At 45.8% G+C, this 105279-nt stretch overlaps 34 protein-coding genes across 34 annotated transcripts in view; 10 read left to right on the forward strand and 24 right to left on the reverse strand.

Moving 5' to 3' along the window:
• The window catches only part of DSM5745_11491 (mating alpha-pheromone PpgA), a gene marked incomplete at both ends in the record, with an annotated part of 920 nt that extends 207 nt beyond the window's left edge, over window positions 1-713 (reverse strand). The window contains one exon of the mRNA XM_026753507.1: window positions 6-713. Within this exon, the coding sequence (XP_026597902.1) occupies window positions 6-713 (708 nt within the window). The remainder of the gene's footprint in view (window positions 1-5) is intronic.
• A 1096-nt stretch (window positions 714-1809) lies between these two features.
• On the forward strand, window positions 1810-3316 carry DSM5745_11492 (isocitrate dehydrogenase (NAD(+)) IDH1; the record flags this gene model as incomplete). Its single annotated transcript, XM_026753508.1, has 5 exons — window positions 1810-1842; window positions 1996-2056; window positions 2118-2192; window positions 2275-3178; window positions 3229-3316. The coding sequence occupies 5 exons, from the start codon at window positions 1810-1812 to the stop codon at window positions 3314-3316; spliced, it is 1161 nt and encodes a 386-aa protein (XP_026597903.1).
• A 599-nt stretch (window positions 3317-3915) lies between these two features.
• DSM5745_11493 (18S rRNA methyltransferase BUD23) lies at window positions 3916-4812 on the reverse strand (the record flags this gene model as incomplete). Its single annotated transcript, XM_026753509.1, has 2 exons — window positions 3916-4732; window positions 4790-4812. 2 exons carry the CDS (start codon window positions 4810-4812, stop codon window positions 3916-3918), a joined length of 840 nt encoding a protein of 279 aa, XP_026597904.1.
• A 1569-nt stretch (window positions 4813-6381) lies between these two features.
• DSM5745_11494 (GTPase-activating protein BEM3) lies at window positions 6382-10480 on the reverse strand (the record flags this gene model as incomplete). The annotated part of the gene is made up of 3 exons (XM_026753510.1): window positions 6382-6581; window positions 6658-7275; window positions 7336-10480. 3 exons carry the CDS (start codon window positions 10478-10480, stop codon window positions 6382-6384), a joined length of 3963 nt encoding a protein of 1320 aa, XP_026597905.1.
• A 1054-nt stretch (window positions 10481-11534) lies between these two features.
• On the reverse strand, window positions 11535-13672 carry DSM5745_11495 (mitochondrial distribution and morphology protein; the record flags this gene model as incomplete). Its single annotated transcript, XM_026753511.1, has 3 exons — window positions 11535-11666; window positions 11718-12940; window positions 12988-13672. The coding sequence occupies 3 exons, from the start codon at window positions 13670-13672 to the stop codon at window positions 11535-11537; spliced, it is 2040 nt and encodes a 679-aa protein (XP_026597906.1).
• A 427-nt stretch (window positions 13673-14099) lies between these two features.
• Window positions 14100-14971, forward strand: DSM5745_11496 (pre-rRNA-processing protein PNO1; the record flags this gene model as incomplete). The annotated part of the gene is made up of 3 exons (XM_026753512.1): window positions 14100-14172; window positions 14221-14864; window positions 14915-14971. The coding sequence occupies 3 exons, from the start codon at window positions 14100-14102 to the stop codon at window positions 14969-14971; spliced, it is 774 nt and encodes a 257-aa protein (XP_026597907.1).
• A 201-nt stretch (window positions 14972-15172) lies between these two features.
• prs3 (proteasome core particle subunit beta 6) lies at window positions 15173-16020 on the reverse strand (the record flags this gene model as incomplete). The annotated part of the gene is made up of 2 exons (XM_026753513.1): window positions 15173-15860; window positions 15932-16020. The coding sequence occupies 2 exons, from the start codon at window positions 16018-16020 to the stop codon at window positions 15173-15175; spliced, it is 777 nt and encodes a 258-aa protein (XP_026597908.1).
• Window positions 16021-17810: 1790 nt separating this feature from the next.
• pre4 (proteasome core particle subunit beta 7) lies at window positions 17811-18696 on the forward strand (the record flags this gene model as incomplete). Its single annotated transcript, XM_026753514.1, has 3 exons — window positions 17811-17840; window positions 17890-18037; window positions 18092-18696. 3 exons carry the CDS (start codon window positions 17811-17813, stop codon window positions 18694-18696), a joined length of 783 nt encoding a protein of 260 aa, XP_026597909.1.
• Window positions 18697-18911: 215 nt separating this feature from the next.
• On the reverse strand, window positions 18912-19840 carry DSM5745_11499 (fumarylacetoacetate hydrolase family protein; the record flags this gene model as incomplete). The annotated part of the gene is made up of 3 exons (XM_026753515.1): window positions 18912-18963; window positions 19025-19773; window positions 19826-19840. 3 exons carry the CDS (start codon window positions 19838-19840, stop codon window positions 18912-18914), a joined length of 816 nt encoding a protein of 271 aa, XP_026597910.1.
• A 2135-nt stretch (window positions 19841-21975) lies between these two features.
• On the forward strand, window positions 21976-22602 carry DSM5745_11500 (Hsp20/alpha crystallin family protein; the record flags this gene model as incomplete). Its single annotated transcript, XM_026753516.1, has 1 exon — window positions 21976-22602. One exon carries the CDS (start codon window positions 21976-21978, stop codon window positions 22600-22602), a length of 627 nt encoding a protein of 208 aa, XP_026597911.1.
• Window positions 22603-24324: 1722 nt separating this feature from the next.
• Window positions 24325-25700, reverse strand: DSM5745_11501 (uncharacterized protein; the record flags this gene model as incomplete). Its single annotated transcript, XM_026753517.1, has 3 exons — window positions 24325-24396; window positions 24447-24982; window positions 25391-25700. 3 exons carry the CDS (start codon window positions 25698-25700, stop codon window positions 24325-24327), a joined length of 918 nt encoding a protein of 305 aa, XP_026597912.1.
• A 695-nt stretch (window positions 25701-26395) lies between these two features.
• DSM5745_11502 (uncharacterized protein) lies at window positions 26396-26638 on the forward strand (the record flags this gene model as incomplete). The annotated part of the gene is made up of 2 exons (XM_026753518.1): window positions 26396-26497; window positions 26534-26638. The coding sequence occupies 2 exons, from the start codon at window positions 26396-26398 to the stop codon at window positions 26636-26638; spliced, it is 207 nt and encodes a 68-aa protein (XP_026597913.1).
• Window positions 26639-28363: 1725 nt separating this feature from the next.
• On the reverse strand, window positions 28364-29013 carry DSM5745_11503 (U2 snRNP complex subunit MSL1; the record flags this gene model as incomplete). Its single annotated transcript, XM_026753519.1, has 3 exons — window positions 28364-28651; window positions 28700-28913; window positions 28964-29013. The coding sequence occupies 3 exons, from the start codon at window positions 29011-29013 to the stop codon at window positions 28364-28366; spliced, it is 552 nt and encodes a 183-aa protein (XP_026597914.1).
• A 272-nt stretch (window positions 29014-29285) lies between these two features.
• Window positions 29286-32181, forward strand: DSM5745_11504 (uncharacterized protein; the record flags this gene model as incomplete). Its single annotated transcript, XM_026753520.1, has 5 exons — window positions 29286-29508; window positions 29561-30147; window positions 30195-30435; window positions 30926-31197; window positions 31246-32181. 5 exons carry the CDS (start codon window positions 29286-29288, stop codon window positions 32179-32181), a joined length of 2259 nt encoding a protein of 752 aa, XP_026597915.1.
• A 492-nt stretch (window positions 32182-32673) lies between these two features.
• DSM5745_11505 (WW domain protein) lies at window positions 32674-36359 on the reverse strand (the record flags this gene model as incomplete). Its single annotated transcript, XM_026753521.1, has 2 exons — window positions 32674-33907; window positions 33952-36359. The coding sequence occupies 2 exons, from the start codon at window positions 36357-36359 to the stop codon at window positions 32674-32676; spliced, it is 3642 nt and encodes a 1213-aa protein (XP_026597916.1).
• Window positions 36360-38311: 1952 nt separating this feature from the next.
• On the reverse strand, window positions 38312-39513 carry DSM5745_11506 (uncharacterized protein; the record flags this gene model as incomplete). Its single annotated transcript, XM_026753522.1, has 4 exons — window positions 38312-38925; window positions 38991-39111; window positions 39170-39201; window positions 39432-39513. 4 exons carry the CDS (start codon window positions 39511-39513, stop codon window positions 38312-38314), a joined length of 849 nt encoding a protein of 282 aa, XP_026597917.1.
• Window positions 39514-41611: 2098 nt separating this feature from the next.
• On the reverse strand, window positions 41612-47360 carry DSM5745_11507 (ECM29 family proteasome component; the record flags this gene model as incomplete). The annotated part of the gene is made up of 3 exons (XM_026753523.1): window positions 41612-42027; window positions 42092-42374; window positions 42483-47360. The coding sequence occupies 3 exons, from the start codon at window positions 47358-47360 to the stop codon at window positions 41612-41614; spliced, it is 5577 nt and encodes a 1858-aa protein (XP_026597918.1).
• Window positions 47361-47785: 425 nt separating this feature from the next.
• DSM5745_11508 (putative SNF2 family helicase/ATPase) lies at window positions 47786-52436 on the reverse strand (the record flags this gene model as incomplete). Its single annotated transcript, XM_026753524.1, has 5 exons — window positions 47786-48337; window positions 48388-48845; window positions 48916-52108; window positions 52160-52341; window positions 52403-52436. The coding sequence occupies 5 exons, from the start codon at window positions 52434-52436 to the stop codon at window positions 47786-47788; spliced, it is 4419 nt and encodes a 1472-aa protein (XP_026597919.1).
• Window positions 52437-52763: 327 nt separating this feature from the next.
• Window positions 52764-54301, reverse strand: DSM5745_11509 (uncharacterized protein; the record flags this gene model as incomplete). The annotated part of the gene is made up of 3 exons (XM_026753525.1): window positions 52764-53516; window positions 53586-54235; window positions 54286-54301. The coding sequence occupies 3 exons, from the start codon at window positions 54299-54301 to the stop codon at window positions 52764-52766; spliced, it is 1419 nt and encodes a 472-aa protein (XP_026597920.1).
• Window positions 54302-55555: 1254 nt separating this feature from the next.
• On the reverse strand, window positions 55556-56640 carry DSM5745_11510 (CCDC90 family protein; the record flags this gene model as incomplete). The annotated part of the gene is made up of 3 exons (XM_026753526.1): window positions 55556-55613; window positions 55666-55999; window positions 56100-56640. The coding sequence occupies 3 exons, from the start codon at window positions 56638-56640 to the stop codon at window positions 55556-55558; spliced, it is 933 nt and encodes a 310-aa protein (XP_026597921.1).
• Window positions 56641-57034: 394 nt separating this feature from the next.
• Window positions 57035-59287, reverse strand: sec53 (phosphomannomutase SEC53; the record flags this gene model as incomplete). The annotated part of the gene is made up of 9 exons (XM_026753527.1): window positions 57035-57284; window positions 57343-57417; window positions 57470-57786; window positions 57836-57898; window positions 57965-58076; window positions 58502-59050; window positions 59099-59159; window positions 59211-59225; window positions 59281-59287. The coding sequence occupies 9 exons, from the start codon at window positions 59285-59287 to the stop codon at window positions 57035-57037; spliced, it is 1449 nt and encodes a 482-aa protein (XP_026597922.1).
• Window positions 59288-61074: 1787 nt separating this feature from the next.
• Window positions 61075-62358, reverse strand: DSM5745_11512 (putative endoplasmic reticulum DnaJ domain protein Erj5; the record flags this gene model as incomplete). Its single annotated transcript, XM_026753528.1, has 3 exons — window positions 61075-62108; window positions 62169-62234; window positions 62286-62358. 3 exons carry the CDS (start codon window positions 62356-62358, stop codon window positions 61075-61077), a joined length of 1173 nt encoding a protein of 390 aa, XP_026597923.1.
• A 766-nt stretch (window positions 62359-63124) lies between these two features.
• Window positions 63125-64195, reverse strand: DSM5745_11513 (Frag1/DRAM/Sfk1 family protein; the record flags this gene model as incomplete). Its single annotated transcript, XM_026753529.1, has 5 exons — window positions 63125-63342; window positions 63397-63602; window positions 63672-63927; window positions 63994-64007; window positions 64059-64195. 5 exons carry the CDS (start codon window positions 64193-64195, stop codon window positions 63125-63127), a joined length of 831 nt encoding a protein of 276 aa, XP_026597924.1.
• A 931-nt stretch (window positions 64196-65126) lies between these two features.
• On the reverse strand, window positions 65127-65945 carry DSM5745_11514 (uncharacterized protein; the record flags this gene model as incomplete). The annotated part of the gene is made up of 1 exon (XM_026753530.1): window positions 65127-65945. One exon carries the CDS (start codon window positions 65943-65945, stop codon window positions 65127-65129), a length of 819 nt encoding a protein of 272 aa, XP_026597925.1.
• A 230-nt stretch (window positions 65946-66175) lies between these two features.
• DSM5745_11515 (putative COPII vesicles protein Yip3) lies at window positions 66176-66700 on the reverse strand (the record flags this gene model as incomplete). The annotated part of the gene is made up of 1 exon (XM_026753531.1): window positions 66176-66700. The coding sequence occupies one exon, from the start codon at window positions 66698-66700 to the stop codon at window positions 66176-66178; it is 525 nt and encodes a 174-aa protein (XP_026597926.1).
• A 1196-nt stretch (window positions 66701-67896) lies between these two features.
• On the reverse strand, window positions 67897-69117 carry ptyA (putative tyrosine/serine protein phosphatase; the record flags this gene model as incomplete). The annotated part of the gene is made up of 4 exons (XM_026753532.1): window positions 67897-68446; window positions 68503-68706; window positions 68769-68957; window positions 69029-69117. The coding sequence occupies 4 exons, from the start codon at window positions 69115-69117 to the stop codon at window positions 67897-67899; spliced, it is 1032 nt and encodes a 343-aa protein (XP_026597927.1).
• A 1823-nt stretch (window positions 69118-70940) lies between these two features.
• DSM5745_11517 (uncharacterized protein) lies at window positions 70941-71574 on the reverse strand (the record flags this gene model as incomplete). The annotated part of the gene is made up of 4 exons (XM_026753533.1): window positions 70941-70944; window positions 71009-71165; window positions 71223-71358; window positions 71437-71574. The coding sequence occupies 4 exons, from the start codon at window positions 71572-71574 to the stop codon at window positions 70941-70943; spliced, it is 435 nt and encodes a 144-aa protein (XP_026597928.1).
• A 632-nt stretch (window positions 71575-72206) lies between these two features.
• On the reverse strand, window positions 72207-74585 carry DSM5745_11518 (uncharacterized protein; the record flags this gene model as incomplete). The annotated part of the gene is made up of 4 exons (XM_026753534.1): window positions 72207-72982; window positions 73028-74293; window positions 74367-74447; window positions 74513-74585. The coding sequence occupies 4 exons, from the start codon at window positions 74583-74585 to the stop codon at window positions 72207-72209; spliced, it is 2196 nt and encodes a 731-aa protein (XP_026597929.1).
• A 528-nt stretch (window positions 74586-75113) lies between these two features.
• Window positions 75114-77297, reverse strand: DSM5745_11519 (putative MFS transporter; the record flags this gene model as incomplete). Its single annotated transcript, XM_026753535.1, has 7 exons — window positions 75114-75117; window positions 75354-75390; window positions 75448-75615; window positions 75670-76078; window positions 76126-76995; window positions 77055-77191; window positions 77255-77297. 7 exons carry the CDS (start codon window positions 77295-77297, stop codon window positions 75114-75116), a joined length of 1668 nt encoding a protein of 555 aa, XP_026597930.1.
• A 1567-nt stretch (window positions 77298-78864) lies between these two features.
• DSM5745_11520 (CFEM domain-containing protein) lies at window positions 78865-79659 on the forward strand (the record flags this gene model as incomplete). The annotated part of the gene is made up of 3 exons (XM_026753536.1): window positions 78865-78951; window positions 79032-79164; window positions 79271-79659. The coding sequence occupies 3 exons, from the start codon at window positions 78865-78867 to the stop codon at window positions 79657-79659; spliced, it is 609 nt and encodes a 202-aa protein (XP_026597931.1).
• Window positions 79660-79942: 283 nt separating this feature from the next.
• DSM5745_11521 (uncharacterized protein) lies at window positions 79943-80713 on the reverse strand (the record flags this gene model as incomplete). Its single annotated transcript, XM_026753537.1, has 3 exons — window positions 79943-80014; window positions 80077-80508; window positions 80576-80713. 3 exons carry the CDS (start codon window positions 80711-80713, stop codon window positions 79943-79945), a joined length of 642 nt encoding a protein of 213 aa, XP_026597932.1.
• Window positions 80714-81408: 695 nt separating this feature from the next.
• cdc43 (protein geranylgeranyltransferase type I subunit CDC43) lies at window positions 81409-83604 on the forward strand (the record flags this gene model as incomplete). The annotated part of the gene is made up of 7 exons (XM_026753538.1): window positions 81409-81897; window positions 81945-81990; window positions 82045-82619; window positions 82675-82895; window positions 83037-83110; window positions 83255-83365; window positions 83552-83604. The coding sequence occupies 7 exons, from the start codon at window positions 81409-81411 to the stop codon at window positions 83602-83604; spliced, it is 1569 nt and encodes a 522-aa protein (XP_026597933.1).
• A 676-nt stretch (window positions 83605-84280) lies between these two features.
• On the forward strand, window positions 84281-87152 carry DSM5745_11523 (non-specific serine/threonine protein kinase; the record flags this gene model as incomplete). The annotated part of the gene is made up of 4 exons (XM_026753539.1): window positions 84281-84363; window positions 84434-84551; window positions 84602-84749; window positions 84802-87152. The coding sequence occupies 4 exons, from the start codon at window positions 84281-84283 to the stop codon at window positions 87150-87152; spliced, it is 2700 nt and encodes an 899-aa protein (XP_026597934.1).
• A 973-nt stretch (window positions 87153-88125) lies between these two features.
• Window positions 88126-89666, forward strand: rtt106 (putative negative regulator of DNA transposition (Rtt106); the record flags this gene model as incomplete). The annotated part of the gene is made up of 4 exons (XM_026753540.1): window positions 88126-88252; window positions 88324-88662; window positions 88723-89079; window positions 89128-89666. The coding sequence occupies 4 exons, from the start codon at window positions 88126-88128 to the stop codon at window positions 89664-89666; spliced, it is 1362 nt and encodes a 453-aa protein (XP_026597935.1).
• Between the last annotated feature and the right edge of the window lie 15613 nt (window positions 89667-105279).

Raw genomic sequence — 105279 nt, forward strand, 5'->3', positions numbered from 1 at the left:
GCAACGGCCTCAGCAGAGCGCTTAACATTGTCGATGGCTTCGGCAGCACGCTTGGCCTTATGGCAGACCTGTCCGGGCCACCTGCACCACCTTTGAGGTGCGGCCTCGGCCTCGGCGTCCCGTTTGGCAAGGTCAAGGGCGGCAACTATACGCTTTGACTTATGGCAGACCTGTCCGGGCCACCTGCACCACCTCTGGGGTTCGGCCTCAGCCTCAGCCTCAGCCTCAGCCTCGGCTTCGGCCTCCGGCATCGCATCGGCATTCCGCTTGGCAAGGTCAAGGGCGGCAACCACACGCTTGGACTTATGGCAGACCTGTCCGGGCCACCTGCACCACCTTTGGGGCTCGGCCTCAGCCACAGCCTCAGCCTCAGCGTTGGCTTCGGCCTCCGGCATTGCATCGGCGTCCCGCTTGGCAAGGTCAAGGGCGGCAACCACACGCTTGGACTTATGGCAGACCTGTCCGGGCCACCTGCACCATCGTTGGGGTTCGGCCTCAGCCTCAGCCTCAGCCTCAGCCTCGGCCTCCGGCATTGCATCGGCGTTCCGTTTGGCAAGGTCAAGGGCGGCAACCACACGCTTGGACTTGTGGCAGACCTGTCCGGGCCACCTGCACCATCGTTGGGGTTCGGCCTCAGCCTCAGCTGTAGGTGCAGCCTGGACAGCAGTGGCGACGAGCGCAACGAAAGCAACGGAGACAGAGAGGAGCTTCATGATGAAGAGAGCGTATTCAAGATTGTGTTCGAGAGTGAAGTCGAGAAGGAAGGACTCGCTTCCAAGATCGAACTGATGGGTTGGAGGTAAAGAAGGAAGAGATTGCTAGCTCTGATGCTGGCAATGACAGAAAGGAGAAGGACTGGAAATGTCAGCCAGTTTATAGATAGCCATATATGCTTATTGAAAACGCGAGCATACTATACTCACCTCACCAGGGCAATCATGGGGCATCCATTTCGAAACTCCAGTGAAAGAACTTGCCACGTTATTCAGACAAGTGGCTCTATTGAAGGCAAATAGCAAGAACACCTATTCTGTTGAATAGAGCCATGAGTCCCCATGGCCAAAGGCATGTATGGCTTTCAATAGATTCCTCACATTTTCGCCTATAGCTCAGGGAAGGGGTGACAAAGGGTCCCCAAAACTATAGTTAGAGCCCAGGCAACTTGAGGCTGCTAGAAGAGAGGCCTTTCTTCATGCAAGCTAGGTGAAGAGCAGCTGAATAGGCAATTGGCTGCCACATTCGTGTCACATGTTGAAACCTTGAATAAGTCAAAGCATGCCAAAAGAGAGAGGCTAATTGAGTAGAAACTGTGAACGGTTACTCTTTGCCAAAAATGGAGCTCAATAGAGCAAGCCACCTCAAAGCTGGCAATAGAGCTCTTTGTCTGTGAATAAGAAATCAATAGCTATTCATCAAACAAGAAGCCTTATTGATACGTCGGATAGGAAACATGGGACGTACCAGAGTGTGTGCTATCCACTGCTAAGAGCTCAGGGTGCACAACTTGTGAAAACATCTCCCAAAACCAGTACAAGGTGAAAAGGAGCCGGGCTCGAGGTCAAAGAAACTGGGATGGTTGAATCAACATGGGAGTCGGTTCGGGTTCAAATAATGAGAATGTGATTCCTTAGATAAGATCGGCCCGTGCAATGTCATTTGGCGATGCATGCCGAGAGGATCCGCCGTTTTTTCCGGTGCCTCGTGCAGCATCCCAGTCTTCTTCCATCCATTCTTTCTTTTCCCTCCCTCCGCCAGGTCTCCTCCAATCCGGACTCTCCCCTCAATTGCTCTGTTCTTTGTTCACTCAAGATGTTTGCCTCAAGGACAGTTCATCCCGCTAAGGTATGTCAAAAAAAAAACACCTCTCTTGCAGCCTCCGTCCTATCTTTCTCCCGTCCATCAGCCTCCGTCTGGCGAAGTCCGCGCACAACACCTTACCTGTACACGCCGTTGTCCTATACCCTTCACCCTTATACTCACTCACTTTCTATCTAGTCGCTTTTCCGACGCGCTGCTGCTCAACCTTCTTTCGCCCGCTCCTCGGCTGCGGCAAGATGTGCGTTCGTCTTAATATATCCGATTGTCGGAAGAATATGCTGTTAACGCTCCGATATCAGCTTTCGCAACAGTCCAGCAGGATATTTTCAAGCCCACGAAATATGGTGGCAAGTACACCGTGACGCTTATTCCAGGTACGCTTAATAAGTTCGCTTATACTTGCGACGTCGTTGATCGACCCCTCAACCAACTAATGCCTTATACTTGATTTACTAGGTGATGGTATTGGTGCTGAAGTCGCGGAGTCAGTCAAGACTATCTTCAAGGCCGACAATGTGCCCATTGAGTGGGAACAAGTTGATGTAAGCGGAGTGGACACCGGCAACAAGCATTCTGAAGAACTATTCAAAGAGTCCATTGCTTCCCTTCGACGAAACAAGCTCGGCCTGAAGGGTATCCTTTTCACTCCGGTTGAGCGCTCCGGCCACCAGTCATTCAACGTTGCTCTTCGACAGGAACTTGATATCTTTGCTTCCGTCGTGCTTATCAAGAACATCCCCGGCTATCAGACTCGCCACAACAATGTCGACCTCTGTATCATCCGTGAAAACACTGAGGGTGAATACTCTGGCCTTGAGCACCAGTCTGTCCAGGGAGTTGTCGAGTCATTGAAGATTATCACTCGCGCTAAATCTGAGCGTATCGCCAAGTTCGCTTTCAGCTTCGCGCTTGCCAACAACAGGAAGAAGGTCACTTGTATCCACAAGGCGAACATCATGAAGCTTGCGGACGGTCTGTTCCGCAGCACTTTTCACAAGACTGCTGAGAACTACCCCACTTTGGAAGTCAACGATATGATTGTCGACAATGCTTCTATGCAGGCTGTCTCTAGACCTCAGCAGTTCGACGTGATGGTCATGCCCAATTTGTACGGCGGTATTCTTTCCAACATTGGCGCCGCCCTCGTTGGCGGACCCGGTGTTGTTCCCGGATGCAACATGGGACGCGATGTTGCCGTCTTCGAGCCTGGTTGCCGTCACGTTGGTCTCGATATCAAAGGAAAAGACCAGGCCAACCCTAGCGCCATGATTCTGTCTGGATCCATGCTTCTCCGCCACCTCGGGCTGGATGACCACGCCAACCGCATCTCCAAGGCTGTCTACGACGTGATTGGTGAAGGGTGAGTGTACTCTACTCCTATGTTCTTAAATTCACTAACAAATTCGCTAGCCAAACGCGAACCCGTGACATGGGCGGTCAGGCTTCCACTCATGAGTTCACCCGTGCCGTCCTTGACAAGATGGAGGCGGCTCTGTAAACCTCCCTCGATGAACCTTGTTGAGGTCATTATTACATTGTTTTGACAGCGAGATCTTGTACAGCTTGTGAAATGACTGAAGGTCAGCTTGGCTTTTTGGTTTCCGTCGCCGTAACCTATGTATCACCCTGAATATTACTGAAGACGTCTCTCGCAGTTGTAAAACAAAGCCGGCTGTCTAAGATGTGTGAAGATGTATGTGTGGTTCAAATAGAAGTATCTTATATTCCAAGTCGTGAATTCTCAATCACCAGAGTCTCGGGCTATCCATTGATTCCCCCAAGGCGCAAATATTCTCAGGTCTCGTTTGCATCCATAATCCCTAAGGTGCTATACGCTTGCTTGAAACCACATACTCAATACTTAATGCCTCCATTCTTGCTGTATACGGACCGCAACCTGAAGGAAATGGAGCTCGCAAGATTTCTCTGAAGTGGAGGCGACGTGCTTCCCGAGCCGCGTGAAGTATTGACGCAGCGCATTGACGGAGTCTGATACCAGAAGTAAGATTCTGGTCGTGATACTTGGCTCGGGTTCCTGGCTATCGCTTATGCAGCGGTTTGGGGTATAACGAAAATGTTCTTGATGGTGCCAGCCGATCAGAACGCTGGGCGCCTTTTGCGGCCGGTGTACTTTGAATTCGCTTTGACGACTTTGCCTTTCTTTGTCATCTGTTCTTTCTTTCGCAAGATCCAAGCCTTATCGCCCTTCCTGGCGCTCGACGTCCTACCGTGTTCCAAGGCCTTTCTTCTCGCATCCATGACATCCACATCACTCATCCCATCTACCACACCGGTGATATCGCCCTGTAGACCCCCGCCACCAACAGTCAGAACAAGGTAGAGCTTGCTGTTCTTCGTACCGGGGTCGTCTTCCAAAATACCGGCGCCAAAACCGGCCTTGATAGCAGCGCCGCTGATCATCGTGCGCTGGGCATCGTTTTTGGGGTAAAATTGACAAACGGCGCGCCCACCACGTCGAAGACTAGCAAATAGGCCCTCGAAGAATCTCCGAAGACGACCCTCTGGACTAACATCGCTTGTCTCCGCATTGCACAGCCACTGGATGGCACTGATGCTGATTGCTGCATCGAACGTTCCCGGTCGAAACGGTACGCCCTGGCCGATATCCGCGAGAAATAAATCACCATCTACTCCTCGCTGTAGTGCTATGTCGAGCATGCTAGGCGATATATCCATTCCAATCCATGTGTGTGGACCGCCTTGCTCGCGCGGCTCTTGAGAGAGTATCTCACCAGACAAGCCTGAGCCGCAGCCAATGTCAAGAATTAACGAGGCCGCTTTGAGGTCAAGAAGCTCAAGAGCCCTGTGTGTCATGTCTGCCTGGATGTTGCGAATCCGAGATGAAGTGGTATACTTTCGAGATTCGCTGTCATCGTAGAAGAGATCCGGGGGTCTTTGGAGAATTGCGTTAGTGATAAGTTGACGTTGACCTTTGATATTTTGAACTCACAGGACATCTTCGGGACGCGACATTGCGAAAATTTTGGCGCGAAATCTGATCTTCAGGTATAGGACGCTGTAGACAAAACAAGAACAGTATAGTACTCACGATATGGGAGGACATATATTTTTTTTTGACCGGACCGCCAGCTTAGCGTGGGGTTATTGCCTGAGGCATGAAGCCATCTATGCAAGATTGCTTTAGTATATGTCTCACTCTCACCTGTTCCATACCTAGCTACGCGAGCCTAACTTATCCAATCTAATTCTCAATTGATGGTTATGCCATTGCCATTACACAGAAGAGGCGCCGTACTCAGATTACCCGTTAACCCTTTCGTTCATCCACAGCTCCCTTGCAACCGTCACTTCACTAGCCCTTGAACTCGTCGGTGCCGTCGTGCCTGCAGAATGTGGATATTACCATTAGTAGGGTATTTGGGGATGGTTGTAGGATTTTGCTTTCTCACTTTAGCCATAGGTAAGACCTTCCAAACTTGGATACTCCTAGCATGCACAGCCTGCACTGAATAACCGTGCACATGAAATCCTGTCTTCTGGTAATCCTGGGACATTAACACATCTTTCCAGCATCGGGCCTCTATTATCTTTCTGAACTCGTTGAAGAACACACCGTCATAGCTCGCCGGCTTCTATCCCGCCTAATATACGGCATAATCGCAATCCAAATATTGCTCTTTTTCTTCGACAAGTTCCCCTTCTCGCTCTCCCTTCTCAGCATCGGCTCCCACATTGTCTACGCAAGCAACCTCCGCCGCTTCCCCATAGTGAAACTCTCAGACCCGTTCTTCATCCTTTCTTGCTTCCTCGTTGGCCTCAACCACTGGCTCTGGTTCCGGCACTTTTCGAAGCCCGCGACGCCGCCTCGGAGCTCAACGAGCTGGCGCCAGCCGTACAATATTAGTCCCAGCGACATGCCGACGTTTACAGAAGTGGCCTCATATTTTGGACTCTGTGTCTGGTTGGTACCCTTTGCGCTGTTTGTCAGTTTGAGTGCGGGAGAAAACGTGCTGCCTACAATGGGATCTGAATATGCGACGGGCGAGCCCGTTCCGACGGCTGGGCTAAGTCGGGGGTCTCTGGGGACTGATGGGAAAAATAAGAATAAAGGCATGGCCAAGGCCTTGGTTGATGGTGTACGCGAGTGGGTTAGTGAGAACGGGGAGTTGATGGGGTTTTGGAAGGGCGATCGTGCAAAGCGGTTTTAGGGGAATGTGTTATATAGTCTTGATGCATTGTATAATTTGATGGGTATAATGAAGCTAGTACCCGACATGCATTATACTAACCTGGAATAGTTCTACGACTCCACAACTGGGGACCCTTAAATTCTTATTGAAACCATTAACCATAGAATGCATCTAATCAAAATAAAGGGGTATAGAGTTCCTGTAGTCACCAACGTAATCACAGGCACAAAAGAGATTTATACAAAAGGGCACTTAAAAGCATTGGGGCAGTCATGAGCCCGTAAGTCACATTTCAAACTTAAGACAAGCGACGCAGTGGGAGAATGAAGACTGACATCAGTCAAATATGGAGGCCCCGGTTATCATTAGTATTAGGCGTCTAGGCCGCTCATCAGGAGCTAGCTCGATCGTACTCGGTAGGCAGTTCAGGCATTATAAACGTCGTTGCATATTCGTTCGAATCGTTCCGCTCGACCATGCAAGCAGTATCATGGTGTAAGCGGTAAGTTGGAATAGAAATAAAAAAGTTTCGAGGCAGAGCAGTTTCGGTGACAATTTCAGCTAAAGAGCAAGGGCGACCGGTGTGCTTGTCTGAATAAGAAAGTCAAGCTATATTCGGAGTTAGCATCTCGGCGCCGGAGATGAAGGCGATCGACACAGTACTTACCGAACGTGTCATTGGACGCCGGAGGCGAACCATCGCTATTGATGTCCATAAAAAGAATGTTGCTTTCCCTTCGCTTGGCCTTGGCACTGCGATTGTTGTCAGATTCTGGAGCCAGCGTCCTGCTCACAGCGGCTGGCGGTTGGTTGTAGAGCTCCGTTCTGTCAGGAGCGAAAGCTTCATAGCTTGGTTGCATGGAGATGAAGCCAGTATCATGATGCGGATTGTGGTTGTTGGGATTGTCCCCGGACCTAGGAAAGGTCATCTGATTATGGGCTGGCGTGGGAATATCAGAGAACATTTGGCGACGGGGAGATCTAATGTCCTCCGGCGTCAAGGAGTGATCAACGGCCAAGTCCATTGGGTTTGCATTGTATTCTGGTATATCGTCAAAAATTTCATCGTAGTCAGTGAGAAACATTGAAAAAACGGGGGCCGGTATATTGAGAGTAGGAGCAAAGACTATGCCCACATTCCTGACAGTCATTTTGTTAACATCAGAGTTGTTAACAATGACAATCAGAAATTGAACCAATGCTCGCAGTAAGGCCAAGTTTGGCTTTGGAAGTCTATTAACCAATGAATTGAACGCCGTGACTTTATTCGGCTTATCGTTGATATCTGAAGGCAGCATTATGAGTTATTATCGTTGCATGGAAAAGCATGAGGTGTTATGCTTACCAAGGACACGCAAGAATTCGATATGCAATTCGCGCGTGAGAACAGTAGATGGTAACTCCCGGAGGTACTGTTTGAACAGTGAGGCTACAGCATGCACGTCATAATACTCATCTCCGGCAAGGAAGTCCACGTCTCCTTCAGTATTGAAACGCTCTCTCAAAGCCTTTACAACGACGTTCGATCCGCTCAATCGGAATATGCCTTCCTCGAACTCCGCCTTTTTAGCCCTGAGATATTCTAGGCAGCGATAAACCACGGCAGGTAAATCGACATCGATGTCAAACGGCGCGCAATCTCGCACCGCTTCTACCAAAGGCATCCCAAAAACTGGTTTGATCAACTCCCTTTTTTCACCGCTAGCACCGTGAAGTTGGATGGCAGGAACCTCGGAAACAGCTTGAAAATGGGAAGCAAGATCAATCGATGACCTTGTACGAAATCCCCAGATGCTACGCTTCTTCTCTTTGGTGCTTGTTGTGGTCTTGTTTCCCCATGCCCCGGCGTCTTGAATCACGGCACCATTCGTAGGTGCAGATATTATTTTTGACGAGATCTGACCATGATCGGACTGGTTCATATCGCTTGGATCCTGGAATGCACCCGTCGTCGGGAACAATGGCGACCTTGGTGTCCGCGAATCAGAAGTACCGATAACAGGTGGTTCAGCAGGGATAGCGTCTTCGAAACTGAAGCCCTGAACGGTGTCAAAGGTCTCCAGGTCAGGACTATCAGTCTCTCTGCTGCCTTTTCTGCCACTGTTGGAGAATAGCTTGTTTCTCGAAGAAGTGTTTCCTGTGATATTGCTTGCTACCTGAGCAGCCATAGTTTTCTCATCTACCGAAGCGCCTTCGACATATTCTAGGAGCGCTTCAACCCATGTATCTCTCTCGTCATCGCTTTCAGCGCACAAAACGTGGCGCACAAGAGCGGAAGAGTCCTTCTTTTTCGGCTCCAATATAAGGAAGGCATGACGATACTGATTGTCAAAATCGTCCTCGTCGAGTCGCGATGATGTGCCCTGCGCCGTCTGTGACTGTTTCCCGATCTGCGCATTGGAGATTTTGATGGTTCCAAGATGGGCGCCTCCTGGGGCTTCGAAATACTTGAGCTCGGGACCATGCAAGACGAAGTAGCGCGCCTTCCAGCCGCCAAAGTTTTTGCCTCTTTTTGTCAAATAACCCTCCTTCCTAGGCTTTCCATCTGGACCGCGTGCGATATCGGACCCCGGCTGGATGCTACCTTTAAGCAAGCTCGTTTCGTCATCTCGGGGTTCGATCGCATCAGAAGTAAGGAATTGACAAAGGATCAATGCTGCTCTTTCATCCATAGGGTTGTCGAGGAGGTCTTCAAAATACGAATTTAAAGCAGCGCGTCTCGCATCTACTTTCGCAGGAGATTGCCCACTGAATATAGACCGGTCGGGTAGTTTCGCTTGAAGATGAGACAAGTGTCTTATTTGGTTATCGAGTTGAGGTAGCGCTGCAATGACTTTTTCAACCCGCCAGAGTTCTGAATTCTCCGAGCGGGAGAAAACACTCAATGTGAAAACTGGTTCATCGTCTAGTGGTCGCGAGGCGAAGTAGCTATTTCTAGAAGGCCGCAATCTCGAGGACGAGACTTTCACCTGGATAAGGGGGAGTGCATTCGGGGGCAGTAGAAGATTTGGATAATCGTCTGACCTCAAACCTTGGTGAATCCCGCTGAGCATCGATCTCGGAGATTGAGGGCTATCGATTTTCACAGCTGCGTCGATTGATGGTATAGGGCGGTTGAACGGATCGAAATGGAATTGGGAGTGTGTAGGTGTGTTAGTTACCACGGCGATCTGACCCTTTCCAAGGCGGGGGTTTAACGCAAGTCCCGTTGGATTGTTCCCTGAGGACATAGCCAAGGAAGAGAATGAAGTCGGCATTTCCCTTGGCATACGCGGCGTTGGAGAACCAAGAGGCCGGTCCTCAGGGCGCGGGCTAAGAGGTAAACCGGGACTCTTTGGGCCATTCATGAGGTGACGATCAGTGACTGAAGACTGACCCATACGAGGGGTAATGACATCCGGGGGTACTATTCGGCGTATATCTAAGGACGGTTGGCCTGCAGTTGTGGTTGTTGGGTTTTCACTATGCTTTGAAGAAAGAAGTTGGGGTTGCCCCAAGGGGTCGACATCCGGCCTCTCCTGAGACAAAACTGCTTCTCGTTCTCTGTCATCATCGGCCCTTGTCTTTCGCCTCCCGCGTTCTATTGGCGACTCTTCGACCGTAAGAATGTCTTCATATTCAGACTCGGAGTCAGACGCTTCGCGTAACGCTGTGGCGCGGTCCGGGTGGCCCAAGTTTAACGGTGCAGGAGGAGGCTTTCGGGCAGGATCTGGAGATTTTTGGCTTTTGCTAGTCCCAAACGCGGGGCGCGAGCTGGCCAAAGACGCCGGGCTTGTGGCTGCTGATGTCTCTTGGAACGAGGCCTGCTGTTGAAAATTCTGCGAGTCAAAGCGTAAATCAGGTTCCTCCGTAAGCAACTCGGTCTTAATAAGCTGTTTCAAACTAGGACTGTTTTTGAGGGAGTCCCGGCGGTCGAACGTGTTGGCAATCTTGCTGCTGTGGGTGTCCTGCGCTAGGGCCTGGCCGTTTGAAGCACTAGTTGACCCTGCAGTGACAGGTTGCGAAGGATCAATTTCCGTAGGCGGGAGTGGTGGTACTGCGGTCTGGAGTTCTTTAGCTCTCTTCTTGTATCGCTCTTTGTCTTTTAAAGCACGTTCCAGGTCCTTGTTCAGACCCATAATCAGAGTGCGCTGCTTATCAACGAGTTTCCATAATTGCGTGTTTTGAGAAGCCGCATGGTGTTTCTCCTTTAAAAGATGTATGATAACAGCGTCTGGAGACCCGGCCGCATTTATTAGATTGTCAATATCTGCTTGACTGACCGCATTGGCATCGAAGGACGACTTGTGAGACTGCGAAGCGGATGAAAGAGATGATATTGCAGAATCAATAGACGAGGTACGTGGCATAGCACGATGCCCCGTCCTCTCTCTTTTGTTTGATTGCAGGGAGCCGATGGGTGACATGATAGAAGGCGACATTGACTTGTTAGATTCAGTTGCATCAGAATCCTTTCGAGCCTTAGTGGTTTCATTCGCCTTGTCGGTCATTTTTCTGTCATTCTGACTGGCGCCAGACGCCCGTTGTGACGTGTGCAATGCGCTCGGGGTGATCGGATTAATTCTCGATGGAGGTGCAGGAAACGCAGCATGGGCGATCTCGCTGATGGTGGACAAATTTTCAAGGGGCGAAGTAGTTGCAGATGAGCTTGGTGATGCAGTTATTTGGGATAGACCCGAATCGGTCCGCTGAGGTGACAGGGTTCGTGCGCTTATGTGCAGGGGTGACGGTATATGCTTGCGGGGGGAAGCACTGACAGACGATCCAGAACGGAGGGCCTGCGCGCCCGAGAGTAATGCTAAAAAGATTCGCTGAAGATAAGATCATCTGTTTAACCTATCTAAATAAAAAAGGCCTGGCATGTATTTACCTGTCGGAGAGGCCGCGAAACTCGCGAAACTGGTATGCAGGGAGCTGAAGGTGTGATCACTACCCTGCCGCTGGTCCTGCGACATGACTTGATCAGGAGTCGAAGCTCAACTCGACCGGCGTGGGGGATGAGCCACGGTGGGCGCTTGCACGTTGCTAGCCACGAGCCGGTTCGACTGGGTCTTCCACCAGCGCTCAGGGGCAGGTCTCGGGACGAGATGCTGCCGGATTGGTATCCTTGTTTTTCCGTTCTTCAGGAACACCGACCCAACGTTGGGAGAAAAGGGGGGCAACGGTGAACAGAAATTTGGGCCACGAAGCGGGGAAGGAAGTGATAAATAAGGATGATCCAAGTATAATTAAATAAACGAAGATCTTGTCACAGGATCACAGCCGAAGAGACTTCAGCTCTGGATCCAAACTTGCTAAAATTGAAGAGCATGTGGAATTGCCGATGAGTTGACTGTTGACACGAAATATGCCTGTTCCAGGTTAAACTTCTTATTATTATTCAGGAGTTTACTCTCACTACAGTGTACACCCTGCCTCTCAGCATGGCCATGATACTGGGCTCATCGTCAATAAAGGGAAGAGAAAGTCCTTTCATTGACGCCTTTATCCCAGAACGCCTGCCAAGCCGATGCTACCCTTGAGATATACATAATCGTACAATTGTTAGGCTATATTACCAGCCATTCCCATGAAAATCGCCTGCGCTGCCAATTGGAGCGACCAGAAGCCAACTTTCTTGAAGCGTCGCTTGCGTGCCTGCTCATCGACAACATCACGAGCAAATGCATCATATACCTAGCTGAGTTAGTGACGGAGATAAACAAAAGAATAAATAAGATGACTCACGGCTGCCGAAAGATCATCCATGAGCCCGCTGTCATAAATCGTCCAGCTGCCATCGAAATCCTCCACCCGTTTTACCAGCCGGCAGTTGACAGGGATGAAAGTGCGCCGCGAATTTATGTATGCGACAATGGGTCTTATTAGGGCATTATTGATGTAAGAGAGATCTCGTGTAAATAATGGAACGACTGCCCTGACATTATTAAGGTGCAGTCGCAGATCTGTAACTAGGAAACGTTTGTTGTCACTGCACTTGGTATTGTCGATCTGAGACAATTGGTGGAAGTCTGAGTCTTCCGTGTACCTGTTCGAGGTGACAGTCGCTTCCAACCGATCGTAAAGATCGACCATCACCTTTGCGATACTTTCGTCATTATCCGCGGGGAACATGATATCGGCAACAATGTCCACTGTCCCTTCATGAATCCACCCAAACGGCCCTTGTACACCGCGGTTTAGATGATCGATATTCAACGCATCAATGCGTATCCTGCTGTGCTTCTTCCAAGGGGTCGGTTTGCCATCCTCTTCTGCCCCATTGTCGAGCTGTGCGCCGGTGAAGCTATGGGTTTGACGAGGATGGATTGTAAATAAGGAGTTGTCGAACGAGCCGGACATCATGTTGGCCGATAGGAAGTCGTAGAACAGCCACTGCTTCCTCAGTTGTGGAAGGTCGCAGGAAAATATGCTTACCGAGAACGGCCTGAAGTTATTAGGCTGGTAAACGGTCACCAGTAAGTCGCTCATTTTGAACGAATCAATCTCGAAATCCCCCGGGTTGTGCTCGTGTCGGTAAGATTTGGGATCGCGAGGTTCATCCGGCCAATAGACTGATCTGCGATCAACCACTCCACGTACACCCTTCACCTCAACATCGCGAAGGAGTCCTTTGCCATTGATCCATCTACCGAAAGACAAAGTTACATTGACTGTTTCTATTGAAACGTCAAATTGCGTGTAGTTGGTATCCTCTTCCTGCTCTATCCGTTGCTCCAATGAATCGGCGGCGGACTGGTCACTTAGAGCGGCAGCGGCAGCGGCAGCGGCAGCGGTCTTTGACGAGCCTTTACTGACATGGCCTGTTCCTTGGCCAGGCCGCCGCGATACGAAAACATTCTTGAAAGTGATCACCCCGTCTCTCCATTTAGGAACGATGGCAGATTCGAACACCACCTTTACGCCAGAGGATTTGGTGAGGTAATTACCAATCCAACCAGCTAAAGTTTCTGGATGATCTTAGTTTGAGGAATAAACGGTCAATCGAGAGGCTTACCTTGGGCGAACACTGTATTAATCGCTATGATCAGCAAGGAAAAGAATGTGGTGGTGCCCAGAACGACCCAGACAACATGACCAAGTATGACCCAGGAGAAAAGCGCCGCGATTTCATCGAGATTGAAGGGTCGAACGCTTCTGATAGAAAACCACTTAAACCTGACCTTCAGCCTTGACCAGAAACCGGTTGCAGCGGCCAGCAGTTCTTCTTTTGTGGGACGGTGGAGGTGCGGCATGTGTGGTAAACGATGCATCAGAGGGCGACTTGACGAACCGGGTTCGTGCTTCCCCCCGTGCACACTGGGGTTTCCCTCTGTCTTCTGATGTCTGGAGTTAGTAACATCGTTCTTGCCAGCTTGATTAGCGGCGTCCGTCTCTGCACCTTTCCTCGAAACATCGTCTTTCTTGGTTTGGAATCCCCGTGCTTGTACATTGTAGGACAGGCTCTGTAAAGATCGCCTGCCGAACGGATATTTTCTATGTAAGAATAGATTCTCCGACGTGACCGCACAAGTTGCGCCAGTCCCTGCTAGAGGAAAACTGGGCGAGACGCCGGGGACGAGAAAGTTTTCAGATGCGAACCATTGCGTAAACTGTTTCGTCTTGCGACGTGGTGCTGCTGTAAACCGTTTCGCATACTGTTTGAAGACAGAAGTGTACATGGGGTCGATTTGTGAGGCCATATCGGATACATATGGAGTTGGATTCACACGCAACCTCTGTCTCAGGGACGGACTTGCTGCCATCACCCAGGCGGTGGTGTACACCTTGCGTCCGAAAATACTAGACATTTTGTCCGTCACATGCTGTACAGCCCGCTACAGGGCGGGGTATAAAGATTGGTTGAGCAGATGGGATAAGATGCTCCAAGATGCGACCAGATGAGGTAAAAGTAAGTACTATCAGAACTGCGGTCCGGGTCCTGGCGCAAATTTGAAATGAAATCATCCGGCTCGTTATCAGAGTGTTTGCTTTGTTTGCAACTAAAATTTAATGCCTTCCGCACGAAGGCCTGTATATTCTTTCAGCAAAATTACCCCTGTCCCGCAGGCAAGATCAAAGAAGAGGAGTCAGCCGAGGGAAATAAGAAATTCTCGACAATCGGACAGAATGCCCGCTCCAACAGCACTCCGCGCCTCCGATGCTCCTACGGTCGCACTAACCATTGCCCCTCTTGCACAAGGTTTGTACAGCAATGGTCAAATTGGACGCCATGCTAACAGCGAGATAGAGCACGATGAGGATGTCTTAATTGACGCCCAAATCTCATCAAGTGGTGACGAGGTTGTCGTTCCTGTGGATTCTACGGAGGATACTGAGATGCGAATTGATCTGGAAGGCCGACCTGTCTTCACACCTGCCAAAGAAACTCCCGCCGCTTATCGAGTCGAGACCCGGAAAGTTCCTGTTCCGCCACACAGAATGACACCTCTAAAAGCAAACTGGCCCAAAATCTACCCGCCGTTGGTCGAGCATCTCAAGTTACAGGTACGAATGAACATCAAGAGCCGAGCGGTGGAGCTGCGCACATCCAAGTTCACCACCGATACGGGGGCTTTGCAGAAGGGCGAGGACTTTGTCAAGGCTTTCACACTAGGCTTCGATATTGATGATGCTGTCGCGTTGCTGAGGTTGGATGACCTTTACATCCGGTCCTTTGAGATTCGAGACGTCAAAGCGTCTCTGAACGGGGAGCACCTCAGCCGTGCCATTGGTCGTATTGCTGGTAAAGATGGAAGAACGAGGCATGCAATTGAGAATGCGAGCAGGACAAGGATTGTCATTGCTGATCAGAAAATCCACATCCTGGGCCGTTTCCAGAACATTAATGCAGGCCAGGAAGCTGTTGTCAGTCTTATTTTGGGTGCCCCTCCTGTAAGTGAAGCGCGTCTTGTCTTCTATTACGACTTGCTGACTCCGTCCAGGGAAAGGTGTATGGAAATTTGCGTAAGGTGGCGGCTCGCATGAAGGAACGCTTTTAATACCCTCGACGGACAGTTTGCTATATTCTTATGACACGGCGTTATGGTTTGCCTGATACGGGATTCTTGTGGTATATTTGACGACAATGTTCAGGGAAAAATCTCATGAAGAATTCTGTGCGTACATCATTTTGGACGAAGAGAAAAATCGGTTTCGCCGATTATCAAGATACCAGGTTATTCACATGAGCCAGGCCAGGTTTAATCCTTTTTCAAGGGGTGATAGATCTCCTCTATCCCATTTGCAGTAATGACCAACATCTGTAGGCCATCTCCAACTTCAATGTGCCTCTCCACCGCGCTGGTAAATGCATCTCGTACAAGTTGCTCCACTGTTTCCCTGGACATTGGCTCAGGCTTCCTAGCTGCGAGAGCGTGTCCCTCTCCACTCCCGGGGATGTACTGGTTCTTGAGGTTGACTTGGTTGTCCAGGAATGGCATGATCAAGCTAGATGCCGCTCCGGCCGACCTGCACTGTTCCCTCTCGTAGGAGCCTACCGGGTCATAACCGTACAGCGCACCTTTGCCTTCTTCATCAAGACCAGCCAGGATAGCCTGCACGTAATATGGGAAGAACCGCTTCTGGTAGAGGATAGTTGATAGTCGCTGAGCGCATGCCCTGACACCCATAGGTTTCCCATGTTGGTACTTGTACATCTTCACCACTGCATCCAGCCTTTCCTTGAGGGCTAGGCCATCCGCAGCAAAGCCTACCACTGACAGGAGAATGTGAGCGTCCTTTCCGGTTTCATCCTCCCCGCCAATCTTGAAAACCTTTGGAACGTAGCGAGAGTTGATGTTGTATCCGGATGTCGAACGAGTGTCGCCAGCGAGAACGGCGAAATCCTTGCCCGTGATCCCTAGGACCGAGCCTCCGTTATCGGTATACCTAAAATGATATTAGTTCTGTTATAAATACTATAGACACTATGAGAAGAAGCGAAGACTTGCGGGTAAAACGAGTGCTCTGTGTTGCCAGCATTCGTGGGTTGGGCAAAGGAGTATCCAATGGAATTGGTGTGAGGGTTGTGGGAGAGAAGACTTGTCATCTTAAAAACGTTTCAATAAGAGTATCCGTGAGTATCCGTGGGTATCCGTGAGAAATATCAGCTGAGGTGGAAATATTTGGAATGAGTGAGTTCTTCGTCCAGGTGCAAGAAATGGGGGATAGCAACGTTAAGGAAGGACCAATGGAGCTTGGATGAAGCTCTGACTTGTGACGCGGTTGTTGTACCTGCCTTCTGATTACGTAATAGAGCATACTAAGCAACTAGTGCTTCGTAAACCAACTTTTGTAAAGTTATGATGGGCAAACTACTTTCCCAGAAATAACTGCTACTGACTTCAGTTATTCCAATGACATTCTTCGTGGTTACTTCACAGTAACCACCCTATTATCCGGTTTAGAAAAGCTCAAAGTCACCGCTACACAAATTCCTTGCTTTCGGGCAACCGCTGTGAATGATGCTGGGCCTTGGGAATTATGAGAGCAGTAGTGAGGATGAGACTGAAAAGCGACAGTCTCCTCCTGTGTCGAAGGTATACACCAGCGAGCTTTGTTGAAGACAACAACTAACCACTTGTCAGCAAGAACTGAAAATATCACAAGTCGAAGTCTTGCAAACACAAAAGGATACAGGTGATTGCACTCCCTCGAAACCGAAGCATACTACCCCGACTAAAATATATTCAGACAGTCTACTCGTGGCTCAGCCTACAGTAAGAGGCACTGTCGCGGATCGAGAACTTAGCGGCCCAGTCTTAGGGCCGATGCATGAAGCTAGACCTCAGGATGGGCAATCATCATCGACCCGTACACTTATCCATGACCTGACATTACCACCTGTGCCGATTTTAGAAATACCACCATCTCCGCCTGGCTCTCCAAACCCCACGGCAAATGCAAAGTTGGCGCATTTCCTTTCCTTGAAGAAGCAAGGCATTCATTTCAACGACAAGCTAGCTAGTTCTATTTCTCTCAAGAATCCCAGTTTATTGAGACAGATGATGGAACACGCCGGTATAGATGATCAGGCGCAATACTCGACGTCATTACCACTTAGCATCCACGACTTGCCGAGCCAGGGCTACAAGGAAGAGCTGCTGAAAGCGCAGAGGGAACTCAATGCCAAAGCTGAAGAAAGCAGGGCAAAGGGTCAAAGGGACACAATTGAATTCAGATCGGGTTCGGGACGACCTAGCCCTGCCTCTTATCCCAAAACGAGGTCAAGGTAATAAATGATAATAGCCCATGATATGCTGTCGAGCGCCTAGGTACAGAATAATAAAAGACCTGTTCCCGGCAAGCAGGATTCTAGAGACTAAATCGGATCTCCCAAGACCAAGTTGTCATGGAGCCGAGATGTAGTTGTTGTTCGGCTCGTTCAAGAGCAACCTTTGTTTAGGTACCATTGTTTCCGTTTCCGTCCACACTTATCGGTGAAAATATAAAGACTCTGACTCTCTGAACACCACAAGAATACTCGTAATCCTATGGCAAACGAATGGTAGAAACTGCTTGATCTCAAGATGGATGATATTAAGAACTAGAAACGAGGAAACAACTAACTACCGATCGGTGGCGGTAAGCCACGTGATGTCGATATGACATCGATCCTTCCTTCATCGGGAATGCGTTATCAGGAGCTGGAGTGGACTGTGGGTACATAGTGGTGGGCTGGGTTCACCGCCCTGATACCTCGTAATTGAGCTCCGTCAGCTCCACGACTGCCTAGCTACCCTACCAGGATACCACAGCCTTCTATGATCCATAACACGATAAACCATCACCCAACATCCAGCATCTGAGAATAATCCTTTCGCTTGCCGAACTTCTATCATGAATCATTTTCCTGGAACATGGGGTCGGGTAAGAGTTGCATTACGAGGCTGTTGAACGATGTCTAATATTGTGTTAGCCTAGGGATGATGTCTACGGACCATATGATTCATCGTATCTTCAAACTACCGGACCTAAAACACACACTCAATCGCCAGCTGTCACTGGAACGTCGGTGATTGCCGTCAAGTTTAAAGGAGGCGTTGCAATTGCTGCTGACAACTTGGGTACAACCTCATCCATCATCTGTCGCAATCATTTCTGACACTTGGTCTACGCAGCATCATACGGATCACTTGCCCGCTTCACCGACGTCAAACGTCTTCGTAAGTTTGGCGATGCCGCTGTGATTGGGTTCAGCGGCGATGTGTCAGACATGCAGTACATCGACCGCCTTCTAGAGTCTATCGACATCCGTGAAAACTACTCAGCACATGGAAATCAGCTCAACGCCAAAAATCTCCACACTTATTTGTCCAAAGTTCTCTACAAGCGGCGCTCTGATTTCAATCCCTTGTGGAATCACATTCTTGTCGCAGGATTTGATTCGGAAAAGAAGCCTTTCCTTAGCTCTGCCGACTTACTCGGAACTACATTCTCAGCACCGCACCTTGCGACCGGCTTCGGGGCTCATCTAGCGATTCCGATTCTGCGCCGATTGTTCCCAGAGGAGCGTTCCATTGAAGAGATTAGCAAGGAGGAAGCTGTGTCGGCGCTTAAAGACTGCCTCAAAGTCCTCTGGTACCGTGACGCGCGAAGTATGGACAAGTACTCGCTGGCCTTGATTACACAGGACGGAATCGAGGTGCACGAAGATCAACAGATTGAAGCCCAAAACTGGGCGTTTGCCGAGAGTATCAAGGGATATGGTGCCCAGACTGTCTAGTTGGCGGTTACGGAGCTTACGAACGTCGCAATAGAACGAGTTACATCTCGCCGAAGGCCGTTCTACCAAAGTTTTTACATAACGCAAGAATAAACATGTTCAAACCAAAAAAAAGGGCGCCGCATCCATGCCAATACATCCCATTCTATAGTTTCGCAGAAGGTTTGTCGAAAACTACTTTATTCAAGCATGAACCCACTCCCTCGAGAGAAACCTCAACGTGGTCGTTGTGCTTTAGCCAAAGTACCGGCTTCCTGCCCATACCCACTCCCTGGGGGCTGAGCACGTATGTCAGTTCTGAGCGCGACGGACTGAAGGACAAACTTACGTTCCAGTAAAGATCAGATCACCCGGTAGTAATGTAGTGCCTTGAGACAGGAACGAAACAGTTTTCGCAACGTTGAAGATCATATCTTTGGTCGATGAAGACTGGACCTCACGGCCGTTTAATTTCGTAGATATCTTCAGAGAATTGGGATCACGGATCAGCTCCGATGACACGATGCCCGGTCCGAAGGGCGCCCAGCCATCAAAGCCCTTCCCAAGTCCCCACTGCCCACCCCCACGCTTCAACTGCCAGTCACGATGAGAAACATCGTTGCCAACAGCATAACCAAGGACATAATCCAAGGCTTTGCTCTCGGGGACCTCCTTCGCCTCCTTGCCAATTACAATGACTAGCTCACATTCATAGTCGAGCCCTTCTCCTTCCTGGGCTAGGGAAGAGACAGGAATGTCGTCGGTTGGACCTCCAATGGAAGTAACAGGCTTGTAGAACAGGACGGGGTATTTGGGGATGGGCAGGTTTGATTCCTTGGCGTGTTGCTCGTAATTCAGGCCGAGACAACGCACGGTCTTAATGTCTTTTCGTGATAGAGGAGACAAAAGCAGCTTTACCTCGGCAACTTGATCAGTGATACGGTGCTGCCCGAAAATATCGCCACTAATGACTCTGGCCGTGGTGGTTTTGGCAATGTCGCTCACGCCGGCGGGGAGAACGGCATCCCCATAGTAGATGTGTCCATCCTTGGCCAGGAAGCGAATGAGGCGCTGCACGATTTTGTCGTCAGCATCGCTCTATACAGCGTTCCAGTTATTATGAGAGTGCACTCTAGCCTCAATGACGTACCGAGAAAGCAGGCATGTTCAAAAGAGCATTTAATAAAACACCATGTACGTAGTATGGGCGTACAGCTCAGATGTTTAGAGGTTCAACAATAACAGAAAGCGAAGTTGAGAAACGTTGGCAGATGCAGGCACAGTAGTTAGTAGGCTTATATGCTAAAGCCTAAGCTCTCGACCCCAGGCCCGTGGACAGTGACACTCGGCCGGGAAATCTGATATGGTAAGCAAACCCCAGATTCCGGGTAGGGACGGAGATCGGGTTCAGAACTTAAATTTTCCACCTAAGAACATTAGTGCTTTGCAGTCACACTTTGTACATTAGAATGGCGCGCCTCTCTGGCTTCCAGAGAGAAGTGCTATCCCTCTATCGCAAGTGCCTTCGAGAAATACGAAGGAAGCCTACCGTAAGTAGTTGCCAGGTGCTTTTTCGGGTCCGGGAAATCATATTGTTGAATAACGCTGATTTTGCTATCTTTTCGTGGTCTAGGAGACCAGACATAACTTCAAATCTTATGCCCGGTATGCAGGTTGTCAGTTCGTTCGGTTCACCACAGCTCACGATTCAGTAGCTCTGAATTCGAGAAACACGTATCTATCAGCAAGAAGGACTTCGGCGCAATCGAATATCTTCTGCGCAAAGGCTCAAGGCAACTAGAGATGTACTCGTCTCCGGGAATTCGAAATATTCGCTAAATGCTGTGCCGAGCTTCTAGCGATGGCGATGAGTATAGGGAACTTGGTCGCCGCAAGTGTCGCCCTTTCACGAGCTTTGCTATTCTTCCTTTTCTAGCTACCTTAGATGAGCTTGATGTGAGAGCGGATGATTGCTTTTCATTGGCGGCTAGCAGTTGTGCCCAGGTGGCCCATGATTACTTCAGAGTACAACGGTCCCTGGAAGTTTAACCGGCTCCACCAATGTACAAAGTAAGGCCTTGACCTTTTTTGTGCATGAAGCGCACCTCAGCCAGAGCAAGGTCAGTTACCATGCCTGTGTATTTCCATCCAGTGAGAAACTGGATCCTCTGTATAGGGACCGATCAATGCGATCTATTCTTTCTGTATGATAAAGAGGGAGTACTTGAACAAAATGTATAACAAGACTACAGTATATTCGCGGATTATTGCTATCGAAAACTCCCGAGTTGTCTCCGAATCCGATCGAAATCAATACCTACCGCCTAGTGCTAGCATAGACCCCGCCTGACCTACTGGTATTTTGTGCTGGACGCTGGTACTGGTAGAGTCTGGTACTACTACTGGTGAGGTTTGCCAAGAGATATTGGGTCAGGTGACGCTTGTTTGCCTTCTGTCAGGCGTGGCGCGGTGACGTCAACTCTCGGTACATCGCCTAGTCAATCCGTGACATTTCTAGGGCAACTTTCTAAGGTAACTTCCTGAAGTTATCTATAGCCCTAAGATAACTACCTAAATCTTAAAACTATTTAAGACAACTGGTATATATACGTTTAGGCATATTTTTCCTCATATGAAAGAGGTGGGCTGGTACGGAGTCCGGGAGTATACATACATGGGATTATTTAAACTGACAGTATACTCCGTACATCGATACACTCGGAAACAAAATTCTCGAATCTTGGCGGCACCAAACTTCTTTTCTCCTAGCGCAGGGTAGATATAACTTACGTCGCAAAACACCCTATTCGTACTACCCTATTCGTACTTAGAGTATCTGAGCAGTGTAATTTCAACACACGATACGACAGCGCTAGCAATTTAGGTTTGTCGAAGTAAAATATCAGTACTAGGTAGGTCATGGACGCGCAATTAGGAGAAATCAATACCATTGAATACACTGCTGTCACGTGACTTGTTAGTACCGGTCCGTCGAGGCTTCGCGGAGATTCTGGAACCGCTATCTTAGCTCCCGAAGCATCTAGACACAATGGATGTTGATTGCTGGAATATCCTGGCAAGTTTCCTGTAAGCAGTCATGAACGTACTACCTATTTCTAGAAATCAGCGCATCTTGTATATAATAAATGATGAAGCTCAGATTCAGTTGTTTCCTCGATAAATTCACTTCATTCCTGACCAGCTTTGTTCACCCTCAGCCAAACGCTTCGCCACTCGAAAGTCTTCGCGATCAAGCATCCAAAAATTTCTCTGAATCTTATCTACTAAACCATCGATCCAATGGCTTTTCCCCCCCGCTACTGCTCAGGCGACTTCGCCCCATTGTTTCGGTTCCTCGACGATTACGATATGCACCAGTCCACACGTCGAACAAGCCACAAGAAGGTCACCAACGTCAAAACCTTTGCTCCTAGATTTGATGTATACGAGCAAGGCGATCGGTACTACCTTGATGGAGAACTCCCTGGAGTCGAACAGAGCAACATTGAAATCGAATTCACCGACCCTCAAACCCTAGTCATTAAGGGCCGCTCCGAGCGGAAATACCACAAGGAACAACGATCAGAGCCTGATAACTATGATGGATCCGAGACGTCTTCTGTCAAGTCTCTCCAGCCCACGGTGGAAGATTGGGATGAGATGAGCGATGCCGCCCCCGCCGCCGAACGAACCTCAGCGTCAACCTACAAGGGTAAAGCAGTAGAGAAGACCTCCAACCCTAAGAGACACGAACCGGCCTGCAAGTTCTGGGCCTCTGAACGCTCAATTGGAGAGTTCCACCGAACCTTTGCATTCCCTACCAGAGTGGACCAGGACTCAGTCAAGGCCAGCCTGAACAACGGTATCCTGTCGGTGGTGCTTCCGAAAGAACCGGCTCCCCTACTCAAGAAGGTCCGCATCGAATAGAACTCGATATACCTATTAACACAACAACTCTAATGACATTATGATTGCATTGCAATACATGGAAGATTCAACTTGAATTGATGACATACGCGCTGGTTGCTTCTGTTATGATTGTGGACGTGTGCTCAGTTTCATCATGGCGAATCTGGGATTGCATGGGCTAGCGTTGTTTCTATCTGTGCTTCTAACCCAACAGCATGTGTGATAGCGGTATTTATCTTGGACTTGGAAATCGTAATCTGACCTTATCATTATGGATTTTTTGGTCTTCTCTTACGCAGCAGACCTCAGTAGAATAGAAATTAATGCCAGTTTATGCCAACTTATGTAACACGCACATGGTTTAGGGACGGACATGTAGATATTGCTTTATAGTGTACAAAGATATGTAATTAGCGACCACTAGTCGAAACACTACTGTTCAACATGCAGCCTGTCATGCATGCAGGGATCTAGCCCCAGTAATGAATGATGTCTCGCGCCAGGTACCGCAGGAATCCGTTGACTCCTCACTAACTCGAACCGACTGACGACCAATAGTATGGGGTGTCATAGACATAAATAAAATCCCCTGCGTCTACTTCGTAGCTATATCTACTTCTGAATGATGGCACCTACAGCAATTTAATCGTTAGATCTCACTTGTCCCTGTCAAGATCGGAATGTACTCTAAGGTACTTGGGTTTGCTGCCATTTGGCCAATCTCATGGAATTTAGCAAACACACGCGGTTCACAATTAAACAACAAAACTTGGTCTTCAACGACGACGTTTAGATGTGGGTTTAGTAGTCGACGTTGATTGCAGAGAGCTGGTAAGGAAAGACCACCAGGGCCGAGTAACGAGTGGACGGGTACCATATAGCCTGGTCTCCTTAGGGGGTATACCGGAACTCAAAGAACATGTACAAAGGACAGACAACACCGCATAAAGGCCTCACAAAGAAAGCAATACAGAACAATGAATATACAACACGCAGATTCATGCATAAATACCTGTCAGGTTACGAGGTTGCTGCCCAGAAGGCCTGTGGTACCGGTACCCAATAGTCCGACTGCGAGCCCTACCGCGTGGTGGTTCAGCTGCAAAGTCATGCCCGGAAACAAAGGGCAAGTTATTGGATTTTACAGCGCCGCTGTGACGTCGGCACTGCTGGTTAGTAGTGCTTGCCTGGCTGTCATTTGAAATTGAGTGACATGCGTTGGTGCAGCGATGCTGGTTGCACAAAGCGGGATGGCTAGGAAATGGAGCTTTGGCAGCAACTGCCCTCTGGAAGGTCTCACTGCGAAAACCAGAGCCTTTTGTTGCAAATGTAGTAGGGCAAAGATATAATGAACTGTCTAACTCATAGTTCAAACAAAGGTCTCCCTTATTATGCCCATTATTGTTTGGCGTCATTATAGTAGGAGAGAGCGGCTCTATTGCTGCGGATTCGAGGTTGCGCAATTGAGTGCAATACCATGGGAGAGAGATAGGGTGATCTGACGACCAAGGGTTTGGGAGTGATGACCGCCTCAACCGATGGACCGGGGGCATGCTCGTTGATTGCTCCCGTAGATTCGTTCCAGATTTCAATTTATGGTCCGGAAGACTGATATGGCGGCACGTGGATGGTTCAGTGGCAATTATAGTCAGATTATTGGTGTTGAGTAACTCGAGGCTCTGAACATTGTCCCCGAGCAGTTTCCGAAGACCTGGGGAACGCCGTAAAGATGCATGTGACTCACTGGAATTCCGATGCGAGGCCGCGGAGCTGTAGCCGCTGTCTCCTCGTATATGAGAGCTTGCGCAGCTGCTATAGCTGAGGTGTCTTTCTGGGAGTTTAATTGACGACGGAATGGGTACTCGGTCTCTGTCATAAACGGATATACCCTCATCGTCGGCCTCACGTAAGTCCATCCCGCGGCATGATGTCGTTGTGGGCGACTTTTCAAAGGAGAAAGGACTAGCGGGAACGTCGATATCATCCCCAGCTGATGTGGCACACGAAATGTCCAAAATAGTCACCGGCATACCATTAATTGCGGAGGAAACCGAATGGACCAGAGCGTTTGGGCATGTTTCATTTTGTGGATTCCCGACATGGTCGGGATTTGTAGCGTCGAGGATTGATTGATATTTGGCGTACGCCTCTGAAGACGGGGCGGTCCCAATACTGAAAGAATCCTTGAAGTTTAGGATGTCAGGGATGACCTCCAAAGCTGGGCTTCCTGATTGGTCAAGACGCGTCCGGTCACTGGGACAAGGGGATGCGGATCCGTTGACAACACGTAAAGATCCTAGTTTGAGGGAACCTAGGTGGGTGTACCCAAAATCACTGGGCGTAGTTGGGCGACACTGTGGCAACAGCTTCACGTCCCTAGGCAGGACATCCTCATGCGCTAAACAAGTATGCTCAGATAGCGACTCGGGTGAACCACTTGGCTCGTGATAATATCCGGAAAAAGTTGTCGTTGCCACTTTCCTTGTGGCTACTCCGGGACGTGTGAGCAGGGAACGTCGGCGTATCGGAAGATTCTCATGATGTTTTATCCTTGTATGGGAGTTGAAAGAACCCAATCTATCAAGTGTACGTTGTTGGACTCCATTTCTAGATTTTTGGGACGAGGAATGGACTGAATAAGACCTTTTCGGTTGTCCAATCAATGAAGAGGACTGGGGATTGCTCTGAAGTGTGGTAGGCTGGAACGTCGCGACTTCAGATGGGCGAAAAGAAGCTCTCTCGTAAAACGATCCACGCCTGCTTGGCGTGTGGCTGGGAGAAGTAGGCGGCGGTGGCCATATCTCACCTGTGTTGTGAATGCTTCGCCGAGCGACAGATGATCTTAACGTCGCTTCGCGACTCAATGGCTTAGCGGAAAATGACTGTGACCGCGGGTTGTGCAGCACAAAATCATCAGAGTCGACAGGAACAGAAACACCCGTCCAGGGGGTTTGCCTTGCAGTTGGGGTAGATGGGAGCGATAGCGCTCGCTCGGCAGGCTGAGGCAATGAGCGCGAGCTAGGACAGCCTGGAACTGATTGATTCTGTGGTGGTTTTGAAAGTCGATTCGATCGTCGGCGTTTGTCTCTATTTGGGAGCGATAGAGAGCTGCCCATGACTCGCAGAGTAAAACCTAGTGTCGCCTGTATCAGCTTCTCCTTCTCCTGGATGCAGCTCAACAACAGGCATGAGCGCAACAAGAGAATCAATAATCACGACAAAGGTTTAGAGTGAGTTCCGGGCTGCAAGGTAGCCCGATGATAACCCAGATTGAAGTCGGTCAGGCCATACGGGCAGGGCAATATGTATGCCAATCGAACATGACATATTAAAAAGGACGAAAAACTTTTTCATGTCACCGGAGTATTCAGAGTCCGCATGTTGTTTCCCTCGTCTTTCTGATCTTCAACTCCGTCTTTTTGCGACAGAAGGAATTGGGTAGGTATAGATGCCGATGTTGTGATGCATTAGGACTGAAGATCTTACCTGATAGGGCGCTGCAAAAGCAAACACAACGACTAGATTCAAGGATCTAGCAAAAGATAGACAATTAGGTATATGGGCAACGTTTCACTGATAACCGAGACCGGCGACAGTATATACATAGACAGAGCCCGGAAGATCTGTTACTGTATACAAGAAATGGCCGAATCAGAAACGGCAAAAATGAGGATATATGAATATGGTGGGTGGGGAAGCCCTTGGTAAGTAAGACTAACCAACTCGAGGGCATATAAGGGATTCAAGGGACATAAAAGAGCAGGGTAACTGGACTCCATGCCATGATTGAGTATGCAAGTAACACACAACAATGACGAATGCGTTTGTCAACGGCAACAGCGAAACGGAATCAGCGCCAGGAGATGACGAGACCGGCAGCGCGAGAGGCCGGGGAACAGTTGACCGCGCGCAGGTGAGATGCGCGAATGGCAAAACAACAACCTTGCAGCCGGCTCTGGAGTCTGTACCCAGTGTCAGAGAGAGATTAAGCTGTCATTATTCCGGTCACGGACAGCCCACCAGTACCCCACCTAAGACTTCAAGAGCACATTGAAGCATCCTGAAATCACGTAGCTACTACTAGCCACGGTAGGGCAGTGCTCTACTCCGTAGTGAGCTTAGGGATAACCGTTACCCATCAATAATTGGATCTGCGCTAACTCAAACGGCCTCTTCTTGTTCCTATGATGGGCAGGCCCGCGGAGGACCGTTGATTCCGAAATGCTTCCATTTTATTACCGTAGGTTTGGTTGGGATCAGCTCAGAAAGCAAGATAGAAACAAGGACAAATCTTCAGTTGCGAGGCCAGGATCCATCCTGGTGCCCTGATACATGAGAAGTTGTTAAATCGGAAACGCTCCCGAGGACTGGACAGTGGAGACAGGTGCCTCGGGCCTCAGGCTTGCAAGATGCAGCTTGTACAGAGTAGCTGGTTGCAGTGAGTTTGGCAGCTTCATACGGAGTATCCCTCCGCTTTTGAAGTTTCAATCTCAACCAACCGCTCTCATCGAGCTGAATAATATCCACCCTCCTCCCTGAACAACGACGATGGGGGAAACAAAAAGAAACAACCGCTGAGAGAAACAACTCCGGACCTTCCGTGATGTGGCATTGGATCTTCGATCTCTGGTTGTGACCTTGCCGTTTGCAGTTAGACGGGAGAAGTCCCGAGGTCCGCATTCGGTTGGCAGCTGGACGTGGCGGATCAGCTGCTGCGTCTTCCTACATACATCCAGATCCTGCAAACAATACGCAAGTCTTGGAGGCACGACCAGGCTTTGGTGGCCAAGAACACGGTGTATTGATCGCCGAGAGTTGAGCAGGAGTCGGTCTACTCCGGTGAAGCATCCTGCAGCCCAAACTTTTTGCTCTGCGGCTTATCGCAGACTTACTCGTTCAAATGACCGCCGCAAGCTCGGGGCAAAGCGCGTTGTCGATTTTTCCCTTTCTCACAAATGACGAATTCGAGAGCGGCTGCCGCGCGTTTTTGGAACAAGTTCAAGTGACCGCTGGGTCAACAATGCCATGGTCATCGATTCGGTTCCAGGTAGCAACCCTATCCCCCAGTCACCCACCGCCGCATTAGTCGATTTTCCCAACTAACCAGCCAGACAACTGGCCAAATCCTGAGAATCTGCCAAATACTCAACTCTGATCGCAGGGCCATTCCGGATGACCGTCTCGCACGGCCATTGGACGGGGGCTCACAGCTAGAAAATATGGAGGAGGATCCTGTTCGTGAAGAGACTCTTAGCTAATCATCAGCTTTTCTGACAGATGTCAACAGGAAGCCCTTATTCGTATGACCAATACGCATGAGCTACAGGTAGAGTATGATATTCTTCTCTCGGCTACCTATCAAGTTCCCGTCCTGTATTTCGTCATACGGCGCGCGGAGAGACTTTTGGGCATAGATGAAGTCTACAGTTATCTGGTTCCAGACCAGTATAGGAAGAATATTCAAAGCGTGGGTATCATGGGTGGTATTAGTTTCGGCGTATGTGCCAGTAACCTTGACACTAGAACGCGTGGCTCATGTATGGTAGTATCATCCGGTGTTCGGAACACCAGCGTTTTTTGTCCATCCATGCAACACAGCGAGTGCCATGAGGGACATCTCGAGCGGACATGGAATCGACCCCGAGACATATCTCATAATCTGGCTCGGCTTGGTGGGTAATTGTGTTCGGCTCCAGCTACCAGGTGAGCTCTTCGAGACGTGGTCCTTTAATTGAAGAGATGTGAGAAGTTTGACATGCTTTTCCCACTCAAATCCATCTTAATCCTCATCTGAAGAGGCCTCCATTGGCACATCACTATCCTCATCCATGGGCGCTTCGCCTTCATCGCTTTCTTCCTCGCGAGGCCGCTTGACTCCTTGGGCCGTTCCATTGGGCTCACCCGAAGGCTTTGAAGGCAAAGCGGCTGCCCCAGGAGGTCCACTGAAAATCGACTTTTGAAGATCCGTTGAGACAGTCGTATTTTGACCGGGGGCTGCTACCGGGGCAATATAGGTTCCGCGAAGTCTAGCGATAACATCTGAGGTGCTACTGGCGTAAACAATTTTCTTCCCATACGTCAGTCATTACTGAATCAATCACTATATCGAACTTACCATTGGCTTGCCAAAGAATTGGAACCCCTGGAGTGCACGCATCGCTTGCGTACTTGCTTGAATATCCTTGAAGACAATATGCGCTTGGCCCCGCATCTTCTCGGTCTTCATGGCCACAATGTCGAGAACAGTGCCGTACGTGGAAAAGAGAGTGTAAAGCGATAGTCGGAGATCATGTTTTCGAAGCTTGTCTGGAAGATTGGTACAATACAACCTGTGAAGGAGTAAGCGATATTTGTTAGAACACTAAGGGAAGCGACTCACGTTTGGTTTGGAAGACCAGCAGGTGGCTTTGCTGGTGGGCGAACAGGCATTGTTTTCGTAGCCATTGCGACGTACGTAATAGGGACGCTGTAGGGGGGCCGGATGCTGAACCGCAGCTTTTCCCCTCAAAATTCCGAATATAAATCCTGTCGCCCAAGCGGCGCTGGAAGCCTGGAACTCGAGATACGCAGTCACATGATCAGTATTATCTAATCGCCACCGCGGCCCGCAACGCATCATGGGGGTCACCAATGCCCCGGCTTTCCAAGTGTCAACAGCAGCTCGACGACAGTAGAGAGCTCCTCCTGTCGTTACAACAACAATGGCTACCGCAGAAACCCACCATCTCTTTCACGCCCCCATTGCCGATCATTCGTTCTCCTCCGACAAGTCGATCCTCGCTGTCGCCCGCGAGAACAATGTGGAGCTTTACCAGAAGACAGGCAGCAAGTTCTCCTTGACCGATGAGCTGAAGGGCCACGAGAAGACCGTTACCAGTGTGGACGTCGCACCCAACTCGGGTCGCATTGTTACTTGCTCGCAGGGTATGGCTTAATATTCGTCTTTAGTAACGCAGCTAATTCAATTTGGATCTAGACCGCAACGCCTACGTTTGGGAGCAGACCCCCGCTGGTTGGAAGCCGACGCTGGTACTACTTCGGATCAATAGGGCTGCAACCTTCGTGCGCTGGTCGCCCTCCGAACAAAAATTCGCCGTCGGATCCGGTGCCCGCGTGATCGCTGTATGTTACTTCGAAGAGGAGAACGACTGGTGGATTTCCAAGCACCTAAAGAAGCCAATTCGGAGCACCATCACCACCCTGGCTTGGCATCCAAATTCTGTTCTTCTCGCCGCAGGCTCGACTGACTCTCACGCGAGGGTCTTTTCTAGCTTCATTAAGGGCGTTGATACTCGCCCGGAGCCCAGCGCCTGGGGTGAGCGACTTCCGTTCAACACCATCTGTGGCGAGTTTCTAAACGACTCCGCGGGATGGATTCAGGGCGCTTGCTTTTCTCCCAGTGGGAATGCGCTTGCATTTACTGGGCATGACAGTAGTGTCACCGTCGTTTACCCTAGTGCCCCTGAGCAGCCCCCCAGGGCAATGTTAAACATCTCGACACGTCTCCTCCCATTCAACAGCCTGATCTGGAATGGGGAGAACGAGATTATTGCTGCTGGTCATGTAAGTTCTGCTTTATCAATAATCATCAATTTTCTAATGTGACGTAGGATTGCGAACCATATCGCCTGCGTGGCGACGAAAATGGATGGCAGTTGGAGGGCAGCATTGAGAGCAAGACGGGCGGAGGCACAGGGAGCGTCCGTGAAGAGTCTGCCCTTAACATGTTCCGTCAAATGGACTTGAAGGGCCAAACGCAGGCCGACACTCAGCTCAAGACTGTCCATCAGAATACCATTAACACTATTAGGGCTTATGAGGGCACCGATGGTGCGGTGCATAAACTAAGCAGTAAGTCAACCTTTTGGGGCATAGATCCGTGTCGTGTATTAACTCTGTTCAGCAAGCGGAGTGGATGGCCGCGTAGTCATCTGGACCATCTGAGTTGGACTTGCGCCACCGAAAACGGGTTTCATTTGATAGGAACAGCCATAGAAAATCCAAAGATCGTTCATGCCTCATCAGCTTGAACCTGAGCTCGAAACCTGAGCTCGAAACCTTACTCCGTAGTGTCGGTCAAAAAATCGCCCTCAGTCCAGAGTAGTAGAGTCAGGTGCGATTGGCGGGTGATTATTAGAGCTGGAGGTTGTACCCGACAGCCAATTCGGGATAAGTGCTTTCTTTTAGCGTTACTCGTCACTATCGATGCCCCACTCTTGCCCAGTGGGGCATCGATAGTGACCGTTACCCCAGAATTATCGACGTCACGTTCCTTGGTAGAGATCCGCCGAAGACCACTTCATATAACAACCCAGACTGCGCCTCAAACGATCATGCACAGGTCTAGGGTGCTACACAATTATGAGTGTGTTTCTTGATAGTTTCTTCCTTGCTTTCAATGTTGTCCTCGCACAACTATGCACCGTCTCAGTTGCTCATGTGGCACCTGAGAATGATCGGCCGGAGAAGCAGATCTCGTCGGACCTCTTCGACTCTCTTGAGGAGCTTTCCCGCATCGTTGATATAGCCTACTGCATTGGGACCACTGGTGTTCAGAAACCGTTTCAATGCCTTAGTCACTGTCAAGAATTCAAAGGATTCGAACTGGTCAACGTGCGCCTCGCCACAGAGAATGCTGGTATAAAAACTCACAATACTTAGGCATGGCATACGGGCTTTTTTCTCTCTGACTCCTGCGGCTACGTCGCCATCTCCCACCCACCTTCACCGAAGCGAATTGTCGTGGCCTTTCGTGGAACATACTCGATCCCAAATGCCATCGTTGACCTTTCTCTGTACCCTCAGGAGTACGTGCCGTTCACCGTCGGCAACGATACCGATGATGATACGCCAGACTGCATAGATTGTTGGGTACACCTTGGTTTCATGAATGCATGGCAATCTACGCGCACAATAATTATGGACACCATCTCCGCATTAATAGACGAGTATCCGGATTACACTTTGACGTTGGTGGGCCACTCGCTCGGCGGCGCTGTCGCGGCACTTGCGGGAACAGAGATGCAGCTTCGCGGATGGAATCCTGTCGTGACGACGTTTGGAGAACCTAGGGTGGGAAACCAGGCCTTTGTGGACTTTCTGGACACAGTCTTCCAACTTGATTCTGGCAACGAGAAGTGGTGGAAATTTCGCAAGGTGACGCATGTAAATGATCCTGTTCCTCTTATTCCGCTCACTGAATGGGGCTATGAGATGCACGGTGGGGAGATTTACATTTCCCGTGTCGAGCTTCCGTTTTCCGTTGAAGATGTCAAGTACTGCCAGGGTGGCACCGATAAAGACTGCATTTCCGGCGCCGAGGGACGATACACCACTCTCGCTCGACATGGTTCACACGGGGGTAGTTTTTCCCATTCTAATGAGGACCAGCAAGTCCTCTCACGTCCATCTGTCTCGGAAGAGGGCCAGGATTACGAGAAAGGAGCGTCTTCAAATCCGGTTTTCCAGATCGCATCTCATCTCCCGTGGAATATAATTCCACCCAGGTTCCGATTATGGGAGTTACTTTACTCCCACCGCGATTATTTTATCAGTTTGGGGCTTTGTGTCCCTGATAGCGACCCGTCAGGGATGTGATGGTTTTGCCCATGTTGCTTCTACTCTGGATGCTAATGAGTGATGATATCCTCGTTTTCTTACTGCTAGCTTATTTTGCTAATATTGACATCACTTACCGACCAGAACCCGTATCCAATACATAATGACACGGGATACTTCCCTCTGGAGCTGGTGTAGGCACTAGTTAAGGCTTGAGGACTCTGGTGCTTGGATCTCATGTCATTGTCTCATTCAGTTGATTGCTGATTATCTAGCTCATTTACATCTCACAGCATATTAAGGAGAATTGAACACGTTAAGGGGAATTCAAACGTTAACAGCTGGCCTTCACATAAATCAGCGCATGGATGTGCAACGTCAACGCAGCATGAAATATCAACCAGTGACATGCATGACAAGTATAGAACAAAATATGCCAACGCAGGATAAAATTAGAAAGGAAGAAGTAATAGGAATAAATGATATGGAGTAACATAAATGCGAATACCCAACACGGTAAGTCAATAGCCATCACTTCTCATGCTCTAAACTTGGCACAATGACCGGCCCATACTTGACGACCTGTCCGAACGACCCATCCCCCTGCACCATAAAATCAACTGCGAGATTCAGCTTCCCACTGCCCCCAGGGAACGGCAGGCCACCACCCTGCTGCCCATACATCGCAAGCGACATTTGACTCCCGCCAATGGAATCCGGATCATAGGCGACAATGGCAATGTAATTCCGCCTGCCCATGAGCTTCTTATGCTCGCGGGCTTGGCCAGTCACATCACTCTGGAAGATCTCCATCATGTCCTCTTTCGTGTCTGAGGGCTGAGACGGGGTGGAGCGGTGGCCGTTTGCTGGGACATAGAGTGGCTTGTTGCTTGAGTGAAGCATTTTGATGATGTACGAGGGTGGCGGGCTGTTGACGACAGAGGAGGAGATGAGCTGGTACATTGTTTTGTGGTCTGAGGGGTGGCCAGGATCGTGGACAAGGCCGGCGCCGCAAACGTTGACAGCACCAGAGAGGAAGGTCATTCGGAGGGATTTTTGGTGTGCGATGCCCTGGAGGGTGCGGATGAGGTAGGTTCTTTCGAGGTCCTTTTTTTCTCTGTTAGTTTTGCTGCTATCTGTGGAGGTGACCAGGGTTACCTTTGACTCGTGAGTCCATTGATCTCGAAGCTCGTCGAGCAAGTCAAATTCGCCGAATGGGCTCAGGATTCCACCCATGAGACCACTTTTACCGACGGCGCGCTTGACGGAGTCAAACCCGGACCCGACGACGTCCTTGGCCCCTACTACGCCCGCAACAGAACTGGTCACCTTGCCGAGAACGTTGTACGCGCCGGTAACCGCTCGCTTGCCAGTGGTAAATGTCTGGGCGATGTGCTCAGCAGTCTCTAGCCGTGGGTAGATGAGGGGCACTGAAGTCATCCATAGACAGTGCTGGACTGTGAGAGGAAGCATGGCGATCTTGGGGAATATGCCTTGATATGTTGGCCCAGCGAGCACCTGGTGCTGGTTACGCTCTGAGCGGCAATCTAGACCAACCAAAACCACTGCTGGTCCGAGGTATTTGACAAAATGCCAGCCCGTACCAGTAATGGTAAACAGATCATAATCTGTGCTGACGTTGCGGAGGATGTCGAGTGTGGTATGGTGCTGAAAGAGCAGGTACATTTCAATTCCAACGCGACCAATGTTCTTGAACATGTTGGAAAACTGCATATGCTCAGGATACGAGCCAAAGCCATCGAAGCTAATCTGTCAGTGTCCTCCAGTCAGAGTGCGGGTGAGACTTACATATCGTGATCATCAATTTGACAGACATATGGAATCTGAGCAAAGGACTCTCGCAAGTATGGCTGATCAAAGTGACTGGTGTAATAGTGAAAATAACCGTGGGACACGTCTTGCTCATGAGCGGCCGTCCAGGGCGCTGTCTTCCTCGCCTCTTTCCCTCGGATCAGGAGCCACTGCTTCAGGGATGGGATCTCCTTCCACATTCGGTCGGCGTAAATCTGACCTCCTAGACACAGCTGAGCGTGGAACCCACCAATCTCAGCATGTTTCTGCATGATATCCTTCCACATGAGACCAACACCCCCTAGCCGGGAGCGCTCGTTCTCATTGACGTTGAGAGAAAAGTCGTTGCCCGAAGTTGCAATGAACCGCCAGCTCGCCTCGTGTTGACCGGCAACCAAGAACTCGTAGCGTGTGCAGCCAAGGTGCGATGTAATAGCGTACGTCCATTTCGCAGCTCCAGACTCGTCCATCTTCAGGTCAACCTCATATTTGTAAAAGGTCCATCGTTGGTGTACAGATATGGCCATCGCCTTTAGCTGGCGTGGATTAGGCGACAGGTCGACACTCTGATGGATATGAATCGTTGGCGGCTGGCCGGCGTCCGTGACAAGAAGAATAGATCCAAACCATATACCGCTCTGGACATCCATGTTCGCATAACGGAGGTAAGGACCAAAGTATACGCCGTTGGTAGGCGCTACCTTGTACATCTCTACGCCACTACTTGGTGGAGGTCCACTAAAGCCTGCTACAGCTGGGGACTGTAGACTTTCAAACCCAGGTGTCATTGGAACACCCGGGGATGCAAGAGGCTTGCCAAACGCTGAGAATCCTGGCGAGGCCAAAGGATGGGCACTGTACACACTTCCGACGGGAGACATTGGTGCCTCATTAAGGTTCAGAGGCGTAGGTCCCTTGGGGAACTCCCATTGGGTGGACTGTGTAGGAAGGTGAATGTAGTAGTACTGACCAGAGTTTGGGTCCAGATGCGCAATCCAGCCTTCTGGAAGCGGAGGTGGTGACGCCGGGGGTAAGCTGGCTGCTGGCGGCGCACTGGCCTGTGTTTGCTGAGGCTGGAAAGCTGGATACTGGTCCCGTTGGCCACCGGCCAGCACGTCGTTGTGCGGCTGTGCAGCATCCTGCGGTGAATTTTGCTGTCTTGGATCATTGGCAAACGCCGGATGGTCTTGGGCCGGGACCATGGGCGCGGTAGCTCCAATTCCCGCAGCTGTTACTGTTGCTGTGACTGCAGGATGCTGCACAGCCGCGGAAGTCGGTTGGTTTGCTGCAGCTGCCAGACGTTGCTTTTCATTCGAATAGCCCTGAGAAGCCGAAGCTGGTCGCGGTACACTCGAGTAAGCCGGAGGAGGCGATGAACTGATGCGCATTCTCTCCAGATCTTGCTCGAGAGCATTACTCGGGATCCTCGCAGGCTGCTGAGTCTGTGGCGGTTGTGACGGAGCCACAGCCGGACCTGGTGTAGGATTCGGATCCAAAATCTGTGGCGGGACCGCCTCGGCGCCCTGGTACACGGTCGGTTCTCCATGGGGGTGAGATCCGGGCAGCTCAGTTGGAGTCCATGGCCGCTGGATAGGATTTCTCGGTTGCTGTCCGGTGTATTGTTCTGCTCGCCGCTGCGCCGCTGCGCTCTGAGCCTGAAATCCGGTCAGAGTCGATGTCCCCGCAATCCCTGAAGCCGCATAGCGAGCTTCAATATCAGAAGTCGGGTGCTGCCCAGGTTCAACAATCGGTGTCTCCGGAGGCGGCGGAGACCCTCGCTCGGCACGAGTTGTTGATGTGGAAGCGGTCGAGCTAAAGCGGTTGATACTATGCTGTGGCGGTTGTAGATTCTGTGATGTTGCCGTACGTGACGCTGGTCTCGCAGAGGTGGAGGGTTGCGGAGGCGGATAGTAGTGCTGGTTGTAGTCCGGATATGCCATGTTCTGCGGTGGCCCAGCGGCTGGAGGCCCTGGAGGCCGCTGGTTCATCCTGGCTAGATACCCTTCTCTATCGCCAGTGTCAACTATGGGAGAATCCGGTAGCGGCTTGGGCGCATTTCCTCGTCGTTCTGCCAAAGTCGATTGTTTGGGTTCGCGGCCATCCCGGGGTCGCAAAGCGGGAGGATAGTCAACTGGAGACCTTTGTCCACTGGACGTCGGAGAGGCACTCTGCCTGCCAGCTTGGGGTATTGGGCTCGAACCACTCGAGCCTGGTACCCGCACATGTTGCTGCAGCCTTGGCTGTTCATCGGCGTATGGTAGAGGGGCAGCACCCGGGGGAGCTGGAGAAGGAGTTTCTCGTTTGCTAATGCGCAACGGCCCAATTACAGGGGACTCGATCTCATGCTGATTAGGGCCTTGCAGGAAAAGCTCCTTCTGAGAACGATTGTTCCCAGAGGGATTCATCGTGCCAAAACCTGTTGTCGCGTAAATTCCAGACAGTATTCTGACGAATGAACACGGCGGTACGGATGTTATAATAGAAGAAATACGGGACCGAGTCTAAGGCTCAGGGGACAAAAAAAGGAGCTACCGAGGGTGGGCTGAGATGCGGGGTATATTGGAGAGAAGAATAGTCGTCAGCGTATGCGCTGAAGTGAATAACCAGTTCGTCACAACTTGAAACCCAACGAGGACGAGAGCAGGTTCAGAAACAAGCGCAGAAGCCTGTGGCCGGCTTTAGCCTGATGGTGATCACGGTCATCATCACGCAGCGAGCAAGCCGATGCAGATGCAATGGTTGGTTGGTTGGTTGGTCTGAGATAGGCGCCGGGCATTTGGCAATGCCTTGGGAGACTTCATTGGCCCAGCAGATCGCAGAGGAGGGGCTGCTCTACGGAGTACCTAGCTGTAAATTGCCGCCAAGGAGCGAATGAGCCCCCAGGAATCGACAGTTTACTCATTGGAGAAGGAGACGAAGCTGCTAATAATGTTCGCCTAATCACCTTCACGGTCATCTCCGAGCCTGAAGATGTTAGAAGTTTGGATTGTTCAGACTCAGATGTCTGGGTCGGCTCGCCCCGCAGCGAGACCAGGTATAATCATGAAGACATGCATGACTCGTGTATTCGTCGCTAATGAAACATGACATATAATCATCCAAATTGGTCCTTCATGATGGGTCAACCATAGCTCACTAGCCTATATCCCTGGTTCGCCGCTACCTCCCTCCAATCGATCTCGCGCATATGCCCTCCGCTTCGCGAATGCTGCAATTGGGTTTCGCACACAACCTGAAGGATCGATCTTGCTGTCGTCGCCTGGTATCCATATCCTGTCTCTTCAAGACTCGTCAATAGCTTCAACGCCGTCATCTTAGCTTCGGTTGACGTTGCAACAGAGCCAGTCAAAAACAGGGGAAAGATTAGGAATAAAGGGCCACTGTGACGGCTGTGGACAGCCATTCTTGCTGCGGAATGGAGGATTGCCTCTGTGTGTTGTTGAATCTCTTGTTCAAGATCGGAATTCACTTGTCCATGCCGAAGAATTGAACAGGAGAAAAGAAGAGATGTGTGGAAGAGGATAGATAGCTGGACGGGATATATTAGCTTTGTCTCGGAATATACCATCAGTCGTGATTTCCCTTGCTCACCTGATGGAAGATATGCCGTGCTCGCCTGGATAGGTTTGGTTGATTTTTTATAAGAAACTGAACTTCCTGTGCATTCCACAACTGCCTAAACCCCCTACGCGAAGATTCAAGTTCCCGGTACACACTTTCCGTACATTTAACAGTTGGGGCCCTCACTTTGGCAGCGAACAATCCTAAGCGAGCTGCCAACACAAAGCACTCCCGGTACACCCACGTAAGTAAAGGCTGGGCACCACGTCCTATATCATGCATCAACCCTGCTTGTTCAAATCCCACTGGGTATAGAAGGGATTCGGCTTTGGGAAGYAAGTGGCCCTCAACCGCTGCCCTGATATACTCTCCCGATCCAGTGCCACTAAAAAGAGCATATAGATCGACTTGGCAAATCAACCAAATAATGACAGGATATCGCTCTCTTTCGGCGACGGATTGTCTCACTAAAGATAATTGGAGCAATCGGGACATATTGTGCGACCAGAGATTTGGACCGTTGCTAGGTGCTGTAAAAGCAATCTAACCTCGTTAGCACGCAAAAAATGGCCAGAGAAGCACGTTACAAACCTGGTAAATAAGAAGGAGGAAATGAGTCAGAAATAATCCATCCGACAGAACATCGTCGCAGTTCTGAAGGCTGCTCTGGAGGGAGGGTAGGCCATGGTCATAGTACTGTAGGACATCCATGTAGTGAGCATTTCCCTGACGAACCAGACTGAGGGCTGACACCGCCATCATCACATGAAGAAGCTGTCATCGAAGTCATTAGGATTCATGCAACCCAAGCAAAGCACTCGGCACCACCCACTGGAGGGAAATTGGAAGCCTCTTGCTCAAACATGTTCGCCTCCAAGTAGCCGTGGCCCCCAGGGATCAATTGCATCCACACAATATTCTGGAATTGATCAAGAAGCGCCATGTCGTAAGTTTCAGGATCGACGGACTCAGATACCTGATCCTCTGAGATATCCTGCAAAGGAGTATACATCATCGTGTTTGGGACGGATGGTAGGTCAGACTCCGGAGACTGCGTATAGCTCCGACGGCTGTGATATGCTTGCTTTCTGGAATCTCTGAATTGATTGAGGAACACCACATTGGGGTCCTCAGACGTAGTGACGTCGTCCATGGGATCGTAGCTACTGTACTCGGAGAGCGGACTCGAGTACGGGTTGCTAGGCACAGTTTCAAGGGTATCCTCTGAGTATTCCGGGAGGCGCGCAAAGCTTTCTGGTACCACAACAACATGATACGTCCCTGGCGCTGATCCCTGTGCTTTTTTCTCCCGGTCTTCGTCTGATTTGAGCCTCGAGAAATCGGGAAGTAGATCGTAAGGGAACGATTCCGAAGCCGCGATGTGCTCTCTCCTGTGCGATGTTTTGGCTGCTAAGATGACACCATGCCAATTAGCATGTTGAGTAACGGGTTTAAAACAGAATAGGGTTTCCCACGGTCCCAAACAACATTTCCTTTAGTCTTGACGTCGGCCATGCGCTCCATAACCCGACGAGTGTCGTCTCTGAAACACAATCGCGGCTGATAGTCACAAACATGGCCAAGCCGTGCGCATTGCTAGATATCAATTCATGTTAACATATACGTGGAGACTCAGTATAGGACCTAAACTCACATTGCATTGTGGATGAACCTCATCGCATTTAACTATGGACAATCAGTACATGATCTGATGGCGAATGATACATGCGATTGTGTTTGACTCACTTTTGCGACTCTTATACGAGACAAACCGTCCAAGTCAGCGCATGCTCACTTTATATAACCTATTTGCATGGGATAAAGAGGATATGGCTCACTCTGCATGTCCTGAATTTTGAGATTGAGTTAGAAAAGGCATGCCAAAAGGAGAATTGCACCATGATAGCAAGACATACCAACATCCAGTCCGGGAACGTGGCGGGAAGCGGAGACGGGGCTGGATGATTGTCGCTCTGCCAGCCGTCGGTGCACCGCCATGGCGGCTCAACGGCGTCACATCATCCTTAGGTGCAATGGTAGGCAGGCGTAATGGGCGCTTCCTCGAAGATTGACCTTTGCGGGCGGACATCTCCAAATCGAGAACGGTTCTCGGATGAATGGGATATAGAATGGGCTGGTGCTGCAATGGATTAGACGAGAACACCAGTTCGAGAGAATGATGGAGAGCAATCAACAAGCTACCTTTAAGCATATATATAGTATGACACTAGAGCCTCAAGAGCCACGTGTGGGCGATGATAGCTTTCGGCCGGGCCCTGCCCAGGTTACTTCTTTTACCTTTTTACCTTTCGATTGTACGCAACCGGTAATCGGAAGCGAAAAAAGTAAGAGCCAGACCAGAAAGACCAGAAAAGGGATCGAATGGATCGTGAAGATACGTTCTCAGCTGGGGTGGGGGACCAGTCTGGACAGAAATAAGCACGCCAGCATCGCGTACTCCGTGGAGCTATCCATGATGAGACTAGGGGAAGTAACGGAACGAGAGATTAGACAAAAAAAAGGATACAAGGGGATGCATGAGACGCAATCCCGGTAGGGTCTTGAAGAAGTGCATCCAGCCTGCCACAGACTAGCCTGGAGCCCTGGCTGTACGAAGGGGAACGCCGAAATACGAACGGAGGACGAGAAAAGTCCAGCGAATGGGATCGAGTCGGAGGAGACTCAGGAGAGAGCAGCCAGCGAGCGATGCGGCGATTCGTGCGGGTCGATTTGGGGAGATCGAGAGAGGGAGAAATAAACAAAGACCAAGCACAGAGTCTGTGCAGCTGCCAACCATGTGGGTTCCACACCACCGACGTCTGATCTCTTCAAGGCCTGGTTCCCATTCCCCCATCTGCCCCCCTCTCTCCTCTGCATCGCTCTTTTCTTTTTCTCAACTTTCTGCTGTCGAAATGCAAGATCTCGACTCCTCAAGACTCAGCCTGCCTGTGGCGAAAAATAGAACTCTCATCTCGATCCTTCAAAACCTTCAGGCACTCTGGTCACATCCCGTCGGGTCCCATTAATCGGGCCCGAATGGGGTGAGGGCATGCTTGCCTCTCTCCATAATTTTCTCGGAGCCGAAGGCAGTCAAGGGACAAAGTAGAGTGACTCCTTGTATTTGCAATAGTCTAGCTTCGTTCTGACAGTTCACACGGCGATGTCCTATCTCGCACTTCACTAGTAGTCTACGTAGTCTACTCCCCGCTGGCTTGAAGGCTTGGACTGCATCTCCACGAATGGGCCCTGACGGCCTGACCTAGACTCCCATTAACCCTCTCGAGTCTCGGCGCTCGCACTCTGTGCCAGCGCCTGCCCAGCCTGCCATGTGCCAGTCAGAAACGCGACTATACCGATGAGACTAAATTAGCGGCCCAGAAAGTCGTTCTAACTTCTGACTTCTGATTATCAGCGCCTGGAGTTTTGCCGTGCAGACTCCGGATTCCCAAGAATAATCGCCCGGCCTGGTCTGGAGCACCCAAGGGACAGGGCGAGGAAAAAGCAAAGAAAGTGCGAGGTGCAGGACATCATAGTCGGTCGGTTTATTGAACCCGACCCAGTGTTGCCTCCTCGGCAAGCATCGCTTGTGATTCGCCAGCGCCTGCATGACTGGTCTGACTCGGATGAGGGAGGCAATAATAATCATCATTGTTCTTGTCGCACTCTATCGTAAATAAGGATATTGGTCAGAAAATACTAATCGCCATTTCGGACGAGGCCAGCTTTAGCTAGCTTTAGAGCCGGACGCTAACTCCAGGAACAGAACGGACCGCAGCAGTCGGCTGATGAACCCTCCTCTTCGCTTCGCGCCCTTCCTCCCAAAGTCCCACGTCGGGTGACACTGGCACCGCTGATAGGGCTCCTGCTGCTGTTCCGGCTCAAGGGAACGAACCACTGGCAGCGAAACAAACCATTTCTTAGCTGCAGGCCCGCAGGCTGCAGCGCATCCCCAGGAGGCTGGCTGAAAGGAAGATTTGTAGTAGCACAAAGTTTCCCCAGAGTTCCAGACATTTCAGCTGCTCGATCGGCGTTCAATCCCGTTCGCAAGGTTCATACCTGTCAGCCGTTAAGAACCGCCCGAAACCTTGTCGCACTTTTACTCTGGTGCCAACTGTCCGATCACCTGATCGAGTACCTGCCTGACGGGGCCAGATCTCTCCTCCTTTCGCCAGTCGCCGATGGTCGTTCGTAGTCCCGGGTCCATCTCCCATCCCGCTTGCTGGCAGAGCTTGACGTATGAAGCCATCGCCTCTGCACGTCCCTTTCGGATGGCCTCGACCGACAAGTCAATCTCGCAAGAGAGCGACTCCACTGTCAGCGCTGCCAAGATCCCGTGAATCTCGCGTAGATGATTAGCTTCGCTGTCCCTGTTGGAAGCCCATGTGCTTAATTGGGTGAATAGGAGGCGCAGCCCTTCGTACAAAGAAATCTGCACCTGTTTTCCTCCGTGCCCCATAGCTCTACGAATGTTTGGTCTCAAATCAGCCAGATAGCCTTCCAAGACTGTGCGACCTAGATCCCAAGTTCTTTTATTAGCTCACTGATATGGAACGCAGAAAAAGGAGGCTCTTCTCACCTCTTGAGGGTGTTTGCAACGGTGAGTTAAAGCACTGCAGGAGGCAATTTACACAAGCCGCCAGCGTATTTTCCAGAGTTTGTTTTGTCCTTGAACCGCGACCCGAGTCGACATCCATGGGGTCTCCTGCATCGTCCATGTCATCCAGCACTTTGGAAACGATGCTGATTGCATCTACCGTAAGATCAAGGTCCTTGCGCGCTTGTGCGACTCCACCGAGAGCAGTCAGGCCATGTGGTCGATATGCAGGGTTATTTCGTTTTGCCTCTCGAATCGTAATCGTCTGCGCGCAGATCAGCCCGTAGCTCGAAGCCAAGCTGCCGAAAATAAAGCAGTCGCCGACCATATAAAAAAAGCAAAAAGAGCAAAGATCCAGTTAAAGTTTTCTTACCTTCATCAGCTCTCCCAGCTGTGGCTGTTCCAGCCACAATTTCCTGGCTTGGCTCGCAAACCGAACAAATGCCTTGAGCACATTTTCCTTCCCATCCCAGGTCTTTCCAGCCAATGCCCGTTCTAGGGCAGGCCAGAGGTACTGACTTGTGCCCAGGTCGATCTCCGAATCCAGTGACGTGATGGCGTTTCCGATTGCCAACGCTGCAGTGTGCTTTATCGCCCAGCGAGCTGACTCCAGGTTATCCCTGACAAGATCGGTAATTTCCCTGATGTACAAGGATACAGCCCGGTTGCCGCCCACGTTGTCCTGCCACGTTTTGTCAAACACCTCGCGAACATGCTCATCCAGGTCATGTTTCGCGACGAACACAAACGGCAAGGCGGTCGATGCAAACGCCATGAAGCGATCATTCGATAACTTCGATGATGAATGCAGTATCTCGGCAGAGATCACCCGCTGATTGGCATCTTCAGCTGTGAGGTATAGAGTTTTGGCATGCTCGATTGTTCTGAGGATTCTGTCGTCTGAGGCGAGACGCATGAGGTAGCCAATGGATGAGCAGTAGGATGCGCTCACGGTGTCGTTCCTGTCCACGACGTATTTACCGAGGAGCTGGATGAATCGATCGGCGTAGGGCTGGAAGAGGACTGTCCGCATGCTTAGCAGGACTAGCACACGGCTGCATCCGACCTTGGATGGGAGGCCAACGGCGGACCGAAGCACGCCTTCGAGCTTGACTGCGAATTCCTTCATGCTCTCGTCGTCTAGCATATCGATGAGGTATCGCTCAATTACTTCCATCATGGGAGATGTGCGGATGCTGGACAGCCTCATCTTGTCTATCTCTTGCCCTGTTAACCCGTACTTGTCAGCGTTGAGATGGACGTAGTTGACTGCCTGCGGCTCCAACGAGCTGAGGCAGTTCAAAAACTGCTCTATGATGCTAGGGACAAACGGCCGCAATGAGTTACCAGGTCCCTTCTTGATCATCTGTAAGAGAGCTCCAAGTGCGAATCCCTGAACTTCTTGGACGCTGGATTCCATGCCTTTATCACTTAGAAGGAATGGTATGGTGCTTTCAAGCATAGTCCTGACTCGTTTCGTGTCAGAATCGCTCACCTCTAATGTGCGGATAACAGATCCAGTTATTGTTTGGCAGAGCTTTAGAGCTGCAATGCGGACACTCTCCTTGATATCATCTACAAGCTTGAATGCCTTGGTAAAGATTTCATCAACGTATTTGGCATACACGTCTGGCTGCCGACCCTGGATTAAATCTGCAATTGCGGCACAGCTTGCCTGTCGCATTCGCCATTCGCGCCCAGCCAACATGCTCTTCAAAAGATCAGTAATGATCTCGTCGAAATGAGCACTGATAATAGCATTTGGGTCCTTGACCAGGGCAAGCCAGATCGTGTTCATTGAGCGCTGCACGTTCGGATTTGGATCGAACCGATAGCGAAAGAGCTTTGGGTAGATCTTGGTGTTCTTCGCCAGATATCCATTGACGCTGGAATCTGAGAAGATGCTGCTGATACCAATCTTGCTGAACGCTGCCCGGCTTGTCCAAAGCGCGTTGTTAGAAGCCAATGACATGAACCGATAAACAAGGGTGGGATCGCCAGCCTCGGAAGCGAGGTTCATAATGTCTTTGTATGTATTGACCGACGAGCCTCCGCCGGTCGGTAATGCTCCTGGCTCGAAAAGCTCGGTCTTTTCATTCACCTTCCCTCCGCCGAGGTTTGCGTTAGTCGCGGTAAACGAGTCCACAAGATCACGAACGAGGTCATCCTTGAGAGCTTGGTCGCCCATTTCGTACACTAAGCTCAATCCCTGAGCTCCAGTTTCCTGAACCATCTCGTTCCGGTCGCTCAATAAGCTAGCAAACGTGATTTGGCATTTGCGTAGGCGGCTTTGTACCTCTTCCATGTGACCGCAGTTTTTGACCAGACAAAGTAACCATATCGCAGATGCTTTCCTCAAAGACGGTTTTGATGTTCTGCAGTCCATAGCAAGCTTATCACAAACATCCGCAAGGACCGAAGTCGGAATCTTATTTTCAGGAAGCTGCTCGTCGACGTCGAATTCTGGAACTAGCGACTTGGAGTTCCAGCTGGCGACGGCATTGCTCAGTGCCTCACCTACTGTAAAGTGAACTTCAGGACTTCGGAGCTCATGCAAACTGTAAAGAACATCAAGTAATTGCTCAAACTGCAGCGCCTCACTTGGAAAGGCGAGCAGAAGCAATCCGATAGCTGAGATAGCAATATTACTCTCAGCCTTTGCATCTTTGGCAAGCTTGTCCTTTACAGTCTCCCACTCGTTTTCAGTGAACGTAGTCGGAGACAGAAGGCCGGACAGGCTTAGTTGTCCAATAGCTGTCTGTGCAGCCTGCCGGAGAAGAGAGTCGCGCGACGTATCAACAATGGTAAAGACAACCTTGACAAATCCGTTCAGTTGCGCCTCGGAAATCTGCCCTTTTGCTTCTCTGAACGCAAACCTGCTAAACACAAAAGCTAGTGCGAGTATCGCTCCTCGAGCCTTGAGGATTCTCTCGCCAACCGCCGACTCCCAAGATCCTGCCGTGGCCGAAAGCTCCGTTGCTAGATCGGACAGATCTTCCTGCGGAAAGGCAGGATGGGAGGCTAGAATGCCGATTGCTCGAGCGGCGGTGTTCTGAGCATCCTGGTCATTGCTGGATAGAGCTCCTTTCAACGAGAGAGCCTGCGGTAGAAGCCACTCAACCGAGTTGTTGGCTGCCAATGAGCAGATACTGACAAAGTGCTCTCCACATATTCGCCGACCCTCTCCATATCCATCAACAAGACCCATGAGAGTAGACTGCAGGAATATCCCGACCATATCCTGCCCATTCGATTGCATATGCCTTTTCAGAGCCGCCCGTGCCTTTTCATCTGATGCGAGCATCAAATCAAGCTTAGGTTCCCAATCTTGCTCTATCTTCATCTCAATCCCAGCCGCTAAGAGAGACTCCCAGAACAGGATATTGCGGAGAAATGTCATTGCCGGGGCGAATGAGTCTCTGTATCGGCCAGAGAACATTCCAAACTCATGGTTTCCAGGTACCACTGTGAAAAGCAAGAAGTTTGTGGCCTCAATAAAGCTAGGAAAGTCAAAGTACAAAGTGGCTTTACCTGAAGAATTGGTAGTTTTATTCTCCATGGTCGGATTCATCAGCCTGTACCAATATGGATTGAGGCCTTTTCTCCCCTCTTCAGAAATCTCCTGGTGTTTATCGGTACCCCCTGCAACGGCCATAAGATCGATCCAGCGCGCAACAACATTGCTAAATGGCAAGAATCGGTTCGTAAATCGCACTGCTGCATACTGTGGGCCACGCACAATTGTGCACCCGGTTTCCTCGTTGTCGCCTCCAGGGTATGTCCTCATCTGGGACAGAAGGAAATGGCTCAGCTCCTTCTGGAACTCGACGTCCCCGACATCTATTGACGAATTAAGGATGCTCCCGAGAGCCTGTTCAATGCTGACGAAAATTTGGGGGCTGGAGTCATCACAGCTTAGCGACGTGAACAGCCATTTGATCAGCTCGAAATAGGAGATCGTTTCGTGCCCATCACTAAACTTGAGGTCGGCTTTGGGGACAATGATCCCAATACTCTCATATGCAAGAGCGCGTAGACTCAGATCAGTACCAGGAAGCCGCTGCCCGCTAGCTCCTGGACTAGGCCAACCCTGGGAGCGAATAAAGTCCATCAATCCGGCAATGACTTTTGGGGCCATCTGCCTGAGATCAGCCGGTGATCCCATGCGGACCACCCATGTTGTAAAGTTGAAGATCTGGGTTCGCAACTTCGAGGCCTGTAGTCCTTGAGAAGACCTTGCCGAGTCTGATAAGAGACCATCCTCAATTAACCGAATTATTTCATTAGTGTATGTCGTGGCTGTCACCGACTTTCCGAGAAAAACTAGAAGCTTGGTTTGCAGGGCAGGACCCGCCGGGCGAGCCCCGTCTGGTGTCTCAGCACCAAAATAGAGTTGATAGAGCTGCTGCACGACATCCTGGTTTTCAAGGTCGGGTATAAACCTCTTGAGAAGTTCCTCGGCAAGATCAGACAAGCGTGAGTTACTGTCTGCGGACGCAATGATCGCGGGCATAATCCGTTCTGAATCACTGAATGCTCCGCTCGAGATGAACCTCAATACTCGCACTTTCGTTTCAGTAAGATTCAACCCGCCATCTCGGGCGAGGTCCCATGTCTCAGTTACAGGCGCGTCCTTGTTCAAAAATTTGCACTCCGCTGGAGATAGACCTGAACACGTGGAAGTGGCCTTCTCAGGCGTAAGAAGCAGTAGTCTCGCAAACCAGTAAGAGAGAAATTGGGTATCCTGGTCAGAGAGATCCAAACGAGCCTTCAGACTGATATCATCCGCGCTATCCTTCGGCGGAAGCTTTAATAATGGCAAAAGCCGTAGCACCAGGTTGAACACAACAGCCCCCTGATTCGCAGACGTCCCAATCTCGGAGATGCCCTGCAATAACGGCACCAGAATCTCAACTCTGGCATCAGAGCCCAAGCGATCAATACCCTGCTGTAGGTAGATCAGGTCGAAATGCCTGATAAGTTGTGCTTTTTGCTCCTTGAACTGTTTCAACAGCGCCGCAACGGGGAGCTTGATTGCGGGGGGCTTGACTCTGGTGTTGATATGCTGGCAAACGGAAATCACTTTGCTGCGAACCGCATGACTGTGCGCGCCCAGTTTCAGTAACAAAGGGGCCAAGTATGTGCCGAGGAGGGACTCCAGCTTCTCGTCTGTATCTGCTAAGGCGATTCTGAGCTCAACCTTGGAGATCAAGCTAAGCTCTCTGGCTTCCGCAATGTCGGTCGCGGCCATGTTGAACTTTTTTTTATTGTGGAAATCGAGGACTAATTTCAAGAATGGAATAGCAGAATATACATCTCAACATAGGAACAACTGGAAAGGAAAGCAGAAAAGAGGGTGAGATCCAAAGTCGCCCCCAAGCCACTAGGTAGGTAGAAACGCTCAACGTCAGCTGTAGTGGACCTGATAGTTAGTGATACCGTACGGTAATGGGGCCACCCGATTAGTCAGGATTCAGGTACAATAACACCTAACATCTAAGGCTATTTATATCAAGTAGATCCAGTATTCAGAGAGATCATATCATTTCAAATTGAGATACGTGATAAACACATGATTAGAGTTAAAGATATGGATATCAACAAATCTCAAGTCATTTCTGCGCCGGAAGTGAGGACAATATATATTGTGGATCGGTCGGTCCAGCCTACCGTCTATTAGCTAGTCGAAATTCTTCGCTGCTTCGCCGCCTCGGCTCTCAAGAACCTGGCGACATCACCACCAGCGCTCAAGGGACTGTCTGTAGGCTGTTGCTGCCTCGGGCTGCCAAATAGGCACTGCCACAGATCGTCCTTCCTAACCAATTCGCCACCGTAAGCGCCGACCTCCATCAACTTGGCTAGTGGCGCTTCTTGCACCTCCAGGGAATTGGCAGAGTCGATAGCCACCTCGCTGAGGTCCTCAATGATATTTCCGTTCACGCCATTTTCAGCTAGCGTTGAGACATTGGCCTTATGTTCCCGCTCCTTTTGGATAATGTGATCCAGGCGGCGAGAAACCGAGATGTCGTAGATCGATTTTTCGACGGTATCAGAGATCAGATACATCCAAACGGTAGTCGGTCGATGCTGTCCAATACGATGGACTCGCGCAATGGCCTGGAGTTCGATTGCTGTATTGATGAGTGGCTCGCAGAGGAAGACATGAGCTGCATTGATCAGGTTAAGGCCAGATGAATGTGCTTTAGCATGCAGGAGAAAGCATTCAATCTTCCTGGAAATCAGTTTGGATAATTGTTCATTGGAGGAAGATGACATACCCCGGGGTCCTTTTTGAACTTCGCTATACCGTCTGGCTCATCGACACTGCTAAACCCAATCTTGAAGCGCTTGAATGCAGTGCCAAGATAGTCAAGAAAGCCCTTGTACTGGGAAAAGACAATAGATTGAGCACCGGGGTCGTGTTCTCGGAGCCACAGAACATGGCGTGCCAGTGTATCTATTTTGGTTCCAAAAGAGTCTTTCAGGTCGATATTCTTGATTTCGTGTAGAGTCCCCGCTCCAATATCAGTATATATAGAGTTGCTGGAATGTTGCTCTGTTTCAATGCTTGACGCAGACTTCTCCTCCTGCACCACAAACTCCTGCGGCTTATAAGTAATCTGATAGAAGTCGTTGGCGCCTAGACGCTTTTTGCAGACCGGACAAGTACGATGTTGACGCCACCATAGACGTAAACAGTCTTTGCAATACTTATGGCCGCATACCGTCAGGACACCTGTAAGAGTCAGTCATCTGGCTAAATTACCAGGACTATAGCTACCCACCAACCTCAAAGCTGCACTGACATATAATGCAGATTTTCGAGTTCTCATCCGGGTTTGATTCATCTCGTAGATGAATAAGATAGCGGCCCTTTGCTTTCAAAGAAGATATTCTTTCGTCCATACCCTCTTCTTGCTCTAGTTTTCCGGCGAACAGCTGGTGATCAAGAGGTTTGCCAGCACTTTCTTCATCGTAGGGTGCTACAGTATCAGAGATTTGTTGCAGCTGACGGTAGTACTCGAGGCGGTTATTCATAGTGTCGCGAAACATCTCTATTTCCTTCTCTATATTGGACGCAATTTTTGTCTGCTCTGTCGACATGTCCGTGACGTTCTTGAGAACCTTTGTAAGAACCTCTAGCTCAGCACGCGCTCTTGTACTCCCGTCGTTCGCTTGCCATTCGAGTGAGGAGCCGAGACTGCGAAGTTCAGTGATAGCTCCACGCAAAGACCCAAGGTTGGGGCCAGGCTTCACTTCACTTCGTTTCTCCATGACCTCCAGATAAAGTGTTGGGGAAGGTCCCTCTCCTTTCTGCGCTTGCGATATCGCTACTTTGGCTTCATGGGCAATAAGCACATTTTTCTGGCCCGTCAGAGCATCGTGACGATCAGCAAATAATGCACGGAGTGCTTCCATGTAGACATACATCTCGTCTTGATGCTTTGTCGACTTCTCATACTCATCGCCCTCGAGTTCGGACTCGTCCTCCTGGTCGATCAGTGCTTGTGAGAGAAGTTCGACCATCTTTTGGCGCCATTCATTGTATAGGTCAGCATGGTCGTTCATCATACCACAAAATTCTTCGAGTCGCTCAAACACCCGACGTGACTCGAGCCCTCTACTATATAGCTGGAGTTCCATTTCGGGAATGGCCACGAACTCCTTCTTTCCGGATTTCTCCTTGATTCTCTTCACGTAGCGCTTCGCTTTCCGAGAAATCTCAGTCAGAATTTCTTGTCGGATTAGTTTGGCTTTCGCATACGCCTCCTCTTCCAACTTTGTCAACGCCTGGAACTCCTCGGATTCAGGCTTTGTGAGATCAGGATCGGACTTTATTTGATAGTAAACGTTTCCAGTGAAGAATATCGCAATGTGTTCGACCTCGAGCGCGGCACGTAACCTCTGGCGAAATGTATGAAGTCGAGTGCTCTTCTCAGTTTCTTCACCTTCATCATCACTCATAGGCGATCTTTCATCCCGCGCGCCATTAGATATAGGTGTTGGCTGTTTCTTTCGTTCTATTAGCAGCCTCTCCCGGCATTGCTGGACAGTGTCGCTTGCACGATTCAAGGAAGCTTTCCATAGATCAAGAGCTTCTCGTTTACGCTTCGCATTTTCGAGTAGTTGACCACGTCGCAGTTGTGATAGAAGAAGAGAGCGTTCCTCGGCATGTATCAGGGCATCATTCTGGTCAATCATGACCTCCAACACATCATTGACCGATCGTAAAGGACCATTGCCAGCAGCAAACCCTCTGCGTCGGTTCCCAGTAGGGTAGAGACAAGACTGTCGAAGCCGAACAAGCCAGCTTCTCATTCTGTCGATAACGGACGGATCGTTCGGGCTCCAATCATTGTTGCGAGGTGAACCCGAAGTATCGAGCCCGCAATCATCGCACATCTCCTCATAGAGCTGTCTATAGCTTTGCTCTTCAACAGCAGTAAAGGGTACTGTGATAACAACCCTCTTTTGTGGCGGCAAATGTAGCTCTTTTCGGATGAAATCTTTACTATGTCTCAGCGTAACCGTATTCACAATTCGGGCCAGAACAGGTTTGAATGTTGCTTCACACAACCTCCTCCATACGGGCCCGCAAAAAGGTTCATACTGAAGGAACAGCAGTAGCCCAAGTAAATCGGTAATGTCTTTCCGGAGTGGTGTTCCGGTCACAGCCCATGCTATTTGGCGAGGAATGAGCCGAGCAACCTTCGCTGCATTGCTGACACCACTCTCGATCATCTGGGCTTCATCCAAACAGACCCGCCACCATGAGATTCTGACCAGGGGCGACTTCCTGGGCTCAAACCGTTTTTCATGCCGGAGGTTCCTTTTCGGGGCGGCACCAGCATAGTGGATTTCCCGTGCTAGCACATTGTATGTTGTGAGCACAACATCGTTATCAGCCATCAGCTCAACTAGCTCCTGATCTGACAATGTTTGGTGCCGTTGAATGCCAGTGTAATGGAAAACTTGGAGCTTCGGGGCATGTAGCTCAATCTCTTGTTTCCACTGTTCCAGTATTACCGACGGCGTTATGATTAAGGTTGCCCCAGAGGGTCTCAGACCATCACTTCCAAGTCCCGCGAACGTTTCTTCGGGGCGCAATATCCGGCGATTCAGACACATTAGACTGATCATCTCAACTGTCTTTCCTAAGCCCATTTCCTCAGCCAATACCCCGCCTCTAAGATGGTCATTTACGTCATACCACGCAGAAAGGTCTCTGCTGACTATCATGTGTAGGTGGCTAGCAAAACAGACCTTCCCATCTGCATCGGTAATCTGCTTGAACGACTCTGGCAAGTTGGTCTTCAAATGACCCCCGGTCGGTACCACCTGGCCGTTGGGATTAAGCTCCTTTCCCTCTCTGTTTAAAAGCCACCTAACTGCACGCCTCTGAAAGGGGAAAAGCTCACATTCTATCAAATCGCATTTGAAGGGAGCTGAAAGCTCGGTTGTTTTTGGGGGAACGTGGACATTGTTGTAGAAGTCCCGAGGCGTCCAATCATTCCCCCCCTTCACAACTCGAGTCCTGCGTGTTATATAGGGGTCGTGTTCCTCTTCCTCCTGCAAGACGTACCTGTAGAATGCCGCTGAAGCAGCTTTAGGTAGTCTCTGGTAGTCTGCAATATCGAGAGAGTCCTTCCATAAGATGATAGTTTCGAGATAAAAAGACGTGCGATTTGGGCAGTACCGGAGAGTGGACTGATAGCTGACAGCCGGTGGCTTTGCCGCATGGTAACGATCTGCGCACATAAGATCGCTCGCGATGGCCAGATGCTCTCCAAGGCTAATGATATCAGGGTCGTGAGACGTGTCGATGAATACCGTTTCTCGTTCCTGGATCGTCTCCAACTCCAAAACCACATAGTCATTCACAGTCTCCTCTTTCTCCAAATGACTCGGTTTGGTGACTTTGATAAGGACGGGCAAGTTGCGTTCTGTGCCACTAGGATCGCCCCACCCATCCTGTGAGAGGCCCGCGTGTGCGAAATTCTGTAAGCCCATTAGGACAATTGACCTAGCTAATCTCGAGCATGCGCATACCAAATGCAGATGACATCGTACTAGAGGTATATAGCCATTGGGAACAAGTGATGCCGACACGCCTTGTACTTCCCGTAGACTTTGAGACTTCGAATATGTTTTGCGGCGTTTAATAAGAGGTTCACTACTCTCCCTATCAATATGCCGCGTGAAGGCATGAGCCAAAGTATCAGGAACGGCGTCTGGAAACCAAGGGATACAATCAGCAAGGTTTTTAGCAACGTAAAATTACAGACACTGTACCTGGGTAGAAGATAGCCGCCTTTGTCACAGCCATCCCGCGATCTTTCATCCGCTTCTCTCCGCTTTGGAAGAAGAGAATATGCACTGGGGGTGATGAGATGCCTTTGTATTTATCGATAAAGATCACGTGTTGATAAGCCTACAGTAGTCCGTACATGCTCCTACATACGTTACACGTACAGCCTAGGTGAGGTGGACGTGGAACTAAGCCCTGTTAGGTAAAGCCTAGTAGCCCCCACCCGCCCCCGGGCCGTAAGGTCTAGCCACACCTCCAGGGCAAAGGTTCCACCAATGATGCAGTTAGCCTACAGACTGACTCCAGCTACTCGCTGCAACTTCCACTCATTAACAGACCATGCAGTTAGGTTTCCGTATCCAACACCACAGTGCCATTCACAGCCCGTACAGACCGCTGGTAGATGGCCCCCCCCGCGTCACTCTCAATAGTGGTGCTCGTGTCCCCGAACGAAGTCGAGTTGCTATTATCTGCTGTTGATTGATAGGATGATTGTCCCCATTGGGATACATCCAGATGCAAGGGTCCCGAAGTCATGGAGTAAGAGGAGATACCCGGAGCACCGCTCGACGCTATCTCAAGTCCCCTAAGCAGCCAAGCGTCGATGGTAAGACCGCCATCCACATCACCGTAGGTTGTGTTTACAAACAGCGGGTACTCAAAGCTGAGTTCTTCCAAGTTGTCACCATCACCAAGCGGACCAAAGGAAGCCGTTCCTGAAGTATGCTGCACATTCTTTTGGCTCAACCCTTGCTGTTTCAGGAGGCCACTGTTCGAGAACGAAAGATTCTGGGTCCATACGAATTCACTGGACTTTATTGTAATGGCTCTTTCCGCCAGGACCGAGTATGCCAATGACGAATTTCCGCCTGTACTGTTCCGAACTAGGTCTCTCGTAACGGTAAAGGTAGGTGTGGGTGCTATAACCTCGGGGATTTGACCGAATCTGGCGGAAACCGGTAATTGCTCATTAGTGTTGTCGGACAAATAAAGAAATATGTTCCCTGAGACAATCCAGTACGATCCGACTTGGTTGGAAAGCGTAGCAGTCCCATTGCTTGAAACGTCGAGGCCCACAACTCTAATCTCAAAAGAGTGCTATGAACCGTCGGTGAGAAGAGGTAAGAAAGGCGAGATATCAATTTCCGGCGCTCTCAGATCAAATACATCAATTCCCACAATGGGTCGCCAAAACCCTGGAGACACACCACCGGTGAAAATGGTTGGAAAGGGCCAGGCAACGCCGGCAAGGATATCGTCAATATATAACTGGATTTCGCGGAACGGAGAGTATCCGTGAAGCTCACCAATACTATTGTCGAAGGTCTCTGTGTCGGACGAAAACACATTGGACCACCAGAACTCTTCGGCGGACTGGCCACATGCGGATATTGACACAAGCGCACGAGAGACCCGCGAATCAAATATGTAGGACACCTTTGCTTGCTGCGAGGGGACGTTGAACGCGCTGGATGAGTTTAGTCCCGAGCTTTGCGAAGAAATTGGAACAACAAGGTCTGCAGTTTTAACATTATTTCCGTGTGAGAAGTGAGCCGTGACGGTCACATTGAAAGAGCCGGTATAAGTATCGTCAATCAAGTTCCCTAGATCGAATATGATCTTTTGAGGCTTCTTCCACAGCACGTTATAGTGTGACATATCCTTGACATAGGTCCAGATGATCCCATTCGCCGTGGGTTCTGCGGTTGATGTTCGAAATACTTCAACGTCTCCAAGCCACATATGTGCTAAGCGGTCGAACTGTCGTCCCCTGGAAGTGGCCGTGAGGTTGATCCAAACCGTATCAAAGTAGCAATCTGGTGGGGCATAGTAGCCTAGTAGCACATATTATTAACCTGGAACAAACCGTCAAAGGGTGACATGACCCCACCAACAAACGGCTGGCCGTAGCTATAACCAAATACATGGTCTAAGAGCAGTACGTCCTCTCTGCAAGAGGAACCACTTTGCCCTCCGATTGAAACAGGCTGGTACACCTGAAAAACCTCAAGGACTGCGGTAGATGGTGATATAAAACGAGCCCAAAGCCATAAACCGGCCCAGAATATGAATAGCATGACTAGTAATCAGAACAGTAATTTGGGAGCTTCGGGCATTCCTGAGGCTTGACAATAGGTCGGCGGCTCAGTGTTCTCTCCTCACGGCAGCAAGCTCGCACCCTGTTCAGTCTGGGCATTAATTATATCATAGATGCAGTTGCTGTGAGAGCCGCAGCTACCAAACGAGCGGGGCCTCCTTTTTTTAAGGAAAGACCAGCTGCGCAATCGGAAATCACTAGTGGCTGATGGATTTCATCCATCCTGTATTGATGACCCCTCTCTGCCGTTAAAGTGTCCGGCTTTCAGGCGTATCATACGATTTTATCGTAAGGGGTACATGGCCAATTGGTGTTGGGGTACGGGAACTGTATTCGGAGTTGGAGTTATATAGGCCTGAGACAAGAGCGCCGAGGTAGGCAGGTAGATACACGATATCTGCTCCGTATGACCTCAAGGGACCTCCGAAATTGCTCTACCGTGTGATAATAGCTGCGGCACAAGCGCCTGTCAAGAGCACCTACCTGCAGTCATAATCTCCGTCTGGTCTAGAAGGAAAATTAGCCCCAAACTCAAATGAGATAAGACAATGGCGCCAGACCTTGGGCGTACTACATATGTTACGTATCACGAATCCGGAGCATAGGTCGCGTCCCAGGCCAGGGGCAGCGTTGCGGATGATTTTCAAGCAATCGCGATAAGCCCCCGCACCCGCCAGCCTCCAGACAGCCTCCACTTTTTATAATGGTGTACTGGCAATGCCTAGGTAGAAGATATATGGGTCGTATTATTCTGTACATGTAGGTATAGGAGTAAACTGGTAAAGTTCCTCCAGTCACTTTTCCCCTGTAAGCTCTCAAGACTCTTCTCAAGACTCTTTGTTCTTTGTTCAAGAAGGAAAAGAGATAATCGCTGGCAAGCACTATTTACCTAGGACAAGGAATGGAGCTGACGACCGTAGAGAATCTCGACATCATGCAATGCGAATGATGTAGTACATGATACACAGCAATCAGGTTCCAAGTTACCAGGTCGCAAGACTTCGTTGCCTAAGCACTCGGCTCCACCGACGGCAATAGCTTACATCAGAAGACGCCAGGCACCGAGAATCAAAGCGGCAGTACCAGTGCAAACGCCCCTGTAACAGGCGATCAGCAATCCCTAATTCAATATGGAGAGGGGATCCATACATAAGCCATTGCAGCGTAGAGAACTTGACGGCTTCCACACGTTCCCTCAGACCTGCAACTTCTTGCTCAATTCTTGTTTCTGTCTCCTTAATTCGCATCTCTTGGCTATTCGCTTCCTCCCGAATGCGGCCTTTTTCAAGGTTAAGATCAAGACGGACGGACGCCTGAGTGCGCCCTATCTCATCCCGTAGTCGCGAGTTGAGTTTTGCAAGGTCGGCAGCTATCTTTTCATGTGACGAGCGTGTCAGCTGTGCCTCTGTCGAGTCTGCGTTGAGTAGTTCTGATCGGAGTTTCGCAAAGTCGACTTTCTGGGTGTAGGCCGATCTTTCGGTGTCTAAAGTTCAAGAAGCGTTCAGCATCAATCTGAAAGGCTCGGGCCTCAAACCGGCGGCGAAGTCTTGAAAATAACCAATAAAACCACGGGGACGACTAACCTTCCCTCAGAACCATTGTCCGGGTAAGGTTCTGGATCGACTCCTGAATAACGTCATTCAGAACCCGCATCATCGCGACAGCCTGCTCTTCGCTGAAGCCTTCATCTTTGAGCCGCTGGACGAATTTCAGCGTATCGAAATGGTGGTCTCGCTCCCTCGGTACCGTGGCATGGAACGCTCGACGAGCTGGGTCGAATGTCGCAACATACACTCCATTATGCCGGATAGGGTCGCCGATAGACTCTGTACTCCGGGTATTGGTCTTGTAGTATATCGAACGAGGGAAGCGTTTTGCGATCGAAGACGAAGCACCGCTTTCTCGGCATGCCGTGGAAAACGATGCAGCCAGCTGCGCTCGAAGTGGTGGTTGTGTTTGCCATGTAAGAGTAGTCCAGCCTTGTGTGCGCTGATTTCGCCTTCTTCCGGCGGGGAGAGGAGCGGAGTGAGAGGCCGTGAGGCTCGTTCGAGCGGATGAGCCGTTCCACGTCAAGCGGGGAAGAATCGAGCGCGGAACTTCAGCAACAGATTTTTGTGGCGCCATAATGAGTATTTTCGAGGTGATGACGTTTCGGAAGAGTAGCAGTCTACATCAAGGAACCTGTCGAATGATGGCCCAGGATTCTTCCAAGGCACTTTCCGGACTGCGATGACTAAGCACAGAGTCTCAGACACAATCAGGGCTGCGCTTGAGAGCTGAAGACCAGCAAAAGTTTAATTGCGGTATATCTAGAATATATTACATCAAAGAGTCGGGGCTGGAAGCCTTCTGTGAGGTGAATATCATTTGGAGACAAGATATACAGTTGGATAACAAGTGCCCCAGGTTGAGCGACCGATTCGAGGAACGAAGCACCCGTCAGGAATTATTTCTTACATTAATGTGTAGTGTCTATTGGAGAAACATGCACGCAGAATGCGCTTGGGACGCATGAATTCTATAGCTGGAACAATTCCCTAAGCTGCTTCAAACAGTCCTCAGGGTCCTTCACGGAGTGCCCAATGGTCCGGGCGTCGTCGTAGATTTCAAAGTCGTTACCGCCAGGAAATGTCTTATCGCCGAAGAAGTGGATAGTCTTATAATCAATGCCTGAGATCTCTCTCTCGGCCTCGACGTGTCTCAGACAGTAAGTCTTGTCCCAGCCGGTAGGGAAAACATCGAAGGATATTTGGCCTCCAATGGAGTAGCTATTGCGAATGACATGTTAGCGTACCCATCCCATAAGATGCCTGGACGGTAGCTTACCTGAGTCCATAGTCGGGGAATTCTTTCTTCAGAGCTTCTACGAAGGGTCCACGGATATTGTGCACTCGGTCATACCTGCAGCCACAGTCAGAACCTGGTTCCAGCACAACAGTCCAAGCAAGCATACTCTTGAAAGTCGTTCCGCTCCTCGACAGAAGCATTTCTACCAATGGGGCTGACGTTGATCATTCCATTTCGGAACTCAATGAAAGTACCACGCTTCTTCGGGATCTCCAGGTCCGCGATGTACCTGAGGATAAAGTTTACCAGCTTCTGGTACCTTTCCTCTCCTATCCATTCAATGAAGCTGTTACCAGTAAGGGGCTTTCCCAAGCGGTATGCGGTCAAACCGTTCTCGGCGAAGCAGAAGTCAAAGAGGGAGGTGACGTTCACGCTCGAGGAACCGAGTTGTTCTTGCTGTTTGGAGAAGTCGGATCCGCCAACCTAGACTGCGTAAGACCGATGCCTCCAATAAGGGATTCAGAGGACTAACAGAGCCGATAGCGCACTTCTGTCGCAGTTGCGAGAGCACCTGGAGCATCTCATTTGTGGCGTGCTAGAGATCAACGGCATATTAATGTCCAAGCCAATAATATATGTAGGGCCCAGCATGCGCGCTTACCCTCCTTGCCGGCGTCAATGTGTTGTCGACATCGAAAAGGCAAATCGTGTCTTTTAATGGGCGGTTCTCCAAAGCGGGATAGACCCCGGCGCCTGCAACGGTAGACATAATGCTGATGGTGTTCAGTTAATAAATGATATCCACTAACAAAATATCACAGACCAGGTAGCAAATGAATTGAGAAAGGGAAGCCGTAAATCAATTGAAGACTGAAAGGGGCAATCGTTACAAGTGCAGGAAAGAGTGGTGCCTGACCGCTTGCGGTTAGAGAGGGGCAGTGGGGGCCTAGAAAAACAAACAGGCCCCTAAATTTGCTAAAATCCGAGCCTAGATCAGCGTGGGCCTATCGATAAGACGTTTCCTGGTCCAAGCTTGTTGTATAGCTAACATGATGTGTATACGAACTGAAAAAGACTTTACTGTGAGCAATTCTGGGTCATCCAAAGTTCCAAACAGTTATAGATCATAGCACTAACGTATCAAGATTGAATTACGGGACAGAGCAGAAAATGGTAACGAGGGATCAAGGAATCTCACTGCCCCATAGTGTGCTGGAAAACTTTGGCTGCCAGTTGGCTCAGCAGCCGCGCGCGGTCGGTCGCAGGTAGCTCCAAGAAAACTTCATAGACACTTCTGCCACGGGCATCTCGGACAGCTCCTAGGCGGTTCCCAGCGACTGCACCAGCTATGGCACCAGGAGCATTCGCCATGATGAAGCCAAGGGCACCGCCGCTGGCACCCCCGACAATTGACCAGAAATGCCCTTTTGCTCCTTGTGATTCAGCACCATCCATTCCTTCCTCCCGGAGCATCTCCTCGAATACCGACCCGAACTGCTCGTTTGATCTTTCTTCACGATCTGCAGATCCGAACCCAAACGATGACCAGAAACCGCCATCACCACCGGGTAATCCCTCATCTTCGTCCATTTCTTGTTCAAGGTTCCTTCTCGCATCGTATTCTCGTCGGCGGGAATTATCGGAGAGGGTGTAGTATGCATCGTTGATCTCCTGGAACTTGCGTGTTCGCGCTGCCTTCTCAGGTGATCCTTCTGGTACACGGTCGGGGTGGGACTTCAGGGATTCCCTGCGCATATCAGCATCCTATCTCAAACAGGTGTGTGGGTATGTGCACCTCTTGTATGCAGTGCGAATCTCTCGCTGGCTGGCGGTCGGGGCAACGCCTAGTACTTTATCTATTCAAAGGGTAAGTAGCTACTTTTCTCAGTGTAGTTCATTGGCCTTACAGAAATCAGGAAGTTCTGTTCGCCGGAAGTCAGCGACCGTCCCACATAAGTAGATCCATGTGGAACTTACTCGGCATCTTGTTGTATTGTTTAGTCAATAGGACGAAGAGAAAGAGAAAGACAGACGGAAACGAATGCTGGAGGGTAGGCAGCCGGGACGGGATGACGTATGGGTACGGTAGGTTCGTAAATTCGTATGGGCGGAACCGCCGATCCAAGTTCTGAGAGCTAGGTTAACCATAGATAGCGGCTCAGATTTAACACGTCTGGTCTATGTCCAGTCTACTCAGTAGTGATACTACAAGAAAATCCCTGAGTGATGGGCCAGGAATAGAGACCCCCCCCAGGAATAGGTAGAGTGTTTGAACCTCAAGATAATCACATGACTATCTATGCATTGAAACACTGCTGCCTGAGGCTTCGAATGCTGCTCTCAGTAAACCCCTGAGGATTACCACCAATCACCAGCCAGAATGAGCAGAACTAAAGCTGCCAGCCACCGACTTTGTCGCAGGTTGCAGCTGGGGCTCCCTCGGTCTCGCCAAACGATGGATGTTGGATTTCTCCTCGAGGCCGGCCAGAGTTTCTCTCACCTCCTGCATCGCACTTCCTAACGATTCTCCACGGTGGGTGGATATTTGACCCTCCAACTTACCCATCACAGTAGTAGGTACCTGTTCCATGCTCTAGGTATGTTCCTCTGTCCGGGTGTTTCTTCAACTGTTGCTGAATGCTGATCTCTTTGAAAGAGAAGGGGTGGGGACAATAATCAATGCAGCACGGAGCCTAAGACTGTGTCGTGCAGAAAGAACCCCGCAACTGCTCTATGTATGATTGCTTGCACAGGTTGGTGCTTGAGAAAACAAACATCAATACCTACAAACTCATCGCAATATTGGAGAAGTTGATTGATCTGAAGAGAGAGAAACCAGAACGACAGTGAAGCAATCAATTGACCATTGTTGAGCATATCAACCCCCGAAATTGAAAACCAACAACAACCAAATCACCATCTCACCACTGAACCCTTTAAGCGAGATCAAGATGGGCTGGTTCGACGGCCGGTCCTCGGTTTCGACTTCAGGTGGCTATGTCCGGAAGCGCTCAGATCGATCACCCTCTCGCCGGTCCACCTCTGGCTATTCCACCCACCACAGTCGTCATTCTGCCCCATCAATCTTTGATTTCGGCAGCACCCGCGGACGCTCAAGCCCATCCGTGTACTCTACCTCATCACGAAGGGCCCGTCCTCGTTCCGGGTTCATCCAACGTGTGATCCGCTACATCAGGCGCTTGTTCCGTGATATCACCAACTATGCGAAGCGTCACCCGATGAAGGTTTTCATGCTGGTAATCGTTCCCTTGATTACGAGCGGCGTGCTTGTCAAGCTCTTCTCTATGATTGGGATCCATCTGCCGAAACACATCTTTGGAGGAGGCTCTTCTTCGCGCTCTGGTGGTGAGGGGGGCGGTATGGCTAGCAATATCAATGGGCTGATGAACATCGCGAAGATGCTGATGTAGGCATCATGCGGTCCTATATACCTTGTTCTATATCCGAGGATGATTAGAAGGGGTCGCGGATGACGAAGCACTCATTTAACGAAGGTCATGATCATGACTCATGGACAACGATGAATACTCTTACTTTCAGTCTCTCATTAGCATCTGACGATCTCGGGATCTACTATCGTGTTGAATAAAAGCCGGAAGGTTAGTTGCAATTCATTTTACTCAATAATATGATCTAATCTACATATTGCTCTTCTTGAAATCATATGACTGTACATTCCCAGGGCGCTGGCGTCAGATTGAGTATTTCTATGTACCAAGAATAATGTCCACCAGAGCAATGTAGTTTCTTTTAAGAACGTTGCGAGCGTTTGCCTCTTCGCTGAGAAGCCGCGCCCCTTGAAGATACAGCCGAGCTAGCTTGGTCCGACTGCTCTGGAGTATCGACTTGCTCGTCATCTGACACAGCCACGGTACTAGACGTTCCAAGTACTTGGCCAATGATCTTGCGATACACCCACCCAGGCAGCTTGAAGATCATAGTATCACGCAAGGTCGGGCGCTGGATCTCTTCAAGGTCGAGCAAGAATTCCTGGCGCTCACCATCCTCTGACTCCTCCTCCAGGAACACATTCCCAACTGAATCGACAATGAGCACTTTTCCGTTTTCAGCAACGACTCTCTTTCTCTCCCCTGCTGGCTCAACAGTCTCGCTTGTCGGAGTAGCAGTTCCGCTCCTTCGCGAACCTGCTCTTGAACCTCCCTTCTTCTCCTTGCGGTTTTCGCGGTCCATCATCCGTTTTTGGCGACGGTTCATAGGCATGGCACCAGCATCGCCAGCGTCCGGAGCCGGAACAGAGGCCGGAGAAGGCGCGGCGCCGATGCCACGAACACCCAGCTCATCACCCCATGCAGCTCTCCTAGCCTGGCGGATGTACCGGTCTACAAAGTCACGTTGACGCTTCCAGCTGAGAATAAGAGCAGCATAATGAGCGCCACCGCCGAAGACCAGGAGCAGTCCAAGGAGGACAGACCCGAGACCGGGACGAAACCGCGAGTAATAGTACCCCGTGCCCTTCCATTTGGGGAAGCCGTTCTTCAAAAAGTAGTCGTAGCGCTCACGACCCGGACCACGGAGGATGTTCGCGACGATGTTCAGGCGCTGGGCGCGCTCGTGGGCCTCCTTGACGGCGGCATCAATTTCTCGCTTGGTAGGACCGCGGTTGACGTGTACGCCTTTCTGGCTGCTCTTGGATTTGCTCTTGTCTTTCGAGCTGTTCGCGATGAATGTGCGCTTGACTTTGTCGGGGTGGAGCAGTTTTGACATCTTACGGTAGGCCTTGTTGAGCTCATCCTGATTGGCGTTTGTTCGGACCCCTAGAAAGTCTGGAAGTCCTAGTCAGTATACAGTTTGTATCACGGGCTGAGAGACGTCTAGGTATATACCGTAGAATGTCACATTTACGCCTTCTGCTGCGGTAAATTCATCTTGGAGACGGAAGATCTCATAATCTGGAAAATGTAAGTCAACAAGCATCTTCTACCAATTGGCGTGGAACCAACCTTGTTTCGTCCAAGCTGCAGCGAGAACGAAGAGAACTGCAAACAGCATCAAACGGAGCGCTGCTGTCTTCATCATGGATAAATTTCGCGGGAGCGATTAAGCTCCAAAAACCGAGAAATGAGACAAAGACAAAAGCAACTTGCGAAAATAAGTAGGAGACGAATAGAGCCAAGATATCATTCCATAAACATCCCTGGTGTTGTTGCAATGTCTCTAGACTCCGGTCAAGAACATTTCGATATTCTGGCCAGTTAAGCAAATAGGAAGGCGGTGAGGTCTGTCCGCACCTGCAGTGTTACGGTACGGTAGGGCCGATAACCGCTGTCCAGAACCTTGGAACAACTGCATATTCACTATCTGATGGACATTTACCCCAGTGCGCTCAGACAAATGTCTCTCGAAAACATGCTTTGATACTGGCAATTTGCAGGCTGACTCTCGCTTATTTACTCCAGCGATGACTCTTTGGTCTTGCAGTGGTCAACTGTTGGATGGATTATACTGCAGCTCGTGAAACTTTGCTGGGCAGATCAACTAGACTGCTATGTCGGTAAGCCGTGCCAACCATGAGCTGCGATATACGGTATACCATGCTCCAAGCAATTGGAAAGTCATACACCTCCTAGTCCTAGCCCGCGCATGACCAAGATCTAGTTAGTTAATACTAAAGTACTGCAAATGAAATACAGTCAGAAAACAGAAAGAGGTGTATTCAAGTAATCTAATTACCAGTCATGCATCGTAAATGGTTACCGTACTCCAAGTCCAAGGTATCAAAATGTATCATCCCGCGATGCAACAACTGTTAAAAAGAATAAAAAGGCCTCAAAAACTCAAACTAAACGTGCGCCCCGCGGTAGTAGTTCGTGTTCCCATTGGCGTTCGGCCCGGCTGAATCCTGCGTCAGTGGCTCTTCGTACACCATCTCGGGTTGATCCGAGTCGGTGGCTGAATCCATGCGCTTCTCGCCTTGAGGTACATGGTTCCGTGTACGAACGGACGGTAGCAGATCGACAACAAAGGAGAGAACGTAGAATGTAAAGACCAGAGCGATCACTGCAGTATCCACTGTTAGCAGAGAACCTTGACTAAGATAAAAAGCGTACATACCCCATTCAAGGATGGCAGCTGTGTTCCTGTGGTGCGGTCTATGCCAGCCGCAGACACCAAAGCCAATAGCCAAAGCGACCTCCACCACCACGAAGAAAGCCTTTATTATAAAACTAGCCAAGAGCACACGGTGCTGGGAACGGTAGAAAATGCCAATGCGGAGGTACTCGATGCAGATGAGAATAGCGCTGACAAGATATGCGACGCTATTCGAACACTTGGTCAGCCCAGTCCGATGGCACACAGTATCGGCAGTGCAAGGCGCAGAAACTTACAGGAACAGGGCCAGGAAACCGTCATGTAGATGCGGATGCCGTAGAGTATCAAACACGGACAGCAGTATTAAACCCAAGGCCCCCGCAATACTAAAGAATATAGACGCGATAGCGCAGAATTTGTCAAAACGCCCCTTGTTCCGAACCAGCTGCCCAGAATGCCGCAGCCATCGCTCCGAGATGAATGAGAGATCGAGGAAGACGACTGTGATGACGCTGCCAGTAATAAACAATGGCTTCAAGCCCTGTGCGCCCACTGTGTTTTTTTAAAGCACCTGCATCAGCTTCTCCCTTTGTATAAGCTGCTTGTTGCGCCACGTACCGTCAGATATATACCTAAGATCCCATTAGACATTTCCTTCCTACTGCGTACTTGGGGTTACTCACGCGATTGTCTGTCCTTGCTCCATACTCGAGTAGATAGGCTGGCCTTGGACGCACCATGTCCCTAGCATTGCGGCGAGCATGGCTATCCACATGCACGCCGAAATGACAGGGAAGACCCAGAAAGAGATAATCCACATTTTTGTCTTGTACTGGCACTGCGCCTACCACCTGCGATTGCGCGCGTCGGATTGGGGAGATTGATGTATAGTAAAGTGGAAATCCCAAGGAGATACCGAAAGCATTCAAGGAGGTATAGCATCATATAAGAATCAGTCGACTTTATCGCGGCATTACGTAGGTAGTGAATATAAATGTGGAGCCACTAGGTCACAATTCTATAAAAACAATTTGGGAAATTGGGAACCATCGGATGCGGCGGATGTGGCTGCAGGTGGCTCTGGACACTGGACAGTGGCCACGTACGGAGTAGGGATCGAGCCCCGGAGAAATTCCTCGATGATCCTGAGAGCAGCTCTCTTGGCAAATAATCAACTGCCCTGAATCAGCGATTATTGAATGATTCGAGTGAAGGCGCAGCATGACTTCAGTTCCGCCTTGGGGGGATACGTCATGCTGCGGCTTAGCGGGTCACTGGGGTAGCATGAAGCCGGACTTCATCTTAACTCCGCTGTCAAGACTTCACATTATTCTGGAGCCTAGACCCTTGACACCCCTTGGAGACCTCTAGATAAGTGCGCCTGTGCTGTGTTTCTATTTCAATGGATATTCTCAAGTCATCCCATTACCTATCTTGGCCTGCATATAATCAAGATCCACTCGCTTCCGGTATTCATGCTACGGACATACTCCACAAAATCCATAAGGTGCAGAATGACAGCATGGACAAGGTTCGGAGATGTCTATTATGGATCATGTCCATGTCATGTACCATGGCCGTTCTAATGAAACACGTGGTTCTTGATCATTTGCAGGCCAGAGGGCGTATGTTCAGATTAAGTTGGGTTGAAATAAAGTTAATACCTTCGATTTAAACTCCATGCTTTGCGAGGTTATAATCATAAACAAGAAGAATCTAGTCAGAATAAGAAGGAGCACAGAGCTGGGTCCTCAAGGTCGGCTCGGGCGTTGGCGACTGCCTGCCCCAAGGATACGAGAAGGAGAACTGGGTATCTTGTGTTCGATGACCTCCACCATTGGAATCTCGTCGGCACTATTGGCTGGGCTTCGTTTACGTGGACTGTTTTCACCGCTGTCGCTCTCTCTGCTGATAACAGACTTAGCTGCCAATGCTGCAAGGTCGGATGAAACATGCAAGGCGTGCGGCGGAACGTTGTTATACGGCCTCTGCACGAGACGTGTCAGAGGTCCACGTTGAGGTTCAACAGGACTGTGCAGGTCTTGGCCAATATCTCGCGAGTACGTCGCTTGATACGGAGGTATCCGCTGATACTCATCTGGATGGGTACGAGGTACTGCGGGGGGCGCAAGGAACACCGACGGGCGACTCAAAGAACCGGCGAAAGGAGGTTGAAGGGGCGATCGAAGCGTAGTCGTTGACGACTGCGGACTGACAGAGGCGCTCGTTGTCCCAGCCCGAGCACCATAGACATTGGTATCTAAAGGATATGGCGCCGAAGGTGCAACATCGGCTCCGCTTCCAAGCACCTGGAGATGTTGACTCTCGACTGATTCTGAAGCTGCCTGTAATCGCCTGCGCTCCAGTGCATCGAGCTCCCGTTTGGAAAATGTAACGTTCTTGTGCCCTTCAGAATGAGCACGTCGAATCCGCTCCAGCGCCCTCTCCACCAGCCAGTCTTCATTGTCCTTCATCGCCAGCTCGACAGCATATGCAACGGTACTATTCGTGTCCTCATACATGTCGTAGTCAACGCCGTCAAACGGTGCCGACCCGTTGTCGTGTTCCATTACAGATCTCCGCCGTTTGCCCCCCTCATCCCGTGAGCCAGGCGATGATTGTCTTCTGTACAGTCGATCGTTCCGCAAACCAGTTTGATTTTCCGTTCCACTATCCAACTCCTTCCCTCGTATAGCGCTATCCACCCACTGCACACCCCGCCTTCCGCCCTGTCTCCCCAGATGTGCCCCTGGTGGTCTTCCCTTTAGGGGCATACCATAAGGAGCTCGCGGCCGACCACCTAGACCGCCTCCTCGGAAAAAGCATTCTCGATAGGCTTATCCATAAAGGCGGCATGACCAAACACGGTCACACCAGTGGCTCCGACGAGCCAAAAGAACGTGTAAATGGGGGAAGCCCAGAAGGTCAGAGGCACCGCGACAAGTAGTAAACCGGTGTAGAGCTGGGAGGTGTTAAAACGGGCAAAGCCAAGATCAAGATCACGACCATCGAGCTTCCCAATTCCCCAAAGACTGCCAGTAACCAAGACTATGACGAAGAGTAGCATCGGGTTGGTCAAAAGACTGTAGATACTGAGCAGCACAAAGATGGCGGCATAGTTGCTCGAGAAGTAGGATAGATTGTAGTTGACTCGGCTCTGGGTTTCGCCGAAGTTGGCAGGCTTCGAGATCCGCTTGAAGTCTAGAAATTCGGAGATGGGACGAAGGTTGGCGAACCGCGATCCCAACGACTGGGAGCGAAGGCTGTTGAACCGGTCTCCGAATCGCGAGGTGATCGCGTCGATGGGGATTTGAATCGAGCTCATTGTAGATTGCACAGAGTTTGATGTGTTAAGTGATGGAACGAAGGAAATATGATGTCTGTAAAGTGGATGAAGAGAAGTTGATAGGAACTCTAGAAAGTGTGTGTCAATGGAGCTGGAGGAAAAGGGGAAGCTGAAATATTGTTGTCAACCTGGCAGGAACGAAAAGCGTTAGCCTCGCCGGGCCAGCTCGTGTCTTACCTACTACCGAGGCCCAGCCACCACAACCTCAAAGGTATCCGTAACTTCCAGTTGAAACAATAGGTTGGTTAACAAAGACACGTATTTATGGGTATCCATTGAGGCTTGATCTTTGCTTGCGGCGTTTATGTCCATATGGCGATGTAGGTAACGACCGGAATGGGCGAGGTTTTTGCTGAGCGCGGAACCTGCTTCAACGCCAAGGGTTCAAGAATCCGCAGGTTGCATCGAGGTCCCTCGCCCTCAGAGACTCAAACTGAGAGGGTATTCACTCTTCTTTGCTAATAGATTTCCCTTATCCATATCCATTTCTGATTGTGGAAAATAAGCTGGGCAAGCGTGGTGACGGATCCAGGATTTAAAGACCAGGCACGAGCCCAGCCCCAAAACATCTATAATTCGCTTTATTATTGATGACCTCCGAGGTTTTGGATCAACCCTTGTAGTCTGCCCACGTCATCTAGAAGGTGGATGCCATGTATCAGGTATCCTTACAGGGGCAGTGCCTGATGCCCTGTATAATGCCGGACGCCCATCATATACTCCAAGTGGGCGTGTGTAGAATACTCCAGGGTTGTCGTTGGCCAGTCGGCAGTCATCGATGCCGTCACTGCGATGCAATGCAAGGTTTCAGCAGCTGAGAGGTAACCCTACGAACATGAGTCGGTTGGCTCCTAACCACAGGCAATCATGCCATGGCGTATCAAGTCCCTTTGCCGACTGCCACTACGCTTCCGCCACGCTCTACACTCTCGGCATGCGTATAATCAAAACCCGCCCCCCGTTGATCTAGACGTATTGCATTGTATGGCAAGGCCATCAGTGTAGCTACTAAGACAAATTGCATTATAATTGATAGCCAGAAGCAAACTGTCTCAATAGCCACCTTATATGTCCATGGTCCTTGGCGTCGCTACCATGACAGCAACATCTCGATGATATGCCAGCCAAAAAAGTATGTAGTAGTCGGTATAAGATAAAGCAACAGTATCCAAGCTTCAAGCCAAAAATCGCCTCTTCACGCTCTCAATAATTCCCTCTTCAACACCTACTGACTCCGAATACTTCCTGACACCCCCATACCTTTTAGTTAGAAATTCCGTAACCCGTTGAGTAAAGTCCTTAGGACACCTGGCGTACTCCTCATCCAGCCCTAACGCTCTTATCTCCCTCATCCTCTCCTCCTTCTCCTCGGTCGGTTCATTCTCTAGTTCCTCCTCGGAGAGCACGTACTCGCTCGCCATGGTTTCAGCATCAACGGCATCGGTTAATAGGAGTAAGAGGAGGATTATCAGCCCTGTTCGGTCTTTCCCTTGCGTGCAATGGATTAGCACTCCAGTCGCAGACGTAGACGAGTCGGTAACGGTGTTTGCGGCCATGTCCGCTTTTACAGACGCAAGAATATCAAATATCTGCTTTATCTCCGCCGTGCTCGCTTCAAGTGTAGTCATCGCCAACCCCGTCAACCCTACAGGCTTCATGACGTTCTCGCCAACGATGCGGACAGCATCGTGTCTGTATCCTGCTGCTATGTATGCAAGGACCTTCCTGCTGACATTTAGCAACCTAAGCACGGACAGTAAGAAGACTGAGCAAGTACGTACGTGAAGTTCCACCAGTCCAACCGCCACAAGAGATGACGCTCAAACGCCTTTCCCGTGAGACTTATCAGATGACGCTGGATATCTGTGCTGTCGAGGGGGCGCAGATGGATGTATCCTTCTCCGGTTTGGGGTTGAGAATCAACAGACTCCGTAGGGAGATTGTGGGCGCGCTTGTATTTCTTTACGGCCATTTGGTGTTCTGTTCTGAGGAGTTTCAGTATACAGTCATGGACTACGGGGTAGGGCAGGCGATAGTGAGCACGTACGTAGAGCGCAAATCGACGATAGTTGAAACACGCAAGTCGCTGGTCAAGCGGCGGATATCTTCTTCGGATGCTTCATCGAGCTGGTTTTCATGTCTGCCTATCAGCATTTGGAGTCTACTGTTGCTCCAGCGACTACATGGTGCAGAGACAGATAAACGGTTCATACCCGGGCACTGCGGTAGAGAGCGCCTTCTCTTAGTATTCTAACATTGTAAGCACGTGAGCTTTATAGACGAGAAGGTTGTATTTATAGAGCATACTTTCGGCCTGCAAGCTTGTTGATGGTGCGGCCGACATCGCGGAAATTGACGATGCTGTCGAAGGGGCGGTCGGGGTTGAGACCGCTCATGACAGTGGTTATAGTAGGGAAAGCAAGTAAAAACTGCCAAGGTGAGGCTATATATGCAATGTCTACTCTGTCGATGGCCTTTGTAAAGATACGGGTATGGAGGAACGATGAGTTACCTAGGAGGTGACCCACCGTCTTTCAGCCGAGTGGAGCACAGCGATCTTTAAGTTCTTAACCAGTCCTAGTCCCCTGGAAGCTGGTCTCAATTATTGATTTGTTATTTGACTTGAAGTCACTTGATACTACCAGGAGCGCCAAGTTGGTAATTGCCCTTGCCCTAGAGGCATATTTGGCCGATCATCGCGAGGAAGACGGCGTACCTAGGTACCGGTACCTAGATGACTTTTGCACAGTACGCAACATACCAGATTCGCTGTTTGCCGGCAACGACACCGCATCAAGCAGTATTGTATACGTATACCACAAGCTCGCAAAACACCCCGAAGCACTAGGCCAAGTGCGACAAGAGCACGATCGAATCTTCGGGACCGATACCTGCGCTGCAGCACAACTCCTAAAGTCCAGCCCGGTCCTCCTGAACCTGTGTCCATGCACACTGGCCGTGATTAAAGGAACCCTACGCCTGTTCCCCCCCGGCCTCAGCGAGCCGCGAAGGGCGCGACGGCGTCACCCTTACCGACAGCCATGGCAATGTCTACCCCACCATCCACAAACACCCGCGACTATGGCCACGGCCCCAAGAGTTCCTTCCAGAGCGCTGGCTGGTTGAGGCTGGGCACGAGCTTCATCTGAACCCGGCTGCATGGCGCCCGTTTGAGCAAGGACCGCGGAATTGCATCGGGCAAACTCTGGCCTATAATGAGATGCGGATAGTCCTGGTGATGATGGCGACGACGTTCGATATCAATCCCGCGTATGAAGAGTGGGATGCAATACAGGCTGCCAACGAAGGCCTTTTACCAAAACTTGCCAGATCGGTAAGGCTTGATGGTAATCAAATCAAGACGGTACACGGAAAGAGGGCCTATCAGACTGACAAGGCTGGAACACATCCGGCCGATGGGTATCCATGTCGCGTGTCGCTGTGCACTAGCGCTGATCCTCGATAGACCTGATTAGACAGAACGTCGAGTCTCTTGGCCGAACCCCGACCAAATAGTTATGGGAGACTACTACAGCGGCACGAACAATACCTCAAGAACCGTGCGGATGCTAGCAAAACACCTTTGTTGATACGTTGTTAGAACAGTGTCTTGGCCGGGGAAAGCTCTCGTGGTGATGGCGGTTTGCAAGGGTGAGTTCAACCTCCCCTCTCTCCTCAACCACCACCACCCTTTCTCATCGAAATCCATACAGTCCATCCTCCCGCAGAAAAAAAACATACAACAGCTGGGATTCGCATGTGGTCACCCACCATACTACTAACCAGCCGGCGTGTGGTTTAAGTACGGCTGAGCGGACGGGAAGCCCTGTTCTCCACACCCTGTGGTCGTATGTGCTAAGATATTGTAAGAGAGACCTGATATGGGACGTTTTCTTAAGCTGATGCTATGAAGAGGTGGTAGGAGGCTGGGAAACCAGGGCATCAAAGCCAGACGTTGTTCATTAATGCACGCCTCCCAGTGTGATCTCTGCCATCTCACGACTTCGGTTGGGGATTTAGTAGAGTCACTGACGGTGGATTGGTGGATATTGAGGGTCTGGAGCATGGCAACGCATTTGCGAAGTATGTTGATACTGCGGTCATACTGCCTGAGATAGGGATACCAGCAAGAATTCATTATTCATTGGTCAGCTAAGCATGAAGGATCACCACAGCCAGTTTAACTACTGCTCCAGAGCCATGCAGACAACCATGTACATCAACTCAATGCCCCCTAGAACGTCAGGATAACCAGAACATCATAGGTTTGCTCTAACCCAAGCCCACCCAGCATTACCAACCCCCACAGCTAACCCCCCAACCTGTGCAGCTCCGTTGAGCACAGCGAGACCCGCCCCTCCAGCCCCGGCACTCTGCAGCACGGCAAACAAAGATCCGGCGACGACATTGCCAAGTACGCTATGTGCACCGGCGGCAAGGGAGCCTATATGCCACGTAAAGGCGTCAGGAGTCAGTACAAGTAGAAAGACAGGACACGAACCAGCCTGCACTCCCCCAGCAGTGAACCCAATAGCTGAAAGCGGCAGAGTAACCACGATTCCCGGGGCAACAGCAACGGTAAGCCCGGCTGCAATTGAGCCTGCTGAGACCGGGTTCTTAGATGCCCATTCGGCCGCCTATATATGCATCCAAATCAGATAGTGGTGGTGAGACTTGCGACTCGGCTCAAGCCAGGGTGGAAAGCATTAATATACCTGAGCAGCTAGACCCGTTGAGCTCTCCATAATGGGCTTGCCGTATGTTACTGCAAGCTTAGAACCCTCGAAAACAGCTGCTTGCGCAATCTTGGTTCCGTCGGAGATAAGTTGCGCAGAAACATTGAGGGTGGACATTGGGCTGATCTGGGCCTTTTATTAAGATGTAGGTACTCTCCTCTGTGGTGGCATTCAGACTTAAGGAAGAAGTGTCAAGAAAGCAATGAGATAGCGTAAGAGGTTTTAGTGGTGGATGGGTGAAGAGAAATAATCGATGAGTAGAGGGTGGGAGTGTTATGGTGGCTGAGTGAGCAAACCAACAGACAACCAACGCCCCAACTGCCGCAGCCTTCCAGCCAACCAATACACAGCCCCGAATAAACCGGCGTGTACCTGTATCTGCTGTTGGAACCAATGCATCAGAGTTAATTGGAGTGGGATTGTTGAATGACCAGTGCCAAGCATACGGTATGGGACTGAGTGAATGTCCAGCTATCATTGTGCGAACCATAGAAGATAAATGTACATTACTCAACAAAATATCTTTGGTGGTTAGCAGCGACTACTAAGCAGATAAGTTTCAGATAGTATTAGACACAAGTATAGTCACGATTAAATCAACATACATGATATGGCAACGGGTGACCGCTATCCAAGCCCTAAGTGGGCGCCTGTTCTCAACGAATGACATGACTCCATCAGAACATACATAAACCAGCAAAATAAGGAAATACAACTGATGTATGGCGGAAATAAGTAACAGATAATTACTATAAGTCTTCAGAGAAACGCGACTCCCGAACTGCACTGTTGACACTGGCCCGCCGTTTATTAACAACGTCTCCCATGGAGGGAGGAGCGGGCAGTGGCTCCGCAGAACGATCTTCCTCTTCCTCTTCCTCTTTCACTTTCTCAATTGACGGGGCAGGCGGTTCGTGAATAGAATCCCCCTTCTTCGGTTGCTGTTTGCTATTTTCGGAGACCTCTTTCGAATCTCCTTCTGTAGTGAGAGACTCACTAGGCGTCTTCCACGTATCGTCAGAGGCGCTCTCAGCTCGACGGTTAAGATCCTCGGCCGTGACAGGGTTTGACCTCAAAGGTGCTGCTCGCGGCTGATCTTGATCGCTTTCGGTTTCCTCAGCCCGCTGTACCTGTGTTCCGGCGGTCGCTGGTCGGCTCGTATCTGGCTCCTGGGGAGCCTTGGTGCGTTCAGGCTCTTCAATCTCATTATCAGTGGGACCAGAAATACTCGATGCAAGCTCCTGCGTTCCGTTTGTCTCCTTCGAGGGTCCACTGGAGCGTCGACCTAATTTGTCTTTGAACCAGTTTTTGAACTTCGACTCCCGTCTTAGGACACTGTCCTCTGAGGCTGTCTCTTCAAGTTGAGGCTGAGTGACTTCCGCAGGGACAACAGCTCCGTCGGCTCGCTGTTCTGTAGTTTGCTCAGTAGTTGCCTCAACCCCATACTCTGGAGTCAGTTGCTTCGATTTTCGTTTCCACGGCCAGGCCTTCTCCTCTTTGGTCTTTTGATCCTGCTTTAACAGCTCTATTGAGATTAGATCGAGCCTCAAGAGCAATAATAAGGACTTACCTTCGTGACGTTCTTGCTCGGCACGTATATCAGCTTCACGCTCACGCTCGATCGCCGCAAGACGCTGCCTTCGCTCCTCATCAAGGCGTGCCTCCAAGTCCCGAGCCCTTTGAGTCTCCGCCATATCGTTGATTTCATCAAGAGTAGGCTGAAGCCGAGAGCGGGCCAAGTCTTCTACCTCAGACATCTCCACGTACCTACGCCCGCCGATGTTAACTTTATTTGCGAGCATGTACTGCGCGTCAATGTCCTGGATTCCCTTTTGGGCACGCTCGGCTGCCTTTTCGTCTAGATATTTCTGCAACGCGACAGATTGGTCGGCTTCACCACTATAGAGACGCTTGTCCATGTCCTGGATTGCAGCGTCAACGTTCTTCCTCGCGAGCTCTAGCAGTGAAGCACGATCATTTTCCCTCTTCTCATTTCTCTTCTCATCGACCGCATTGAGTTTGGATCGAAGCGTCGACATTTGAGTTCGAATTTCCTTAGACTTTTCCTGGTCGAACTGCTCCGTTTCGTTAGAGCCCCTGCGTCGGCGAATGATGAGACTTGATCGCGTTACTTGCGGTTCAACTCCATAATAGCTTCGATACGCCGCGGCTTCGTCCTCCAAGCCCGCCAGCTTCTCAGCGGCTCGTTTCTCGGCAACATCCTGCAAGTTTATCGCCTGGCTCAGCATCAATGTGCTTGCCTGCTGTAGAGTCGCAGATTCTCGCTGAGAGACCGAGCCAGATCGCCGAGAGCGAGTAGTAGAACTCCTCTGAAGACCGCTTTCCTTAGCCTCCATAGCCCCATACATATCTCTTGCCATGGACAGGGAAGCTGCCTCCAATATACTCTTTCGCCGATGTTCTTCCAATTCCGGGGCCACGGGCGGTGTTGCAGTAAAGAGCTTTCGATTGAGATGGGCATTCTGTATCCTGCTCGCTCTCATGGATCTATCCAGATCCTCAAAAGGATCGCTCGCTCCTTCTGTCGCCACTATACTCGCTCTAGCACTTGCACTCGCACGCGCAGCTTCAGATGGCGCAGATTCGGCCCTCTTCCTGTTATAGGTTGCTACCGGCTTCTGATCCTTGATAGCGTACATCGCCGCTTGATACGGATAACCCTCTTGTATTGGCGACTCGGTTCTCCGACGATCGGCGGCTCGAGATACTGATGCGGTGTGTCTGGTTCCCGGCTCCTGCTTCTTTGCATGTGCGATTAGCGCGGCTGCAGCTGATGCATCACTGAGTCGAATGCCAAACCCGGCCGCTTTCGAAGCTAGAGCACGAGACTACATCAGCTTCCATTCATTCATTGGCGAGAACATGTACAGGTTAATTGGGTTGCCTACTGGCTGGGTCGGATTCCGAGGGTGGTTGACGGAGCGAGAGGCTCCGTTCTGGATGAGTAACATAAAGCGCGGCTGTTGCAGCTGTATATCAGGACATATGTTAGCCACGGGATTATAGCATAGATAGGAATAGCGACTATACATACCCTGATCCGCTAGCCGGGCGGAGCGGGAGCGCGGGATCCGCTGCTGAACGAGGTTCTGCTCGATAGTTGCCATGATACGACCAAGTGAGTCGCAGCAGGGATAGTCATGCCTATCAAGACCAGAAAAGCGGACAACGATAGGATTAAGAAGGAGAGGGGCGACCGTAGGGCGGAAGGTGGATGAGCGAAATCAAAGAGGTGCAAGCAGGTCGGGGATCAGTGACGTAGTGCTTTCACAGGGAGGTTGCAGAGCGGCGATCGTCGGATGGACGCAAGATGGGCTAAAATTCGAGTCCAGCGGCTGAACCTTATGCAGCATTAGGGAACTAGTATGGTGAGCCGGTTAGAGATCTCAAGAGTCCAAGTCCCTGATGTCATGAAGCCCTAAGGATGAGGGTGCGATAGCCTATAGGTATGCAGAGGCCGGAGGGCAGCTCTTTGGATCGAGTGGGCTGACGCCCGCATTCCGACACTGGCCGTTTCCGTCATCATCGGCCTTCCAGCCTCTTCTTGGGATTTAAACAGTAGTTCATGATGATACGTGAGCAGTCGATCGGTTCCGGGAATAAACGTGTTCGATGATCGATCGGGATATATAAGCTTATCTTTTACCTAGGTGGGTAATTCGTGCGTGTGTTAGTCAAGATTCCGGTCCACATGGATTAATAAATTGATATAGCGCGGTCATAAAAACAACGTTCCTCCCACATTGATTTGGTTCATAGTATCAGAATATTACCCACTAGCATAAACAAGCAATCGGCAAAAGCCTCTCGTCTTCATCATTGATCCTTCTGTACCCATATACTACCACAACCTCAGCAGCTTCAGGATGTCATACCTCGAGAAGAAAAACCGATTCCACTTCCCGAAGATATCTATTAACGTGAGGTTAGCGGCGACACGTCAACCATGATCGACCAACGAAAACATACACATAGGAATGCTCAATGCACAAATGGCCACCTGGATGCTAGAAATCGCCATGAATGGCTTCTTGACATATGCTTCGACTAGCCAATCATAGGTATAGAATGTCAGCACAAAGCTGAAGATATTCTTGAATATCAACATGCACGTGAAAGCCTCGATCACAATGTTTCCTAATGCGAATTAGCATTGCTTCTTCTTTTTCTTTTGTCGACCCGTGTACTTACGGTGGGCGTCGACGATGTACAAAGCACTGGCGACAGCGCCCATCACCATCCCGCTTACCACACAGCCGAAAAACACATCAGGCGGCAGCCAACCATAGTGTGTGGCGTCATTGGCCGTGATGCCGAAGCCGTACATACCGATGCCGCAGAAGATCAACTGGAAGATCACAAGAAGAATACGAAACTCGGGTTCGTATCTTCCCCTGTTGAGTCTGATCATGATATTGTTCATGAAGTCCGACAATAGCCCTGACAGGACGAGTCCGATCATGGCCCCGATAAAAGCACCTGTGTACATGTATCCGGTTTTGTCCTCTTCAAACCAAAGCGGGCCACTCATGAATATGGCAGCAAGGGTAACGCCGATGAAGACCGTCCATCCGATGATCACACCTTGAATCAAGCAAGCCTGTCAAGTTAGATTGAGCTTTCTCGAGTGGGGATTGACGGCCTTACCCAGAGTACTGCGGGATGGAAGAACAGCGGGAATGGACGCAATAGAAGTTTCCACCAATGCTCGTCGTTTTTTCTCCCATTGAACAGTTTCAAGGTCTGAAGATAAGACGCTTTCTTGGGTGTGCTTTGACTCGGCGTCTCTTGTTCAGCGACATTGAAAGACGATTGCCCATTGCTGGTTGATGACTGCTCAGGCTCTTGCATATTGTTTTCGTTCTGGGCCTTGTGTAGCTCGGTCTGCTGCCCATCTCCCGTTCTGTCATGGTTATCAATCTCCGGATCCAAATAGTTGGGGCGTCTATAGGCTGTCTCCGGTACCAAGAATATCGTGAGGGGTAGGGCTGCCGCTGTGAAGATGGCGAGGAGGTAGAATGTCCAGTTCCAACCCAGGGCTTTTGTGATCTTACCAGCTGCGACAGGTGCTAGGAAAGCAGCCCCGAATACTGCGACATTGGACAAAGCCATTCTTTTGCCGCGTTGGTGCACATAGAATAGGTCATCAACCACAGCGTTTGTTAGGGCTTCGAAAGGAGCTAGAGCGACGCCTTGGAAGACGCGAGCCCATAGAAGACTATGGTAACTCTTTTCACTGCTACCAGCCCATGCACAGCTTGCTATCATCAGTATATGTCCGAGCACAAATAGGTGGCGTTTGCCCCATACTCGTGCAGTCGGCACGATGAGTATGCCCGCAATTCCGGTTCCGCAGAGGTGGTATCCGGTGAGCAGGGCGATGGACATGAAGCTTTTTCGATAGTGTCTCGAAAGAGTGACAGTACCCGCGGCCATGACCGAGCTGGTCGTAGCGCAGAGAACCGCAACGAGGGAGAGGGCAAAAATGGTTAGGTCGCGCTTCCATAACGGCCAGTTCTATGCAACACTTCATTAGTGAACTGGTCCGGGAGATTGCTTGCAACCTCACAGCGTACCAATGGATCATTTGGGTCGTCACTTGGTTGAGGAACAAGAAGTATGTGCTGTGTTTCGGAACGATCGTACTTCAATTTTGCATAGTAGGTAGGCGGTTGGTCCTCCGAGCGCTCCTTCTCAAGGATATCGACAGTACCTGATTGAGTATTGTCAAGTTAGCTCTGAAGGGAAGATAAAGCGTGTCTTCATGAGAGTTTACCTGAAACCTGACGGCCTTTCACATCCATTATGCCTAGACCCATCCTGACAGCCGAGGCCAATTTACTTGGAATCGGCTTAAAGGGAAACTGTCTAGTGCCAGGATCACGTTGGAACCACCTGATACAACGTTTAGCGGAGTTGCAACTCAGCGGGCCAGGCTGCGAGAGTTGGTAGAGAGCGCTATGCCAACACAAGCGGGCCGTGGTCGACGCTGTAGGTTCCGGCGCTCGTGTTGATCAATAAAGAGTAGGAGGGTGGCATGAAGAAGTATGACGCAGCAAAATGCAAGAACGTAAGAACTTGCTCTCGAACCTAACTCCTCGCTAACAAATGTGCTCATGAAACGCGGAGAACGCGGAGAATGGCCATGGTAGAGAAATAGTGATTTGGCTTGTGATCTGAGCCTGATAATTAGAGATCTGGTGAGAAGATATCGAGGTCTTCCGGCCGGGGGCCTCGTTTAAGCCCTCCTCGGGTGTCTGTCTGAATTCAAGGACCTACATCCTAACTTTGTTCCTTTCTTCTAATAGTCTGGGGTTGTTCAGTGCTATGTTAGCAAGCCACTTAACTCTCCTCACGTCGGCCACTGACTCGTCAGTTCTGACCATGAGGTATCTGTAATATCGCCGACAGAGGACATGTCCAACCCTCCAGCCCCGAATATTTCGAGCCGTGGGTAAATCTCAACACCATGGCGCTGAACACCAAACAAGTAATCATTCGGAGATACGTTCGAAAGAGCCCTCATACCCCAGCCCTGGGAGATCATGGTAAAAGCTGCCAGGATATCAGAGGATAAATAGCGGAGAAATGGATAGGAGTTCCTGTTCAGCACCTGCAGATGACAAGAGCTGTATCCCTGCAAGGGTGTTGCTAAATGCTAGGAAAGCTCTAGTTTGCCGTGCTATTCCCAAGCTATATCCCCTCTGCTTTTTCAATTCCCTTTGCTGCAATCAGGGCCATTCTCTGAAGGCCTGGCATGGCCGAGGGTCACTTTGGATCAGGAGGCTTTCAGCACTTTTTCGATTCATTAACAGCCAAAGTTTTGATGCCCAGTTCCTGACTTTTATAGTATGCGCTTCGAGAACTATATCTAACCTTGGAAGAGCCGATGTGCCTTCCATTGGGTCTGGATAGAACTTCTGTACGGTACTTAATAGTTATCCACAACAAACAAGCTACATTATAGTCCACGATGATGATTCATTGTCGTCATATAATATGCACGGCGTGTAACCATACCTACAGGCTGTGAGGGGTACATATTAAGCCAGAGTATAAAGTAACCGAGGAAGCAGACAAAAAACAATTAGCAAAGGTTTTGCTGGCGAAATCCAGACCATGAGCCTCCAGCCAACTTCAATTACCGAGCGCGGAGGCAGTTGTTCCTACCCTGATGAGTACTGAATGCTTAGACAGCCCGTGGCAAGAGGGGGCAGGTAGCCAGCACTCGGCCCTCTGTCGACCTTCCCCATTTTACTTTCCCTTCTTCACATCTAACCCTCAACCTCGCATCTCCCAACAGCCATCAATCTTCCCCTGCCTTGTCCACTGATTTAGGTATACGCTTCTCTCATCTCCATCTCCATTCATACAAACCTTGCAGCCATGAAGCCCCAGTACCTCGCGTTTACCCTGGCCGCTTCTCTGGGCTCTGCCACTGCCCAATCTTTGCCAGGCCTCCCAGCTTGTGCTGTAAGTGTTCCATTTGGCGAATTTGCCTGGTTTCCTGCGATCTTTGCTTCTGAAGGCCATGGCTCCTAACGAAACAACAGCAAGACTGTGCCAATGGAGCCATTCCCTCGGAGTGCAGCCCCGTCGACGTTGAGTGCATCTGTGCCACTAGATCCTTTATTGTTGACATGGCTTGCTGTGTTGAAAAGTCTTGCGAAGCGGATGATCAGCAGAGTAAGTACACCATGCCAAATTGGCTCCTTGACCACGGTCAAGCTTACCCAAACGAACAACAAAATACACTGTGCCAGATGCAGAGCTGACGAAGTTGATCTTCAAGCGGCCATAGACTTTGCCAACGGTATCTGCGGTGGTGCCGGAGTCACTGATCTCCCCCAATCTGCCACTTGTGCTGGCGATGTAACCACAACCATCACCTCTATCGCTACTACTGCCGCTACCGACACTACCACCGAAACCAATATCAGCAACGATGGACCCACCACTACCACCACTGAGCATACTGGCACCGCGACTACCACTATCTCGACCGCGTCGGGAATCTCGACCACGTCCAAGACCTCGACCTCGAGCTTGGCCATGTCCGGAACGCCGACCTCAACTGAGACCTCAGCTGATCAGGCAGAAACTGACGGTGCAGTGCTTCTCCAAGGCAAAAACGTTGGTGTCCTTGCGGGCATTGTTGCCGGTGTTGCATTCATGCTTTGAAGGGTTAAGGCCTACTCCTGCTCGTCTGCGAATGGCATCACCAACTGCCATGTGGATCATGATGAGATAAACGATCTGTCCAAGCTGGACCGAGATGAGCGATGTACTGCACTGTATCTATTAAGCTCTACTTCTGCCCAGGCAAGAAGAGACACAACGTACTGCGTGATGTAACGAGGAAATGTCATTCAATGAACTGCTCAAACAAACTCCGTATGTATGCTAAAGCTCCATACTCTCTAAGATGATATAGAGCCATACCGAACATCAACGGTCAGCGAATCTATGAATCACGCTCGCGCTCCGCAAAGCGTGTCGCAACCTCCTGCCTCTCTTCGCGCAGCGTTATGAAAATCTGAAGCACACAAAGTTAGCTATACTTCATGCAGCCGAATAAGTAGGAGTAAAGGCACCTACCCAGAACCAGAACATCATCTCCATAAACCCGTACGTAAAAACAACTCGGTTCTTCAGGTATTCCAACCCCGAAAGCTCCCCAGGCGCCGCAGGGCCACCCGAACGGGCCACGCCCCAAACATCCGGCTTGCTCTGGTATATAAAAAATGACACCGCAAAAAAGAGGCAGAATCTCGACAAAGAAAGGAGCGTCCAGATCTCCGAATATAGGGTTGCGAGACGCGCAATAAAGGGGTTTGTACGCATGCGAGCCAGTCCACTCACTGCACTCGGAGCCTCTGATCTGGCAGCCTCGGCCATGGCTAGAATCTCATTAATGTGCGGGATTTTGATGACGAGGATCAGGTCGATTAGAGCGTCGGCGACAAGGAGAATACCGCACATTGCGAAAGGGGATTGCGGTCGAGAGAAGTTCGGGGATGCGCGGGAGTCCTAGATCGATCATTTCTTAGCGGCTGTTTTTTCAATATGAGAGCTGGCCGGAATTCAGTTCACATACAAGTTGTAGAAATTCCCCTAGCATGAACACTACATCGCTTTCGGTGACGACTTCGGATTTGGTGATGAGGTAAACAGCAAGGATGAGAAGGAAAACAGCGTGCGCCTTGATCAGGGTTTTGGAGGAGAGAAAGCCCATTATAGGGGGTAGTAGGTTGGAGAGCGACGGTAGTCGCGGACAATGTATATAGGGCTTTTTCGTGAGTTGTCCTGATGTTATGGTGAGGTAACTGACCTTGCCGAAACCTTCAGGATGTTTCCGTAGGGCTGTGTCAATCTGTTTACAATGTCCATGTTTTTATGTCAACCCGTACGGACACACAGGTGACTAAGTGGGCCAGGCTTGTCCTTAAAAGAGTTTAGATTTACGTACAATTCCCTTGCCTAGCCTAGTAGCTCACAAGCTCGCAGAAATAGCTCTTTCTAGAGAAGGTGGGGCGCCGATCGGACATGTCCGAATACTTTCTGTCAACCCATGTCGGACATAATAATATGGGCGGACAAATACGACATGACATTACTCCGTATTTGTCATTTAACATCCCTACTCCGATGTGGGGTCGGTCAAGCTTCTCCGATATCATTTTGTGGTCCCCAAAAGAAAGCAGACAAGCAACTTATAAAAGCTCTCGGAGGTCCTGCGGAAAAATTACAGACATTCTCTGCCTACTGTTGGACATTTGACGCTCATTCAATTTGCCTGGCTTCGGCCTCGAGAGCTCAGAGACAGCCATGTCGGAAGCCGTGTTTACCAAAGACCGCCATATTACATATTTCCTACGATGTCTCAAGACATTCCTACCGGGACTTTACACATCCAATGATTCTAATCGCATGCTTCTCGCGTTTTTCACCGTTTCCGGTCTTGACCTACTCGGCGCCCTGCAAAGCAAAACAACCCGCGAGGAAAGACAAGGGTATATAGATTGGATATACCATTGTCAAGTCCCCTCAGGCGGCTTTCGAGGGTTCACGGGGACAGATTTCGGGGCGGGAAAGCGGGCACTGATAAATGAAGCTTGGGATCCAGCGAATGTGCCGTCAACATTCTTTGCGTTGGTTATCCTTCTCATCCTAGGCGATGACCTATCAAGAGTGAAGCGGACTGAGTGTCTGAAATGGCTTCCTAAAATGCAGCGCCCGAATGGGAGCTTTGGCGAAGTCCTCGGCCCTGGAGATCAAGTTGAGGGTGGTGGTGACTTACGCTTCTGCTGCTTTGCTGCCGGTACGCGGTATATTTTGAGAGGACGGAGAGGCACCGGTCTCGATGATGTTGAAGATATAAATGTGGGGGATCTGGTGGCTTTCATTGAGTCCTGCCAAGTGGGTTGACTTTGTTTGCTCTTGTAACCTTTACTGAGAAGATGCAGGCCTACGATGGTGGAATGGCAGAAGGTCCATACTGCGAAGCACACTGTAAGTCCACTTTTCAATCTCACACTCAAAATATTACTTGTTAAATTTCCCCAGCCGGCCATACATACTGCGCTGTTAATACCTTGACATTTTTAAACCGTCTATCCGATGGCTCGGAACGGGTTCCACTTGTCTCGCCTGGTTCTCATCAGTTCGAATGTCTTGTCCGCTGGCTAGTCTACAGGCAAACGCATGAGTTGGGAGATGGAGAAGAGGAAGATGATGGGGGAAACGCGGATGGTCAAGCAGATGATGTGCAAAGCCTATCGAGGGCTGTAGACGAGCTCTTCTTGAGCAAGAGCATTAGCGCCCTTTCCAACATATCGCCACTCACTGAAGAATCTCTGCAATGGGCTGGCTTCAATGGACGGAGTAACAAATATGCGGATACATGTTATTCATTCTGGAATACAGCAACGTTGGATGTAAGAGCTCCAGATGACCTACAACGGGCTTCGGCTAATACGCAGTCTCAGATGCTGGACAGACTGACACTGGTCGACCCAGCGCGAAACAGGCGATACTTGCTGCAAAAGACGCAGCATTTCGTCGGGGGATTCGGAAAAAGCGTTGGAGAACTGCCAGGTAAATTGAGAACCCACCCTTCTATGTCTTCCTGGTTTCTCACTGTGCGAACAGATCTTCTACACTCTTATTTTGGGATGGTTTCACTCGCTTTCCAAGGTGAACAGGGGTTGGACAGTGTCGACCCTGCACTTTGTGCTACACACCGGACACTCCGGCATTTGCACACTCTGCCATGGTGGCAAGAGACTGAGTGATGAGCTTGAGCCGCCATATGAAAGAGTATTAAATTTGAATATACCCCCGATTTTCTTACCACATAATGAAATCCCAAACGGCATTCGCAGTGCTCGGGTGAGGCAATCGGTCGAAACTACGGAGTAGATGTGGGCTTTGGTCCACGTTTGAGAAGGCAAAAGAAAGCCTCACAACGAATCCAAGGACTCCAAGCCATCCTTCACTGCGGCTGCTGCATACTCCGTGCGGAGTAGTCTACGGCCTCCGGCCTAAATACAGTCAAGGCCAACATTATGTTCTTTAGCCACGCCAAGGACCATGTTGAAGCAACCTGACGAAATTCTATGCAGCCCAGAGAGTGTGTACTGAATCACGATGCGATTATCTCATACAATCAGCATGCAGACCAATCAATCCGAGCTGGGACTTAAAATACGAATCAAAACCTGCTATCTCCAAAACCTGTCACCCAGTCCGCTGGCGCTAGACTAGTGAAGACTAGTGGAATATGCCATCAACGCCGTTGCTAAATTTGAAGCACTTGCGCACGTCTTCGGTTCAGGGGTTGAATCCACCACGGGAAAGACGAGTCAATGTCACTCGAGGACAGGGCGTAAGCTCCTTCTTCGCCGGCATCCTTGTCGGCTCCTCATCATTCATGGCGCCGTTAGGCATTTGGTAGTATTCGAGATGAACAATCTAATATATCACTCCGCTGCGTTGTCCTAGAGCTCGATAGAAGATCGGCCAGTACGGAGCACCCATATCTTATAGATCGTAACTAAACTTAATATAACAGACAATGACAGCAATGGGCCATCATCCATGACCCACGTTTTCCACCAATCTTAAAAAAAATGGGTAAATTAGAGTAATCTTGTTGCTGCAATGGACCATGGCCCATAGGTAGACCACTCCGAGAGCTGCATTGTATGTAAATAATGTCTCATCTCATGTGAGGTCCGTTCATATCTTCCCCTCACAGTTGCTCGGAGCTTCCTCTCACGCTCGTCTCTCCTTACCTTCACTTCAATTCATCATCAAGCGTTTTTTACTGTATGATTTTTAGTATAACCCATGTGCTGATCAGATCGAGTCACATCATCCGTTCCTCTTGCCTCCCGCCACCCGCAGTCAGTTCCTGTTCCTGTCCCCCGTTCCAAAAAAAAAAGTCATCCTGCGACATACGACTCCGACCTCAATTCCATCGCATAATTCTGCACCGTCAAATCGCTGCCAAAAAAGCTAACACTGACAACGTTTTAACTTCTCAAACACACCTTCTTGCGGTACTCGACTGTTCGATCACCTCCTTCGCCGCTCGAACTAGCGTTTGACCTCATAGCCCGCCCCCTTTCGAAACTCACTCCCTAAAACACAGCGCTGTTCTCGTTGGTCTCTCCCCTCAGTCGTTGGATGGCAGCCTCAAAGAACCCGCAATCGACCGGTGAGCACATATTGTCTTACATATCAGACATATACAACTCCGCGGACTTCATAAGGACGTGCGGAGGTTACCTCGAAACACATGCCGCCTCCCAGAACCAGAGCGGAGGTTCAAGCCCAGAAACAGAAGGAAAAGCTTGCCCAATCCTACAATGAGTTACTGAAGTAAGAATCGCTTGCACTCATCCCTACGCTGTTTGCGCGAGACGACGTCTGACAATACTTGCCACTTTAGAGAGTTTTCATCGAAAGACCTCCGACATGTTGGAAACTATACCTTGGGCAGGTTGATTGGAAAAGGCTCCTTCGGCAAAGTGTACCTTGCTTCGCATAAACTCACGAATCACTCGAAGGTACGGCATAGATTCATTGAGCCGTCGCGGATTTCGCTGATAGCGCGTAGGTCGTGCTGAAGTCTTCGGACAAAGAGGATACAAATTTGGCACGAGAGATTCACCACCATCGCCAATTCCTACATCCCCATATTGCGCGACTATATGAGGTCATTGTGACTGAAAAGCTTGTTTGGCTGGTTCTTGAATATTGTCCTGGTATGAACCGCGTTTGCGCGCGACAATGGTTGAGCTATCTGACACTGAACAGGCGATGAACTATATAATTTCCTTCTACAAAACGGGCCGCTACCTATTGACAAGGTCAAAAAGATCTTCACTCAGCTTGTCGGCGCTGTATCCTACGTTCACAGCAAATCATGTGTTCACCGAGACCTTAAGTTAGAGAATATTCTACTTGACAAGCATGAAAACGTGAAACTTTGCGATTTCGGTTTTACAAGGGAATATGAAGGAAAAGCGAGCTATCTCCAAACTTTCTGCGGTACCGTGTGCTACAGCGCACCGGAAATGCTCAAGGCCGAAAAATATGCCGGGGAAAAAGTGGATGTCTGGAGCTTGGGCATCATTCTTTACGCGCTCATTGCAGGAGAGCTGCCGTACGATGACGACGACGATCAAGTCACCAAAGCGCGGATTCTAAGCGAGGAGCCGAAGTACAATGACAAGTTCCCGGACGATGCCAAAGCACTCATAAACCTCCTCCTCTCAAAACGGCCTATTCTCCGACCTAGTCTAAACGATGTACTCGCCCATCCGTTTCTTTCCGTACATGCTGCTGAACAATTAGCCATTCTGAAGCTTCCTCGACCGCCGCCTTTCTCAACGTCCTTGGAAAAGACGACTCTACATCGAATGAAAAGCGCGGGCATTAATGTCGACGACGTGGTGGAGAGTGTTATGGCGCAGCGTTGCGATGCGCTTGCCGGTTGGTGGGCTCTTCTGATAGAGAAGGAGCAGCGGAAAGAAGCCAAGAGGGAGAGAAAACGAAGAGAACGGGATGCAGAGGCGAAAAACATTCGCCGCCTAAGTGCAGCTAGCAGTCGCCTGGAGAAGATATCTGCTGCGCTAGTTGAAGTGGATGAAGAGAGCCATTCGACAACCCCAGTTCATGAACGTGGTCGGAGGAATCGCCGAAGCTTACCCTCACAGCTTGCTGTTCCTGAGTTGCCCATGCTCCCAGAGCCGCCCCTGCAGTCTCCCGCGCTCACCACACCACCGCCGCCCCCAGTCGACAAAGACTCAATTCGTTCTAACAGCTCCACGCGGCGCCTCCCTCCGGTGCCACCTCCCAAAGACCGAAGGCGCTCCCGCCCTAGCACACTCCACGTGAGCGCATCTCAACCTGAATTAGCGCAGCATGGTGGGATTTTCCGACGTCGAACTGGTCGTCGCCAGTACCCGATTATCAGCCAATTAGCATCCCTAAAGCATTGGTTTGTAGAATCTGCAAAGAGAGCCAAGTCTCCACACCCAAAGTCCGCCGGTGGTACATCTCGCAAGTTTCTGTCGGAGAAGTTGAGTCCTGCGAAAGGTCAAGAGGGGAGCAAGAAGACGGCGTTGGCTGCTTCAACAACTAGCCAGCCGAGCGATCTGGTGACACCGACTCAAATAAAACGCGCCTCCAACGCAAGCAGTCTAGCGCCAAGTAGCGCGTCCTATCCCCATCGACGTCACTCTTACCCTCGACAGCCGCGGCCATTGAGTACCGGTGCAAGTCATCGGAACTCATTGTCGCCGTCGCCCCTTACTCCAAGGGGCTCGTATCGGCGGTCTTCAGTTGGTTTAAGGGGCCGCAAGTCAACATCTTCATCCGTCTCGTCTATTCGAAGTATTCATCACGGTCATTCTCGTTCGAAGGCTTCATCTATATCATCCAACAGCATCGGCTCTGCGTCCACGCCAACCGCTCGGGTTGCTAAATCCCCGCACACTTCGGTCAAAGTGCTGCCTACGACACCTGGTGCATCTGCGCGCTTCCCTACCAATATTCGGTTAGTCCGAAACCCAGGTCATGGGTTGCGAGACATGGATGAGCCTGACGGTATACCTAGTTCGTCTTATAATGAAGCTGTTCCTGCGCCCATGCTATATTCTCCTTCGTCGAGTCTCGTTTTCGCACGTCGGAAACGGTCTACATTCAAGGGGCCAATGGTTCATGTGGCTAATCTGATGGCATCGGGCGGAATAACATCTGAATACCCCAGCGGAGATATCCCTTCCCTTAAAACAGCGCGGCCCACGACACGGAAGAGCCAGATCATTGAGGAGGAAGAGGACGCAGAAGACGAATATGAGGAAGTGGATGCATTTACTGGGACTGAGGAAGAACCGGCTTCGCCAACTGGGGTCGTTAGCTCGGAGCTCTCAGATCTCGATAATTCCCTCGGCCGCGGCCAGCCCGTCCTCGAGCCTGCTCCTGATCTTGACTCAAGTCCTCTCCGACCTCCGCGCTCCTCTTCACTGAAAACAGCCTCGCGAGACCCCATCGTTGGATCGAGCCATGCTGACAAGGCTGTGTTGGATGCTTCTCCAAAATCCGTTGTATCCGGAAAACGCAGCTTGAACCAAATAACAGACGAAACTGCGACAGCGAATTAGAAACCATTCGTCTGAAGTACCTCGTCGTTGTTTTTAGCCATTCGTTCTGCACTTATACCCTCTTGCGGCTGTTTTTCTTTGCATCTATGGATTGCGCGAATGATAATGGGCCCTGGATTTTCCGTACACTTTGGCATTTGATATCTCTCGTCTCCCGTTCCTTATCTTATCCTTGACTTGAGAGTTATGGCCAGTAGATGGCTGTGATCGACATATACCCCTGGTTTCGTTGTACTTTATTGTCAGATTTGAACATCTTGATCTGTCCCAATCTACGGTGGTCACTTTCTTGCTCCGTTCGACTGGTTACCATGCAGGCAGTGTCCCCGGGCTGGTCCTGGGCCGATATTATATAGACTTAGAACTGAGCCTTTTTTTTTCTTAGTGTATATATCACGAGTGTCGAAAGAGCAATCCCTTGGAATATTGGAGGGCGGCAAATAATACTACCGGCACTGACCCGAGCCTCTTCGTCCATGGCCTAGTTACGTTACGAGTTACACTGGTAGTCCCCGCGAGCCTTGACTCTTCGTCCAAGCAACTGGCTGATAAAGCGGCGAGCATCTTTGTCCATGGCCTAGTTGCGTTTAAACTGATAGTCCCCGCGAGCCTTGACTCTTTGTCCTTGCGACTGGCTGTTAAAGCGGCGAGCATCTTCGTCCATGGCCTAGTTGCGTTTGAACTGATAGTACCCGCCAGTCAAATAAAGCAGAATGAAGAACCAGGCTCCATATATATGGGCGAATAACATGTCTTATTTTCTTATTTTCAAGTCAAATCACAAACATCATTTGCAGTGCAATCCCAACTAAGCTCAAGCTCCCTCACCTTCTTCATCTCCGATTCCGTCCATGTTCCGCACAGCCCTCCATCGTCATCCCTTTTTTCTCAATTACTGTTCTTTTCATATATAGCTTTATCTTTCAGAACACTCAATAGGCGCTCTATCCTCTTCAGGGCGCCATTCACCAACATGGCCTTTGCCACGATAAATTCCGCTCCTCCGACACAGGCCTCAGCAACAACAACTCAAATCGCTGCGATTGAGAATGCCTTTGGCGCTGAGCCCGCCCTGAAGAAGCGAATCTACGATGCGATCGGTTAGCTTCTCCGGGCATATGGTATTTTAAAACAAAGCGATTAGACACTAATGGATTGTACTCTATGCCAGGATCCATCCCCCAATATTCCCCTCTGTTCGAAGACATTGCTCGATATACCTGCGGTTTGCGGACAAGAAATGCGAATCCCGTCCAGCCTATCCAAATCCTTCAAGACGAACCCGTCGCGAAAAAGCGCAAGCTCGAGAATGGGACCGGGGCTGGGAGCACTCAATCACTGGTCGATCTGAAAACGCACAATGCTTTACAGTTCTACATGCAAGATGTATCGTTTGCCATGCCGCAGCGAAAAAAGTTGACACTAGAGGTTACGGCGGGAAACAAGTATCTTCGGGCACGGAACCAGGCGTCGAAGGAAGTGGAGTTTGGCGTGCCGCTGAATAAAATCCGTATGTTACTCTTAATTTATGAGCACTGATGCTTTTATCCCACCTGCTAAAATCGCGCAGAACATGTTTTGTGTCTGCCCGTGCCGGAAAAGAGTCAGCGACAGTTCAACTTCTGCGTTATTCCCCAGTATGCCGATGGAATTAACCCCCCTCCGGAGGGCGAGCCTGCCCCTGAGGCAATTATGTGGACGGTCAATAACGGGCCTGCGAAGTCCGCGTTCTCGGGACATGGCCAGCAGATTGGGATCGGTGACGGGGAGACGTCTGAGAGTCTGGTGCGCCGGGTGCTGGATGAGAATCTGTCACATATACGGGTTGTACGCCCGGATGCGCAGGAGTTCGTCAGCGCCATGCTGGAGGCGCATCGCAAGGGGGAGAAGGCCTATCATATCAAGGCATTCCGTGGCAGTAAAGAAGGTATGCCATGCGTACAGAACCTCTCGGATTACACTGACTGCTGTACAGGATATCTCTTTCTTCTGTCCACGGGGATCTTCTTCGGTTATAAGAAACCTTTGCTTTTCTTTGCCTTTGAGAACATCGATTCTATATCTTATACCTCTGTCCTTCAGCGGACCTTCAACCTGAACGTTGTAGCGCGGGCCATTGGCAGTGACGAAACGCAAGAGTTTGAATTCTCCATGATCGATCAGGCGGATTTTTCCGGTATCGACAGCTACATCAAAACGCATGGCTTGCAGGATGCCAGTCTCGCGGAAGCCCGTCGCGCAAAGCGCTACAATATCAACGGCGCAAAGACGGAAGAAACTGCTGAGGCCGACGCCCAAGGTGCCGAGGGCGAGCTGCAGAAAGCTCAGCGCGAACTAGAAGACCAAGAAGACGAAGAAGAGGAGGACTATGACCCCGGCAGCGAGGGGGAGAGCGAGGGAAGCGGTTCTACCAGCGAAGAAGACTCAGACGAAGACCAGGATGACGATGCAGACGGGAATCTGGTAGACGAGCTGGGAAGCGAAGCGGAAGACATTCCGGAAGATGATTTGTAACTCTAACGACCTTGTACTGTACGTGTACTTGGGTGAGGCGTCTACCGTCCGATTTTGTTGTAGTTGTGCCTGTTCTAGACATCGTTAGAGCCTACAGGCTGCCCGCTACTTATATATTCGCCGATAGGGTGTTTCTATCAGCCATGGCAAGTTGACGGTTGACACACGGTCAACGGTGGTGGACAGTATCCACGTAGTCTAGACTCAGGCATCCATCATCAATGACCCGTCCACGGCACAGGAACCACACAAGGTGATGGCTCACTACTCCTCCATACATAACCCGTTGGAAGGCCGTCCATGCCCAGCCAGGGTAGGGAAATCGGAAGGAGCATCAATTGGACGCCGTTCGACAGTGGTCGATAGTGGGTCATTTTGTGGTGTAGACGTGTCAGAAGGATAAGCCCTGCAAAAAGGATGTAGACTAGGGGGATCAGGATGCAGTGTGTCATACTCCGTATGTGTATGCAAAATGGAGAATTCAGCAGGTACGGAGACGTGCACCAAAAGTTTCCGCACACGCTAGTAAGCTTTGTGTAACTTTTAAATTTTTTTACATATAATTATTATAAAAATAAATTTTAAGTGTATATAAACTATACTAAAACTAAAGGTGCCCCCCTAAAATTAAAAAAATAACCTAAAATTAAAAAAATAAAGCTATTTAAACACTTAATTATTATTATTTTTTAATAAAAAAAGGTTTTAATATATAAAAAGCTACCCTTTTACCCTACAGCCCTTTTAACTGCGTGTATTTTAATTTTTATAAGCCTTTTAATACTTATTGCCTTTTTTACAGCAAATAACCTTTTAAATATATTAAACTAGCCTTTTAATTTAGTATTAAATAGTTTTTTAAAAAAGCTTTTTTTAGGCTTTATACCAGGCTACTTTACTAGTTTTTTTATTTTAAGGTGCTTTATATAAAGTTATACACTTTTTTATTTAGGCCTAAGTAAATTTAATAATATTAAGATTTAGTAAATTACTAGGCTAATTTATAATTTTTTAAACCTTCGCGATATTATATACATGCTTTTAAATTTAGTGTTAATAAGCGGGGGCCCTATTTTTAAAAATAATAATATTTAGCTAATTAATTATGCATTTTTAAGCAAAAGGGATAAAAAAAGGCTTTAAAATTTTTTTTAAAAAAAAGGTGTTAGTATTTAACCCCGTAGTTAGGAATAGCTTTAAAAATTAATTATTTAGTATTAATATTAATTAATTCCTTTACCAGCGCTTTTTTTTAGTTTATTATTAATTTTATTTTACCTTTATTAAGGCCTTTGGCCACCTTTTTTTAGGTGTAAATTAAGTTAATTTATAGCTATACTAACCTTTTACTTTACCTTTAGTATAGGCTCTAGCTTATAATTTAACTTATTAATTTTATAAGCTACTTAATACTTTTACTAGGCTAATTTTACTTTAAAAATATATAAAGGCCCCTTTTTATTATAAGTAAAGTAATTTTATATTATAAAGTTAAAATATCCCTTTTAACGCCTTTAAATACAAGTCTAATTATATTTATTTTTTATTATTTTTTATACTTAAATTAAGCCATGGCGTTAGCCTAAAATAACTAAGGTTTTATTAGTAAAAATAACGTATTTTTAGTCTTTAAGGGTTTAGTTTTAATAAGCTATATAAAACTTTAAGCATTTAATTTAAGTAGCTTTAGTTAAACTAGGTTTATAAAAGGGCTTAATAAAAAAAAGTTTATATTTATAAAAAATTTATAAAATAAAGAAATAAAAAATACTAGCTTTAAATATAAAAATTTTTAAAAACTTTTTATGCCCTAAGTAATTTATTATAACTAAAGTTATTATAGCTTTTTAAATATTTTTATTAATTTTAACAGGCCTCCCAGAGCGCTTGCTATTTTTAATAAATTTAATATATATTTAAAAAACTTTAGTTTTTTTTAGCTAATAGCCCCGGTGTTTGCCTTTTTTAATAGTATTATAAATAATATATATAAAAAGTTTTAGGAGCTTAAAGATTTTTACCACATGTTTATTAATAACTTAAAAAGTTAAAACTTATACCTAAACCTTATTAAAATAAAACCTACCTTTAGGCATGTTATATAAGGGAAACTAGCGTTAAGAATTAAAAAAATTATAAAAGGGGATTAAGTAGTTAATTTAAGCTAAAAATTAGGTTAAAATACTAAAAATTTATTAAAATAGGCTAAGTTATGGTATAAGAATAATATTATAAAGTTTATTAAATTATAAAATATAAAGTTATTAAGGGGGTATAAAAAAGTAATTATAAAAAAGTATTAAATATTATTATTTTTATAATAATTACTATATATTCCTAAACACGTAATACCAGCCCTTGGCATTCTTAGTATGCGGAAACTTTTGGTGCATGTCAGGGCTAATGTTTTTCCATTTAACATTACTAGAGCTAATCCACCATTGGTCCGGAGTTAGTGCCTTAGGTAACCTAAGCTTTAGCCTTAGGCCGCCAAGGCTTAATATATTTTATTATTATATTAGGTTATATAACTTAACTAGGTTATTAATATTTAAGGTTTTAGTTATTAATTAAGTAAAGCTAGGGTAGGCCTTAAATATAAGCTAAAATAAAAACCCATGCATAAAGTATTTAAACTTATATTTATTTTTTAATTAAAAATAGCTTAAGTATAGCTTAAAGGTTTATAAAAATAACTTTAAAGCTAGCCTTTTTTTTAAATTTTTAAGTAATTTTTTTAATATTATTTAATAGGGTTTAAAATACTTTATTTTTATTAATTAAATTTTTTTATTAATATTTTTATTATTAGTAAAAATTTTTAAAACTTATTAATTTTATAGTTAAAGTTACTTTTACCTATTACTTTTTAAACTTTTTTAATAATAATATTTTAAATTAAATTTTTAAAGGGTAAGTAAAGGTAATTTATAAATATTTTAGTTAAGGTTCCCAAGACCTAGACTTAAATAACTAAAAAAATATTTTTTTTTTTATTTATACTTAAGGATTTTATTACTATTAAAAATAGTTAAAAAAAAAACCTAATTTAAATAATTTAGTTTACTAGCTTAGTAAAGTGCAGGGTAAAATATACCCTTTACCTTATTATTTTATATTATTATTAAAGCCTATTAATTTAAAATTTATTATAACTAAAGCTATTTTAAAAAAAAAGTAGCCTAAAACTATAACTCCTGGCCTATTTATTTTTTAATTTTAATATAATTAATATTACGTGTTAAAATTAAAATATTTTTTAAAAAAAAATAAAAAAAAGTTATCCCTATAACCCGGAGCTAAAATAGTATTAAATTATTAATTTTTATATTAATTTTYTTRTTAATYCCCGYGCTAATTTTCTTATTAATATTTTTAATAAGCTTTAAAAAAAATTAATTTTAGTAATTTTTTTAATTTTAGTTTAAAGTTAAGCTTAAATAACTTAAGTTATTATTTTAAAGCTACTTTACCTTTAAAACCTAGTGCTAGTAAAGCTAGCTTTAAAAGGTTTAAAAGTTTTAAATATATATAAAAAAGGTATTAAAAAACTATTAAAAATTATAAGCTTTATTAAAAAAAAAGGCTTTTTAGGAGCCTAAGATTAAGTTTAAAAAGGTTAAAAAGTTAAAAAAAAAAATATAATAAAACTTAAAATTTAATTTAAAAATTTAAAAAATTGCTTTTATAGCGCCCCTAAAAAATTTTAAATAAATAATAAAAAAATTATATTTATTATTTAAAATACTTTAAGAAATACCTATAATTATTAAAAAAGTTAAGTTAAACTTTAAAATAACAAGCAAACCTAGATAAATTTTAAAAAATTTATATATATATAGGTTAACCTAGTTATAAACCAGGGCTATTACGCCGCCTAGTATTTTTTAATTAAATAATAAAATATTTAAAATATTACTTTTTAGGGACTTTACTTTATAAAGTTAGGCCTGTACTTTAATAATCTAAAGTTTAGGGTATAAGTACTTACTAAAACTTATAATAAAAATATTTACTTGCACTTAAAAAAGTTAAAAAAACCCTTAAAAACTATACTTAAAATAAATATAGTAGTAATTTATATAAAATTTATTAATAAGTATAATAAGGCCTTAAAGGCTAAAAAAAAAAGTCCGGAGCTAGTTTTAATTTTAAAAATAAAAAAAAATAAAAATAACTTAGGATAAAACTAGAATAGCAGCGGAGCGGCTTTTTTAAAAAAAAAAAAAATAAAAAAATAAAAAAAAAGTAGTAACTTGCTTTTTAAAAAGGAGAAAAAGCACTATAAAAAAAAAATTTTTATTTTAATTATAGTAAATCAGGCTATTTATTAAAGGCCTGTCTAAATAAAAAAAAGCCTAAAAAAAAACTAGTAAAAAATAAATAGTAATTTCCTAGCCCTAAGTTATTAAAGTTATATAATTTAAAAAAGAAGACTGCTTTCCCTATCCTTACAAATCTTAAAATATAAAAAAATAAGGTAAATTAATAATTTAAGGCACTGCTTAATACTAGGGCTAATATTAATTTTATTTTAGTTTAATATTTATAAAAACAAGGTATTAAAATAAATACTAACCGCATGGTATAACTAGTCTAGTATACTAATAATATTTTTATTTTTTACTACAGGCATTTGCAAGCTTGTACTTAGGTTTATAATTTAAAAAAAATTATAAAAATATTTAATTTAATATATTATATTATTAATTTTATTTACAAGAACTATTAAGCAGTCCTAAAATATCCCTAAATAATTAAAATAAATCTAGACCTTTATTTTATTACAGTAAAATAAACCTAGTAAAGCTATATACCTTTTATTAAAATTAAAATATTATAAAAATTTATAAAAACTATGCGCAAGGGACTGGTACTTATAATACTTTATTAATTAAAAATAACTAAAAAAAAAGTAAAAATAATTCTGCTACCCTAGTATATTTACTAGAGTAAAGTTTTTTTTAAATAAAAAGCTACTTAACTTTTAACTAGTAAAGTAAAATATAAAATCCTATTAAAAAAGGGCAAGAAGCCTTTATAAAAACTTATTTATAATTTTTTTTAGCATAAGTTGCAAATATTAAAAAAGTATCTTAATAAAATACTTAAAAAAAAATAAATTAGGCTATCTTAAAGTAGCGCTGGAGTGCTAGTACTTTTTATATAAAAACTTAATAAATTTTTATATTTTTATATTAATTATTACAGATTAAATATAATAACTAACAAGAATTATTATTTACTACCACGTATTAACAAGCTAATAAATTAGCTAGTAAATATAAGATATTTTACTAAGCTAAATCTACGTGACGTGTATTATAAGATATAAATTAAAAAAAAATAAGTAAAAAATAGTATTTTAGACCTATTATAATTACTATAAGTATATAATTATGCCCTTTAGCTTAATAAATACACTAGTTATGTTTTAATCCTATATAAATATAGTTATAAGCGGGATTTTTAATAAGTTTTATATTATTTACCTTAATAACATTCTTATTTTTTTAAAAATAAAAAAAAAACATGTGTACCATGTTTAAAAAGTCCTTAATTAATTAAAAAGGYATAATTTATATATAAAATTATTAAAATATAATTTTTATAAAAAAAAGGTAAAATTTTTAAGCTTTATTATTAAATAAAAAAAAATATTTATTAATCTAGACCGCAGCTGGACCATTACTAATTAACTAAAATTAATATTATTTTATAAGTTATAGGTTTTTTTAGGCTTTATAAATTATTTTTAATATTTTATTTTTAGTTATACTAAAGTAACATGTTTAATAACCTAGCTTTTAGTAAAAATAGTAAAAAAATATAAAAGCAGGCCTTTCTTATTGTGAAAACCTTGAGTAGGCTAACCAGGTACAAAACAAAGTACTAAAAGGCTATTTAATAAGGGATTAATATTAAATTTCAAGGCCTAGGATACATAAAAACTAACTTTTAGCTAACTATTCTTTGCTAGGGCGTTAGCCTTAAATATACTATTAAAGCGGTAGTAATATTATTACTGCGTGTTGGGTTAATATTATTATAACTTTTATTTTATTAGTTTTTTTATTTTATTAAGGCTTAACACCCGTGGGTGTAATAACTTAGCCCTTTTTTAATTAAGATTAACCTAATTTTTAAATAGCTTTAATTTTTATAATAAACATATCTTACTATTATTTTGCTTTGGTTTCGCGTCTAATTATCTAGTTTTTTTATTTAAAATAATTTATTATTAAATGCGGGGTTATCTTAAGGCTTAAAATAGTATTTTTTTATTAGTATTTTATTTTTAAATAGCTTTACTTTTAGTGGCTGGGATAGCTATTTTAATAAATAATAAAAGTTTTAAGTTACTTTTTATTAATTTAAGCATTAATAAATTATAAATAGGCAGTGTTTTATAAATAATAAAAAGGTTAATATAATTATTATAGTATTATGTTATTAATATTATATAGGTAGCTAAATATAAAAAAATAAATTTTTATTTACTTCCTGGTCTTTTTTTTTTTTTTTAACTTTTTTAATTTTTTTATCTTATTTTTTTGGTTCCCTTATTTTATTTTTTAAAGTTTAATATTTTATTTTTTTATTTTTTTGCTAGCTATCCAATCTTATGGCTTTTATAATAAGGTTTAAAATCTATTTCCCTTTCTTACTAAAAACTATTACTACTACTACTAAAAACGGCAACGGGAATAGCAAAGGTTTCTTAAATAATTTAAAAAAAAAAGGTAAGTAAAAGAAGGGCACCGCGAATAGCAAGAAAAAAAAAAAGCCTAAAAAGAGTAAAAAAGCTAGTAAAACCTATAGGGTTTTATTGCGTGTGCCTGTTTATTTAATAGTATTATAGTGCTTAATATACTTTTAGTTCGCGCTAAAAGCTAGTAATTTAAATAATAATAATATGCTATTTTAGTTTAGTTATAAATTTAATGCTATTATATTAATTTTATGCAAGACCTATTTTTACTATAATAAAACTTACGAGCTAGTAAGTTTTTAATATTTTTTTTTTTATATTTTATAGCTAATTTATTATGTCCCTTAAATTAAAGTAATAATAACAGGGGACGCCTATAATTTATAGCTTTTTATTAAATACTATTATTCTTTTTACCCGCGGACTAATAACAAAGGGGTAAAGCTTTTTTTAAAAAATAAAAAATATTAATAGGGCCAGGAATTTATTTTTTAAGTTTACTTTATAATAATTTAATTACTAAAGGCCTTTAAAAATATAAAAAAAGCTTATTAAAAAGAATTCTCTTTTTTAAGCAAGGTAAAAAAAAACCAGCAAAAGTTAAACCTTTAATACCGTATAAAAGTACTATTATATTACGCCTTATTCCTTATTATTTAGCTTATGGATTCCTTTGCTACTAATACGGAAAATAATACCAAAGTTTTATAGTTATACCTTTATTTTTTTTTTAGTAATTCGGGCCACGTCCAGTGGTTTATTACTAAATTTTAATTTTAAAAAAAAATTAAGCTTACCTATCGGGCTTATTTTATTAATACTCTAGATTTTAATACTAAACTTACTTATGTTAAGACAAAGTTTCCTATTACTATTAAGGGCATTTAGCCGGGTTTATTATATATTTAGTGTTAGTAGTGGTATTTCTTTATTTTCTTACTTTTTTAAAGTTAGTATTTTATTTTATTTTTAGTGCCTTTTCGGCGCCTTAATTATTTATTTTTATTATTTTTTAGTTTAGTTATGCAGGGCAACGGCTTGGTAATATTAAGGCCTTGTCCCCTTAATAATACTTTATTTTTTTTTTTTGCTTTAGCGCTTATTACTTTTTAGGTTTATAGTTTCTTATAGTTGCTTGTAGTTTAAGGCTAAAATAATAATTTTTAGGTAGTATTTTATTAGGGTCTTTTTTATTTAGGTATATTAGGCGTATTTTAACTTAAAATTAGGTCCTGTTTTTATTTTTAACTAAATAATAAATAACTATCTCGCTGCGCTTGCCTTTTCTTATATTTTTAAATAAGATTTAATATATTTATATTTTTAATAGGAACCCATTAATTATATTCCAAAGGCTATTTTTTTTATTTTACTAGGTATAAGTTTTTATCTTTAATAAAGTTATAGCTAATAATGTTATTAATTTCCTATTTTTTATTTTTTTTTAAATTAGGCATAATTTCCGTGTTAATTTTACCATGCTAAGGCTTAAGTAACAAGACATAAAAAATATTATATATTTAATAATACTTCTTAGGGAGTAGGAGTTAATACACTATAAAACTAATTTTATTTAGTATATAAAAGGGATTAATAAACTTAGGCTTAAGTTTTATTAGCACTTTTAAATTTAAATTCTTAGTACTAAGTTTAACAGGTTATTTTAGCTTAAACTTTATGTTTTTTTAGCCTTTATTATAATAGGTTTAATAGTGTTTTATATTTTTTTTCTAGTTTTTTTTATATTTAACTTAGATTTTTTTAAGTTTTTTAATCCTGGCTAATGCAGCTGGTACCTTTATATATTTAAGGTTAACCTTAAACCATGCTATAATTTTTAGGTTTTAGCTATATATAGCCTAAAAGGGTAATATTTTAATAATAGTATTTCTAGTATTATTACAGGTAAATTATACTATTTTAAGTAGTATAGGCTAGGCATAATAATTTTTTATAATAAAATAATATAGGTACCATTTTAAAACCTGGTTAATTTATTTAGTTTATTTATTGGTTTGGGGGTGGAAAGCAGTTAATAAATATAATTTAGTTTTATAATAAAACTATAGTTTTTCTTAATATTTACTTATAAAAAAAAAATCTTAGTTAAATATAATACCTCTAGGCTGGCTATAATTTAAAGTTTAATTTTAATAAAAAACTTTGGCTAGTTTATGGGCTTGGATTAATATTAAAACAGGGATAAATTAACACTATTTTATATAATAATTTACTATTATAAAAATAGTATTAACATGTTGTTTTTAATATATAGTAGGTGGTAGGCTAATAATAAAATCTATATTAATTTTAAAAAAAGGGTAATTTAGTTTTGGTAGGGCGGATAATTTTTTATAAGGTTAATATTAAGGTGCCATGGTGTGTTAGCATATAAGGTATAAATAAGTAAAAGTTTTTATTATAGCTTTTATTTTTAGCCAGAAAAACTTTTGTTTTACTAAAAATTTAGTTTTTTATAAACTAAAATATTTTACTAAAGAATTATTATAATATACTTAAATAATTATAGTTTTAAGCCTTTAATTTAGTGGAACATAGATTTAATTTTAAAAAGCTAGTAAATTACTTTTTATAATTAACTAGTCTTTAAGACTTAATTTTTTAGCTTTTTTAGCCTAATCTTTTGTTTTTAAGGCTTTAATTTGCTCCTAAGTCTAATTATTTATAGATTATAATACTAAAAGTAACTTTATTAAATAATTTAATATATAATTAAAGTAAATATTTTTAATTAATATAGTATTTTAGACTTAACACTGGGCTAGGACCTGATTTTTTTTAAAATTAAATTATATATTTATAATACCATGGTTTTTAAAATTAAGTGTTAACTTTATTTTATTTTAAAAATAAAAAAATTCCCTAAAAATATTAGAGCACTTATTACACCTAATATTTTAAACTTAAATATCTTGTTTTTTATCTAAATTAAGCTTTTTTTTATAAAAACTTTATATTAAGTCTAGGCAAGTAATTATTTGCACTTTAATACCTTGCACTATTTTTTTTTTAATAAGTGCTAAAAAATCTTTTTTTAAGACTATTTTAGTCTTGCTTTTATACCTTTTAAATAAGGTATTTATAGGGTTATGCTTGCCTAAATAATATAAAATTTTAAAGTTATATACTACTAAATTTATATACTATCTTACTTGCTTTTTACTATACTTTTGCTACTATATAAAAAAATAAAGATTTATATAATTTAATTATACTATTATTTTATAAGAAAAACCTTTAAGGTATTACCTTTAATAATAAAATAATTAAATAATAGTAAATAATTTTTTATCCAGGATTAACTAATTAATCTCTACTTTAATAAATTTATAAAACTAAAATATAACTAAATAATATTTCCCTGTGTTATTTAGTTAAAAATATATTCTAGCTATTCCTGTGTTACTAGCATCCACTTTTAATTATTTTTTTTATATAGGGTTAAAATAATATAACAAGGGGGCTTTTATAAAGGCATTAAAAAAAAATTAAAATGCTAGCTTTTCACACTTTTAAAATTATAGGGGCCTAATTTTCTTCCCATGTTATATTTCCTTTATTAAACTAGTTAATAGCAAGGTAATTTGTGCAAAATTATAAATAAAATAATAATAAAAATTAATAAAACCTAAAAAGAATTATAGGGCTTTATAAAAACAAGGTTTTTTTTATAAAATTATAATAGTTACTTGTTCCAGGTCTATTTTAACACTGTTTTAATTAATTATAAAACCTAGGAATTTTACCTTTTTTTTAAAAAAGGTATATTTTTTTAAATTAGTAAATAATTTAGCCTTGCGTAATTATTTAAAAACTTGTTTAATATACTTAACATATTGCTTAGGGTTAATAAAAAAAATTAAAATATTATTAAGGTAAATAATATAAATTTAATCCAAAATATTATAAACTATAAAATAAATATAACTTTAAAAAGTGGCAGGAGCATTAGTTAAATTAAAAGGTATAATAGTATACTTATAATAACTATATTAATATTAAAAAGCTATTTTTTATTAGTTTTCTTCACGAACCTAGATATAATAATAAGTATTTTTTAAATTAACTTTAATATAGCGGGTTGCTCCCGAGATCCGGTTAAGAATTTTTAAAATAAAAGGTAAAGGGTATTAATTTTTAACTATTATTTTATTTAACCCTTAATAATTAATATATAATTATAAGCCTTTATTTTTTTTAGGTATAAAAAAAATAGGTGCTTTGGCAGGACTTTTAAAAGGTTTAATATAATTATATTAAATATTTTTATTAATATACTGGCGTAACGTGGCTAATTTAACAGGTAAAAAAGGGTAGATTAGCCTATAAAAAGGTGACTAGCTATTTATTATTATAATACCATGCGTAGGTACTAACTTTAAAAATATTATTTTTACACTATATAAGGAAAATACATCTTAAAATATATTAAGTTTAGGTGGTAAATTATTTATTTAATTTAACTTGCTACTATTATAAACTTTTTTAAATAAAAAAATAATAATAAATATATAAGCTTAATTCCTGCAAGCTTTTATAAACTTATATTATTTAAAAATTTAGTGTTTTGCTATTTTATTACTAAACCATTATTAATTTACTATTATATAAATATACATGGCTTAAATAGTTATAATAAAAAAAATAATTAGGTATTTAACTCTAGTTTACTTAATTTCTATATAAGGCTATTTAAATGTTTTTATGGTGCCCCTAGAATTAGTAACTTTAATAGGTACTTTTTATACTTTTTTTAGATTGTCTTGCTAACCGCTGTATCCCTTTAAAATAAAACAAGAAAGTTTTACCTAATTTAAATAAACATGCTTAATAAATTTTATACTTACTATATTTACCTTTACTTTAATATTTAAGTCCACCCTGGTTTTAATCTTGTCCCGCGGAGCTTTTACTATTATTTTTATTTAAAAATACTTACTTATTTTTATTCTTAAATATTAAGCTGGGGTATAAAACTTTACTTTAGCTTTTTTTTATTTTTTTTTTTATATATTTTACTTTTATTTTAATTTATATACTTACCTTCTTGCTAATTATCTTGCTTTTTTTTATAATATTTTTTATTTTAAGGGTTTTTAACCACTATTTTATAAACTTTAGTAGTTTAATTAGGATTTACCAGTTAAAAGTTAAGGTTTTATAATAATTTTATATAATTAGGTATAATATAACTAGGTTTCCCGCACTTAAAATATATTATAAAAGTTAATTTTAATTAATCCTGGTTTAGTACTATTTTAATATAACTTTAAAAAAATTTTATTATACCAGGAGCTTATCCCGCAGGTATTTTACTATAACTTTTTTTAAAAGTTTATTTTATAAGATAACTTTTTTTTTAGGTTTCCCTACCACAGGTAAATCCGCGTTAATTTTTTTTTAAATTAATAGTATTTTCTTTTTATTTAGCAGGTTTTAATTATTTATTATAATATAAGGTAATACAAGGTTATAAATATAATATATAAGACTAATACTATAAGGCAAGTTAAACTAGGTATTTTTTAATATTAGGGAGTTCTGCATTATTAAGATTATAAATTTTATTTTAAAGTAAAGGTAAAAGCTTGCTAAAATAGCGTTAAATCCATATTTTTTTATTATTTTTTAAAAAATACTATTTTAACATAGCTAAATAATTAGCAAAATCCCTAGGATTTTAGTCTTTTTTTTAATAAGTTAACTTTAGTTTAACTATAATATTTAGTAAACTAGTTATTAAACTTCTTAGGATTATAACTATTTATTTTTTAAAGTATTTTTAAAAAAATCCTTAATATTTCTTATTTGTACCCTTTAATTTATTAGCATGTTAAATTTAGTTACTTTTACATGCTAATTTTATTATAATTAAAGCTTTTAAAATTTACTATTAATTTAATTTATATTTTCTAGGTACTTTTTTAAAGTTTAATTTTAAAGTATTAAGCTAGTTAAAACGTTGCTGCAGGCTAAAATTAAAATTATACTTAGGTATATTTTTATTTTTAATTTTATTATAATCCTTTGGTAAATTATCCTAATATTAATATTATTTTAAAGGTGTGTTATATTTAGCTAATTAATTTTTTAAATACTTAATATACCTTTTTATATCTTATAATTATTAGGTTACTAGCGTTTTATAAATATTTTAATAATTTTTTATAATAATACTTTTAATAATTTTAATAATAAAAAATTATTAAGTATTAAAGGGTTTTTTTCCAGGATTATTAAAATAGTCCTATTTAAAAATAAGGCGTGAGTATACTAGCAGCATAGTATATGTTTTATAAATAATTAATAAGTAAAAAAGTTAAAACTATAAAAACCTTAAGTAGGCTAACTAGGTATAAAATAAAGTACTAAAAAACTATTTAATAAGGGATTAATATTAAATCTTAAGGCCTAAAATATATAAAAACTAACTTTTAGCTAATTATTTTTTACTAGGGTATTAGCCTTAAATACACTATTAAAATAATAGTAATATTATTACTACGTGTTAGGTTAATGTTACCGTGACTCTTATTTTATTAGTTTCCTTATCTTATCAGGGCTTGGCACCCGTGGGTGTGACACTTATTTTTTATTAATATAAAAAATATATTTAAAAAAATTAAGTTAAACTTTACTAGGCTGCCGGTACTATAGCACTTTAATCCTAAAAAAAAAATTTTATTATTATTAATATATTAGGGTTTATTATTACTAAAATTATTATATAGCTAAAGCAAGAAAAGTTACTTAATAAAAAAAACAAGACTAGTAGCACCCCGTGGCCTTTTATTTTTATTAGCTATATAAACTAAAGCTTTATTATAAGATTTATAATTAAAAATTACTTGCGGTAGTTAAGTACTTTAAAAAGTAATATTATTATTTTAAGGGTTTTTTATATTTTATATACATGTAATATAATTATAATAACTTATATTATTTTTTATAATAAAGGTTTTAAATTAAAAGTAAGTATAATAGGTAAAATTACTTATGGCTTATAATTTTAAAATTAAGTATAAGCTAGGTAAGTATAATCTAGTAAATATATTATTATAATAATTAAATTATATAATAAAAAATAAAAAGTATTAAGTTAAAATACTCCCTACTTTATAAAAAAAATTAAATTTATTTTTTTAATAAATTATTATTAAAATAATATTAAAAAACCTAGCTATTCCTTCGCGTGGTTAGGCTTRTAAGTACCTAAAATTTTTAAGCCTTAAAATATTTATTATAAAGGTAATAAGTAAAAAAAAAATTACTAAACTAGTTATAAATACCCTTTAATAATAATTAATTATAACTTAATAAAAAAATACTTTTACAGGCTAATTATAATAATAACTTAAAAATATAATTTTTATTAATTTAAGGCAGGCTTTTTTTATTACTAAATAACGCAAGAAAAAAAAACTTTTTTTTATAAAGGTATTATTTATATATTTTTTATGCCCGTGTTATAACATAAGATTATAAAATAATATTATAATAATTTTTATATAGGTTACTTTAGTTATAAAAGGATTATTAAATTACTTGCCTGTAAGTTTTAGTAAAAAAAGCTTAATAAAAATACACGTGTGTATATTAAAAAATATTTTTTATATTAAAGGTTTAAGGTTTTAAGGTAATTACCTTAAGAAAGTTTAATATTTTTTTTAATATTAAATATATTATAAAAAAATATTTTTATAAACTTTATTATTAGCCTATTTTTATTAAAATATAAAGGGCGCGTTTATAACACAATTTTAGTAATTATAAATTAGTTTAATAAAAAAGTAAAATATTTTTTTATTATTAATAAAATTACTGCAAAGAAGTTAGCTAACCTATTTATTAAAAAAATTATATATAATATAGGGTCGCCCTAAAGCATAGTAATAAATTAAAATTTATTTTTTATTTTAAAATATTAAATAGCTTTTTATTAAGTACTATATATTAAGTAATAACTTAGTATAATATACTATTTTTAATTAAATAATTAAACCAAGCGCTAAAACTAAATACTTAAGGTATATTTACACGTGTATTATAATTATTAATAAAGTAATTAAGTATTATACTTACCACTAGCATGCTTTACTTATAATAACTTAAAAAATAACTTAACTAGCTACGCTTTACTTATAATAAGCCATAAATAAAAATTAATAATTTTTAGGCTTAAAAACCTAAAAAAATTAATATTTTATTTTTTTATTAAAAAGTATTTATATTATTTAAAATAGCTTTGCAAGAATTTGCAGGATTATATAAATAAGGCTTAAAAAAAGCAAGTGCTTTACTATAATTAAAAATATTATTTAATAAAATTTAAGGTTAAAAATAATATTTTAGTATTTTTAAAAAATATTAAATTAATATATCCAAGTAAAAAACTTAACCTAAAGTATAATAAACCCTTTAAAATTAAATTTATTATTAAAAAGTAGGTATATTAGTGTCACACCCACGGGTGCCAAGCCCCGATAAGATAAGGGAATTAATAAAATAAAAGTTATGGTAATATTAACCTAACACGCAGTAATAATATTACCACTATTTTAATAGTATATTTAAGGCTAATACCCTAGTAAAAAGTAATTAGCTAAAAGTTAGTTTTTATATATTTTAGGCCTTAAAATTTAATATTAATCCCTTATTAAATAGCCCTTTTAGTATTTTATTTTATACTTAGTTAGCTTACTTAAGGTTTTTATAGTTTTAACTTTTTTACTTATTAACTACCTATAAAACATATATTATACTGCTAGTATACTCACGCCTTATTTTTAAATAAGACTATTTTAATAATTTTAAAAAAAAACCCTTTAATACTTAATAATTTTTTATTATTAAAACTATTAAAAGTATTATTATAAAAAA

This window comes from Aspergillus mulundensis, assembly GCF_003369625.1.
Source record: "Aspergillus mulundensis strain DSM 5745 chromosome Unknown scaffold_27, whole genome shotgun sequence".
NCBI classification, from domain to species: domain Eukaryota; kingdom Fungi; phylum Ascomycota; class Eurotiomycetes; order Eurotiales; family Aspergillaceae; genus Aspergillus; species Aspergillus mulundensis.